We start from the raw sequence: 144,179 nt of genomic DNA, 5'->3' as shown, positions 1-144,179 counted from the left end.
GGCCTAGGAAAGGCCACATACCTTCATCTTTCTTGGGTACCGGAAAGTAGCGGTAATGGCAACCACAATCTACTTCGGGTGCAGACAGCCTCTCAATAGCCCCTTTGGCCAAAAGAGCTTGCACTTCCTGCACAAAATGGAAAGCTGGTCCTCAGTCAGTCACTGTGGGGACAATAGAAGGTGCAGCTGGAAGAAAGAAAGAGTAAGGCATAGCCCCTACGGACATTCTGTAGACCCCACCTCTCTGAGGTTATTGTCTGCCAACCTGGGTAGAATCAGTGGATTCTTCTACCCAGTGGGTGACTGTGCACCTGTAAGGGCATGCTAATGAGGTTTGGCAGTTGGAGCTGTAGGTGGGGAGAGAGGGCAGCAGATTAAGTGACTTGTTGACCTTGGTCGGGTGGGGGAGCATCACGGCCTCAAACGCAAAATGGCTGGGTTCCCTGTGGAAGCTGGATAGGCTGGTGGTAGGGGGCATTGCAGGCAAAGCCACGAAAATAGCAGTGGAACTGTTGAAGATGGCAAGGTGGGGCAGAAATGCCTAAAGGGCATGCAGTAGTCATGTTCTCCTTTAAACACTCTAAAATGGAATCAGCATTGTCTCCAAACAGGCAAGTTCCATTAAATGTCATTACATCAAGGAAGACTGGACATCGCCTGAGAACCCAGTCAATTGCATCCAAGTGCTGAAGCAGATATGCTAATTAAACTTATTAATGAGTGTCATGCATTATTAAGTAACAAAGAGAAATACAAAAATTAAATAGTCTAGAAAAATTAATGTGCACATTTGAAAATGTGACCAAGAAGAGTAGCTGGCAATGTTAAAAAATTGTACTAAAAAGGATTAAAAATATGAAAAATAATGAAAATGAATTATAAAAATGTAGTAATATGTCATAATGAGATGTATAACATATGTTTTGCATTATATCATAGAGCTAACTTAGCCAAAGTTGTGGCCTAGTTTTGCCAGGCCTCATGCCGAAGCAGGAATAAACGCACACTGTACTGAATCTGGGATATGATCTATCCTTGAACCACTAATGTTAAAGTTTGCTAAGCTAGAATTTTCTGGAGTGTACCGACGGACAGGAGATGATGGAATCGAGTTGATCCAATTATGTGTAGAGTAGACTGGGATGTACTTTCCCAGGACTTGAACAATAGGGACACTGACTAGAGAAGAAGATGCAACATTTTCAATACCTGATGAGCCGGATGATGAAGACATCATACAGAGAACCAATCAATAAACTGTGAACGGCGAAATATTAGAATTCATAGATTTGCAAAAATAATTTATTGGGTAGAGTCATATCTGGTGATTAATGAACCAATAAGGAATTAGGGGGATGGACTGAAAAACTCTAATAAAAAGTCATGACAAGGGGCTAAAACTTTAGATGCAGGAGAGATGTGAGGGGAGAATTGATGACGTCAGAAACCGCGTTCCAAAATCCTGTCATTGGGTTTATGTGCTTGTGAGCCTGATGTGTTGCTGATCGATTGATGAGCTTAAGATGAAGACTGACTTTGTTGCTGATCCATTCTGTGAATAGGTAGCTATGATAATGTGACTGTTTAACTTTTGTCCCTTTTCTTCTAGTACCAACTGCGCTGTTTTATAGTTTTTCTCTTCGCTAGATGCATCTCCAAATTCATGATCTAAATTGTTTTCACATGAAGTCCCACATGCTAATGCTAATCTGGGTTAGGTAAGGTTACTTGGGTAACGCTGACTGTGACAAATGGTTGACGAACTGATTGCTGAATACTGCTATTAATGTTGACTTATTCATCATTGTTAGTTTATGTTGAAGCTTTAGAACTGATGTTTTCTCAAGTACTGATTAGATTATGTTATTGGTGGTCCTTAATGAACTGATATTGAGCTGATTGAATAAAGTTTGAATTAACATTATGCCTTAGAATTGTAACAGGAGGGAAATAAAACGGTTAAAACGAATATTGAGTTGTGGTCATTCATGGATTGTTGATGAAATTAACAGTTGATTAATGTGTCCTTTTAGTGGTTATTGACGGTACATTGATTATTGATGTACACTAGTCACTACATGGCTGGGATACTCCATGCGATTCAAAAGGTTCATCGGCCTGTACGCATCCCCTTGTAAGTTTACTTACTGAGGACCAGGCACGCTAACACAAGCATGGAGACGAAAGGCCAAGGTGGTGCCTGTAGCCTGCCTGATAGAATTGGTGGGGTCCAGGCCACAACAAACCGTGAACTTGGCACATTCCGCCATCTTGAAATGCCTAAGCAAGATCACGCCAAAGATCTTCAGGTGCACCAATGAGAACATGTAACACCAAATCCCAAAGGGAGTGGGATTAATGGCCCAACAAGCAGCTGCTGTCAATGGATCTGAGGGACAGACGAAAACATATCTCCAAACGTTTCCACCGTTTAGATTCCCTGTCAGGTGGAACTGTAGGTAAGGTGTTCGAATTTGAGCGACTGGTAGTAACTTGCAACATCAGGCTGTCAGTTGAAAGGTGCTGGGAAAGAAAAGCAGGGTCGCCTGGAGAATGGTGTAGGAAGTAAATTCCTCTGGCAGGGCTAGGGGTTAAGAGGAGACCAGTTTCAGGGGAAGTATTAAGACTACTAGCCTCCTGTAAGTCCTCATACTATTTATCATCCTTCTAGGGTTGAGCAAACTCATCATCCAGGTTATAATCATTGTCCAAGTCTGTCCCAATAAGAGAATGTAAAATGTGTTGTTTCCCTTGTGGGGGTTGCAAATCAAGAGAGAGAAGAGGCATGTCAGGTGGAACTGGGCGCAACTTCGATCGAGGTCAGACTGACGTCGACTCAGCATCAGAGAGAGCAATCGGGACATCCTCCTCCAGTGTCAAAGAAGTCGGCATTGACGAGCCTTGGGCTGACATAGGTTGTGGTGTCAAAAGTGGGGTCAGAGGTAGAGCTGGAGCCAAATGGGCATGGAGGATGTAACTGGCACTAGAGGTGAACCCATCTGGTACTCCAGATGGAAAATCTCCTGTCTCCTTGGGGCTCGAAGGTGTGCCAGACGGAGTCAGAAAAGATCCAAAGAGCCGGAGCATGACCGCATGAACACTTTGGATGCAGACTGTGACTTGGAGCAGTTTTCTCAAGGTATTCTTTTTAACTTGGCGACATAGAGCTTCACTTGCAGTACGTGATGGCCTTCAGGTTCATCAGCACGTAGATGTTGCAGGCCTTAGAGGCTTGGCCTGACCCCAGAAACCACAGACATACCTGGTGGGGGATCCATCACAGACATTTGCTTGTGACAGTCAATACAGGGCTTGAAATCTGTCGTTTTTGGGGGTGCCATCACTTGGACACTGGAAATGTTTTGAGGAAATGCCTCTGTGAGAAACGAAGGGAGCTCTGATCTGCACCTGGTGGCATGGAAAGAAAGAAACTGACCTCAGGGGGGACACCTATATGGGCCCTGCATGTCATTTACATAGCGGAAAGGTGACAGTGTTTAGACGCATGGGGTCAATTGATGGCATGCCAAGCTACTACTGAAAAGTTTCCAGATCCAGTCTAACAGTAGGGAAATATACAAGAGATGAGGAATCTGTGGCTAGAAGTCTCTATCAGAAAGTTATATTATGTTTAAGATCCACACCCATCCATCATCAGCCAAGAAAAGAGAAAATACTCCTGCAATTTCTGAATCTCATTGAAAGATTGAAGTCTCAGGTCTGAAACTCGTGCCTCATTCTCACACAATTCGTTTTGGCACGATAGCGCTGACTACTATTTAAATAATAGTCTGTATTGTGAAATTCCATCTATGGTAAGATCACCCCAAAGAAAAGAACAACTTGGAGTAATGATGTTAGATTGGCTTAATAGTTTGGCAACATGTACACCAAACTGAATTCCAGCCATCTGATTCACCATCCAGTTCATGCATTTTTCACTGTTAGAAGTGCTGTATTAGATTACACATTAACCTCTCTAAATCTATTAGGTATATTTAAAATATCAACATTCTTCACTGAATGTAGTGTAATCATTTCCCCAGATATTTACGTTGAACAGTCAGTTAGATCAAAACACGTTGTGGGTTTTGTGGGCCAGAAGACAGAAATCGAAAAAATAGTTAAGTGGTCCTTTTTATAAGACCCCTCGAATGATAAGCTGGTTGCAAACAGTTTTAGCTAAGCATTGATAAGGTCAGTGTGCCTGCGACTGAAGATGTGCCCAGAAAACATCCATCTTGGTACTCTTTGGAACTTTTAGTTGCTTAAAGAGAAGTTCGCGGAGTAGAGGATTGGGGGAAGATCACCCAGATCAACAATGTTAAGAAGCTAATCTTTGTAAAAGAAAAGCTGAGCTGGAAGTTTGGATGATGTTGTTATTTGTAAGGACAACCAAAGACACAGGTTTTGACAATACATAAATAATTTTAACAGTAAAGAGAAGCTGGGGGACAAGAACATTGTAGCCCCATTTAAATGGAAAGAGTGGGGGGCGTGGCCAAGCTGGCCAACATGGCAGATGCTTGAGACGAGGGCTCTGCACCAGCCCGACATATATCCTGAAATAACCACCCATCAGGGTCTAGAATATGCCCTGAGAAGTCCGTGAGGCGGTGGGAGACGGTGTGTGTGCATCGTTTGTTCCTGGGCCCCTGGGTGGAGGACCGCCAGAGTGGTCGCGTGGAGGCCCCGGACCGCATGGGCAGCTGCCACAGTGATCGGGCGCAGACGTGCTGAGATTGGGGCCTGGAAGCTCGGGCCCGGGTGACGTGCACTGAAGGGAGACGAGCAAACTGGCACTTCGGCTGGCCCAGTAGCTTGGATGGCACTGGGGGAGGCCGTGACCGGAGGTGAGGAGCTGGGCCTGCCCTCCTGCCGAGTGTAAGTGGTGCGCTGACCTGGGGAGGAGCAGCGACCCAGGTGGCCTACGGCAGGCGGTGTGCGTGGCTGCCTGCTGGCGCCGCCAGCTGTTTGTCACGAGACGTGGTGTGGCTGCGGGCTCTCGGGCAGCCCGGAACACGAGCGTGCCCAAAGATTTGGACATCTGACCGCCGCGGCCATAACATACCTGATGGCCCAAAGCAAGGGAGACTGTGTATTGAATGGAGATTGGTGGGGGGGCGAAAGTTCCCGCCGGGACTGGTGTGAGTGGCCACTGTGCTGGGGCCCCCCCCACCGAGACACCCCATCTTGGGTGATAGGAGACGACCGCCGGTTCGAGTGCTGCCTGCTGCAGATTGCCGCCCACCTGGACTTTGTGTGTGAGGCGGCTGGTGATTGCCCTGGCCGTTGTCCTCTGCCCCCCCTCGGCCTGTGGGGGTTTGCTGGTGGCTGGGACATGGACTGCGTCCCTTCCTGGTGGATCTTCAGCAGTACGAGTGCTTCACCCTGCTGCACGCCGTGTGGGCTCCAGCTGCAGTCAAGGGCCTAGGGGACTGAAAGATGTCTGAGTGCTCAGGGTACTGGGTCCCGCACCGAAAGACTCCCGGCTTGAATTGCAGATGACGACCAAGGGTAGACTTAGAGCTGAGTCAGAAGGTCAACAGCAGATGAGCGGGATGGCACAGCAGGACAAGTCAGACTCCGTTGCCCCCCCCCTCCCAATGCAAGCCACCTTGGACAAGATCCTCCAGCACGAGATAGGCCGGGTCTCTGTCGAATTGGGCTTACTGAGGGCAGATCATCTGAAACTGGCCCACAGGGTCTGAAACACTGAGACCTACAACCATCACACCAGGAACTGAAAACCCAACTGGCACAACTGACCGAATGGGTCCACAGGCTGGAGCGCAGAGCTGAGGATGCGGAGGGCCGCAGCCGGAGGAACAATGAGCGAATTATTGGCCTCCCTGAAGGCATCGAGGTATCAGACATGGTGTCCTACCTGGTGCAATGGATGACAACTGAGGTAGCTCCAGGGCAGCTTACTCCCTTTTTTGCACTGGAAAGAGCACACCGGGTGCCATTTACGCCCCTGATCCTGGGTCGCCCCCCGCACGGTGGTGGCCAAACTATTACATTACAGGGAGAGGGAAGTGCTGTTGCAGTGTGCCAGAGACGCCAGGCCTTACAAGGAGGAGAAGAGCAAGTTGACTTTACAGCTGAGGTGCAGTGCAAGAAGGCCTCATATGCAGTGGTCAAGCAAGCGCTCAGGGAGGAGGGCATCCAGTACTCGCTCCTGTTCCCGGCCAGATTGCAGGTGATACTGGAAAGACATACAAACTTCTACCAAACACCGGAAGAAGCTTGGACCTGCTGGAAACCTTCAAAGCCGGAACCAATACTACCACAAACACCGTGGGGAAGCCACGACGGAAGCGTGGGAGGTCTTGGAGGCCAAGAGACCACCCTAGATGGAGACCTGGTCCCACCCCTGCACAGAGCGAGCCGGACAGACTGGTGGTGCTGGACACAGCAGCATTATTCCAGGACACTAAAATGGCATTAGAGTCCAGCGAGGCGGACTCGGACGGGTGAGCATTCTCCGCTGATTCGGACTTGCACCAATCTGGAGGGGACCTGATAGTGACCCCCCAAACTGCAGACAAATTGTGTGAGCGCATTACTCACCTCCATCTCCATCACATATGGCCCCTGATGGGGTACGCACCCTGCCCGTGCTGCCGAGGTGATGCACACCCCCAGATTCTTACCCAACACCTAGCTGATAGCAAGATCTCTAATTGACTTGTTGCAATGGTTAAGTTCAATTTACATGATGTGGGCAATCATGAGTTGCAGGATCGCCCGGGGGAATGGGAGTTGGGTTTTGTTGTTATTAGCTTATCAAAAAGCACCACTGAGTACACACATTCATTTTCTGATAAGGCTCCAGGTGTGCAGGAGATGGGTGGGGCAGCCAGTGGAACACGACCGCAGGGAGGGACATGCATCCAATGCCGACCATAAACCACTACTATGGCGGAATACAAACTAGTAACATGGAATATTCGAGGTATGGGGACCATCTCTAGGTGCTATAAGATCCTAGCTACCTGAAAAGAAGGGGGATCCACAAAGTATTACTCCACGAAACACATCACCGCACAGACGGACGCAAGGCTGCGACGAAGATGGAGGGGACAGATACACGCAACCACATCTGCTTTTGCACAGGGTGCTCTGATATGGGTGAGGCTTGGAGTTCCCTTCGAGGCCACGTCCACCAACATCGATCAGGAAGGCCGTTATGTATTGGTGGAGGGCAGGTTACACAGGAGACACATTACCCTGGGATGCATTTATGCGCCCAACCAGGACCAGATCCCGTTCTTACACACCCTCTCAGGCCGATTGGCTAGGCTCTCTGGGGAACGACTGCTGGTGGGAAGTGACTTTAACTGTACCCTAGACCCAGACCTAGACCGCAGTCACCTTCCAATACCTGGGGCGGTGGCCCACAAGACGGCCAAGGGACTGAATGACTGGGCAACCCATTGGGCAGTGGAAGATATCTGGTGGGCTCAGCACCTGTACGACAGAGACTACTCACTTTATTCGGCCCCGTACCGCCTACATACCAGAATAGACCGAGTGGTGGGCACCGGGACCCTCAGCCCAGAGACTGCACACACTGAATACCCTAGGGCGAACCCTGTCCAACCATAGCCCACAGCTACTTACATGGCACTGCATCAGCGATAGACCCCAGTCCCTACATGGAGACTACAACCTCAGGTATTAGAAGACGTAACTTATAGAGACTCCCTGCGTACTTACTTAATGGAACACATTACCGTTAGTAAGGGGTCCACCTCGGCCGAAAGCACCGAATGGGAGACCCTGAAGGTAGCAACACGGGGACACTATATGGGCCAATCAGTAGGGATACGACGAACCCTAGAGAGAGACTTGGATTGCCTAGAACGGGAAATACATGATAGAGGTAACGGCCAGGGCTCAAGCCAGGGGGCGCGACAGCACATAACCCGTGCAGGAGAGGCATATAATGAGACATTAGCAAATCTGAGCTGCCACAGCTACCAGAGATACCTTGCTTCAGCCCAGGAGGAGGGTAGATCCAGTAGAATGCTAGCCTGGTTGGTGCGCCCTGGAAACGTAGGTACCCCAATCACTAGTCTCCGCACGGCAGACAGGCTATGTATATATTCCCCAGAAAGCATAAATGGTGCATTTAAAACCTACTATGAGTCACTATATAGACAGCCCGTGGATGGACTGCCACTTGCAGACCTTGCCACTGCGAACACTCGAGCAGGCGGACAGGGACCTTCTGGGTGATCCAATAACACTGGAGGAGGTTAAGACCGCCATTAAACAACTGGCAGCGGGCAAAACACCGGGTACAGATGGACTCCTTATGGAGTTTTATAAGACATACACAGAGATCCTGGTCCCCCAACTGGTTGAACTATATTCGGAAGTGTATGGAAAAGGTATCCTTCTGACAACAATGAGGAAGGCGCTGGTTATCCCCCTGCCCAAAACCAAGGCCCTGGCGACCGATTTCCATCCATTATCCATGCTGAACTGCGACTTCAAGATACTGAGTAAAGTCATGGCCAGTAGACTACTCCCCCACTTTTCCCATCTCATACATGATGATCAAAATGGTTTCATACCTACCCGTAATACCTCCCTGAACCTAAGGCACCTGTATTCATTCCCACATGATATGCAACACCCCAAATCTATGCTTGTCTCCATCGACTTGGAGAAAGCATTTTACTCGGAGATGGGATTACTTGAGGGCGGTGATGATCAGAATGGGACTGGGTGAATGCTGGGTGAAATGGGTGGAGCTTTTATAGAGCTCCCCAACGGCAAAAGTGAAGAAGGGTAGGAGTAAATCGAACGCCTACAGAATATTCCGAGGAACCAGAAAGGGTTGTCCCCTCTCACCCCTGCTGTTTGCTATAGCCACTGAACCCTTAGCAGCTCAATTCCACATGCAGGGAAAGGACATAAGAGTGCAATGGGGCACCTCTAACCACATTATTTCATTGTATGCAGATGACCTCTTAGTTTATGTGCAAGACAGCACAACTGGGATCCTATGGGCTTTAAACATACTTGAGGAGTTTGCAGGCCCCTCAGGCCTTAAAATGAATAGGAAAAAAACATGTTTCCACTGCCTGTGGGTGCAACATGCCCCCACATTTGTCCCCCCGCTATCCCCTGATCTCCACGTGCGTTCAAATATCTGGGGATACAAATATTCCATGATCTCAGAGACCTTAATGATGGAAACCTAGGAGGGGCGGTCCGATCCCTCTGTTCTTGTGTAGCGTTCTGGCGCTCCCTCAGACTCCCCATGATGGCACGAGTGTCTTTATCCAAAATGATTATGCTACCCCTCCTATTATACTTCTTTATTAATCTTCCAGTAAACATACCAACCCGCTGGTTCAGGGATTCTTAGGGAACTCCTGTGAGACGGGGGTCGACAGTGGACCGCCCTCTCCACACTCTGCTGACCCCCTGGCGAAGGAGGGCTTGGAGTGCCTGACTTCGAGTTATAGTATGTGGCTTGTCAGCTGCAATGGATAATGAAATGGCTAGCGGGTGAGATCTTCCTAGACCTAGAGACATTCCAGGGGAGGATTAGCAAGGACCTGTTATTGGTCAAGATGCTCGACACCAAGGTTCCACTGCCGGCCCAGAATGTCCTCCTAAGAACAGCCCTGGCCTGTTGGTGCTGGAGCTTGAAGTGCAGGGGCGTGAAGGTGCCATATGCCCCAGAGCTCCCCTTGACGGGCATAGCCCTCGAAGCCCCAGCCCACTCCTTTATGACACTTCAAAGGAGGCGGGAGTGATGTCACTGGGGGACTGCTTTCAAACCCGGCGTACTAATCCCACTCGAAGACCTTGCTGCAGTTTCTTACCCACAGATTAGTAACAGGCACTGTAAGACACGTATGGGATACTGTGAACGCAGAGCCGGATGTGCACAAACTCTTCCAGCTCTTGCTGAGAAAAGGAGAGGATACTCACTTGGTCACCTGGCTCTATAGAGCCCTCAACAAGATAACTCGGAAGGCACTGCAGTTGCTAAGAACCAAATGGGAGGTGACGCTGGGAAGGGAGGAAGCAGACACGGAATGGCAGAAAGCGCTGCTCCCCCCCCCCCCCCCACACACAAAGTATCCCGCAACATCCGGTTCAAATACACTCAATATAATTATGTGCATAGAACATAGCTAACCCCACATAAGATTAGAGCAATCTACGGCAGGGAACCAAGGGGGTGCCCAGATGTAACACAGAGGACCCGGACTTTGACAACATGATGTGGGAATGCCCCACGATGCGGCAGTTATAGAACCAGACCCTGCGTACTGTGGGGAGGGTTGAGAATCAGCCTCTAACGCCAGGCCCTCCTCTGTGTCTGTTGGGCCTATTTCCCAGACCGGCTACTGGGAGGGTTGGTAATAGATTATTGGATTTAGCCTTGGTCCTGGCTAGACGCAGAATAGCTGTAGCCTGGAAGTCCCTCATAGGCCCAACCATGATGGGTGGGAAGCAAGATGTAGAGAGATAGGCATGGGCAGAGCTAAATGCGTTGAAGCGGGAGAAGGCATGCAGAGTGCACGCGCCTCATTGCCCCCCAATGGTCAGAAATATTGGAGACATGGGAGTCGCAGGAACGGCAGAGCGCCCAGGCAACAGGGGACAGGTTATAGGCATTTTGACCAAGATCCATTTTACCCCCAAGGGTGGGTAACACAGGTGAGAGGGCAGCACCAGCAGGCACCGTGCAGACAAAGGCCCACGCGGGAGCAAGAAGTGGAAGGGTAGAACAGGATGGTAGCAGAATTATTCCCCATTCATAAAGAGGGTTAGCACGTGACCTCCGTTCAAGTTATCAACCTAAAGCGTTGCTTGGTGTAGAGAGGAAATGGTTCACAAGGCACTCTTGCAGGAGCTTGAAAGTTGGGTAAGGCATAAAAACCTGCTCCTATGGTGTCAGGCAGGGATTCGTGTAAATTATGGCATCGAGGACAACCTAACTGCCTTGTGTTTGCTGATAAAATTGCACTGTTTACACCAGAAGTTCAGTCTTGTACACTTCATTCATTGAGTTTAGTATTTCAATTGACTCAGTGGACAGAAATCTGCTGTGGGGAAAGTTGTCAGGGCGGGGCATCCTGCAATCAATGGTGGGTCCCATAATTCCTTAACTATTATAGTATTGAAGGACGGTATATCTATACATAAAGTACTCAAAGAAGGGTGCATGCTTGCCACCCCCATCCCCCGCTTTGTGTTACCCTTACATGGCAAACCTCGGTTTGCCGATGAAACAGTCACGGTAGACAGGGAGCTGGGTGCCTTGAGACTGTTACTGTACAACTCAAGTTGGCCCTTAACACCAACACATGAAAAATTATAGTGTTTGGGTATATGTCAAAGACATTAAGTCACTAGTTTCTGAGTAGCTCGCCTTTCCTCTTTTTTCATAATCTGGATTTTCTTAAAGCAAAAGCTTTCACTTTAAATATTGTTTTCACAAAAGTAATAAAAAAGATGCATGTCCCCCTTACTCCACCTGGGCCCATGTTGCCGGTGATGGCCGCAAAACTGCTACACATTTAACAATGGGTTAATAGCTGTTTTTACAAAAACTACCCTGATGTAGCACTGTTTTGTGCTTGCAGACTTTCACAGAAGTGTGTTTTTGAGGGACCTTTGTCAGCTATTGTTTTCAAACTAGGTTAGATAGACCCTCTGTGGTCCCTAAACAACTAGATCTGGTTTGATAATACATGTTCGCTTTGAGCTTTGGAGTTTGTAATTAGCCTGGCCTCTAAAAAATACTATTTTCCAAAGTACTCTGGCTGGAACATGCCTTCGGCTCCCTTGCATTTTAAGAGACTGCTAAAATCATGAGTTTTAACATCTTATTATTTTTTACACCGCAAGCACTTAGAAACATGTATGGATGATATTAAACTCAGGTTACAAGGCATACTCAGCAATATCTTAGTCTCCTTTCGCACGTATGTTTTGTTTGCTTCCTCTGTTGGAGCCGAGAACAGCATAGGGCAATTCAAAAAAAAAAAAAAAGAAAAAATGAAGTGGCAGATTATGTGGTTATAGTCTTATAATTTATAGATTTAAATCAATTTAACATAATTTGTGCCTGTGCTTTGCAGCTCACAGACGTCTTGTAAAACCGATCTTGAATCAGCTCCAGCGCAGAGCATGCAGAGACGCGGACAGTGTTTGGAAGAGGAACATGTCCAGTTAACGAGCTGTTTTGCCAAATTCATGGACCATGATATGAATCAACTGATCTCTATGCTTGTTTACATTCATTAATAGCTCCTATATTTTTGGTCTGTGCCCTCCATCTTTTCTGTTAATTTGATTTTAAATGTGTGCCTTTTTAACCGTATTACAGTGGCTTTAAGTAACTAAGCAATTATGTTTTTTAATGCTGTCCCCACTGACCTTCCAGGGCCGCCTTGCCTTCTCCATTTTCTAGCCTGGAGCAGTCAGAGTGGTAGCCTGGTGAGGCGATTCCCAAAGCTGTAGACCTTGCTAAACTTTAATGCAAGACTGAGGAGATATCAGCATTTGAAAGCAGTGTGTAATTTCCAATCCCCCCTCTGGATATATGGCCATACATCTAGGTGCACCGCAAGCGTAGGCCAAATCCAACTGCAATTAGCCATTTTTTTAGGTAACTGATATCACAGAGGTGCAGCTTTGAAGGGGCTCAAATGGGAAATCCAAGAGAAATGTGAGGACCAGATTGCAGTCCCTCTGGGTCACCATGAAAGGGGTAGGAGGGAACAAGTGTTGCAAACGAAGACAACGAGTCACAACAGGTCACTTAAACAGGGAGGCTTGATCAGGTAGCCAGAGAAAAGGCAAAATGGCAAACAGGTAATCCTTAATAGTGCCCAGCACAAGGCCTTACCGGGCTAAAAACAAAACTAACAACCAACCAGCTGATAGAGGTGTAGAAATGGAGTCGACCTGGTGTGAGGAACACCAAGCCACAAACTTATCCCAATGGCAGGCATATACAGTTTTAGTGGAGGGACACCAGGCTGCCAAGATGACATCACAGCCCTCAGAAGGATGATCAAAATCCTTCAACTGTTGCCTCTCAGGTGACTCATGAGGTAGCGTGTGCGCAGGTTTGGGTGCTGGACCCTTCCATGTTACTGCAACAGGGGATGCTCCTGGAGGGGAGTCTGATCGGAGGACCAATGCTCCTGTTCAGAAAGTCGAGCTACCAAACTCTCTGTGCCGAATCCGGAGCCACCAGAATCACTTGGATCTGGTTGGTTATGATCTTGAGAACTTGGGGCAGGAGTGGTATTGGCAGAAAGGCATACAGAAGTGAAGAGTTTCATCCAAATGAGTAATGCTTTGGAAACTCCAGTGCAAAGAAGTGGTGAAATTGTACATTTGCGGCAGTGGTAAAAAGAGCCAAGGTGCTCCCCACATGTGGAAAAGACCTTGTGCCACCTCCGGGTGTACTTGCCATTCGAAATCCACAAAGCATCAACACATAACAGTCTGGAGGTGGGCGATGACTGCTTGGAGTCAGTCTGCCTTAAGCAGCCAGTTGTCGGGGTAGTGGAAGACTAGAACCGACCCCCACAGATTGGCTGCAACCACTTCCATCACTTTTGGGAAGAGCTGAGGAGCACTGGTAAGGCCAACAGGGAACAGAGCAAACTGGAAATGCTCGTAGCCCACAATGAACCGCAGGTAACACCGGGGGGCCGGCAGGACAGGGATGTGGAAATACAGTCCTGCAAGTTAAGAGCTATGATCCAGTTTCCAGGATCCAGTACAGACAGAACCTGAGCCAATGTGAGAATTTTGAATTTCTCTTTCCTCAGTAAATAGTTGAGTGCGTGCAAATCCAATATAGGATGGAGGCCTCAGTCCTTCCTGGGCACAGACAGTAGTGGGAATAACAACCACACCCTACTTCTGGTGCGGGCATCCTCTCAATGGCTCCTTTGGCCAGAACGAGCCCATACTTACTTACTGACAGAGGATGAAGAGATGATCCTCCATCAGCTGTTCTTGTAACTGTGGCAAAGGCAGTGGGGTTCCCACAAATGGAAGGGCATACCCCTTCAGCCCAATCTGAAGCATCCACTGAATGAATGAGCCGGTGGTGCCTGGAGCCACCTCCAACAGGATGACTGTGCTGGATGGAAGGCATACTAAAGGGGCTTGAGGCTGCGGCTGCCAGAAGGGTGGGAAAAAAGGCCAGCACAGTATGTCTGGCTCTAACGTCCTCTTTGGGATCCTCAACACCATCCATAAGAGGACTGGTTAGTCTGCTGAGCTGGTGGGTACGGCTGGTAATGCAAACGTACATATATGCCCCGACTACGTCCGCAGTAGAGGCAAAAGGACTGCTGCTGGGACCAGGCAGACTGGGAAAGCCGAAGGCACTTCGGGGTTGATCCACCTTCCTGAAATCTCTAGAGCACTGCATCACCTTGCACCAAACATGTGAGAACCAAAGGACATGTCAAATCAAGGATGACTGGACATCCCCTGTGAACCCAGTGGACTGCAACCAGGCATGATGGTGCAGCACCACTGAAGAGCCCATAGCTCCACCCAGGGTTTCCAGCCCACACATGATTGCAAACGTAGCTGCATCCCGGCTGTCCACCAGGGCTTGGGTGAGGATGGCTCGGCCCTCCTTAGGAAGCATGAGAAGTAGCTGAATCTTACAAGGTTTGGGAATATTGGTCTAAGAGACAAACGGTGTTCACCAACCGAAAGGCTAGGCTGGTGAAGTGAAAATATGCTCGTCAAAGGTGTCCAGTCACCTGTGCGTTGGAGTGGAAGGGAGCGCATATGGGTTGACTTTGGCTATTGAAGCCTGCATAACCAAGTTCTCTGGAGTGGGGTGATGGGAAAAGAAGGCTGGGTCTTCTGGGGCAGTCTGATGGCATCAGGCGTCATGAGATGCACAGGAGTCTTTCTGCAAGATTTGGCCCAGGCTTTCAGGAGGACGTCAGTGAGGACTTCGGTGATTGGGAGCGGTGGTTCAGCCGAAACGGCTCCTGGGTGAAACACCTCCATCAAGATGTTGGTCTTGAACTCAACAGCTGAAGGTCAAGGACCTCTGCCACCCTGCGCATCATGGAGGCGAAGGATGTGCCTTCCTTGGACACATGGCCTGGAGAGGAGAGCATGCCAGAGTCCGGGGACGTGTCGGCATCACCCAGCACCTCATACCAGTTTTTTGCTGCCTCAGGGTCCTCCTCTAGGGAACCAAAATCTTCCTCCTTACCTTCCCATTCAGGAAGGAAGGGTTGACTTGGAGGCGATAAGTCTAGCAGTAGGCAGAGCCTAGACAACGGCAGCTTTGACATCTAATGGCGCCGATTCGGAGTCAAGAATGATGATGGGCTCACTGTTAAACACCGCTAGTGGCATGGAAGAAGCTGGGGGGGTGGAGAGAGGGGAAAGAAGGCACCCATGATGGTGTCGGTCAAAATACTGTATAGGGGGTGGATCCAGAGGCCCCGGCTGCAGTAAGGGGTGAACCCACTGCTGGTAACCCAGCAGGGGCACCTCTCATCTCCATGGGGCCAAATGTTTTTGCAAGTGGAAGTCAGTGGCCCAAAGATGGCATGCATGGTGTTGTAGAATTCAGTTGGGCGGGTGTCACTCCAGCCCTAGGGAACTCGGGATAGCACAGAGCAAACCCAGACACAACTCCGCAGGAAGTGTGCAGGAACAGGGACTAGATGCACAGCATTTAGATGGGGAAGCTGAAGAATGCTTCAACTACTTCTTGGATTTACTTGACCTGGAGGAAGAAGTGTCGGAGCGGGAAGATGATCGTCCACTGGAAATGGGCCCAATGTGGCAGTAAGTCTACTGTTGGGGTACACAATCGCAAGGTATGATCAGACACACAAGGTGGGAGGAGGGGTGGCTATAATTATTAAAGAGAGCTTAGAATGTAAATTCTATCCCCTGGTTATCCCGGGATGTGAGAGCTTGATGTTGTCATTAAAGCTGTTATATACTTTCACCTTTTCTGCGCTTTTAATCTGTCGTGTGCCTGGCCTGTCCACAGAGGTTATAAGGATCTTACCTGATGTACTGGCAGCCCACAGTCTCCAATCAGTAAACAAATCGCTATTAGGCAACTTAAATATTAATTTTGATGCTTCGGACTGTACTAAGACCACTAGTCTGTTGAAAGATCTGTCCATGGTTAATCTGCACCAACTGGTTTGGGAATCTACGCATATAAGGGGACACATGTTGGACCCTATATTCACTAACATACATAATTTGACAGTTGAATCTCCTCTACCTCTTTTATGGACAGATCAATATTTTATACCGTTGTAATTCCTAGAATCGGATTATCTACAGCTAAAACTGTATACTCCATAGAATCTCGTCACTGGTCCAAATTAGACATAGACAGTTGGAGCTTACATTTACGTGAGTCTATGTCTAATTGTAGCGCAACACGTGAATCTTCATTGCTCTATGCGGTGTTTGAGAGCTGGATAAACAAGGCCCTTGAGATAATTCCAAGGAAACTCTATAAAACACATTAGCCTCATGGAAAAGCTGCATGGTTTTCTGAGGAATTAAAAAAAAGTGAAAAAAGTTTGTAAAAAGTGTGAAAGAAAATGGAGATCTAATTATGACGATGCGGATAAACATATTTATAAAACCTCTCTGAAGAAATATTATGTCATTTGTAAAGTACGAATTGATAACTTTGCGAATAGGATTGAACAATCAGTAAATTTGGTCAAAGAACTTTTCTCGATCGCTAATTCCTTTTTAAAATTAGGCAACCCAATGGGTTCTCACCCCTGTCAAAGGAGCGGTGTGAAGCTTTGGCTCTCCACTTCCTTGATAATGCACACATTTTCTATGGTGCCCTAGCCAAACCAAGGGTTTGGGTGCTAAACCAGCAGAGGACATGATTTTCAATGTCTGTCATTCAGCATTTTTCATCTTCCCTCAGTTGACTGTTGAGGTTACGTCGTCAGCCAGCACAATGAAATCAGGCTCACCCTTGGTCCCAGCCTCAGTAGACATTCTGGTGAAAGGTGGGGATGTGGTTCTCACGGCCTTGACAGCTATATACAATTGCTCCCTGGAGAAGGGTAGAGTTCCAGATGACTGAAAGCATACAATTATTTGTCCTCTGCTTAAAAAAAACCTTCCCTGGATCTGGAGGTTATTGGCAGTTATAGACCCATGTCCCTTCTTCCAGGAGCCAGAAAGATCTTGGAAAAGGTTATAAACAGATGGCTTGTAGCTCATCTGGAAGCCACCAACATCCTCCACCCTACTCAAATGGAATTTCGGTCTGTAGTACAGAAACTGCCTTGTTAACTGCTACTGCAGATCTGAGAGCAGCTCTGGATCAGGGAGGCTCAGCTGCTTTGGCCCTTTTGGACTTAAGTGCTGCCTTCGATACAGTGTCACATTCCATTCTTTTGCATTGCATGGAAAGAGCTGGAATTGGAGGAAGAGTCCTTGGCTGGTTTGCTTCTTTTCTGGAGAAACCCAGCTTCCAGGTCAGTGAGGGTCCTTTTTTCTCGGACAAACATCAGTTGAAATGTAGAGTTCCTCAGGGCTCATCTTTGAACCCTGAGCTTTTCAATCTGTATGTCCGCCCTTTTCCTACATTATTGGCTCATTTGACTTTAAGATGGTATTATACGCTGACGATACTCAGCTGATTGTTTCACTGTCCTCTGATACTTACTCCACCTCTATAAGGTTAAACAGTGTTCAGAGGAAGTATCCAGTTTGATGGCAGCGAGCTGCTTGAAACTTAACAGAGACAAAACAGAGGTTATGATAGTGGGTAATAAGCCCTCACTCTGGAACTTAATTAGCTGGCCTTCAACCCTAGGGGAACGTCCATCCCCAGAATTATCAGTGAAAAGCCTTGGCTTTATGGTGGGCAGCCCGCCTACCATGTCATCTTAAGTACACAGGATGGTTGGCAGCTGTTTTAGTTTGATGTGAGCTCTGAGAAAAACCATGAACTGGCTGCTGATAGCAGTATGAAGAATAGTGATTCAGGAATTGGTTCTCTCCCGTCTTGATTATGGTAATTCTCGATACATGGGAAGTCCACAATCCCTTGCTGCAAGGTTTTAAGTATTCCAGAACGCAGCTGCACAACCTTTGATGGATGTCCCTAAAGTGCATTCAGCACCCCCAGCCATTAAAGCTTTGCACTAGCTTCTGATCAACTGCAGAATACAGTTTAAGGCTCTGTGCTTTGTGCACCAAGCCAAATATAATCTGGGTCCACCCATTTTACAATTGATCACTCCCTATCAATCTAACAGAGATCTCTGGTCCAACAGTCTTGACCTCTTAGTAATTCCCAGAATCTTAACTCAAGGGCACAGTCAGTCATTTAGATTCTTGGCCCAAAAATCTGTAATGCTCTGCCTAAGGACTTGAGAAAGGAGAAGAACTATATGAAAAAATAAAAAAATAGATTTTTTTTTTTTAAGTATGTGGTGTATCTGGCGGTTTTTTGGATCGGATAGTGATAGTAGTGCTGGGAAGCCCATTGGGTAGCCATGAACTTTATAAAATAAATAAAAAGAAAAATAGAGTGAGCTTTCACTAGATCGTAAGCACTAGACGCAAGATTTTCTGTAATATTGGCCCTGTGAGGCTGCGCTCGTGTGAAGTCAGGGAAAGAAGAATGTTTGGGTCCTTGGTGCAACAGAATAGCTAAGCTTCCCCTTAAAGTGGGTAAAAAAATCAAAATCCCAAACCCACCTTTACAATGATCCTATCCAACCAATATCAATGGCAGTGTTTTGGAATGCTGATATTCTTGGTGCACTATTTAATGGTGAAGGGGGGGGGGGGGGGGGTACGACAGCTGATGAGCAAGTAGGACACATTTCCATTCAAAGTTAAGAGCGGTATTTTTAATGCCTATCCATTCTGCCTGGTTCTGTCTCAGTCTGCGAGTGACGATCATGTCATCTTTATGAAATTCCCTTCTCAAGGGCTTTATTGTCAGTGTTCACCCAAAATCAGTGGACCGCTTTCCTGTGCGCCCCCCTCCAGCCTTTGCTGCTCCTGGACTCTCAGCAACCTTTGAAATGCTGTAGCTACTAGATCCCTATGGGCAGTCTATATAAGAATGCATGCTATGAATAGCGCGGTCAGATGAGTATAATTATATAGGCCATGCCTCATAGAAAGGATTCCTAGTTACTCTGTAAGCCACGTCCCTTTTACAGACCCTACACTTTTTTCATCCCACTTAAACCGCTTCCTTTTGCAACTTTTAATTCAGGGCATTGAATACCTGGGAAGGCTGTATGTTTTGATTGGCCCCTAGTTTTGGTGGTTGTATCTATTGTCTGTTAGTTATTTTGTTCCTGAAGTGATCTTTCTGTTTTTTTTATTTATTTTTTATTATAGATAAGTTAATCCAAGAGAGCATTGCAGAAGGCTTGCAAATATAGTTTAATGGAATTGGTGCATTCTGGCTGCCGAATTCTGTGTAGTTCTTTGGAGGGGTATTCAGCTTTGGCTATGTGTGTTGAGACATGTCCACTATCATTGAAATGCTCTCTTGTGACATAGCAGCATTCTATCATTCTTGTGTGACTTCCTCCATTTTCATTGTAGCGTGTCAATTTGTATTTTCAGTTTGATCCAGTGCCCTTTTCTCGCATTTGCTTGCGGTGGACGTCTTCAGTTGAATTTGTCTGTCCAAGCCATTGGGGATCCAATTTTAGAATTTGTTTACTTTTGTTATGTCATAATTGGGTGAGGTTGCCATAAGGAATGAGTTCAGTGTCACACATTAGGCTTATTCATTTGCCCGTAGCAATTATTATTATTATGGGTCATTTTGTTGTCTTGTGTGGGCGTTTGATGTAGGAGAAGACATGGTGGTCGCTCCACATCACGTGTGAATTTCCTGTTACTTTGGCATGTTCTCAGAAGCAGAATGTAGAGTCCACAGTGTGCTTGCTGCATGTGTTAGTCGCTTGTGTTGGCCCCTTGACAATTTGATGGAAATTGAGTGCATCAACGTTTGATATAATGCATTCTGTTAGAGTTAGATATGAGTTATCGAGCAATCAATCAGGAATTTGTAAAGCGCACTACTCACCCGTGAGGGTCTCAAGGAGCTGAGGAGTGGAGGGGGGAGAAGAGGAGGGGATGTGCTGCTACTGCTCGAACAGCCAGGTCTTGAGAAGTTTCCTTCCACGTTTTGGCGGCGAGGTGCGAAAATGATCTACCGCTGGTTGTAGTTCTGCGGACGCGTGGAACGGTTGCGAGGGCGAGGTCGGCGGAGCGGAGATGCTGGGTCAGGGTGTAGAAGGAGAGTCGTCTGTTGAGGTATTCTGGTCCGCTGTTGTGCAGTGCTTTGTGAGTGTGGGTGAGGAGTTTGAAGGTGATTCTCTTGTTGACTGGGAGCCAGTGCAGGTTTTTCAGGTGGTCTGTGATGTGGCAGTGGCTGGGGATGTCCAGGATGAGGCGTGCGGAGGCGTTCTGGATGCGTTGCAGCCTCTTCTGGAGTTTGGCCATGGTTCCTGTATAGAGGGCATTGCCGTAGTCCAGCTTGCTGCTTACAAGGGCTTGGGTGACTGTCGTCCTGGTTTCGGTGGGTATCCATTTGTAGATCTTTCGGAGCATGCTGAGGGTGTTGAAGCAGGAGGAGGAGATGGCGTTGACTTGCTGGGTCATGGATAGTGAGGGGTCCAAGATTAATCCTAGGTTGAGTGCGTGGTTGGTGGGAGCCGGAGTGGTTCCGAGATTGGCAAGCCACCAGGAGTCATCCAATGCTGAGGGAGTGGAGCCGAATATGAGGACTTCTGTCTTGTCGGAATGGAGTTTGAGGCAGCTGCTCTTCATCCATTCGGCGATGGCCTTCATTCCTTTGTGGAGGTAGGTCTTGGCGGAGTCCTTGTTGAGGGAGAGGATCAGCTGGGTGTAGTCGGCGTATGAGACGAATGAGATGATGTTGAGGTTGTGGGATCGGGCGATGTTAGCGAGCGGGGCCATGTAGACGTTGAAGAGGGTCGGGCTTAGGGGCGAACCATGAGGTACGCTGCAGATGATTTCGGTGGCCTCCGAGCAGAATGGGGGGGAGGCAGAGTCTCTGGTTCCTGCCGGTTAGACAGGAGGAGTCCCAGTCCAGGGCTCTGTCGCAGATTCCAGCATTGCTGAGGCGTGAGTGTAGGGTGTGGTGGCAGACGGTGTCGAATGCGGCCGAGAGGTCCAGGAGGATGAGGGCTGGGGTTTCGCCTCTATCCAGTATAGTTCTGATGTGGTGGATAGCAGCAATGAGGGCAGTTTCAGTGCTGTGGTTGCCGCGCAATCAGATTGGGAAGGGACCAGGGTGCGGTTCTCCTTGAGGAAGCGGGTTAGTTGTCTGTTGACAGCCTTGCCAATAACTTTTGCCGGGAAGGGGAGCAAGGAAATAGGCTGGAAGTTCTTGAGGTCCTTTGGGTCTGCCTTGGGTTTTTAGAGGAGGGCGTTGATCTCGGCGTGTTTCCAGCTCTCCGGGAAAGTGGCGGACTCGAAGGAGCTGTTGATGATTTTCCATAGTTGGGGTGCGATGACGGTGCTTGCTTTGTTGAGGATGTGGTGAGGGCAGGGGTCAGATGGAGAGCCGGAGTAGATGGTGTTCATGATTTCGAGGTCCAGGAGAGCAGGAGGTTGGTCGGAGGTGAATCTGTGGTGTTGGTGGTTGCCGGGGGATCTGGGAGCTGAAGCTGTTGTGGATGTCTGCAATCTTGCGGTGGAAGTGGGAGGCTAGGGAGTCGCAGAGGTCTTAGGATGGCGGGATGTCGGAGCTGGGATTGGAGAGTTCCTTCACGACGTTGAAGAGCTCCTTGTGGCTGTGTGCATTGTTGTTGATTCGGTCTTTGAAGGCGGTTCTCTTGGCGGCTCAAATGAGTAGGTAGTGTCTGCGGATGGCGTTTTTGAAGGCTGTGAAGTTGTAGAGTCTCATCTTGGTGCCACTTTCTTTACAGTCTTTGGCAGCTTTGCTTAGATTCGTGGAGGTCGGCGGTAAACCAGAAGGCCTTTCTGTCGGTGCGTCTGTTGGAGGGATTCTTGATTGGGGCGAGAGTATTTGCACAGGTGTTGACCCATTTCCTGAAGTTGCGGGCAGCTGCATCAGGGTCAGTGGTGTCGATGGGTGGGTTCTGGGAGAGGGTCGCGATCAGTTGGTCTTCGGTGACCTTGTTCCAAATGCGGTGGGGGAATCTGTTGTGGGTGGTGGTGTGTTGTGGGTTTCTTGAAGGAGAAGTGGATGCAGGTCTGTCCAGTGGTTTGGTGGTGTGGCTGAAAGATGTGATTGCTGGCGGAGAAAATACGGTTGAGTGTGTGTCCTGCGGAGTGGGTTGGTGTTGTGACGAGCTGTTTGAGACCGAAGTTGGAGAGGTTTCAAGCAGGGTGGCAGTGTTGTTGTCGTTGGTGTTCTCGAAATGGAAGTTTAAGTCTCTGTGGAGTATGTAGTCAATGGATGCGAGAGCGTGCATGCTGATGATGTTGGTAATGGAGTCGCTGAACTGCTTCCGTGGGCTGGGGGGGGCCTGTCAACGAGGGTCCCTCAGAGGGTGGTGGTTGGGTCAGTGTGGATTTGTAAGTGTAGGTGTTCGGCGGTGCTGAGGGTGTCTTCGGTGTTGGTCGTGATCCTGAGGGTGTTCTTGTGGATGATGGCGATGCCTCTTCCTGGTTTGTAGGAGCAGTATCTGCGGGTGATCTTGTAGCCGTCCTGGATGGCTATGGCGATGTCAGGCGCTGCCAGGTCTTGGTCAGGAAGGCGACGTCTGGGGAGGCTGAGTCAAGTAGATTCCATAGCTCTACTGCATGCTTGTGGACAGAGCAAGTGTTGAGGATACATCTGAGATGGTTGCATCCTGCCTTGGTGGGTGGGTCGTTGGCGTGGAGGCTGGTGAAGGTGCAGTTCTGGCAGGAGGACTGCGAGGAGGCTTGAAGGCAGGCGGGAGAGCGGCCGGTGTTGAGGGCACGGAGGGTGGTGTTGTCGTAGTGAAGACGTGCGTGGCGGTGGTGGGGAGGAGACAGGGGTTCTGACGCTGGGTGCAGTCCAGGCGCAGACCAGGCTTGCCTTTGGCGCACCAGCGGCACAGCCACGCAGCAGCCGCCATTAACTAGGGAGGTGGGGGAGGGGGAGGGGGGAAGAGGACAGATAGGAGGTGGGAGGGGGACAAAAAATGGTGCGAAAAAGGGGGCAGAGCCGAAAAAGGGGTGGAGCCGCAGGGGCGGAGGCGAGAGAGGGGGAGAGCGAAAGTGAGGGAGAGAGAGAAATTAGGAAAAGGAGCACTAAGGGAAAGTAGTCAAGCAGAGCAGAGAGCAAAGCAAAAGGAGGAGAGAGGCAGAAGGTAGCCTAGTAGGAAAGCAGAGCTCTCCCACTGGACACCAGGGATGAGGTGCAGGCAGAAGCCCGCGGGTGGAGGAGGGATCGAACTCCTGACAAGGGTCAGGAGTTCAGAGGAGCCAGGGAAAGGGCTCTACTTACAAGGTGGAGCCACGGGATGTAGAGCAATGCACTGACCAGGTCAGTGGTATTGCTCAGCCAACCATGCAGCAGCCGCCATTAAGTAGGGAGGTGGGGGGAGGAGAGGACAGCTGGGAGGCGGACAAAAAAAGGCACGAAAAATGGGCAGAGCCAAAAAAAGGGGTGTGCCCCGAGGCAGCAGCGGCAGGGGAGAGCGAAAGTGAGAGAGAGAGCTGAGTGAGAGAGAAACGCAGAAAAGGAGCACTAAGAGACAGTAGTGAAGCAGAGCAGAGAGCAAAGCAAAAAGAGATAGTCAGGAGGTAGCCTAGTAGGAAAGCAGAGCGCTCCCACTAGACACCAGGGATGAGGCGCAGGCAGAATCCTGCGGGTGGAGGAAGGCCTCGAACTCCTGACACGAGTCAGGAGTTTAGCGGAGCCATGGAAAGGGCTCTACTTACAGCGTGGAGACACGGAAGGCAGAGCAATGCACTGACCAAGCCAAATATTTATGTCTCCTAGGGATTTATATGTTACAGTATTTCTGGCTGGTCTCCGTAACTGTCAAATAATGAATCCCTGAAACTCCTCGAGATGGTCTGTATAACCGTATGAATGAACAGGAGTAGGCTGGCATGGTCATATATCTTACCAGTAAAGATTAACATTCAGTCACAGTGAAGTCTTTGACAGAAGATTTATACTCAGTCACATTAATGTTTTTGGCATAGGTAGTTTTTATTTTGAAGTGTAGTGCAAGTCTCCATCTGTTATTCTGGGACTGGTCTGGTAGATTATACTAAATATTTTGTTTTTTGAGGGGGGGTGCCTAGTGATGTCATTTGAGCGATGAGTCAAGTTTCTTGAACAAAGTAATCTGGTGATGCATCTGAGCTCAGATTAAGGATGTTTAATTGATTTTTGTTCATGGGGCCAGTGTTTATGACAAAGCAGTCAAGTTTCAAAATGTATGATTCTTTGGGATCTGAGAACAATAAGGAAGGGAGAAAGGTTGGAGTGGGAGTGAGAGGTTTATATGTTGTAGGGTGGGTGGGAATGCAGATGATTAATGTATGTGGGGCATATATATTGGTTGGGGGACAGAAGGTGGTTGCGAGGGGGATTAGCTCTTGGAGTTACTGAGGTGGGAGGATTGTGCAGCTGGTGGTTTCTAGAATGGGTTTGTGTTGGGGTGTGAGTTTGTGCTCTAGGTGTGGGTACGTCACTGACTGTTTTGAAGGTTGAAACAAGATATGTTGCATGCAGGGAAGGGAGTCGGGAAAATATTAAGTGGGTGGAGTAACTGTCAGGACTGGTGAATGTGTGGTTGATTGTGAGCCATGTAAAGGAGGAAAGTTCATAGTGTGCGGTATGCAGTGGAGGAGGGTGAACTGGAAATGGTGATCCATCTCAATTGGAGTGGAAATAGGCAGGGACACTCCATCAAAGAGGGCCTATGCAGGAGTCTCAAGTTCCTGAATTCAAGAGTGGAGTGACATTTAGTGTGAGTGAAATATGGTCTGTGTGCCTCAGGACAAAATGGGGCAACAGCTGCTGTTGTACATATGCGTGTACCTCATATTTACTTTTTTATACAAATGTTTATTTATTAAATCTCCTATAGTGTCTGCATATGGTGGGCTTTCCTTAAAATCTCCAATGCTTGTATGTCCCTGAAATATTAATTTATCACAGTGGCTCCCTTAAATCTGCTCTGCATGTTTGTATGAGTGACCACACAAAATCCCTATCTTTGCATGCTTGTTTCTCTGAAATCTCCTCTTGCTCTTATCGTATGCCTGAAAACTTTTCACTGTATATTAACATGTCTCCCTAAAGTTTTTTCAGGGGTTTGTGTTTCACTAGAAAATCGTGACTAACCAAAAAAAATAGCCTCTCTTGGGGACTTTGGTGGGGGGGGGGAGGGGGGTGTTTAACATAAATCCACACCACTTCCTAACCAGTGGCAAGCACACCAGCATCCTGTAGAGTAACAGTCAGCAGCAGCCCTAACGAACAAAGGGGCCACCCCCCCCATCTTTTAACCCAACATGAAGAGTCTTTCAGGCTGAATAAAGGTCAGCCTGACAGACTCTCTTTATTTTCAGGTCAGGCAGCCAGGAGCTAGACATGGGCTAAATGTGCAGCCTCCTGGCTGCCTGAGCTGAACCTTATAGCTGAAGATGCTACAGCTCCTGTGGCGTGACATCTTCAGCCTGGCAAAGCACCTCAAGGTCCTCCCCTTGTGACGTGGTGGAGCAGCCCTGACCTGAATGCTTCAGTTCTAATCCCTGAAATGCCCAGGGCAGAGTGTCAATCACTAACACCTTGTCACAGAGGGGTTCAGCAACTCTCATCTGACACTGTGGTGAATAGGGAATGCTGCTTTCCCTCACTGGCTGACCTAGGGTCAGCTATAAAGGGGAAGCAGCAGTCCCAACCCTCCAGGGACCTCCAAGGCAGAGCTGCACAATTAAGTTTGATTTTTTTAAATGATTGGTGCGTACATTAATATATGGGAGTGAGCGTTGCGAATATATGTGTGTGCACTTGTCTGAATGCACGGGGGTGAGCCAGTGTTTGTGTGCGTTTGTGTCCCATCTGCCACTCTCCTGCTATAAGTACTGTCACTAATAACGGCCTGCACCTCACTCCTTTATTCTCAGGATGCCAAAAACTTTGCCTTTAATCTCCAAAGCGCACACATTCCACACAGGCCAGTGTGTAAAACAAGCAGTTTTTATTTAAAAAGTTTGCAGTACAAAAATAGATTTATAAAAAACATGACCCAAAAAATTAAAACATAAAACAATCATTTATGATTTGAGGAAAAAAATAACAGGAAAATTCATTAAGCTTTTTGCAGAAGCAGAGGAAGCATGGTGGTGCATACAAGCAGGTATATGGCCTATGAGCAGAATAGCTCTCATTCAACTGAGGCACAGGCTTGAAGCTTGAAACGTGAGTGCACTCCTAGCAAGTTATAGAGGGAGATGGATATTCATGTCAGGAATGCACAAGTGCCCTGCATAGCTACAAATGCTCTTGCGCATGGAGGAGCTCTCGTCAAGGAATGCACAGATGCACTCGCATATACACAGGAGTGCAATTGGGTACAGTTAGGTGACACTTTTCAAGTATTTATTTCTGACTTCCAGTATTTATGCATTTTTACTTCTGGTGTTAGGCAAGGCCTTTTGATTTTCCTAAAAGTATATCTATAATATACTTATAGGGTCTCTCAGAGAGCAAACCTTATCCAATGGTCTGTTACTGTGGGATTACATTTATTTCCCCTGCCACTTCAGCATACAGCATGAGGGAATGGGGTCAGCCTACTTCATCCACTGGCTAACTTTGACTGATGGCATTCTGCCATTTCACAAGGGCAGCATCCACACACAAAGTAGTTCATTTCAGTGGCATGGACTACTATGACAATGTGTGCTTTCAGAAACCCAAAACGTATGCTTACTTTTAACCAATTTTTAGCTTGATGAGAAGCTATCAAATTCCCCAACAGCGTTCTTCAGAAACCATGAGAAAACAAAACAAGCAATGGAAGTAAAAAAAACTGGCAGTTAATGCTACACCCACTGGCTTTACCAAGGCATGTTTCCTTATCACATCCTATCTAACTGGATCTGGGCAAATGAGATCTCTGTGAAGGTTGGCTTGAGGCTATGTCCAATTTGGCTACTTTGGGACACAATGTTTGCAAGACCGCCAAAGAGTGTGTACTTTGCAGTCTTTCAGAGTTCCAATTACAACATGCTTTGTAAGTGTTTGTTACTTCTTTTTACTTATTCATTTTGTTTTTTAAAGCGCTGCACACCATATATAAAGGCACCATAGAGTGCTAATGCGGAAGTGTATAATAGCACGGTGAATCAAAACCCTGTTTTTAGCCAAGTTTACTGCAGTTCAGTGGTAGATGATGTCTCGTAAATAGAGCATCTAATGTAATCGTAGCAAACTTGTTACACTGCTGGGTCAAGCTAAGCACTAGCGAATGCACAACAAAATAATGAAATAAATGCCTTATTGCCTACAGCGAGTTATGCTCCAGATTATGACAGTTCCTAGCCCTATTACTAGCAGGCCAAGCAGAGGAATGTATCCTGTGAAATTTCAATTAGCCCCTGTCAAAGCTGAAATATGCATGGGGGCATTCCAGAGCATATGCTAAGCCCTTCACTAGAAAAAGTGGGTGAAGTCTGGCGTTTAAGACTGATCACATTAAGATGAATAGAGAAGGAACAATTTTTGGAGTGTAAAAAAGGTTTGGAAAGTGGGCGACCTCATTAAACTATGGAAGCATTTTGTTTATCAGTCTGGTTAATAGAAGTAATGAAGGTAACAGTGTCCAAATGTGGGTGAGTTGACAGGCAGGCATGGCAGAGAGGACTGACAGCTCATAATTTGAAGCGGTTGTTCTCAGTGGGCCCAAACTGCACTTACTGGAACTTATTTGCTGCTATACAGGAGACCTCAGTCCTGACACTCACCTAAAAACGTCCCTTGTTCAATGGCTTTCTGTCTCCTGTTGATACCGGCTTTAGTTATGTGATGCCTGGTAACACCAGCATCCTTCATTAGGGTCCCTGGCCTCAACTGCTAATCCTGAGGAAACCACTATGTGCAGCTTCTGCACACATTCATGAGTTATTGTGGTTGCTTCTCTACTGCAATAGGGATGGCCACTATCACTCGTGCACTAGATCAGCACATCTGCAGACCGTTTTCTCTGCTGAGGAAATTCCGTAGTGCGCTTCCCTGTTGGGGCTGAGTGGTGGCTGCTGACGCTAAAATGATAAACCTGGACCTGAACCAGGCAGCTGAAGCCCCCACTGTTATGTTGATGAAACGGACAAGGGGCATACCATAGGTAGGTATGTGCGCAAGCTTCAACTCCAGAGCCATACACTAAAGGAGGTAAGGCAATTTGTCATACAATTAAAGCGATACGTCCAGCACTGGCAGCCTTCAAATAAAGGTTTTGGAACCAGACACTTGTTTATTAATTTTTTTCTTTACAAATTAAGCACTACAGACCGGTAACCATATCTTCTGTATCTGTGCTGGTGGGAAGTCAAATTCTGGTTAGTTGATCTCAGTTTACATGCAAGAAATAAGCCTGAAAAGAATGAGGCAGGTGTGGTGGATTATGGGCATGGGGTCCTGCAGACAATACATCTTGTTCTTGTCTTGAATTAAACTTTGCAAGTGGGAATTTTGATCTTTCAATGAAGTTTTGATATGTTTATGGCACATGAGGCAGTGTATGTGCACAATGGTATGTTCCTCTGTTCTTTGAAGTTTCAATATATCTTCTTTGGGAGCCCAGTGAAGAAGGTATTGACATTCTCAAAAGACAGTTAACAATGTCAATGTCAAAAACAGAGTTGATTTTTAGAAGAAAATGTAGCAGAGCAGAGGGAGGACTCCACAACGTTTACATAGATGCCAGTAAGCAGTCCTCGTGGTAGCTTTTATGTGGAGGATATTGGAAGAAGTAAGCTACTTGAAAATAAAGTTTTAAATATGCTAAAAAAATATTGTAGCCAGAATATCGACAACCAAAATATTGTGATGGTATGCATACATTGGCAAGTTTAGGATTATTATTCTTAACTCCACAAATATACTATCTTGATGATTTACATATGTCTTCAAGGCACTTAAGAACAGAAAATCTATACTTGTATATATACTTACTTTCACAATATTTTGGTAGTCACCATTGTAGCTATGCACAACATTTTTGTGCTCAGTATTGTGACATACTACCAATGAAAATATCACACAGTTTAAAAGCTGGTCAACGTTGTGCATCTTCTGCATGGCCATTTCATAACAATATATACATAACAAATATTAACTGTCTATGCTGGCCCGAAAGTAAAAAAGAAAAAAAAAAAAAAAGGATAAATATACCTTCCTGGGGTTTGAACCTATACATGCAAGATTTACCACTGACCCTCTGCAGTAAATGCTTAACCTGCAGTTATCTTACTGTTCTCTCTAAACCCTCTGCAGCTGGATGAATGTGAGGGATCAATGGCCTGTTGGGCATTTCTACCGTCTGCTTGATCACAGGACTGTTCCTACTGGAGCAAGACTAAGGCTGATTTGAATATGGCTGGGATTAATCTGAGTTGGCATTTTGGGCAAAAGAACAATGGGTTGCACTGCTACCCCAAACTACTGCCAGTAGTTAGACTTATTGCAAGCATTCCTCTGGTCACCTTTTGTGTGTTCAAACACAGAAAAATGCCCTTTGCATATAAAGTAGACTAAATTTGAGCTGCGCTCATGAGAATATTTGGTGCAGGTGAGCCTCAAATCAATAGTAATCCTCTCTCTAAACTAGCCTTTCCACGTAAGAAAGAGCTCAGCAACGTAATGCTACAAAGATTTGTAGTGATCTGGCGTATTGCTGTGATGTCAACAGAAGTCATTGGAAAGTTGGATTAACAGTCATTTTCGAGAGATTTCCTTATTTTTAAGGCAATTCTAGATCTGATGCAGTAGAAGGGAGGATACTTTCCAAGCTTGCAGTCAGGTAAGCCCTCTTCCACATTAGGCCTGCTATTTTCAAAGGCTAGCTATGGATTCCTTTATGAAACAGAGTGCTCCGATTGGAAAATCGGTTATAGGCAAAACACCTCCACCACTTATTTTTAAGAGTAAATAGATAGGGTCAATAAACATAAGAGTGTAAAATGACAGTTTCTGGATTTTGGCTTACTTTTGTACAAATTCCACGATTCATATGGATTGCATCTTTGGGGATCTCCCCGCAATCATGCTGTGATTATGTGTAAAAGTCTAAGGGCCAGATGTATCAAAGGGTTTCACCCATTCTGTGTCTATGGGAAAATGCGTTGGTACATATGGTCCTTAATCCCTGAGCCTTCTCCCTTAAAATATTGGAGACTAAACTTTTAAAAGGCATTTAACTTGAAATGTGGATTTTATAGAGTATTCCCTGGTGACTCAATTACTGCCTTGTACAGTGCAAATGTTCTGATTTTCACAAGGCGGTGTATCAAAGAGTATCCATGATTTAGTACATGGCAAGTCAGTTTAGTACTGGTAAGAAAGCTCGTGAAATCTACCCTTGGTGGGGGGTGGAGGGGACAGGAAGTAAACAAAAAACTGTATTCTTTGTTATAGGACGGGGTTAAATTGGTCACAAAGGATGACCTCTTCAGGGAGTACACAGACCTGTATGTGTTGCCACCATGGAACACAGAAGAAAAATCTCACTTGGGCAAGGACACTTACAAGGTCAAACGTGCAGTTTTCCCACCCACCATGGGGGGGTTATCAACATTTTCAGGAGTGAAACATATCGGAGCACTTTTAACCAAAGTACTCGTATGGAGTTTACAGAACCTTTTTTTTCTAGGTTCTGCATTATTTGACTCCTCTTTTGTAAAATGTTTTAGAGGGTCACAGTCTCACCCATTACAAATTCTCTCTCTGCAATATATCAGGTTGGCGTGTAGAGTGGGCAGGAGGATAAGTGAGAATGTAGGTTAAACAGGCCGGTTAACCTTGCCTGGTGCAGCAAAATTCCTTTCCCCAGCCCTGGTTTTTAGGTGTCAGAAATAGGAGGGAGATGAGAGAGGAGAGCGCGCTCTCAAGATAGTAAGTTAGATAAGTCAGAGAAGTGTCGAGAGAACAGTGCACTTGGCTTGGTAGGACATTTGGACGTATGATTTGATTAAACATTTGTGAGAGGACAGCCCTTTGCTGACAAAGGAGTGTGTGACAGGAAAGCACACTTAGTCCCTGATTTAGAGTTTGGCTGAGAGGATACTGTGTCACCAATGAGATGGAGTATCCATGCCTCCAAACTGAATGCCTGCCTGATTTATGGGCGGGCGGATCTTCAGTATGCAGCGATAGAGATTCCTGTTTTCATTGCCGACATACTCCTCCAATGGCCAAAAGTAGCAAGGTCCATTGGAGGTTTGACCATTTATGACTTAGAGAGTGCAGTTAAATGGCTAGTTTTAACTTTCTCATACCACCATAAAAAAAAAATGAAAAAAGAGGAAGTGAAAATAAAAAAATAAAAAACACACATTTAAATAACCCCCACACAGCTTGGGCAAAAGCTCCTATGGTGAGAGGGTCATTTGTTTTTTTATTTTCATAAATACATTTCCGCTTTGGGATTTTGTTTTTGAATGCTTTCAGTACACTGACAGGAACTGGAGTGGCAGCAGTTCCTGCCAATGTAAGAGATGTCCACTGGGGTAGCAGGCATCTCTAAATTCGGATTGTGGTTACTCAGTCAGGTTGGCAGAGCATTTTGCTCCTTTACCCTGACTGAGTAAAATCCGTACTTTAAAGTTTAAATCAGCCCCCTAGACGTCAAGTTAGATGGACACTTTCTACATTGTGTGGGTTATTGCTTTACTCCTCACTGGGAGCCCTTTCCTGTGTGTGAGCGTACCATGTCATTCCCCAGTACCCTCTTGTAAGTGTGAGATAAGGTATGCAACCATTCCCTACATCCTGGGCGACCTCCCTAGTATTTCATAGTGGCCATTATTTTCTAGGAGTCTGAGCAACCTCACAAGTGTACGGGACGGGGCACCCTCACAGTCCACTGACTCCCTCAGTCTCTTGATGCGCATCGCATTCCATGACTCAAAGGTTGTGTATGTTGAGAGTTCCAGTCGCGTTGGAAAATGGCCTTCAGCTGGCCCTGAGCTGTGATGGACCCAGCCACACCAGCCCCAGTCTGGTTTATGATCAAGCCGACACCAGCGGTGTTGAGGAAGTAATCCTCAGACCAGTTGGATGTTCCTATAAGAAAAAAAGGTCAAAATTAAAACTTAATTTACCTTCATCTCTTTATACAGTTGCGGATAATCAACATGAAAATTGACGAAGAAAACGTTAATTAACTTTAGTACCAATACTTCTGCTCAATACACAATCTTCCAGAAGATTCCCCACCTTATGAATTATCATTCCAGACTTCATACTGATCCGGAAAACATTTTTGCCAGCACAACTTTCCAGCACCCCCAGGAGGAGCCGCCCATCTCCAGATGCGATGTTACCGGAGTGTACTACAACTAGTAACTCATCACAGTAGGTCCTATCGTACCGGGAGTGTAAACCCACAGAACTGGTGATATGTCAATGTGCAGCAGACTGGGCAGCCGCATGCTTTTCTAAGTCGTCTATCTTTTTACACTCCCCGTCAGTTTCGGGGAGTGCATCCCCCGTGCCCTGGTAACTGGCACATTTTAGAGTCGAAGAGAGACTGTGGGCCCTCGCCCCCAATCCTGGAAGAAAGGGCGCCCTCTGGTGATTATGGCAAAATGTCCCCTGTAAGTAGTAGGGTGGGTGGACATGGAGGTGGTGGAGAAGGCAGCAAAGGAGGAACAAAAGAAGGGCATGGAGGAGGTAAGCGAGAGAATGGAGGCGGTGGAGAGGTGTCTTTGTCATAGTGCCAAAACTTTTTAGGTGCCAGTTCTGATGGTGAATTTAAGGCCTCTTCGAAAGTCCGTTTCCTCTTAGGATGGACAGGGTCCTTTGCCTGGAGCACAGACTTGGCAGGAATCTGTTAAGTCTCAGGATAAATGTTGTAGATGCACTGCTTTCTGGCATCAAGCTGGTCTTGAAGGTGCTGTGCAATGGGATGTTCTTGATCCTTTGAAGCAACAGAGGAAGCTACCCTGGAAGCTGTTATTTTTCTGAGAAGGGGATGTCCATTAGCCTACTGGCACCGAGCTCAGCTTTGGCTTTGAATTTCTGGACTCCCAGTCTACCTTCACATGTGTTTAGGAGGCCGGAGCCAAAGAGCTGCTCGAAATGGAAACACGTGGCTTGGAGACAGGTTTTGATGCAGAGGGTGGGCGTCGGGTCAGACTCAGCAGGTCAGTGTCACCCATGGCCTAGGGGCAGTTGAGGACCAGAGGCTTCATGATGGACTGACTTGCAAGCTCGATGCGTCTTGGAGGCAGATTTCAGTGCAGAGATGGGTGGGCGTTGGGTCAGACTCAGCAGGTCAGTGTCACCACTGGCCTAGGGCCAGTGGAGGACCAGAGGCTTCATGATGGACTGACTTGCAAGCTTGATGCTTGACCCCCTCGAGGCTGATGTTCAGCTTCTGAATGGTGTCAAAGGGTAGCAGGGGTGAAGTCCGTACTCACTGTGTCACTGTGTCTGTTTTCGGAGCTGGATGTTGTGCAGGTTGAGGCTTGTCCGCTTCAACGTCAAAGCCTTCCTCTATCTTCAACACCTGAGCCTCTGGCTGCTGCTTGTCCTCGATCCCCTGTTCTCGAAACAAGTCAGAAGCATCATCTGCTCAGTGGTGTGTCATCCAAGCCAAGGCGATGTGACAATCCTGACTACCAGAGGGTTTTCTTGTTTCTGGAGGGCGAGGCACACCTAGCAGGTGGCCTCCAGGTGGTCCTGGGACAGACAGAAGTTACACATATTGTGGAGGTCCGTCCTCGGGTATTTTGCTCCACACTTTAGGCAACAGTGGAATGCAGTGGCGTAGCGTGGGGGGTGCAGGGGGGGCCGGCCGCACCGGGCGCAACATCTTGGAAGAGACTAAATCCACGGGTTAGGGGGCGCAAATTACTTGCCTTGCCCCGGGTTAGGGGGCGCAAATTACTTGCCTTGCCCCGGGTGCTGACAACCCACGCTACGCCACTGGTGGAATGGAGTTCTTTCCATCATGGTTACATTCTCGGGTGTTGAGCCCTGGAGGGGCCAAGCCCCGTACGGGCTAAAGTTGTTCGACAGTGAAACTAAAGAAAAACGGTATGCAATGCTTTGAACAGAGGATGAGATACCCTGTTAATTTGTCCGAGGAGTAAGAAGGATCCAAGTGGACCTTGCAAGAACACTACATGGGTGGAACCACAGCTCGAAGGGACACATCTGACCCCGGCAACTGTGAAAAGCAATATAACAATGGAGCCGATGCACATGTGCATTACCAGTAATGGGTAAATTTGCACTATTGTGTGACTCGAAAGACTTCTTCAAAGAAAAAAACGTGCACAAGTCTGACCCTCACACTACATGGCAGGAGTATGCGCAAGGTGTATCTACAGCTACACATGCTACAAACATAACTCTTCTTCTGATGGCTACATCTTCCTGCAGATTCCTCATTGTATTAAACAAATCCCAAAGCAGTATCTCCCTCGGGTGTTGGGATTGAGTACTCACAGGTTAACTAAGGAAATAATGCAGGAGGCAGAACTATCTGTTAGTGATGCTCTGATGGCTGTGAAACTAATCTGGTATGATCATGTGCCAATGGCACTGCAAACGGCTAGCCACCAAAGTCCAAGCTGCACCCCAGTGTTGCAGGGAGGTGAGAGGGTGGCTTTCCGTAGTTGTGGATCCTGCAGAATACGCTGGCCTGGTACTACCTCACACTCAAAATGGCACCAGTCTCTGTCTGAGCCGCATACAGCCCTCTGATGTGGTGGGGCAGGGCCTGCCCTGTGCCGAAGGTACCTTTTTTGTGACCTCAATCCCCTGGCCCTGGGAGAGAATGTGAAGCTGCTGTCCTGGCTAGGCAGATGCACCAGTTAATTCCAAGCCTCATCTCTGGGTCTGCTAGGGTTCTTTTTGGGGCCAACTCCATATTGTCCTGGGTACAGGAGTCCTGTGGATTGCTGCCTGGGGCTGTGACCTTGCATCCATGAAGTGAAACAGTGCCTGAAAATGGGCTAGCTGCACATAGTACATCTGGCGATACATTACTGTTCGAAAGGCACATTTGGAGGGTTTCTGGATGTGGCACGGGGCAGCCCTGGGCCTGCCACATAAGGCTTGCACTCACTGGGGCAGTGACCAGCTCTGTTTGTTGGTACTAAAGGATGTGCTTCATCTTCATGTACTGCAATAAATGCTATTGGACTATTAATATTGGTGGCTGCTCAGAGGGAACAATGTGTGTCACTGTCTGCTTTCTGGTGGTGGAACTCATCATGGTGCCTTTGTGATTAACCTGGTTCCTTCTGAGGCTTCTTAGCACTAATCCCGCAGTGAAGCGACCACTTCCCTCACCATCTGCGTACTTGCTCATGTGCACCATGGGAAAAATGCATAAATCTTAGCTAAAACTCATCTTTGACTGTTGGAAGTCTGCAAGGGGGGGCAAGAAAGGGTTCCGTCAAAAGTCCAACCTATGAATCTTCTGACGGATGATACAGTTGAGGAAGATAGTTGGCTCCTGTTGCAGGATAAGAGGCTCAGTTTTCAAACCATTGATGATCTATTCAGCTTGTTTTCACACATTATAGATCATATCTCAGAAAGACTAGATAATCACATCACCAGGTTTGATATGGTGGAACGATGTGTGTCAGAAATTGAAGATGACGTGGCCAATGATAAAGTCCCCCAAATCCGGCATAAAGAGGCAATTGTATATGTAACAGACCACAAATGAAGCTATTGAGGTCAAATCACAATGCAACAACATAAGGATCCTGGGGGTGGCTGAATCCACAAAGATGGATAACATGGAACTATATGTGTAATCTCTGCTTTTGATATTGCTTGGTTAGGGCACTTTTTCTGGCATGTGTGTGGTAGAGCGGGCATATTGTTCACTGGCCCGAGGCTTGTCCCTTGCACCCCTCCGAGCCCAATCATAGCAACACTCCGTAACTACAAACACTGTGATGCAGCGCTCAGAGTGGTGAGAAGTGAAATCTGCAGGATTCAGGATCATCCATCTATTTGCCATTCTCTGACTTTACTGTCGCCGTGCAGAAGGCAAGAATATCCTTCCTCATGATAAAGAAAAAAATGCAGTCAATGATTGTTGAATATATCATATAACCCCCAGCTTGCCTCTGGTTCATGTTGAAGTTGCTGATTTTGTCTGACTCACAACAGCCCATGAGAGCCTTGAAAAACCATTGTGTTCTTTGTGGCACTCTGATTGGTGTTGTGGGTGGTGGTGAGGCAAGTTCTTCCCACACTGAAAATGATTGAAACTGTCTAATAGACCATATCCATTACAGCTCAGGTGCACTGTTAAACTGTAAGTTAATTAGTACGCTGCAAGTGTGGGGCTGGAGGATACCACTTTGAATTATATCAAGCACACGGTTAAGATGTTATGGCTTATGTTCAGAGTGCTTTAAGTTCTGAATATGTTAGGATCACTGGTGTTCATGTGGGGTAGCGACTGCGGGAGGGTGCATATCTTATTCCTAGCCCATTTGATGGCTTAAAATACACATTTCTATAAGGAGTACATTGAAGAACTGGCTTCCCATATAATGACATTATTCAAGTAAGTGATTGAGAGAGGTCTGCCACCCACAATGAAAGTGGCCTTAGTGGTCAGGTTTTTAACGTCAGATAAGCCTCAGTCCTCTGCTTTTCATATAGGCCCTTCATACAGGCCCTTCATACAGGCTTCTCTTTTCGCTCAATAGAGACACCAAATCTTAAACAAAATATTTATTGAAGCAGGTCCAGTTTGCACATTATTGGATCCATGACCACCTGTATTTACTGCATCTAAGACTTGTGTGTGAGGCTAGGAAATCTGGGACGCTTGTGGGTGATCTACTCAGTTCACCTTCAAGATGACACATATGCATTGACACACTTGGCTCCACTACAAATGCACGTGTGGGAATCTGAAGAGGATTGAACCTGCTGTCTGAGACCTGAGAAGACCTTAGGAGAATAGATCTGCTCTCACTCTTTTGTACCCAGGACAAAGAAGTAGACTCCAAGGGTGATAAGGCTGACCTACAGTTGAAGCTACAGGGATACAACAACCTACAAGAGGTCTCTTCCTGCAGCTGCACAGCTGACCAGCGGCAACTGAACCTGGGCTGGACCTTGCTATTTTACCCCTTCTCAATATTCTAGGTTTAACTGCCTCCCCCTGAGGTCCTGGAGACTCGAAGTGTACTCCTATGGAGGTTTGGGACTTAAAGGACTAACGTCAGAAGGCAAAATCTACCTGCCTAGCCACTAGCCTGGTAAGTGTATCTGACCAGTGCTCCATTGAGACTAGCATCAAATTACACCCAGATTCCGGTGTACTGGCTATCATTGGCACTTTATGCTTCTTGGTGCTACTCTTTAAAAATTCATCTCTATGGTTCCCCTTATTGGAGTTTTGTCATTTTATTAACTTTTACTCTGTTTTTATAATTTGTCTTGGGGTTTTTATTATTTTGCATTTTGACTTTATTACTGCTTTGGTACTCCATAATTACTTTACGCATTGCCTTTACATTAAGACTGTCTGCTCTGCAGTAGCTGCTAGATGATTGAGCTCAGCTTAATTTAGTGATTTTGAGGGTTCCCCATGACAAAGGTGGTGATTATTCCTCTAAATAATAATCCAGTTTGTTACAAAGTAGCCCCATTTTAGAACCTCAGCGGGCAACGTGAAACACTATGGTAAGATTCCTTTATGAGCCTAAGTACTTTACCCAACTCATATACTTGATTCAAACACAAGCTCTGAAGCATACAATTTCTAGATTGTATAAGTTGATTGGAGCCCTATCCCTTTCCATGATAGCTTGACACATCTGCAATGGGAGCAGGATTTGGAATCCACTATCACTGGTGAAAAGTGGCTATTCTGCTGCTCATTAATTAGAAGTGTCTCAATTGCACATGTGGGCTTAAGACACAGTTTATGTTCACATAATACAATTACTATACACTGGGCAGACCACAGACGTACAAGCTGGTTGCCGATTCTAGATGTTAAAGATGTAGTTGTGAGGGGGCGGACATCATGCGCATGGCCTAGTGGTGTCCAGGTATACAAATTTATTGGCAGGATATTTTCATTGAGCTAGGCAGAATGATATGTCTTAGACTAAATTAGAAGTCCCTTATGCACCCATTGTTGGGGTATGTTAAGGATGTTCCTGTTACAGCTAGAAAATATGCTGCTCTGGCACTACTATTAGCTAAGCATCATCTTGTGAAGAGGTGAGGTAGAGGACAGTTCGCCTTTGTTCACAAATAGATGAAAAACCGTATCTACTGTTATAATGCTGTTGGCACTTTTAGTATATTGCTACTAGCTAAATCTAGACCCAAAGACAATTGGTCGCCCTTTTAACAATATCTGCTACTGGTACTGCAGGATAATGATATTGATTGAGACCTTAATAAAGATTAGTTGAGTTGCGATTTCACTGTCTATATTACTGACTGTACTGGTTCGTCAGGATTGTTACGGAACTATGACTACTGTGAAAGTATTCTACACATAAGTCAGTGTATAAGTGCACTTATAAAGAAGTCAGCCTATAAGCCAGGAACTATAATTTAGTTCCCTCGACTAAGCAAATGTACGCTGCGTGTTGTAACTTGTTATTTGCATCTTATTTTGGAATATGAAGTAAAATAAACACAAATATATTACAAAGACTGCAGAAAACACGCAACACAGGTCAGCAAAGTACCCATCACTGCATGAGGCAGTAGTACTTTGTGAAAGTGTGCAAGAATGACCACATGCTTCACCAACAGATTCAAGAACTGGGACACCTCTGGAAAGAGCTGTGGAAGCAGCCAATTCCCTGTTGCAATGCAACAGTATGCCATCTGAAGATTCTTTCTGGGGCAAAGCATAGCAGAACCTGATACAAAGTATGATTCTACATGAAATGGTACATTTGGCTGGTGTCTTGCCTTTTCTGGGTCAAGCACATCCCATAAAGAGTTGAATGCCCATTCTGTCCTGCTGAGTGCAGTTGCTGTAGTGGTATTTCACACACCTGGTTTCCATTCAATGCAGCTATGAAAAGTACAGCTGTGAAAAGTGGGCAAACAAAGAGGGTTCCAACCCTGTGAGCAGAGGTAAGCAAAATAACTATTCTTAGGGTACAAACCAGAGATGGGCACTTGTGCTTAGGCTAAAATAGAGATACCATCAAGTAGATCAAAACAAGGTTCATAGCCCACTGAGACAAACAACAGAAGGGAACAAGTAAACCAAACCTTTCAGAAAAGGTGCCACTTGTGACGATTTACACAAGGAGGCTTGATCTGGAAGAAAGAAAAAAAAACTTTGACAGAACTTCTAGGTAGCCTTTAGCCATAGACAGCCCCACTGTGCAAGGGACAACACAAACCACAGGACATTGGAGAGACAATATTTAAAGGAAAATTTACCTTCTGACACACTGCTGAACAAACTTAGTTTAGTAGCCTACATAGATGGGTTTGGTAGCAGGTTTCCAAGCTGCTAAGGAAAGGACATCTGCAACCTCATCAGGAAAAAAAAAAAAAAAAGAAACAAAAAAAAGGAGTCCTATTGACGCTACTCAATTGTGTAGCACCGATGTCTGGGGATTAACGGGGAGCATCTGACCATTCCACAGTGAGTAAGTCTGCTGTGTACAGGTGTGGGTGAGGTGGTTGAATGTAGAGTTACAACAGATAGGTGTACCAAATCCTTCTCAGCCAGTTCCAAGCGAGCAGTAGGAGCACCCACTCTTCCTGCACTCTCTGCAGTACTTTGTAAATAAGCATGATTGGTGGGAATGTGTATTGAAGGCTCCATAACCAGCTGACCCTGAAGGCATCCCAGAGGGAACCATCTTGCAGGATGTGAATAGCACAAAATTGAAGAGACTGCTTGTTCTGGGCCAAGGCAAAGAGACTAATAAACACAAAAATCAATCTGAACAAGATCACCGTCATCACCTTGGGCTGTAGCTCCCGTTCTTGGTCCTCCTGCAAGAGGCAAGTGAGAGCATTCACCCTCATAGAGGGGGAACCTACCAGATGAGCTGTTACTGGGAAGGTTCTATGGATGAGTCACTTCCCGACATAGGGTCCATAACCACATTCCACCCTGTCTGCTGATATAATAAATAGTGGTGGTGTTCTCAAACAAGTTACTTACCTTTGGTAATGCTTTTTCTGGTAGAGATTCTATCTAACCACAGATTTCTTAGAATATTCCCAAGGCATCAGACTGAATCCAGAAACTATTGAGCAGTACCTCTGCATGTTAGCAGGTGGCACTGCTGAGGTAGAATGCTTCTACATCGTCTGGGTCGCAAGTGACGTGCTCTGTGTCTTTACAGGTGCGACCCCGGCTCGCTCACATCAGTTTCTTTAATGACTATTTCTTCACCAATTAACCGGAGCCATAACTGAACAATGTGCAACCAGTGTGCAGAATCTACCAAGGGCTTTTGGGTGAAGAGTCCATTTTGCAGAATAGGGAGGCTCAATGAGGAATTTGCAGTTTCTACCAGAAAAAAGTATTACCAATGGTAAGTACTTGTTCTTCTGATAGAGACTTCTAACAGTAGGTTTGTTAACTTAGAATACATGCCCAAGAAATAACTTCCCGGAGGTGGGTCTGAAAACGGGGTCAAACCGAGAAGTCATGGAGGACCGAACAGGTAAAATGCCCTTCTCGACAGACCTGATTGTCCAAGCAATAGTGCTTTGTGAATGTAAGGGGTGACGTCCATGTGGTAGATATCCAGGACAGGTATCCACATGCTAATGCAATAATTGCGGCCTTGGCCGTTGTAAAATTAGCCTCCAACCCCTCAGGAGGCTGCTTCTTAGATAGTGCGTAGAAGATTTTAATGCAGAGTACAATCCATCGAAAGATGCTTCATTTTTGCACTGTCTTGCCTTTTTTTTCGCACCAGCAAACCCAATGAAAATCGAATCATCCACCTGGTGTTCTCTAGTGTGATCTATGTAAAAAAAGAAGGCTGCTTTTGGGTCCAAACAATGGAGTCTCTCCTCTTCCTTAGAAGGATGAGGCAGGACGAACAATTTGGGTAATGTGATGCCTTTGTCAATGTGTAAAGGAGTGACCACTTTGGGTAGAAAGAAGGGCCAAGTCCGATGGGTCACTTTGTCTGGTTAGAAGCATGGAGGTGTAAATAAAAGAGCTTGAAGCTCCCTGGCCCGCCTAGCTGATGTAATATTCACCAGGAATACTGCCTTAAGGGTCAGTAGCTGCAGAGGGTAGCTATGCAGTAGCACAAATAGGGAGCACATAAGGATTGTCAGAACCAGGTTGAGGTCCTATTGGGGACTTGACAAAAGGGGTGGGAGGGAACAAGTGTTGCATGCCCTTAAGGAAACATGTAACAACAGGTGACTTAAACCGTAATGGGGTGAGCCAGTAGCCTTAAAATAGCCAACGGTGCATAAGGAAAGGCCTTTACTGGCTAAGAACAGCACCATCAATAAGACCTACGACATGGAGACAAAGTGCATCAACCTTACATGAGGAATACAAAGCCACAAATTTGCCCCAAAACAGGTGTATAAGGTTTTTCCTGAGGGATGTCTGGTTGCCAGGATAACATCACAGATCTCGAGAGGAAGATCAAAAGCATTCAACTGTCACTGCTCAATCTCCACACATGAAGAGAGAGCGTTTGCAGGTTTGTGTGTAGGGCCTTTCCCTACTGCTCCAACAGGAGGTCCCCCGAAAGGTCAGCCTGATCGGAGGACAGATGCTCTGCGCAGAAGGTGGGGATACCAATGCCTCCATGCCCAGTCAGGATCCACTAGGATGATGGGCCAAGACAGTCCTGATCTCTTGAGAACTGTGGCAGAAGTGATATCAGCGGAAAGGCGTACAGGAGTCCTGGGCTCTAGTCTCATCTGAACTGAGAGCCCCTTTGGAAACTCCAACGCGCAGAAGAGCTGACATTTTGCATTCTCGGTGGTGGCAAATAGATCATCCAAGATCTGCAACACATCAATGACTGAGTTAGTCTGCCCTGGTCTTGCTAGGTGCTGCCCTGGAGCTCTAGCCAAGCCCAGAGGTGCAGTGCCTCCTGACACAGGGCCCACGACCACACCCCACTGTGCTTGTTGAAGAACCATGTGGCGGTGGTATTTTCCGTGAACATCTGAAGTAGAGTTCCCTTGATGGATGGGAGGAAGGCTTTTAGCACGAAGCAAATCACTAGCAGCTCCAGAAGATTTATGTGGAGCATCTTCTTCACTGGAAACCAGAGTACTCTATTCTCCACCTCCCCCATGTGCTCCCCGCCCCCCAATCCCAGTAGTTATGCATCAGTTACGACCATTAATTCTGGGTGGGGAAGGAAGAAGGGTCTGTCGTTGACCCAATCTCGGTTCGGCAACCACCACTGCAGGTCTTTTGCAGTCTCCTCCAAGTTCTGGACCAGACTGCAAAGATTCCCCTGATGCTGTGCCCAATGGGACTTCTGATCCCACTGCTGAGCCCGGATATGCCCTCTGGCATGCTTCACCAGCAGGATGCACTAGGACATCAACCCCAGGAGGCTCAGAGTCGGTCTCACCGAAATCTAAGACTGAGGCTGAAACACTGCGATCATAGCCTTAATGTCATGGATTCTCCGCTCTTGCAAAGAGGCGTGCAACTGCAGTGTCCAGAATGGCTCCAACAAAAGAGAGCGCCCGAGGAGTCAGGTGAAACTTTGGCATATTGATAGTGAATTTCAGCGAATGCGGGAGGTCTTTTGTAGTCTGGAGATGGGTGGCAACTGCCTGGGGCAAACCCACCTTCAGCAGCCAGTTGTCAAGGTAGGGAAAAACTGGAACACCAACTTCCTCAGATGGGCTGCAACCACCACCATCACTCGTGAAAACTCAAGGGGCACAGGTGAGGTCAAAAGGGAGAGCAGAAAACTGAAAATGCTTCTGGCCAACCATGAATCACAGGTAATGTCTGTGGCAGGGTTTCCAGGGAATGGAAGGGCATAACCCCTCTGCTCAATTTGGAACACCCACTTGTTGGAGGTTATTGCTTGTCACTAAGGCAGGTGGTGCCTGATCCTGCCCCCACAAAAATGGGTGTGCTGTGCAGAGGGCCCATTAAAATCGTTTTGCGGGTGCGGTTGCTGGAGGGGCAAGGGACTGGACTGGCGGTTGGTGTGGGTCCTTCTTCCTCTGTGAGATCTCTGCAACCCCAGTCACGAAAGGAGTGGGAAGCTTAGTATTGCGGATGCCCATGGTCAGCCCGGCTCTGGCCACAAAATAGGGGGAAATTACTTTTGCTGAGAACTGAAGGATAGACCAAGGGATCTGGTAGTGATCCTGCTCTCCTTGAAGGGTTAGAGTGCAATGTCAGCCTTGTTGTTGAGAAAGGCGGACCCTGCCCCACAGGCCATGTCTATAAGAAACCACTGGACATTCCCCGAAAATTAAATGGACCTCAACTGAGCACTGCAGCAAAGTGCTAAATTACTGGCCACGGCCCTGCCTGGTATGTAAGTGGTATCCAGGCCACACCGAAGGGTGAACTTCGATGCGCCTTGGCCATTAAACTAATGCCTGGTTCAGAATGGCTCTACTGTATTCAGGAAACATGGACTGCAGAGGCGCAACCAAATCAGACATGGTGCAAGACTATCAGCCCAAGAGACATGCAGTGTTTGACCGCAATGTTAAGCCGGTGGAAAAGAATATCTCCTTTACAAAGGTACCCAGCTTCTTGGATTCCCTTAGCCGTTATGGTAGTAGGGAATGTGCTTGGGTTTACCTTTGATGTAAAGGCCTGCACCACCAGGCTCTCTGGAGGGATTCTGGGAAAGAAAGTCTGGGTCTTTTGGGGTGGGAAATCATTCTGTGCTTAAGCTCCCCGTGCAGAGTTTGGTCCAGGCCCACAAGAGAACATCAGCAAGGGCTCCCTTAAAAGGGAGCAGAGGCTCCACAGAGCTTACCCCAGGTTGAAATACCTGTCAAGACGTTGATCTTGACCTCAATGGAGGGCAGGTATATGTCAATCAATCATCACTTGTAAAGCGTGACTAGTCACCCACTAGGGTCTCAATGTGCGAGGGGAGGGGCAGTAAGTGAGAGGTCGTTGATGAACAGAGGGGAATCAGATGAAGAGCCAAGTTTTGAGGTCCTTTCTGCATTGCGATAGAGTGGGAGATCTTCTGAGGTGGATGGGAAGAGAGTTCCAGGTCTTGGCGGCGTTGGGGGAGAAGGATCTTTTTCCAGCTGTGGCCTTCCGGACGTGTGTGAGGATGGCGGCGAGTGCAAGGTCGGCCGAGTGGAGCTGTCTGGTGGGCATGTAGAAATGGAGTCTTTGGTTGAGGTATTCTGGTCCGATGTTGTGGAGGGCTTTGTAGATGTGCGTGAGAAGCTTGAATGTGATTCTCTTATCTATTGGGAGCTAGTGCAGGTCTCTCAGTAGAGCTGAGGTATGGCTGTGTTTGGGGTGTTCATGATGAGACAGGCAGAGGCATTCTGGATGCGTTGCAGTCTTTTCTGTACCTTGGTGGTGGTTCCAGCGTAGAATGTGTTGCCGTAGTATAGGCGGCTGCTGATCAGGGCCTGGGTAACTGTTCTTTTGGATTCAGTTGGGATCTATTTGAAGATCTTCCAGAGCATGCACATGGCGTTGAAGCAGGCGGAGGAGACTGCGCTGACTTGATGGTTTATCGAGAGTGTCGAGTCCAGAATGAAGCCGAGGTTACGGGTGTGGTCCGTGGGGCGCTTCTGAGTGCAGTGGGCCACCAGGAGATGTCTCGGGCTGAGGTGCTGTTTCCAAGCCGAGGACTTCTGTTTTTTCAGTATTAAGCTTGAGGCAGCTCCCTTATTCCGTGGTGGAAGTTGGTTTTGGGTGTGTGCGGGTCGTTGATGAGGCAGATGATTAGCGGAGTGTCATCGGCGTATGAGACGATGTTGAGTGCGTGGTGTCTGGCCAAGATGGCCATGTAGAGGTTGAAGAGAGTGGGGCTCAGAGAGGAGCTTTATGGGACGCAGCAGATGATCTTGGTGGCCTCTGAGTAGAAGGAGGGTGGAGTCGGACTCTTTGGCTCCTGTCGGAAAGGAAGGAGGTGATCCATTCTAGTGCTGTCTCGGATGACGGCATCATGGAGACAAGTCTGTAGAGTACAGTGGGAGATGGTGTCGAAGGCGGCAGACAGGTAGAGGAGGATGAGCGCTGCGGTCTCACCCCTGTCTATGAGGATGTCGTCTTTGGCAGCGAGGAGGGCGGTCTCGGTGCTGTGGTTGCTCCAGAAACCTGACTATGAGGGGTCCAGGATGTTATAAAGTTCGATGTGTCTAGTGAGCTGTCTGTAGACAGCCTTTGCGATGGACCCCCTGAGGGATGGGCCGGAAGTTCCTGAGGTCATCTGGGTCTGCATGGGTTTCTTTAGTAAGGGCTTGATTTCGGCTTGTTTCCAGATTTCTGGGAAGGTGGCGGTTTCGGAGGAGCAGTTGATGATGTGCCGGAGTTTGGGTGTGATGATGCTGCTTGCTTTGTTGAAGATGTGGTGGGGGCAGGGATTGGAGGGAGAGCCGGAGTGGATGGAGTTCATGATGTTGAGGGTTTCTTCGTCGGAGCACCTCTGCTGCTCTTTGAATCACAAATCCAACAGATGTGCTTTCCTTCATGGCAGGGCTCGGAGGAGAAATCAGGCCAGAATCTGAAGGGGTATCCAATGTTTTCTTCCTGGTAGGAGTATTCCTCCAGGAGGCCATTACTCTCTTCATTATACCCTCCTTCTGGAAAAGGTCTATCCAAGGATGGTAAGTCCAGGCTGGATTGATGTGGTCTGTATGGTGCTGGTGTGGATGTCAAAAGGAGCTGCCGTATTGGAGTAGGAGAGGAGATTAGTATAGGTTCCTTGTCTAACGGCTCCGATGGCACCAGGGATGGCGTTGGTTGGACTGCGAATGATGGAGGCAGTGATGTCAGCATCAGTCCCGATATGTTGGGGTTCAAGAGGGCCCAGCAGACACTGAGGGGGATAACCTGATGATGGTAATCCGGGGGAGACACCCCTCTGCTCCACAGGGCCCATAGGCACATCAGAGGGAGCTGTTGGCCCAAAGATGGAGTGCATTGCATCATAAAACCCCTTGATAGGGCAGAAGTCACTCTGTCTCCGGGACAGTAGGTAAGGATGGACTGGACCAAGCCGCCTGCTTAAAAGCTGGAGTGTAGGTGCAGGGCCTAAAAGCACAGCGCACTGCTTGCTAAGAGAAGTCAAAGAACTCTTTGAATTCTTCTTGTGTTTGTTGTACTTACCTGACTTTGATGCCAATGAGTTGAAACAGGATGACGGATGTCCCCAGGATCAGATCCAAGAATGGTCCTGAGATCTCCTTCTGGATAGTCATGGAGCTGCCTTCTGCTGCGCCACCAGGAGCTTCCGCACCCACTCTCGAATTGCCTTTGGATGCATGGACTTGCAGTTGTTGCAGGCTTTGGGGGTGTGGTCTGTCCCCAAGCATCACAGGCAAACCAAGGGTGGGTCAGAGACAAACATCTATCTGTGACATTCGTCAAACGGTTTAAACTCTGTGGGTTTGTTGGAAGGCATGTCCTTAGCACACTGGAAGCAAGGCTCAAAAAAGCTTAGACAAAAAACTGAAACAAACTATTAAAACTAAATGACAGATATAGCTCTCTGGATTTGCTCTGTTGGAGCGGAAAGAAAGGAGCTGATGTCAGCATGCTGAGGTGGTGCCTATATAGGCACCACATACGTCACTTCCAATGCAGTCGCCCAAAGCCAGTAAATGATGTGCAGAGATACTGCTCAAGATTTTCTGGATCCAGTCTGACACCTTGGGAATATTCTAAAGTGAGGAGTCTGCAGTTAGAAGTCTACATTACAATGGCAGACTTTGGGCATTGTTCCCTGAAATGGAAGGAGGGCCTTCCAGGCAAGATGGACCACCCGCAGCTAGAACACATTAATGTACAGGCAGTGATCATCACAGACCAGAAATCCTGTGCAGTCCTGTTTCCCTAATAAACATCATGGCCGCGCAATTAGGTGTCTGTGACCATGGTAGCCTAAAATTACAGAAGACCTAAAAGTAACACTTCAAGTGGTTGGAGGGGTCCCTCCGCTAGTAAGGATCTAGCAGCACAAACTGGATATGTAGCCAAGCAAGGAGGGCGCATCCACTGCCGCCTCACACACCACAGGAGCACCCTTATCTGCTATCTGTAGTGAAGCACCAACAGGATGCATGAGGTCAGTAGCACAGTGTTGATGGTTACGCTCAGGTTGAAGAAGAGTCATCGTCCACTGTAGATGTTTCTGGACGTGTATTGGCGTTCTGTCTTCCCCAAAGAGTCAACCATGTATTGAAAGAAATGAAGCCCTGACCTCCGCACCAAAGTAGGCAACAACTGCCAACATTCTAAAGACGTGGGGCGGTCATTAATACAAACTGAAGGACCGCAAACTGAAATTTTTTGGGAGCCTATTATTGGAGGGTTAGGAGATGAAAAGATGTGCCCTAGAGATTCAGGGACACCAACCAGTCTCCTGAGTTCAAGGCCAACAAGGCCTGCATCAGGAACAACATATTGAGCCTATCTTGCCCGACGAAGTTTCAGGCGGTGGAATTCAGAATAGGCCTCAGTCCACCTAGAGGACCAGGAAAAATAAAATTCTGCCCCCAACTTCTCAGGAGACACTTTTTCCACGTCCCCTTTTTCCAGAAAGACAGGGACTTCTGCCGTCAAGACTGATGAGCATGCTCTGAAGTAAGAAGAGTAGTCTGCTTGTTGGGTGAGCTGAGGGTATCTCATAGCCCAGGACACTGGATTTTGACTAAATACTTGTCTATCCAGAATTAGAATGAGGTGAACAGAATCCACACCCCTCATGCACTCTAGTTTGGAGAAAAGAGAAGACACTGGCCATGTTGCTTCTGCTTGCACCACAGGCCATGTTGGAAGAGGTTATGTAGTATCTCACATAGGCATATACGACTGCTACCTGACCCAGGAAAGTATGTAAAAGACAGAATGCAGTCCTGAGAAGGAAATGTCAAGATTAGTTTTGCTGTTGCTTATCTATTTATGTAATTATTAATTCCATCTATGGCACCCATTGACTCAGCCCTGATGGGCCTCCTCTGTACCGGGAGGACTGATCAATAAACAGACAAAATATGGCATTCAGGAGCACATAGCCAATCCTGTGTGTGTCTTTATTTAGAGGAATGCTGGTGGCGCAAGCAGAAGCAACGTAGTAGAGACATAAAAAGAGTATTGTGAAGAATATGGCGGAGTACATGGGAGGGAGAGGAGTTATAGGGAGATTGGTAGAACAACTAGGGGTATATGCTGGGTACAATGGGATGAATGGACGTGGGGGAGATTCAGAGGAAAGAATGAAGGAAGGAAAAGGTATACAGCTTAAAAGCACAATCTTTGAGGATGCCGGAAGGAGAAGTTGTATGCAGAGGTCTCAAGAGAAAAGGATATCCCAGAACATGGCCTATATGGGATAAAACCACCAGAGAGCGCGACACTGATGGAAGGGAGCTTGAACAGATGATACCAAGTAAACAAAAGGACTGTAGAAGTAGCAGGCAGTGGCTTAAGGATGGCAGCTGCCACAAAGAGAATGTAGAAGAGAAAAATCGTGCTTGATAGCATAGAGGAGTGGGGATATGGGAGGAGCGTATGGCATGGTAATAAATGGACAAAGATGGGTAGCAGAGGCACTATAGGCATTTTGCTTATAATGCAAGGTGGGTGTAAAGAAAGGGAAGAAGAGGTAAAAGTAGGAAAAAGTACAGGGAGAGGAAAATGTGGCAAAAAGGTGAACATTTGATAAAAAAGCGTGATAGGAAGGCGATAAATGAGAGAAGAAACTGATGACGATACCATACAACTATGGTTACTAAGGTGCTGAGGTCACATATCATGCTAGTGACTAAGAAGAAAAAATGAAAGTGCAAGAAAATATTACTTGTAAAGCAATTGTTCACTGTTGGTATATTTCCAAGATTCAGATGCTTGAATTACTCTTGTTTTCTGCTGGTAATCCTTGATAATAATAAAACCATAGAGTAACGGAGCACTCCAAAACTATGTCAAAAGTCTGGAAAAATATTTTGTTGTGTTTTAATCAGACATATTAATTAAATAGGAAGAACACACTCATAAAATTCAGTAAGACGGCATCAATTTACATACAGCCCAATTTTCTATGCATGACTTTTACACTTAATATTATTCTTGAGATGAACGAAGATTTTTATCATAATACTAATGAAGATTGTGATCTTTATACATGCTCCTGGTCAAGTTGGAGAATCAGCTGACACGTGTTTAGTCTCAAATAAGACTTCTTTGGGGCTGATAATAGAAAACAACAATGCATCTTCAAGCACAAATGATCACAAATCAAACAATCTTGTTATGTCATGAACACTATGTATTACTATATTGAGATCATCAGATCACCGTAATAAAGTTCACAGCGTCAAGAATTAATTTTCCAAATAATATATATATTTTAATCACCAAATCATCATTAGTGGAATCCAGAAAGTTAAGAATCATGTGACCACTAGTAAAAGTATATGTTACACCGAAAAAAGTGTCAAATACGTGCCGAAAGTAAGAGGAGGAAGGAGACAAACATAAGATGCTCTTTAACATGATTCTAGACGAAGCCTTCCAGCGGTTAAAATTTGTTTTCACATGCTACCAGAAAATGGATGTGCTCATATCATTAATGAATGGATAGTCATGCACCCAGGAGGAGATCAACATCAGAAAAAGGAAGAAAAAAAGAGAAAACATTTTAAATAACCCGTAGCGTCTTAAAGTGACTCAACAGGAAAAATACACCATACCAATAGGTTGTACACACACGTGTAACTCGAGAAGTATAAAAAGTAAATATATGTCTTGATGGCCTGTATAATAACACAAAAAACATGGATGAGTATGAATTCTTTCTTAAAAACAACATGTTGAATTTTATTAATACGTACAGATGATGCTAACCTCTCAAAAACTCCCAAATGTAAGTCAACAACCCTTCATAGGAAAAAGTACGAAAGGTCTTTGTAATGTCTCGAATGGCCTGTGTACTCAAGTTTCAAGTACTTGATCATTCAAGTCAAAAACACAAATTTCTGTTTTAGCGATCAATGAAGAGCCTTGGTAAGCTTCCAGGTTAGTATTTCTGTGTAAACATATAAGAAAAAAACACAACGTCTACATCGTTCATAAGAAACTGGACCAAAGAAGTCAAACTTGAGAACTAACTATCAAAGTGAAAATTAATGGAATATAAGTCAATCCACTTTCCATAAATTAATATTAAAGATTTATCAAAGTCTATTCTTTTAATCATACTCTTTGTTTCTTAAATATGAAGCATTATGCCACTTAATGTGTGTTATCGACTGCAAGAAATCTTTCAAGTGTGTACACAATAGGGGAGCAAAAAGAAGCTTAGTGAAGTCACATAGAGCCAATTCAATTACAACTATATATAAAACTAATAATATATGTAAAACTTACACAAAAAGCCGGCATGTCCCTCGGCCGGCGAGTGGTGCCTGCTGTGTGTACGTCCTCAGAGTGCACGCCATATGATCCTGAATGGCATCCCGATTGTACATGTGTGATGTGAGTTCTGTACATAATATGTCACCAGACTCTTAGGTAATGACCGAAAAGGCCATACGATACGTAAATGCGTCATGAGTCACCAAAGTCCTAGGCAACGACCCGACGCATAAATAAAAATTGCTAATAAGTCAAAATCCTTAAAAATGAAGATTTAATACGACAAACAAACCTGTCCGTCATTAAAGAAATAGCAACAGTTTTGTACGAGTGACCCAACACTAATATCTGACTGCATACAGTCACAAATAACTAAAAGCAGTCTAGAAAGACAAAGTAAAAAGACCAATAAATAGAAGAGACGACATCATGAAAGTTGGAAATAAAAAGGGAAAATTTAAAAAATAATGAAAAAAAATAGAAAATAAAATAAACGACCACAAAGGTGTACCAAAGAGAAAAAGGGTAGAGATAAAGTAAAGTGAGTAATTGCATAATTGAATAAAGGGTGTCAGTCGAAGCTTATAAATATATTGGTAAATCATGAGCTCTTTATTGATGAGATCATTAAAACATCATCACTTGTCCTAACAGAATTCATACAAGTGACGTATAAATCACAATCAAAATTTGACGATTAGATAGTCATTTTGAAACTAATTGATTTTTATAAAACATGATATAGTTCATTATACTGGTTAATGCCTTGATCCATAGCCCGTAGTTTTATAATCCATCGGGCTTCATTTTTTTCTCAAATCTGTTATGCGATTCCCTCCTCTCAGGTGGGAAATTACATGATTTGTTCCCAAGCATTTAACAGTGGGAAGCTCCAATCTTGTGTGCTTTTCATTCATGTGTTTAACCAAAGGAGACGTTTTGTCTTTGTTACATAATGCTCTCATATGTTCCTGGATTCGTTCCTTAAGTGCCCAGGTTGTGCTACCTATATAAATGGCCCCACATGCACATAAGAGTACATATACTACAAATTTTGTATTACAATTTAGGAAAGAATCGCTCAATAAAGATTTGCTCTGATTGAAACTGAAATGATGTGTTTTATGCATCGCCAGACTGCACATGTTGCAATTTCTGAATGCTCAAAACCCTAAACAACCGGAAGGTATGAAAAAGAAATACATTCTCTTAGAAAAACTAAGGAAGCAGGAACTTTCACATTTGTGGGATGTGACAATGCTAAAAAAAAAAAAAAAAAAAATTCTGATAAAAATGTTCCTAGGGGACAGAGTAACCATCTTCCCCTCGTTTGATGATTTATCTCCCAACCATATGATGGAGTGGGAACAACTATTTTTTTTTTTAAGCTTCCAGGGGTATGATGTGTACATTAATCGAGCATGCTTAAGAAAAGAGGGAAACATTGTTAAATGAAATAGAGGAGTTTGAATCAGAAATTATGGCATTAAACTTATCTGAAGTAAAGGACAAGAATGATAAAATACTTAAAGATGTCTTAGATAGATACCAGGACTACATAAATGTAAGGAAATGCCTCCTTAGCATGGTTACCCCCTGATGTTTTCCCTTTTGTTGATGCCAGTTATGATTGAAAGTGCGCTGGGTCCCTGGTAACCAGGCCCCAGCACCAGTGTTCTTTCCCTAAACTGTGCCTTTGATCCCACAATTAGCACAGCCCTGGCACCCAGATTAGTCCCTTGTAAATGGTACCACTGGTACCAAGGGCCCTGATGCCAGGGAAGGTCTCTAAGGGCTGCAGCATGTCGTATGCCACCCTGGGGACCCCTCACTCAGCACATGCACACTGCCTCACAGCTTGTGTGTGCTGGTGGGGAGAATATGACTAAGTCGACATGACACGCCCCTCGTGCCATGCCCACCTCACACTGCCTGTGTCATAGGTAAGTCACCCCTCTAGAAGGCCTTACAGCCCTAAGGCAGGGTGCACTATGCCACAGGTGAGGGCATAAGTGCATGAGCACTATGCCCCTACAGTGTCTAAGCAAAACCTTAGACATTGTAAGTGCAGGGTAGCCATAAAGAGTATACTGTCTGGGAGTTTGTCAAATACGAACTCCACAGTTCCATAATGGCTACACTGAAATCTGGGAAATTTGGTATCAAACTTCTCAGCACAATAAATGCACACTGATGCCAGTGTGGAATTTATTGTAAAATATACCCAGAGGGCATCTTAGAGATGCCACTAAATACCAGTCCGACTCCTAGTACTAGGCTGACCAGTTTCTGCCAGCCTGCCACAACCAGACGTGTTGCTGGCCACATAGGGAGAGTGCCTTTGTCACTCTGTGGCCAGGAACAAAGCCTGTACTGGGTGGAGGTGCTTTTCACCTCCCCCTGCAAGAACTAACATCTGGCGGTGAGCCTCAAAAGCTCATGCCTTTTGTTACATCACCCAGGGCATCACAGCTAGTGGAGATGCCCACCCCTCCAGCCACTGCCCCCACTTTTGGCAGCAAGGCTGGAGCAGATAATGAGAACAACAAGGAGGAGTCACTCACCAGTCAGGACAGCCCCTAAGGTGTCCTGAGCTGAGGTGACCCCTGCCTTTAGAAATCCTCCATCTTGAGATTGGAGGATTCCCCCAATAGGATTAGGGATGTGCCCCCCTCCCCTCAGGGAGAAGGCACAAAGAGGGTGTAGCCACCCTCCAGGACAGTAGCCATTGGCTACTGCCCTCCTGACCTAAACACACCCCTAAATTCAGTATTTAGGGGCACCCTAGGACCCAGGAAATCAGAATCCTGCAACCTACAAGAAGGACTGATGACCTGAAAGCCCTACAGAGATGACGGAGACAACAACTGCTTTGGCCCCAGCCCTACCCGCCTGTCTCCAGAGTCAAAGAAAACTGCACAGCAACGCATCCGACAGGGACCAGCGACCTCCGAAGCCTCAGAAGACAGCCCTGAAACAAGAAGGACCAAGAAACTCCAGAGAACAGCGGCACTGTTCACCCACAGCAACATCTTTGCAACAAAGAAGCAACTTTTAAAGAACTCCCTCTTCCCGCCCTCTGCACCCAACGCCCCCGGCTCGAGCTCCAGAGAACCAACACTACAGGGAGGACTCCCAGGCGACAGCGACTTTGTGAGTAGCCCGAGACGACCCCCCTGGACTCCCAAAGCAACGCATGCAGAGAGAATCCAGGGGCTCCCCTGACCGCGACTGCCTGTAACAAGGAACCCGGCGCCTGGGCCCAGCACTGCACCCGCAGCCCCCAGGACCAGAAGGAACCGAACTTCAGTGCAGGAGTGACCATCAGGCGACCATCTGCCTAGCCCAGTCGGTGGCTGGCCCGAGAAGCCCCCCCCCCTGTGCCCTGCCTGCACCACTAGAGGGACCCCCGGGTCCCTCCATTCATTTCTATTACAAACCAGACACCTGCTTTGCACACTGCACCCGGCCGCCCCGGTGCCGCTGAGTGTGTGTTTTGTGTGCCTACTTGTCCCCCCCCCCCCAAGTGCTCTACAAACCCCCCCTGGTATGCCCTCCGAAGATGCAGGTACTTACCTGTTGGCAGACTGGAACCGGAGCACGCCTGTTCTTCATAAGCACCTATGTGTTTTGGGCCCTCCTTTGACCTCTGCATCTGACCGTCCCTTTGTTGCTGGTGCAGTGACTTTGGGGTTGCCTTGAACCCCCAACGGTGGGCTACCTATGCGCCCAAGAACTTGAACTTGTAAGTGCCTTACTTACCTGACAAACTAACCCTTACTTACCTCCCCCAGGAACTGTTGATTTTTACAGTGCCCACTTTTAAAATAGCTTATTGCCATTTTAACTAAAACTGTGTATCTTACTGCTCTAATTCAAAGTATCTAACTTGCCTGTGTGGAGTACCTTGCATTTTATGTATTTATTTCCAATCTTGAACCTTGTGGTTCTAAAATAAACTAAGAAAATATATTTTTCTATACAAAAACCTATTGGCCTGGAATTGTCTCCGAGTGTGTGTTCCTCATTTATTGCCTGTGTGTGTACAACAAATGCTTAACACTATCCTCTGATAAGCCTCCTGCTTGAGCACACTACCACAAAATAGAGCATTAGAATTATCTCTTTTTGACACTATCTTACCTCTAAGTGGAACCCTTGGACTCTGTGCATACTATTCCTTACTTTGAAATAGTGCATACAGAGCCAACTTCCTACATATATGTACTCTTATGTGCATTTAAGGCCATTTATGTAGGTAGCAGAACCCGGGCACGTAAGGAACGAATCTATGAACATATGAGAGCATTACGTAACAATGACAAAACTTCTCCATCGGTTAAACACATGAATGAAAAGCACACAAGATCGGAGCTTCCCACTGTTAAATTTTTGGGAACAAATCATGTAATTTCCCACCTGAGAGGAGGGAATCGCATTACAGATTTGCAAAAAAATGAAGCCCGATGGATTATAAAACTGCGGTCTATGGACCAAGGCATTAACCAGGATAATGAACTATATAATTTTTTATGAACATCAATTTGTTTCAAAATGACTAATTGTCAAATTTTGATTGTGCATATTATGATTTATGCGTCACATGTATGAATTCTGTTATGATGATTTTTTTTTTTATTATCTCATGAATAAGTCACTTGTGATTTACAAATATATTTCTAAGCTTCGACTGACACAGTTTATTCAATTATTTAATTACTCACTTTACTTTTTCTCTTTGGTACACCTTTGTGGTTGTTTTTCTTTCAATTTTTTTTTATTTTCCCTTTTTGTTTCCAACTTTCATGATGTCTCCTCTTCCATTTATTGGTCTTTTTACTTGGTGTTTCTAGACTGCTTTTAGTTATTTGTGACCGCATGCAGTCATATATTAGTGTTGGGTCACTTGGACAAAACTCTTGCTATTTCTTTAATGATGGACAGGCTTGTTTGTGGTACGGAATCTTCATTTTAGGGGGCGTAGCTAAGGCGTCAAGATGGCGGTCGCACTCTCATAGTGCTCCGGACCCCTCCGTCATCTACTTTAAGCTGCGCATTTAATCCGCCTTCATCGGCAGCACCTACCCTCTCCTGGAGGAGCGGAGGGAGTCTTCTGGCCCCGCGACTCAGATGTTCAGTGCCGAATGTCCGGGGGTAGTCCGTGCTGAAAATGTCAGACTCGCCCAGCTGGTGATCGGAGCGGGACCGGCAGCACAGAGCGGCACGGGGTCAGGCCTGCTCAGCGGCCACCCGGGAGCAAACCGGGTGACCGCCGGAGTGGCACAGCAGGAAGGGTGCTGTGGGCGGAGCCACTGGCCTGTGCGGTTTCAGCGGGAGCCGGAGGACCGGAACACCTGGGTAACTGAGGCACGCCTAAAAAGCGGTGGGCCAAGAAGCTGAGGCCTGGCCGACTGGTGAGCCAAGGCTAGTGGTCCTGGGCGGTGGACTGGGGGGTGGCCTATATGGCAAGGAAGAAGCCCCCCCGATGGCTGGAGTGCCCAGATTTGAGGGATGGTGAGGAGGAGAGGAACCAGCGGTGAGTGGCGGCAGACTAGTAGCAGATCACCAGTGTTCCTCCCCCTACCCCACCCCCACAGCAGTTTCTGTGGGTCCGGATTAGGACTGTAGGACCCACAGGGGGCAAAAAGAAGAGGCACCCTGCCCACCCTGCGAGACAGCAGGATGAAGAGGGGTGCTCTCGGCGGCTCAAAAGAAGGACATAAGGTTTCCTATGGTTCAGCGCCAGGTCGCCACAGTCAGCATCGAGTGAGGTCGGCTGGTAAAATCGACCCCAGGATCCTTTGAAAGTGCCCTATGTCCTGAGGTGAAAAACAAGTTTGCCTCGGATCTGAGGCCTTGGAAGCTGGCTATGTTGGCCATGTGATCCCGCATGGGGTGCTAGCTGGCCTCTCTTTGTGCACTCCGACCAAGGTGTCTTAACCCATAGCAGAGCATTGGAGGGTGGCAACGGGCAAGGACAAATCGATGCGGCCACCAACGGCACAGACACGCATAGGCCAATTTACTACAGGTTCTGGTGGGACCCGTGCTGAGGACCTCTCTGAGGAGTGGTGACAGTCCGCCGGCGGCATCCAGCGACCTGACAGCAATTCTTCAGGCTATTCAGGCATCTCAGACGGCTGTAGAGACCAAGATCGGGGAAGCTAAGAGTGGATGTGGCCCTGGTTTGTCAGGCCCTCCGTAATGCAACAGCCCGAATCACAGAGGCAGAATCAAGGATATCCACAGTGGAAGACGACCTGACTGCCTTAAAGGAACAAGTATCTGCGTTATCGGCCCACAAGTCGGAGCTATACCGGAGAGCCGAAGATGCCGAGTATAGGTCCAGGTGCAACAATCTTTGCATTGTGGGCCTTCTGGAGAACACAGCAACATCATCCTTGGCCTCATTCTTGGAGGACTGGCTCTGCTCCTGGATGCCGGTGGACCGCCTCACCCCATGGTTTGCGATTGAACGGGCCCACAGAGCTCTACAGTCCAGGCTTCCACTGGGCTCCCCGCCCAGGCCGGTGATTCTCCGTCTCTTCAATTTCAAGGACAGGAATGCTGTGCTGCAGGAGGCACGCTCCAGGGGAAATCTCTTCTGTAACGGGGTGAAGGTCCTCCTCTTTCCCGACTATATCAGGGATGTACAACTGCAGCGTCGCTCCTTTCTTGAAGTAAAGCAGAAGATGAGTGCGATGGCTATATTGTATAATCTTTTATTCCCAGTGAATCTCCGAGTGGTACACGGAAACAAGACTCACTTCTTCGAGCACCCAGCTGCAGCGTGGAAATGGTTGACGGAAGAGGTACCGCTTGGGCCACCAGGTGAGAGACAACGGCTAACCCGAGACGGAGTGCCGGCGAGCAACCATCAGAAGCAACCAACAGAAACAACCATCTGGCCTTCGCCAACAGATGCGCTCGAGGAGGCATAGAACGCGCTGGGACTCCCGCTCGGGCACCCCCTTGGAAGCCCTATTTAAGGAACTATCAGGACAACGATTGCAGGCAAGTCAGGGAGGAGGGGGGGGGGGGTCGGGGGTGACGGAGCCGCAAGGATCAGTTTATGCCCATTTGGGGACACGAGGATCGGATCTGTCCTGAAGCCCGACGCTTAGGCTCTGCATGAAGGGAGGAGATACTGGAGCGGGTACTGCACGCTTTGATGGGAACACAGCTACAATGAGGCTGCTTACTATGTAACGTTTTTTGTTTTTGATCTGACTCTATGGAGGGGTCCACTACTGCTCAACCAATAACTGTTTCCAACTCACTATGTTTGGAAGTGAGATGGTATGTAAGGGCGACAGATGCTTCTGGGCGGAGGGGAGTGTATGGGTTGGGGAGGGAGTTAGGGGATATGGGAATTTAGACCTTCCAATAAGGTGTTTGTTCTTGTTCACTCACGTAATGGTTCTGTGTTCTTACTTGCCACTGCACAGGAGGTGGGGTCCAAGAAGCTAATTGACAAAGTGCAACCGTTCACTAAGATGCAAGCTGGGCAGGACAGAAGGGGGGGACCCGGGCTGTAACAAGGCAGGGTCCAGAAGCAACTCTGAGGTAGATAGCATTGTCCACACCAATGTGCCCGACACAGGTTATCTTATGGAATGTTAATGGTCTCCTAGACAAAATTAAGCGAACCGCTGTGTTTACCTTCATACACCAACACCAACCTGATGTCCTCCTGTTGCAGGAGATACACCTCCTAGGGGACCAGTGTCCTTTTTGGCCCATAAGGGTTTTGACAGGGTAGATCACGCAGGGTTTACATGTGGATCACGGGGGTGGTGATACTGCTGCACCGCCCATTTCCAATAACGGTAATCCAGGTGTGGAGAGATAGACAGGGACGTTATGTGGCCATCACTGGGAAGGTCGAAGGCATTACGATTAATGTGGTTAGTGTCTATGCCCCGCCGACGATAGTACGTGGGACTCTTAAGGACCTAACTAAATTGCTCCTGGACCTGCCCCCGGGACTTACCATACTAGGGGAGGGGGGTGGATTTTAATGCAGTCCCAGTCCCTGACACAGATGCGACTGGACCGCCCTCAGCACACAGACAGGCCATAGCAGCGGGGCTCACGGGTTGGTCGTCTACCATGGGTTTCTGCGATGCGTGGAGAGTATGGCATCCACAGCTTCAGCAATTTACACACAGCTCGGCGGCCTATGGCACACAATCTAGGATTGACCTTGTGCTTCTGCCGAGCGCAGGCTGCAGCTACCTTACCCATATTGAAATCTTGGCATGTGGAATTCTGTCCATGCGCCCCTTCGATTTGTTATGGGACATGCCAGTCTCTGGTCCGTCCTATGTGGCGACTGAATGCATAGTATCTGCAGGATGAGTCCTACATTAAGCAGTTGCACCAGGCACTTTGTGAGTACTTTGTTCTTAACGAGGGGTCAGTGACATCCACCAGAATCTTATGGGCTGCAAGCAAGGCGGTCCTGCAGGACACGGCTAGAGGCCTTGTAAAAGCTTGGGAGTGCTCCCAGACCCTCAAAACTGAGCATTTAGAGGCACGGGCCGTACACTTGGAGGCTGAACAGGGTGCGCAGCCCAGGAAAGGGGTAGCTATGCAACTCCTATTGATCCGTGAGGAAATCGGAGATCAATCTTTGGAAGCGGCAAAGCACCTCTGGCGAGCAGCCAATGCCAGGGTCTATGGCTGGGGGACAAAACCGGAAAGTTGCTATGCTGGCTGATGTCCCAACAACAAGCTTCTAGGATTATTCCCGAAATTTATAACGAACAGGAGGTCTGCATTATCAGGACGGACCCATTATACTGTGGCTGGAGATGGGGGACCTTCCTGTGAGGACAGAGTGGCCCTGTACGCAGATAACGTCCTGTTATATATGGAAGAGCCCAGTTTGACGTGCCCACGAAGCTTCCACCTTCTAAGATGTTACGAAGAAGCATCAGGGCTCACAAGGAACCCAGCTAAATCAGTGTTGGTGCCCTTAGCTAGTTCACAAGACTGCTTTGATTGGCAGGATATGATACCCTTGCGCAGGCTTAGTTTTAAATACCTTTGTGTCTAGGTAAACCTTCTTCCTGAACTTACGCAGGCCAAGAACCTGGCCCCGCTCTTGGCCTGCACCAGGGCAGACTTGCAAATGTGGCAATCATTGGCGCTGAATGTGATGAGCCGTGTAGCTCTGTACAAGATGATGGTATTACCGTGACCTTTATACGTATTTCAGAACTTTCCACTACAGATCCGGCGCCCATGGTTTAGGGCTCTGGAGAATGCCACCACCTCGTTCCTTTAGAGGGGGGTGAGACATTGGGTGGCCGCACAGCACCGTCAGAGAGGAGTATACAAAGGGGGTTTGGGCGCGAGGGATCCCTATTTATATTATCTGGCGACCCAGCTCCTGGTGATTCACAATTGGTTTACTGGGGGTGGGCTGACCCGGCCTACCAGGTGTAATTGGAGATGTTGGGTTTCCGTGATTTGCTTCATGGCGTGCCTCTCCCGTGACATGGAGTCGGTAACCAAAGTAGTCTCCTGGCGTGGCGTACAGCGCTGCGGCACACCCAATGGAATGCGGTTGTCATCCGTCAGACTCCTCTGTGGCAAGGGAGGTGGCTGAGTGAAACGGCAGCATTGGATTGGTTCGTTGAGTGGGATCTGCTGTGTACATCACTAGTGGGAGATGTATGGAAAGGGGTTGTAATGAAGTAATTTCAGGAACTACAGAGTTTCCAGCTCCGGCATGCTCTGGGTGCTCACATGGCCCCCACTTACCCTATACCTGAATTCAGTCCACTTGAGGCCAAACTGCTCATGGGCAATTTAGGGGGGGGGAAGGGTGGTTCCCAGATTTATAAAATGTTAGTTAACAATGCCCCGGGCAGTTTGGACTCGAATAGAAATAAATGGTAGTCATGGGTGGGAGCGTTTGAGGAGACGGATTGGAGGGAGGCACGGATGGCGCCTAGAGTACTGGCAGTGTTGGCGAGGCTTTGAGCAGTACAATTTTACTATTTACACAGGGCATATCTAATGCCTAACAGGTTTCATCGGGTGGGGCTTTGCCCCACGGCTCTATGTCCACTATGTGCAGGGGAACCAGCTGATTTGTTTCATATGGTATGGTCCTGTCCGATATTGCAGGTTTATTGGGGTAAGGTAATACGTGAACTGAATGTGGTGCTGGGGCAAGAGCAGCACCTGTCTGCCAAACTAGTGTTACTGGGTGTGATGGAAGAAATGAGGGGCTCGCGAGCGAGCCGTACCTTTGCGAGTACTGCCCCGCTGGTTGCTAAGAGAGACATTGCAGCTGCTTGGAACTCATCTAAGGGCCCATCTCTCAAAAAATGGAAACAAGGAGTTGACTGGTGCGCAAACCAAGAAAAACTGGTGTATGAATCAAGGAGCTGTCCCCGTAAACATGAGAAGGTATGGAGAGGGTGGCTGGGACTGCTGCTATAGACCGATGGGGGTATGGGGGGGGGGGGGGGGGGGGGTTGTGGTTTCCACTGTTATGTTAAGAAATGGACTGCAGTCTGTCGTATGGATTGGTTTAATGTCAATGTAATCTGGATTTGGACCTCACCGTACTCACCTGTGCAAGCTGTTTTCAGCTTTCCTTTTCCATTTGTTTTCCTTTCTCTTTTTCAAGACAAAAAAATTTTGTTTAAAAAAAGAAATCTTAATTTTAAGGGTTTTTGACCTGTTAGCAATTTTTATTTATGTGTCAGGTCGTTGCCTAGGACTTCGGTGATGCAAGACGCATTTACGTATCGTAAGCCCTTTTAGGCCGTTACCTAGGAGTCTGGTGACTTATTACGTACAGAATGCACGTCACACATGTACAATCAGGACGCCATTTAGGATCATATAGCGCACTCCGGGGACTTACACACAGCAGGCACCGCTCACTGGCTGAGGGACATGCCGGCTTTTTGTGTAAATTTTACATACATTCGTTTTATGTGTATTTGTAATTGAATTGGCTATATGTGACTTCACTAAGTTCTTTTTGCTACCTTATTGTGTACAGACTTGAAAGATTTATTGCAGTCGATAACACACATTAAGCGGCACAATACTTCGTATTTAAGAAACAAAGTGTATGATTAATAGAATAGACTTAGATAAATCTTTAATATTAATTTATGGGAAGTTGATTGACTTATATTCCATTAATTTTCACTTTGATAATTAGTTCTCAAGTTTGACTTCTTTGGTCTAGATTTTTCTGAATGATGTAGACGCTGTGCTTTTTAAAAAATATGTTTACACAGAAATACTAACCAGGAAGCTTCCCAAGGCTCTCCATTGATCGCTGAAAGAGAAATTTGAGTTTTTGACCTGACTGATTAAGTACTTACTTGAAACGTGACTAAGCGAGCCATCCCAGACGTTGCAAAAATCCTTCGTACTTTTTCCTATGCAGGCTTGTTGACTTACATTTGGGAGTTTTTGAGAGGTTAGCATCTTATATATTTATTAATAATAAAATTAAACATGGTGTTTTTAAGAACAAATTCATACTCATCCATGTTTGTTTCATGTTTTTTTGTGTTGTTATACAGGCAATCAGGACATATATTTACTTTTTATACTTCTCGAGTTACACATTTGTGTACAAGCTACTGGCAAGGTGTTTTTTTCCTATTGAGTCACTAAGACGCTTCAGGTCATTTAAAATTTCTTCTCTTTTTTTTTCTTCTTTTTTCTGATGACGATCACATACATTTTCTGGTAGCATGTGACACACTTTTTTACAAGCTAGAAGGCTTGGTCTAGAATCATGTTATAGAGCATCTTATCTTTTTCTCCTTCCTCCTCTTACTTTCGGCACGTATTTGACACTTTTTTCGGTGCAACATATACTTTACTAGTGGTCATATGATTGTTAACTTTCTGGATTTAACTAATGATTATTTGGCAAATAAAATATATATATATTGTTTGGAAAATCAATTCTTGATGTTGTGAACTTTATTTCGGTGATCTGATGATAACATTGTATGTAATACATAGTGTTTGTGACAGAACAAGATCATTTGACTTGTGATCATTTGTGTTTGAAGATACATTGTTGTTTTCTATTATCAGCCCTGAAGAAGTCTCTTATTTGGGACGAAACACATGTCCGCTGATTCTCCAACTTGACCAGGAACAGGTATAAATATCACAATCCTCATTTGTATTATGATGAGAATCATTGTTCATCTCAAGAATGATATTAAGTGTAAAACTGATGTACAAAAAATGGGGCTCTATGTAAATTGATGCCTTCATACTGAATGTTATGAGTGTGCTTTTCCTATTTAATTAATATGTCTGATTAAAGCACAACAAAATATTTTTCAAGACTTTTGACATGTTTTTGGAGTGCTCCGTTACTCTATGGTGTTATTCGTATTCTGAACAGATTTTCTGGTTAAACTTTTCACATCAGGGCAACAGGTGCGTTATAACATAAGATACGCTTTTTTAAAAACAAACGGGATGTGCATTACTGTTGACCATTGTTGCCTTTTCTATGAGAATAATCCTTGGTAGTAATGCTAACACAGCATTGCTAGAATGCAAAAATAAAACACAGCATTTTATGAAGTCTATCCTCTTCAATGTTTGGATCTGCCAGGCAGCAAATGAGGTTATCGGGCTTTGAATCCACCCCTCCTTAATGTTAGCATATATCAACATTTCATAGATTAAGAGTCTAAGAAAATAACTGAGATAGTCACTGCAGGGAAGAGGAAAATATAAAAACTACTAATGATGGAGAACTGTTGTTGCAGGTACGTAATGTTTTCTCACTCAGCACTGGTTCTTTCCTAGATTCAAATGCTAGAAATTAAGACTAGCACTTTGTGATGAAAATGTAGTTGACATATAATGGTAAGCCACTCTTGACTGTACTTTACATCTGGGGGATAATGAAGCGGGCATACTGCCAGAATATCAAGCTTTAAATATTGTGCTACAGAAATATAGCCATAACATCGACCACTAAAATGGTGAAGGCAAATAAATGTAGATTAGGAGTTGTGTATTATACATAACTCCAAAAATATGTAGCTTCATGATACATGTTTATCTACAAGGTCTTGTATGTACTGTAGCATTCATATAGCACTTACCACCCCTATGTTGTGCACTGAAGCACTTATCTATGCAAGCTATACCACGTAGAGTTTGTGGTTGGAGGGATGTTGTCCTTGTTTTGTGATCCTATGTGGGAAGTGTTTCCATGTCATGAGTGAGGACCACCGAGGTGCAGTTATCGTGTTATGGGACACAGAATGCAGCAGTATGATGAGGTATGAGACAATATGGAGTTTTATGGTTTTCAGAATGGTAGTGGATTTTAACAGCTCTGCAGGTCCCTTTATGGTATTTTGTATGATTGTAGTCTGCTTAGCTGGTTAATGCACTGAGGTGTCCAAGCTGAAATGTTGTGAATAGCTGTGGTCATGAGCTGGCATGGTTGGAGGGAAAGAAGTTGAGAGCTGCTTGAGTGGACATTTTTACTATCATCCCATATCGGAGTCTCAGGTATGCAAGAATAGTAAATTCACACATTTTCACAATGTTCGGTTGTCAATATTCCAGCTATAAAATTTTGTAGCACATTTTTGTGCTCAGTATTCTGACATACAACTGATGGAAAGATCACCAAGGTTCTGTACAACCATTTAACAGCATAAGTAACAGTTATAAATGTGAAGTATGCTGATGGTATTCAATTGATCAAAAAAAGGCTACATTTGTCTTCCTTGAATAAGAGCCTTTACATGCAAGTTAAACACTGACCCCTTGCAGTATGTGTTTAACCAATGAGCTATCTACTGGTCTTTTTGAACAGTTGATAATCACTGATGTGTTGGGCATTTCTACTGTCTGTCAGACCACCCAGAGCCGCCATTCAAACATGAGAGACAGAATTGGGGTGCATCCAGAAGAAGCTTGGTGCTGATGAAGCGTCCCTTGTGTGGTGAAACTGGTCTTGTGTTGGGTGTTCCGGTTCAGGGAGGACTGGGTCTGATAGTTCGGACTGTACTATTCCTATTGGAGCAGGCCCAGAGTGATTTGCATATGCCTGGTTCCTAACTGAGGTGACATAGTGGGCAAAAGAATGATGGGTTTGAAAGCTACCTAAGTGGTTGCCAGCAGTTGGACTTATTGTAAGCATTCCTCTCCCAGGATCTTTTGTGTTTTCAGTGGTGGATTCTACCTCAATAGTAACCTCTCTCTAAACGTTTCTGTGGTCCTAAACTCTAGGATTAGGCAATGTAATGTTTCAAAGGTTTGCAGTGCACTGGAATGCTCCCAGATTAGAACCAGAGCTGTTGTACTGTAAAATCTGAAAGTTATAGAAGGCTGGGCTAACATCCTTCTTTGATAGGATTGCTCATTTTGAGCGGATTCTACATCTGATGCAGTAGAAGGGGGGCCAGACTTCTCACCTTATAAATTAATCCCAAAGCAGTACGTCCCTGGGAGGTGGGACTGAGTAGTGCAAGTTAACCAAGGGATTCATGCAAAAAAAGCTCAGGCAAAGTACCTGTTACTGCATACCTGAGATGTGAGTAAGTACTGCTTTAAACAAGAGATGCTACACCCACAGGATGGACATCCCCTTGGCCACTTTGAACAACCAAGGGGGTTGCAGGTCGTGCTGCAAAGATCCAGCATTGATAACCAGAAGGCCAGCTGAAGGATCAGAGAACTCTGGCCTCGACTTATTTAGTGCCAGGAGTTTGCCTGATCTCAAGAAAGGGTCTGGCGTCACCAAATGGCATACTGATCCTAATGGTCCCAGGAAAGGGGCCTTTCCCTAACGGAAGAAGATTTCTCCTTTAATAGTGCCTTTAGCATTCAGAATGTTCCCTGGACGGTGACTTGCCTCTCGAAGAGGTAGTCCGTTCAGTCTCCTAGCGGATCCTGGCCAAAAATATCTTGTCCTACCGCTCACTGATGAGTTTTGAAAGCTAGGTAGCGCAAGAATAATTTGCCACTGCCTTGTGGCCCAAATCCAGACTCCAAATACAGTCCTCATGGGTATCCCAATTGGACATGATCTTGTGGCTTGTGTAAGGTCATTTGACCTAGTCACTTTGGAAAGCTGAGAATTTTCTCAGTAAGACACCAATTGATCGCTCTAGATGATCGATGAGGTTTTGAAAAACAGGAACAAATGCCATTACACTGGTTGAGGCCTCATGCACTATTGTGACATCACGTTCAGTGTGGAGTCGTGGCTGGATCTATATGGCGCCCTCTGGTGACGCTGGCAGATCATTACTAGGTAAGAAGTAGTTTGAAGCCTGGATGGAGTATTGGTATGGTGAGGAATCTGTGGGAAGATTATTCACCAGAAAGACATATTTCATACATGATTTTTAAAAATATATATTTATTGTTATGCCTGGAAAGTGTTACGAGAGTGGGGTGAACTTATCAACATGACTGATTACTTAGGGGTGCAGGAAGAGGCAGTCGAGATGTGAGACCAAGACTTCACTAATGACTATGCTCTCAGGAGAAACATTCTTTATAGGAATGGTATAGATGGTGGCTTCACAGGAAATGTCAAAATATTTTTGATTCATATGCGTAGTCCTTACCCCGCTAGTGCACTCAAATCGCATGTGTACCTAGCGCAGAGCAAAAATGTGGGCATGTCACTTGATTTTCTCTGCATGCTTCTTGTGTTTCTCTGCATTGGGGACCAAATAGTTCAGGCTGCTCAAAGTCAGTGTGACTAAGGTTGGTCATGTTCTGTAATGCACGTGGTGGCCTGCAATGATGGAATGGAATGTTCTCTAGAGCAATCCCAGTGGTGAAAGGCATTGAAACACTGCAATATTTTAATTTATCAGTTTTGAAATCTCCCTAAGAGGGGGTGAGATATTCCTAGACTTAGACCCTGTGCTCAATGTATCCAAGAAAACAAGCTGCACATCACTGCTGGGGGACATAAATTGTTCAGGTTGTGAAGGGGATATGGTCTAGTAATTTGGGCTGGTCTTTTAGGGAAATGCCATGAATCAATGCATGCGGATAGCATTCTTCTATTGCTGCACAGTGAATCAAGCTTAAAGCAATTGATAACAATATTCAAATATTTCCAAGTAGTGAGACATTTTGCTCATACATTTGTATCCATCAAAGTTTTGCTCTCTAATCATGTTGGTCCTCTTAAAATAATATTTGAATCAGGTCTCACCAAAAAATATTGTTAGCAAACAACAACATATATTCATAATTGAAAGCAAACCTGCTGATATGTAGGGAAATAGTTGCCAAACTGGTGGCATGGGCAAACCACAATGGATTATAGGACAATAGCCCCTGTAAAAAGGTAGAAAACGGTATAAATTGTTTATATACAAGTCTGTCCATTACAACTGGACTACCAATTTAACATTGAGAGACTTCTGCTTAAGAATCTTCTAAACCAGGCAGTGGAATGTTCAGTCTGCTCCAAATAATTGCCTTACTCTTAAAAAAAACAAAAAGCAGTCTGGTGGTGAAGACCTGCTTTCTAAAACTTTGATTTGCCCATTGTGATAATGCTCGACCCTCAAATCAAAAGGACTCCCCCAGTTTTAGCTACTGCTTCTGATCCTAATTTCCAGTACTCGTGTTGTTACAATATCAGTGTCAAACAACATTGCTTTCCAAATGCACTTGACAATAGCATGCAGTTTTATTAGATTGTTTTAAAATTATCTTCCAAAGATGTTTTCTAAATTCCTGTTGCTTCTGGTGAGCATTTTCAAACTGTATTAATGAAGGGCCAAGTGGGCAGCATCATTGATAGTTGCCTTTCACCCAGAATATGTGCCCTCAACCTTGGCTTGTGGCCTATACCATATGTATTAGGCTATTATCTTGAGTCTCTAAAAGGATCATAACTCTAAAGGGATGTATCATATACTGTTTATTGTTCAGACTATGATCAGAAGGCAAATATGCAACAATTGTTTTAATGTTAATGAAAACATATCTTGCTTGGCAGCAATAACTCGCTTACTATCCTGAACACTGTGGCCAGAAGCAGAGAGAGTGTATATCAAGATGGTCTTCATTTCTAAAACGTAGAGTTTGGCATATGGAATGCTCTGTAAAAACGTGGCGATATCCTGTCAGCAACTTTATAAGTGCTGAATACACATTTTCGACGGACAGCAACAGCAGTCCTTTGCTCTTGAGCCTGGTCTTAGACAGCTCAGCCATGCATAACTATGGGACATACGTATCATTAGGGAAGTAAGTTCAGTGGTACAGAGCCCATGGGTTGGATGGACCTAGTGCACTAAAATGCACTTTTAATACAGTGAACAGGCCTGCTCACAGTTTTGTGACAATGTATCCCATCTGCCAAACTCTAAATAAGGCACGAAGGGGCTGATTTACAGCTTAGCAAGCAGCCTGCCATCCGCCAGGAACGCAGAGGTCTTTCTCTGCCCACCATATTGCCGGCCCTGGAGCAATAGCTGTACATTTTGAGGAGCCACCATCATGGTGGCATCTCGGAATTCACTGAAAGTTTGGGCAGCAGTCACCATGTTTCAGTCAGCCGCTCAAACTTTTTTGTTTTATGAAACTGTGAGTTTGTTTTGGAAAAAAATTAAACTTTTTATCCCGAAGCCCTGTGAGCTTACTTCAAGGGAGTGGGGCAATTTTTCTTTTTAAGACTACAGGGTTTCCCTGGCGGTCCCAAAGTGAAAAAATATATAAGATTGTCCACTCAAAATAGGGCGAACAGTCTGATGTACCAACACCAAGTTCCTAACTCCGTCGAGTCCTCAGTGTGGGGTTTCCTATGACAGAGCAAGTGGGCATACCACTAGCAGAAACATAACAGTTCCCCTGGCTCCAAATAGGGTGGGCAAACCATCAGGTTGGAGAACAGGATACACTGCCACATTTGTGGCAGAATGCCATGCCTGCCAAAATCTAAATTAGGCCCCAAGTCACCCAATCTGCACCATCCACTTCGCAAATCTGTTATATGCGCCCCTATCGATGCCTACAACCTCACTGAACCCTTGACTTCATCACCATCTGTGCCACACCCAACCACATACCGATATAGGCGATTCGGTCTGTCACCATGTACTTGTTGTGATTGACTCGGGAGAAGGGAAATGTCTTCTGCTTCTCAGTGGCTGAAACGACGAACAATTTCTGTAAGACAGATGGAAAGTCAGACAGTTACATCTACAGCGATCACCCAACCTTACATTGGTGGCTATTCATTTTTCTCAAGAACAAACCACAGACAATTTGAGGGCCTGGAAACAACCAGCAAACATTAGCAGGTCTAACAATGTAGCACGTGATTCAATGGAATAACAAGCTTACAGGATAACACACACATCAGATTAATTTCCTGCTTTTGCAGTGCTCTTTAGACTAGGTTTCAGAAGCTGCAAATAGAGAGGACAGCTGGTTGCTATACGGTCCTCGTCTTAGACTTTCGTTTAAATTTGCCAGTTACAGTTCGCTCTATTTGTTTAAAAAAAAAAAGTTTCGCTGCACTGTCTGTTTTCCAGCTGTTCCTGTTTTTGAGTCCAACAATCTGAATCAAATAAATCACCACTGTTACCAGACCACTGAGTTCTTACACTTTTTTTAAAATGTAGGGACGCCATCGTAACAGGAATTAAATATGTGTAAGTGTGAGACAGAAGCACAGGCCTCGCAGCGTGCTGGGCTGTAAAGAGCCCAGGTGCCAGAGAAGGAGTAAGGGGATGCCCGAGATAGTGCGTTCAAGGCCAGGCTGATAAAAACAAACTTAGTGGGTGCCTGACTGTGACTAGAATTGAGCTTGAGGTGGGAGTGTCCGAGTGAATTCATTAATCAATCAGAAGCAGTTAGGTGCCAGATAAGGACTCAGAGGTAAATACTGGGAACCCCAGGGTGCTGGACCTGGCCTAATCATCCCAGAGAGGGCACGACGAGATGCCAGCCCTGGGAAGGGCTATCAAAAGCTGAACGTGTTTCTTCCATTACCCCCCAGCATCCAAGCGCTTAACAGGTCACTAATGGGCTACCTTGAGATTTCTCAGAACCACCGCTTTCTAAAACAAGGCCAGCAGACATAGCTAGCCCTCGAGGTAACTGTGATAGCAAACGGAACTCTGAACCCTGACATCGGTACAGCGCTGTAAGTGGGTGACACATTAAAGTCTGCCCCCCAGGCCCTACTACCGATTGGTGAGAGGGCCAGAGTGGGTCCTTAGATCCTTAGAATGGAAGAGAACCTAGTTTTAATTAGGGAGTCAGAGCTTGGCCTCCCACTGATAAAGTACCCTTTTTCCCCTTCACAGTCTTGGAGATTGAATTACGACTCCGCGCCCGTCTTTGCACCAGGGTGAGGTGAACAGTACTGTATACAAAGGATATGGCACTGGCCATGTCAGAGGGAGTTCTTTCTTTGATGACCTCATATCAGGAACGTATGACGGCTGCTAGGACCAGCAAAGTATGAAAAGTAGAGAAGGCAGTCCCCAGGCAGAACATAAAAGGTTATCTCATTATTTAGTTAGTCTACCAAGTGGGTTCCTGTGTACCAAGAAAGCTAAATAATAGATAAAACAGGGGAATGTTGGTGGTTCACGTAGAAGCATGCATGGCAGAGGATGATGAAGAATATGGCAGCATAAACAGGAGGAGGTGATGATATGAGGAGACTGGAAGGACAACCAGGGGTATCCTAGGTACAATCTGACAAATGCACGTGTTGGAAAGAATGGATGAAGGAGAACATTATAGAGCCATAGAGTAGACCTTGAGGGATGCCCGAAGTAGAAGAAATAGTGCATGTAGGCAACTGAAAACTTCAAACCAGTCACCTGCATTCTCCGTGTATACTGATTTGCCCTACCAGGTATACCAAAATTCAAAGTGCACTACCAAGTTCAAAAGGGATAAAAAAAAAAAACAGATAAGGAAATGGCAACAACGTAAACCCAAAAAAAAGAGAAAAGGAGGCACAACCAAGTTACAGAAAAAAGAAACAGAAGACCAGGCGTAACTACAAGGGCAAAGACCAAAGAAAAGAGGAGAACACCCTTTAGGAACATATGGATAGTGGACTTCAAATGAGACTTGTTTACATTAGTGAGAAAACTGAAATGTGCTCTCTTATATGGCTCTGCGTTGGCTAATTTCTATATAGCCAACATTTGGGAAAATAGATACTGGTGTGAAAGATACAGGATATTTAGTTACTTTAAATGTGCAAAAAACGTGGGTATAAAGCAGATAGCAGAGGACATGGAAGCTGACAAGCACACACTGCAGATTCTGGTTTGAGATTAAAATCAGTTTTATGCCTGATCTGCCCAATCAGGTTAATATAAAAATTAAAAAAAACAAGATTAGAGAAATTTGTCTTTATGCCGCTCAAGATTGGTATAAGAAGGAGAAGAATCATTATCTGCACAGACATGGTGAGAAAAGGATATCCCAGAACGTGTTATGTATATGATGATACAAACCTGGGACAACTATGACCCTGATGAGAGAAAAGTTGGACAGCCGATATGATCTAGAAGCAGATATGCAAGTCAGAGGACCGTAGCAACAAAAGGTGACCAACTCCGAAGTAGCAGGGGCAGGGTGTCTTCATGGTCAAGTAGACAGTGTGCAGTGTGTTGCAACAATGAAAGAAAAAAAAATTGAGCTAGAGTTGCACGCTGAAGACAATGGGCAAAAAGGAACCTCAGTCATGGGGGCGGAAGAGTGCCTCACAATCACACATAGCAGTAGCCCTCTCACAGACTTGTGACAGGGTGCAATACTTGCTGGATCCACTCCCTCTCTTCTTTCAGGGAGAGAGAGGGAGTGCTGTGATAGTTCTACTCTCCACTGGTGATGGTCCTTGAATGGCAGGACAGCTGCAGCAACACTGGCCTTGAAAAAAACTCAATTTACAGGCATCAGTTCTCAAACGGGCATTCAGAAACTTTTGGTCTCTGGGTTTGGTCGAACTGTAACACAGCAGTTTGGCCTTTGGGTCTTGAGTAAAACAGTGAAGATAGTCAGCACGCACAGCCTCCTTTTTTCTGGTCACAGCAAATGGAATCTCTAAATATTGTCCACAGTGACACGCCGCACATTACCTTCGGCAAACTTCTCATTAGGGCAGCACATGCAGTAACGCAGAGGCCCAGGATATGATGGGCCCACTGTACCAAAATTATAGATGCCTTTCACCACCCAACAGTTGCTTTGGGGAACATTATCCTGGCTTGCATTAAGGCTAATCTCACCCTTTCTTGGTCATTATAGTCTTCGAGTATCACCTGAAGGTTTGAGGGATCCAAACACACCTTCCTTCTGATACAATGCAGTCAAATGTTAACATCGTATAGCCTTGATAGTGTTTTTGATTTGTGACGTTTGCAGGCATTCCATTATACTAGTAGTGAATATGCACTGTAGAGGGTTGATCCCAAACAGCTGGTAAGACAGGATCCAGAGTGAGACACTGGGACAGAGACTCAGAATGAAAGTGATTGGTAATCGCTAGCCATCACAATAAGAGGTTGGTAATCAGTCATGCACTTCAGAAGGCTGATACTCTGAAGAGGAAGAGCTGGACTAAGGCAGCATACAGGGAAGTCCCAATCTGGGCAGCAACATCTCTTTAAATGTAGCATTTGCTTTCACATAATGGTGCTAAACATATGTTGGAGTATCCAGCAAGTGGGAAAAACAGGAAACAGGATACTTCAAAACTGCCATATAAAGGTTATCATGAAAGTAGCTCTTGAAAAGAGAAAAAACACTCAATGCAAAATAACTTAAACCAAAGGGGAAGGCTTTGTGCAATCATAAATCCTTAGATGTTGCCAAATAGGGTGTATGCAGAATCAACAGCTGGCACTACGAGGCAATTTAACAATAGTATACAAAAGACAGAACCAACAGAATCTCTCAACAAAACATACTTTGGGTCTTAAAATAAAGGGACTTGAGAAAACAAAAAGGTTATGGATGGAATGCTTAAATTATTCTCAGCCGCTGTTATCTTCTCAGGGCATTCATAGGGGTAAATTTTTTTTGCTTCTTTTTTCCACTCTAAGTAGAGGTCAACCATTTGCAAATCAGACATGATCCTGCTCCAATAGGGAGAGTCGAGCCCAAACTGCCATCCTGGTCCTATTCAAATGGAAACACAGAAGACTGGTTGGAACTGTTTAAGCCTTATCAGTGATTTATAGCTAGATACCATTGCCATATGGAGCAAGGGACCAACATCTAGACATACGCATCACACTTAAGGTGTCACACTGAGGAAAATAAAAAGGAGGTGAACAGAATGCGAGCTAAAGTCTGAACCACTAGAAGTCCTTTCGGTCCAATTTCAATGCAACGTTTTTGCTCGCTGTCACTGTAGGAAAGTACCCTCTTTTTGGCATGGTTACCCCCACTTTTTGCCTGCTGGCAGTATGCTTTGACTGTTTCACTGGGATCCTGCTAACCAGGACCATAGTGATTGTGCTCTCTCCCTCTAAATTTGATTGCCTATGACTTTGCACACCCAACAATTGGCATACTGGTGCCCCCTGGTAAGACCCTAGTATATGGTACTCAGGTACCTAAGGCACTGGGGCACCAGGGGTTTCCCATGGGCTGCAGCAAGATATTATGCCACCTATGTGAGCACATGCACAATGTGTCTGCAGGCCTGCCATTGCATCCTACGTGAAAAGGTGCATACACCCTTTCACTACAGGTGACTGAACCAGGTCACTGTAAGTCACCGCTATGGTAGGCCCTCTTAGCCCAGAAGTACCTGTGTGTGAGGGCACCCCTGCATGAGTACTGGACACAGCTACATAATGGTAACTCAGAACCTGGGCATGATTGGTATCAAACATATTGGAATCATACCCCAATACTGTTGGCAGTATTGGTTGTATGATTCCATGCACTCTGGGGGCTCCTTAAAGGACCCGCAGCATTGCTCTTACGAGTCTTCTGGGGTTTTCCGGCAGCTTGCACGGTTGCCATACCCCAGACAGGTTTCTGCCCTCCTGCTGCTTGACCAGGTCAGGCAGAACAAAGGATTTTCTGTGTGAGAGGGAGGCAACACCCTTGAAATTGGTGTTACATGGTTTGGGAGGGGTAGCCTCCCCAAGCCACCGGTATGCTTTGAAGGGCACATCTGGTGCCTGCTTTGCATAAACCGGTTTGCACCAGTCCAGGGACCCCCAGTCCCTGCTCTGGCACGAAGCTGTACAAAAGAAAGGGGAGTGACTACTCCCCTGTCCATCACCACACAAGGGTGGGTGCCCAGAGCTCCTTCAGGCAGCCTCTTGATTCTGCCATCTTGAATCAAAAGTGGGCAGAGGCCCCTGGGAGCATCTACGTGCCATGTCAGGTAGGCAACGTCACTGCCCCCTCCTGATAGGTGGTCACCCTGCTAGGTGACCAATCCCCATTTCTGGGCTATTTAGGATCTCTCTCTTGGGTGGGTTCTCAGATTCGACATGCAAGATTCCAGCAGGACTCCCCTGCATCGTTTACTTCATCTTCTGGCCACTCGGGCTGCAAATGGGCCCTCCAGGAACCGACAATCTGCAACTACAGTGATGACTCCTCTCTGCAACATTGTTTCTCTGGCTCCTTCCAGCAACTGCAACATTTTCCCGGCTGTGCATCCTCCGAGGTCGGCAAGTCTTCAGCCTGCACAAGAAATAAGAAGGGATCTCCCTTGGAGTGAAGGAGTCACTCCCCTGCATCGGCAGCCACCATCTGCAACGACGACCAGCTGCGTGGATCTGCTCTCCTCCTTAACTGCTTGAATTCTGCATCAAAGGTGGTGGTCTTAAGTGGTCCCCTTGGTCCTCTCTACCAGCTGTCCAACTTGTGAGACGGTAAGCCCTTGCCTCTTCCTTAAGGACAGCACACCTGTGCACTGCGACTCTTGCAGCTATCAAACCTTGTTTGCTCCTCCTCCAAGGAATCTTCAGGCTCCCAACACTTCTCCCTGCAAAGCACAGTCTCCTGCCTGCTGCTCCAGCTATGTGGGACACCTCTTCAGGTGTGCTATGTGGGCCTCACTGTGACTGCTGTGCCTGCTGCCAGTGGGGGCCGCCTCCTCTTCCTGTGACTCTCCCGACTGCTAAGGGTCACCCGGACTCCTCAGGGCCTTGGAGGCCCTCTCCAGCTTTACAAAACCTGGTCACCATCTCTTGCATTTGCCAAGGTTTGTTGGTGGTTGTTGAGCACCACTGACCGGCTGCATCTCAACCACCGATGTGGAACACCACCTGCATCACTCCTGGGACTTCTCTTCATCTCTGGTGCTGCACTGCTGCCCTTCTTTGTCCACCGTCGACCTGGTCCTGCATCCACAGAAGGGTGGGTAGTGGTCCCTCCCACAACCGAACACTCCACCACAAGCTGGACTTGGTCCCCTTCCTTTGCAGGTCCTCTTCTGTCAGGATCCACCTTTGGGTTCTTCCAGTCTTGGTTGGGTCTTGCATAATCTTTTTCCAAAGTCCTCCTGTTGGTTTTGGGAAAAACCAGATTCTGTCCTGGTTGCTTGGGGTCGTTCTGGTACTCACCTCTTGGGGGTTCCCAGTTCCTCCAGCTCCCTTCTACTGATCCCACATCCTTGGGTGGGGGACTGTCTTTCACATTTCACTTTTTTAGTATATGGTTTGGCCCTCCCCTAGGGCCCTCACTGTTCACCTATACATTTGACAATGCATATTGCGTTCTATGCTCTTTACTGATTGCTAAGGTGAATATAATAGTGTGTTTACTTACCTCCAGTTGGCGGATTGCCTATTCAGTATTCCAGTATTTGTGTTACCATAATAAAATACCTTTATTTTTGTAACACTGTGTGGTTCTTTCATGTGGGATAATGCTGTGTGACTATGGTGGTTTTGCATAAGCTTTGCATGTCTCTTAGATACATCTTGGCTGCTCATCCACAGATACCTCTAGAGAGCTCTGGCTTCCTAGACACTGCCTACACTAATAGGGGCTAACTAGACCTGGTATAAGGTGATAACACCATAGATGTTCACCACACACCAGGCCAGCTTCCTACAGTGACGTCAGAGACACAAAAGACAATCAGTCTACTGCTTGAGGAGCTGATCGGTGCAAATGTGAAGTATCTGATGAGGAAGGACATTAGCATTAATAAATGTTTTCCAGAAGCTGGTGAAAACAACTTAAGTTGACAAATTTTGCCACCAAACTAAAGATGCAGAATCTCAGAAGGGACTATTGAAGCCAACCCGGTACCACTAACAATAGAAATGCCACGATAATATTGGTGGAGACAATGTACAAATAATGGCAAGCAACAACATGTCAATCGCAGTGTTTAGTGATCCAGTCAATTAGAATCTTTAAACCATCTCATGGCACAGCAGTGTCTAGAATTAAAGACTCAGGGGTGAGGAATTCCTATAGTTTGAGGCGGGACATATTGTTTGGAGTCAATGACAACAAGTTTTCATCTTTATTTTGTCCTTGGGACAAATAGATCCAGGCTTACAGGGAAGGAACTGTCTGCAGTTGAGGTAATGTTTGTGCCCATATGTTAATGCTGTTCGACCTTGTATTTATGGTTCATTAATGCAAAGTCTTTATTATTAGGGTAAGTGCTCTAAATAAACGTAAGGTCACACTGCACTACTGACAGTATGGCTCCAGTACTAAAAAGTGTACACATGTTTGAAAAGTTTCACAAATAAGGCTATATATAATGCTCCCAGAATGCTCTCTCATTAGATGCAAATGTTTGCAGAAGCTTGTAAGCAAGATTGAGGATTGTTTGCTTTCAAAATAAAATGTTCAGAAAAGAATGCAATTAGAAAAAAAGGTTTTGCTAAATTACTGTAGAATGTTCTTTGAAGCATCATTTAGTAAAATGCATTAATGCATGCTGGTATTCCAAAACATATTCATAATAGAAAAATCAGTATAAGCATTTTCAACAAGATTATGGGAAACATGAAAATAAACAAGCAGTGGCAAAACCAACCAATCTGGAATTGGTGGTCAGTCTTTTGGTTTTGTCAATGTGCGTGTTCTTTTGATATAGCTTCTGTAACACTTTATTGTTGTGGACCGCAACATTGTAACAAACATTGGCAAAACGCAAAAATTGCTTTTTGGTCTCAAAAAGCACACATTGCCACAGTAGGTCCTGGCAAAGAACAAAACTACATTGTGTGCCAATATGCTCCTTGTACAGCACTCACAGTAAAGCCAGCTGATAGAAAAAGAAATAGACTTTTAACAAAAGGTCTTGGTAAGCACCAGACCAAATTAGGGGCCCTATTCTTTGAATTGACAAAAGTGCACCCATGGTATAAGTCTTTACAATAGTAGCTCTCATGAATTCATAAGAATTTACAGAAGTAGACCAGGAAATTGTACTCCTAGAAAATATTTGTGAACTGTATTATAGCGCGAGCATATATGCATGTGTAGATTTGCTCATACAAAAATGTATTGGGCATTTACAAGTTCACTTTCCCTCCAAACACCTTTTCCAAACACTTGTCAGGAGTACATTTCCATCCTTTCTCAGTATGGGAAAGGATTAGAGAAGAGCTGGTGAAAATCCTTCAAACATGCAAGTTAGTATGTTTGCACAGACTCAAAGGCATTCCAGCCCTGGAACTATTACTTATTGCTTCCTACAGCCCCTGTATGCAGTTCTGAGGAAAGGTGGCAAAATAGGGAAATTGCTATAGTAGGGCTTGAAATAGCTAGTATTCAAGCTCTACTATAGTACTAGCCCTGGCATAATCAGAGAGGCTATAATCAGCGCTCCTAAATAATTGGATTGCTGCCATAATTTGTCGCAGCACCACATGGCACCAAAGGGACAAGTAGATGTTTTTACAGGACAAGTACATTTAATAAGCAACCTGCCCCATGGACAAGTAGATATTTTATTAAAGTCCGCACCCCTCAAGACTTGACAATTTAAACCCAACTGTGGTTTACAGGATTAAAGATTTATTAGTTTAAACCCAACTGTGATTCACAGTCTTACAAAACACCACAATCTAATAATTATCTGGAGTTATTTACCAAAGGCCAACTGACTGATGTGTGTTGCCTGAGAGAATTAATTTTTAGTATTGTCAGGTCTTAATGGGTGCTGGTTTGACTTATGTATTGTTTAGGGGGAAACGTTTAATGAGTGATTGAATTGGGTCTGACCCACCCATGACTCAGAGTGGCCAAAACATCAACACTTGTTCTACTGTCGACTATAAAAAAAAATGTACTCTTGCTAGGACAGTGAATTTCAATTGCAATAGGATACATAATTCAGATAGCAGAGAATTCACTTATTTTTTGTTGTGAACTTTGTGATTGTACAGTGTGTGTAATATATATATATATATATAGCTTGTTGTATCTAGGTACATGTGTTAGCGTTGTACCATTTTAATTTTTTTTTTACAAAATAAAATATTAAGGTACGTTTGTAAAAGTAAGTTCCAGGCATTTCGTGTAAAATGTTGAAAGTCTTTTTCAAGATTGTTCAGTTGAATAACAATATAATATACATACAATATCAATTGAAGGTAGAGGCAAAGGGGTGAAGACAAAATGATCCTGACACAATTGCAGTATCAGGGAGTGTAGAAACTCAAATTCTCACATGTACATACGAGGTGCAGACCGTTCATAGCTCTAGGCTAATGACGAATTTGGCATCGAAAATATACATATAATATATTATAAAATGGCTCAACACAGCTAATAGTTTCTTTAGTTACAACATAGTGACTGAATCAAAGTACCTTACTAACGCTTGATGGTATTAGCCAATATAGGCATACGTGAGGACCATGAGGGTATAATAATGGTCCAGGTTTATTCACAGCAAAACATATGAAAATCCTGCAAGATGAGCTAGATGTACTGTCACCCACTGAAGACATATTTCATTGGCAATACTTCGATGAACACAGAAATAACACACAGAATAGTACTAGCCCTATAGGGCTACAAAATACATTTCAGTAAACCAAAGATTGCCTACCTTAGTGTATATTTTTGGCACAATAATTTTTCAATGGAAATAAATGAATGACGTCAACTTTTCTTTTTAAAAAAAAAAATATATAGAAATGCGCTACTTTGCAACTCCTGCACACGTTAAGAAAATTACAAGTCCTAGTGGAATTTTTGAATTTTGTAAGGGCGTATCTGCCACATTATGGTACGCATGTAGAGCCGTTAAAGTATTTCATGTGACCCACCATTACTTAAAAGACTTGGAGATATGTACATGAAGCAATCTTCGTTGGGGTAAAAGCAGACATGCTACAGACAAAATCTTTGCAGACATGCGAAAATACTAAAACCTAGTCATTTGGCTGTTCGAAGCACATCAGGCTGCACATATATACTATACAACGGGGAACAAATTACCCCCACTGCGGGCCTACAAATCACATTTATCTTCAGCTGGTGAGTAAGGATTTACTTTTACTGAGAAACCTTCTGAGCAAATGACCTTTTTGAAGGAGCGTCCTCTCACACAGGAAAAAAAGAAAGTAATTTATTTTGTACCTGCCTTAGAGACGTCAACTTAAGACATCATATCAAATATTGTTGCACTCGAATGATATACAGTTTGAGTGTGATTCTACAGTCATAACACACATTCTTTACAACAGCAACAGGCAGTGCACAGAATCGTCACATGGTATCCATGCACCGATAGAATACCGTGTTCTATATGGACAGCTCTGTGCAGCTTGTGATTGGTACCAAGCAAAAATAGTCTGTGACTTGTGCTTCAGTGCAGGCAGTATTCCAAGATCGGGACTTCAAGGAGCTGTAGACTCATTAACATCTTGGGTGACTCTACTGAACAGAAAGCTAAAAGCCCTCCTATCAGCTCTTCAGAAGACAGATGCACTGGTCCCCACAGGTCACAGTCTTCTTTTTGTTTACAAAGTTACAATGTTGGCCTCACCATTGAGGCTTGAACGGATTCAGAGTTTCAAAACAAAAATCAATAAAAGCTAAACAGCTTTGTGAGCAGAACGCCATCCTATAGAATAACCCCCAGCATGCGAGGGCACATAAAACTGAAGGGATTCACGCAGAAGAGAACCGTGTGGATGATTTGAGTTTGAAGACAGTAGTGCAAACATGTAAGGTTGAGGCTGTACCGTGATCTCAAATTAAGATCAATTAAAAGGGATGATGCCTCCTACGGTTTCCCTTTAAAATGTTTTTAAGTCCTAACCGAGGATATTGTTCCTGTGGTGCCAGGGATAGAGGACCGTCCCAATCCAGCAATTAGACAGACCACTTAAAGGCAGCTCATGAGGGCACATACTCTGCACATGCAGGCATGAATGTAAAGTATCAACACTCTATTTTCAGAACTAACATTTGATTTTGTGGATTGTATTAAGGTTATGCTTATCCACTTACTGTGCCAAAGGCTCTAAACTCTGCTGGGTGACATTCTATCACCTTGCAATAAGAGCTTCAGATGTCCTGTCTGGGACGCGGTTAATTTGTTCCCTGCTAGCCTTGATAAAATAGATACGCTTTCATCAGTAGTAACACAAAAAGAAGCTTTGTTAACTTCTAGAGCATACATTTTTTACCTAAGATGATAAATATGCAGTACTCATCTGAGCAGCACAGTCGTCATTAAATCACGTTCTGCTTAGGAGTGGAAATGCTCTGATGCCTAAAGGAGTACTAGTCGCTGGGTTTTCATAAGCTTTTATCCCAAGCAGAAGTAGCTCTTGCTTTCACATATTTGTTTTAAACATCTGTTGGCGGATCCAGCTGTGCTTTTTGTGGTTAGGTGGAAGCGGATCGACTTGCTCGTCTTTCATTGTTCACTCTGCGGGGCTTTGCAACTGCATGTCTGCTTATACTGGTACACTGCTGATGCTGGCTCACGTGCCACCAACATATGGTCTGTCTTTGACATCTCCATATTCAATGGCCCTTCAGCTTCTGTAGCAGCTCCCACATTTGAGGCATTAGCTGCTTTGGGGGTTATAAAACCTGCAACCATTGCAGGAATCTTGAGATATTGTGTACTGGTCCAGTTCTTCATTATCTAAATCCCCCTTCTTCCTCCCCAGGTTAAATAAGAAAAGTATTTATAACTAAAAAACTACGCTACTGAGAACTAACATACTTCACATGCAGAGAAACAACCTGGCAAGTCCTTCATGGGTAGAGTAGAACCCAATTTCTCTCCACCGCCCCAATAAACAAAGCATCAATAAATTCCTGAACTGGGCTCTTGGGCTATTAAAGTGAATAGCTGATTTGCTACTAAAGCATGAATAAATGAAGGCTTACTGACCCGCGAGCGAAGATTATGTCACACCAAGTGAATCTATAAAAGGTTCATTGCTGGAGACCACGTGATGTCAGACATTTTCAGTGTGCATTATCCGATGCTGAGGTCATAAAACTCACCACTTCAATGGGGCACTCCAAGGGCTTACGGCTAAGCACTTCAAGTGACTCCATGAAAACGAACATGGCTTTTTTCGAGTGTGGCCAACAGCTGATGAGGAGCTTCACTGTTACCCTACGATCACAGGCCGCGGAGCGTAATCTATTATCAATTACCGGCCAGAATCTGGAAAAGAGAGAAAAAACGAGTCAGACAAAAACACACAAAAAATAAAGCTAAGAACTACAGACCTCGGGATACTTTTAATGTACAGGGTAATGCTCCAAATAAGTTAATAATGAATGTCTATCAATAAAAAACGTTTACAGTTTGACTTTTACTATTTGAGTTTTGTTCATTTTAGTGAATGATTTTAAAGTGTAGATTTTCAACCTGTGTACTGTAAGGGTTTTGAGGGTTTTTGTAAGCTGCATTACAAAACACGTGTTCTAGCGAAAATGCAGGGCTTGGTGTGAGCCCCGTGTGTATGTTTTTAAGAGAGTTCAAATTCCAGTGGGCTAACTAAGAGGTAGACAGCTAAAAAAGCTAAACAGAGCCAGCGTCCAGTGGGAGCGCTGCACAAAGTGCAAGCAAGAGCTTTTTCTCAACCTGTCTAATGCCAGATTGCACTCTCAACTTATTTGTAGATCAGAGCAGACTCACAACCATTCAGAAAGACAGTATTTCACTTGCAAGTGGTCTGCAGTATGAAGCATGCTGGCAAGTAGACTGTAGAGTCAAATAACACTTGCTACCTTTCTGAAGAAAAAAGACTGTACCCACAACCTGTTTGTAAAGCCACAGTGCACTGAAGCTGTGCTAACTCTAAACTGAATATCATCAGAGCATACGCACAATTTATCTGTTGAACAGGATCAAAATACCTAGTTTTCTGAAGAAAGGAGCATATTTTCAGTTTTACAAAGGGTGTAAACCTTGCCAATTACCTATCTTCAGAGTCAAAGCGGATACAAGTTTTGTTCAGCAATGTGAAATGTCTGTATCCAGTCCCAACAGCTAAATCCTGGGTTACATTTTTACTGCAATCCTGCATAGCTCTACATCTACATCTTCTGCCCATTGTCAGATTTCCACTCTTTTCTTGTCATTCCCATCTTTTCTGGCACCGTTCAAGCCAACAATCCTGGTGGGCAGGGGAGTTTAGTCTGCATCCTACCTCTTGGGTTCGCTGTACTCCAAACGTGGCAAGTAGTCCATCACTGAAATGTAGATAAACTCCTTGGCGTCATCAATGGTAGCAAGGATGCTGTCGAGGTCTGAGCTCCGGCCTCCTGCACAGAGGGCATCGGGGGAACTCTAAAAAGGTAAGAGGACAGTGCGCTTTTGAATCCAGACATAGCTGCCAACTGCCTACCCTCAGCTTAGGGCACTGCCTAGCTCTATGCTATCAAGCAACATGTTTTCAGCCCTCTGCTTTTCTGAAACAAGTAATTGTTAGCTGTTGTCAATCTAACTGGTTCACTGAAGCCTAGCTGTGCACTGGGATTAGGTATTTCAGGGAAACACATCTGTGTGGTGGTAACAGGATGGCAAACATCAAATATTATACAAGCATTGGAGTGTGAGCAAAGGAAGGATGGAGAATGGACACGATCAGGGAAGGGTCAGTAAGTAAGGGTAGATAGCCCAAGCAGATGAACTAACAGCATAAAGAAACAGGCAAAGCAGGTTGTTGAATATTTTATGTAAGAGGAGGGAGTGTGTAAACAGAACTGGACTTATGAGGAGGCTACAGAAAACAGAAGTCAATACTTAACTATTCTAAGGCATTTGACGAGCCAAGGGGGCAGTTAGAAGGTGCAAAAAGAGGGGGAAGTGGAATTTGGAGCCTGCAGTAACGTTTTTACCGTAAGGAAGAGGTAGAGAGGGAAAGAGTGTGATAAGTCTTCGGGATGAAAGGAAACAGGGGTAAGAGAAGGAAGACAGGGTGAAGACAGAGCGAGTGTGTGCCTTTGAGTTGATGAAGGACCGCTGTAATTGGGAGAGGAGGAATGGAAGTTAGCAATTACGCCCTCATTTCCCAAGCAACTCGACAAGATGAGTTCGGACCAAAGGAAGAATGGGCAAAAAAAGCACATGAGGAGAAGAAAGATATGAACGAAAGGGGGATGATGCGACAACATGGCAGTGGCGATATGAAGACAAAGGGATAACACGTTGGGCAAGTCCTTTGACAACTTGGGGCCTCTATCTCTTTGTATAGAAAATCTGAGAAGCTATGCTGGGATCTCATTGGCTAGTGTTATGGATTCTGAATATGGTATATATTTTATTAAGTCCTGTCTTCCGACTAGTTCCCTTAACTGCATCACAGTTCAGGGGTCTCTAACAGCAGTTATGTCTTACAATTCATCACTGTAAAATCACCTAGTATATTTCACAACCTGAAGACGGTCCCACCTTCTGATTTGCTTTCCTGTGCATTTAAATATAGATCTGACTGAACATGGAGTTTACTGTCAGTTAATACCATGTTATAATGCCTCACATTTCAACACTTACTACCTACACGTCGATTAAGCCTGGACAGTTCGAATTTGCTGTCCTTGAACAATCAAGTGTACAAAGGGAGTGCAACAGTTCCTGAAACAATGACTCTTCAGAGAAAAGATCTACCAGAAGCTTTTATTTCTTAGTCAGACCAGGCTTCCTTCTAAAGAGGGATAGACACCCACGTTTTATAATCAGACTCTGGCAGAATCCTTCTTTGAAACTGTCAGACATGATCCTCCAACCAAAATCTCTAGAGAATTGAAGGCATCCTTCAATTTCCTGGTATCCTTTATGAAGGTGAGGAGCGCTCATCTGGCCTCCATGACCCTAGACATCAGGTTAACAAACCTTCAAAATATAGTTACAAAAGTAAAAAAGTGAAATCCCTCGCAAATAAAATAAGATGCTCAGCTGGAGTATTTGATAACGAGATTTACCTACAATTGGTGTTAACCGCAGTTATCAACATTTAACTATTGGTATGCTTACCACTTCTTGATTGCACCAGTTTCCCCTGATGTAGACAGATACTTGGCTGTAGCACATAAACTAGGTAAAATAGAAGGAAGATTTAGCAATACCTACCGAAATGAAGACATGAGCATTGCTGCCATTCAGGAGCACATGCTGCGGGTGGGAAAGGCTGGAATCAGCAGAAAAATCATTGGGCCAGCTTGAGGGAATGGTTGCTCCTTCCTCACCCAGGTAGCTGTACATCTGGAAGATTTTGCGTAGATCATGCGCCAAACAGCTGCAGTTGTAGAGTACAGCCCCCAGCTCCTTAACCTGCAAAGGGTGAGATCATGCAGTGAAGGGTATGGTTGGTAGTCCTCCTAGAGGGGGCCGGGATGTGGATCATAGTGAGCAGCACTGTGGGAAGCCCTAGCCAAACAGTTATCAGCCAAAATGTGTTGCAAGCCATGTAAGTACCAGACAAGGGACTGTACTACGTGGCCTTGGCACTACCTCATTAACTTATTAGCAGGGACCACAGTCTGGTGACAGGGCCCCATGCCTAAGTGATGGAGCTTCATTCCATGTTGGTGCTCAATCTTGATTACCTGAATAAGAGAGCCCCAGTGGTTACCTGAGTGAGAGCGCGCCAGTCCATGTTGGCACTGCCAATGTAGATGTGCTTCTTGTCTACCACCCATAGCTTTGTATGCAATACTCCTCCTAAAAGGCTTTCGAAGTTCACAAACTTCACCTCTGCACCTGCAGGAGATAATGAAGGGGACAATGTTCATTACCACCACCTGAACAAACATCCTGAACCACCCAACTAGAAATCCTCACCCTGAAGCTCTGCTCCCAGCACCCTGAGCCCACCTCTGATGCCCAATCTACAATATACCCCTGTAAAGCCCACCGTGCAAAAGAGCCACTATTACAACCCATTATTATGAGCATGCCACACCATCCAGAACAAGGAGAGTACAATGAAGCCTGGCATTGACTAGTATACTCCAAGCATGAAGTAACCACAAACCACCTCAAAACAGAATGAGTAACCAGAAAAACTCAACAATACTGTGAGAAATTGGGTTATTGGTTGAGGTGGGCGGGAGCCCTTCTTAAGCAACAACTATAATTTTTTCAGGCTGAAACACAAAGACACTAAATTAACCTGTGCTTAACCCTCTGGTAGCTAAGTGCAAAGCAGTTAGGCTTAGCACCTATGCAGCAATAAGCAGTTATAAAGTGAAAACACAACACAAAAGAAATTCCACACCAATTTAGAAAAATAGTAAAATGTAATAAATTATTTGACACCAAAACAATAAAAATACAATCAGTAGAACTGGAGATATGCAATCTTAATGTTTTAGGTACAAGTTGTGCCAACTTAGTGTATCTGGTCACAGTGGACCCAGGACAAAGTCACGAGTTCAGGCTGACCACGACGGAGCGCAGCCTGGGCAGGGTACCAAGTTTGGCTAGCTGAGGATAGTACTTTATGTCCTTGGGGCACGGTCTGGCCAGCTTTACTTAGGAAGCTTCGCACTGTCTGGCGCTGGTTCCAAAGAAGCTGTGAGTCGAGGCTTTGAGAGGCTTCATATTGTTTGGTCAGTTTCGATGAAGCTTGCAGCTGTGCTGTACGGCTTCCGTCACTGCATGGGTTCCGGTGAAGCTTGCGGCTGTGCGGCAAGAGCTCAGGCAGGTTCAGTGCACCAGGTCAGCTTGGCAATTATAGAGAAGCCTCAGGTGCTTGTTGTGTCCCTGTAGCTCAGAATAGGAGGTCAGTTAGCTGACCCTTGGAGTCATTCAGCCTGGGATGAAGGGAGAAGATCCAGTCTTCCTTCTCAGCAAACAGGGCAGGCCTCAAGCAGCAGGGCACTGAACTATTACAGACCCAGGAGTGTACTGAAGAGTGGGTAAGAGGGTATCTTTTTTAGAATGAAGTCTACTAGACAATGCAGCTGTCTGGTTTGCTAAGACCACCTCAGGGACATTCTGAAAGCTTCCCTGTGAATGTATTCCACCCATTGCTTACCACTGGCTTTGTGTTTTGTAACTCATATTTGCTTTATTTCTAGTTACTGGCTTTATTTAGGCTCTCCAGCTTGAGTTCGTCCACCAACCATTGCCTATTTACTGTATTCTTCAATGTCTCTCTCTCTCTGTAAACAGGCCTTTAAACCGTGTTCTTATCTTGTGACACTTTCTGTGCATTCAAAGACAAAGGTCAAGTATCAGGCTCTGTGGTCAAGGAAGCTTGGTGTTGACCTTTCTTCCTCTAACTTCAAAGTGAGAGAATTTATGCGACAATCATGCTGGGTACCCATGTGCAAGGAGAGGCTGTAGGATGTTATTTTTTTCTAGCACAGAACAAAGTATACATGTCTGTAAACAAACTGTGCAAATATTTCAGAATATAACAGAATTAGGAAAGCACAAATGAAGCACAATTTTGTGATTCTGAAGGGTGGTGGAAACATATTTTAACACAATCAAAACAAATCAATACACTTGGAGATGCCATTTCCACAGTTAGTGCGCTGTATAGATTTATCCGTAAAACTGTATGTCTGCAAATGTAATGATCATTGCAATTGAAAATGTGTTGTCTGTAATGGCAGTGAGCTACAAGACTGTGCATACTCCACTTTACAACACTCCTGCAACTATACTCTATTATACGCCTCGTCACTTCACTGAAACTTTACTGCACTCTACAGCACTCGAATCTACAACACTTTACTCCACTCTACATCACTTCTCTCATTGATACTCTACAGCACTCTACTGCATGCCGGGCCACTCCACGTCACTCTATGCTACTCCACTCTACTTTATGACACTACACCACTCTATGCCACTCTGCACGATTCCACTCTATGAAACTCTTCTCCATGACACTTTATGCCACTCTCGTATACAACACTCTTTTCTACAACATGCCACTCTAAGACACTCAACTCTATGCCGCGCTACACAACTCTATGGCACTCCATTCTACGGTGCTCCACTCCACTCTATGCCCCTCCACTCTACATCACTCCACTGTATGCCACTGTACGACGCACCAGTCTAGGCGACTAACTTTTAACCAAGCTAAACAGCAGCCACACTGGTGTACAACCTGGTTAAAACACATTGGTAAAGTCAACAGCTCTTGCATAGAGGGACACCTTTTGGCTTTGCCAATGCTTGTTATACCTAGTGCCCATTTTGAAGTGAGAGAAACCTCTGGAGTCTTCCCCCTACAGGTGTATGGAATCTCCTGTCTCTCTGCCCTGGTCCCAGTCTGCTGGGGGTACTACAGACTACTGCGAAGACCTGTGTGTGTGAACTGGGTCAGTGCCTTTGAAGTGCCGGAGGTAGGTGAAAGTTCCACCCCATCCAATCCTGTCAGAGATGGCCTATCCTGCAAACACCCTGAATCTCTATTTTGATACTGTCTGAGAGGAATACACAAGACTGAAAGCCAACTACTCCTAATCATGTGGCCCAGGAAACAGGCACCAAATGGTTAGGACAAGAAAATGGCATTTTCAGTATTGTGGCTTAAAATATGACTTTACTATGAAATAGAGTTGTAAACTACAACTCCTCAGACACCAAACATGACTTTCCTACTTGCTCCCAATCTCCATGCCACTTTATGACAGCCTACATGTACACCACTCTTTGACACTTAACTCTAGGCCACTCTACTCCACTCGGAGACACTACTCCATTCCACTCTTCTCTATGACACTTTTCTACAGCACTCTATGGCATGCCGCTCTAAGACACCCCACTCTATGCCGCCTTATTCCACTCTATGCAGTCCACTCTGCCACTTTATTCCACTCCATGCACTCCACTCTATGGTACTCCACTTTACTGCACTCCATGCTACGCCACTCTATCCCCCTCCACTCCACTCCACTTTACAACACCCCACTCTAGGCCACTTCACTCTATGCCACTATACGACCCTCCACTGCACTCCACGACACTACACTCGATTCTACATTACTACACTACACTCTCTCCTAACGTTTAGCCATGCTGAACAGCAGCCACACAGGTGTACAACATGGCTACAACACATTGGCAAAGCCAATAGCTTTTGTATAGGCAACAGCTATTGGCTTTGCCAATCCTTATACCCAGTGCCCACTTTGTAATGGGAGAAACGTCTGAAGTTTTCCCCCCTATAGATGTCAGGAATCCCCAAGGTGCCTCCTGCATTATCTGTCAGCAGCCCCAGGGATTGGGGTTAAATCGGATCTCTGTTCTTGGTTTAACCTTCATGTTTCCAAGTAAACATAATGTGCTGTGTTACACAATTGGTTTTATCAATGCTTGTTTTACCAATGCTTGTTTGTTAATGTGAGCAGGTGTAGACATGTTCTTCTAATTGGGCGTTGTGACTCATCTCAGCTGCTTTCCGGATTAGCTATAAATAGCAGAGTGAAGCATGCCTCCCTGCTTGGCTTTGTTTTGCTTCCTGATCTCAGCATCTGACTTGGCAGTCCAGAGACAAATGCATTTCTGAAAAATTCTACATTATTATTGTAGTTACTTGCCTAAAGGTGCTTCAGGAAATCTGCTTGAGCTCAAGTACTACAAAAAGTGATACTGCAATTTTAAAAGAGCATTTACGTGACTTTTCTTTCTCTAATAGCATAACTCTTGGATTTAAATTGTGTCATTCATGCCTGTTGTTTTAGGTTTGAGGAATTTGCTTTTTGAAGAGTTTTTCCACACACAGAGTGAAACCAAACCAAACTGTGCCACCCTAACTGTTTGAACCCAGAGTGACATTTGTATTTCTTGGATTGTTTTTGTTCCTTTTAGTTTAACCCTATGCATGCAGGAAAGCTATATGTGATATAATTAATGCCCTTGTTTGTTTTTCTTGTGCATGATAAGTGCAACCACAGTTCTAACTGTAGTGTGCAACAGTGAATCTCTGTGAAGCTAGCCCTAGTGTCGCAGTCCTTATTGTTATGGTACTCAGTTTGGGTTTTTGGTAATGCAGTGTTAGTAATTGTGAAAACAGTTAATATTATCCAAGAAAAGTGCTGGAGCATCCCGGTGTTTTTCTACCGCTCCTGTGCCAACATCAGAAAGAGAGATTCAGTTTCAAGGAAGTTGAGTGCACTGGCTCTACTATCACTCTGTCAACAACGACATGCCCCGAAAATACAGGGTGCCTGGGTGTTTTGTCTCTTTCTCTTCCACTCCCCCTTTCCTTTTGGAACACCTGCCGGGGTTTCTGTGTCCACCAGGAAGTGCCGAGAGGTGTTGTAGGAGGTCGGGGGCATACCATCGCCCCTGTAGACATCCTGCTTTTCAGGTGAGTGGCCCTGTCTCGACAATAGAGGTGTCTGGAATTTCCTGCCTCAGGGGAAACAACAGATTAGTGTGAAATCCTTTGAGTGTGAACTGGACCAGTGCCTTTGAAGTGCCAGTGTAGTAGGTGACAGCCGGCCCCTCCCATTCTGCCAGAGATGGCCCATCCTGCAACACCCTGACCCGCCATTGTCTGGGAGGAATATACAAGGCCGAAAGCCAGCTACACTTGGTTATGTGGCCCAGGAAACAGGCTACAGACACCAAATGGTTAGGACAAGAAAATGCCGATTTTCTACAAGTAGCATTTTCCGTATTGTGACTTAAAATCAGTCTTTACCTTTAAAGAGGGTTTTAAATTACAAGTCCACAGACACCAAACATGACTTTCCTACTTGCTCCCAATTGAAAGTGACCACTTATTAAATGTAATAAAGTAACCCACTGTTATCCAATGGTAGAGGTAGGCATTGCAGTAGTGAAATATATATTTGAGAGTTTTTCACTACCAAGACATGCAAAACATAAAAATACATGTCCAACGTCTTAAATAAATTGCACCCTGATCTAGGAGCTATTTAGGACCTACACTTCGAGTGACTCACATGCATTAAAAAAGAAATGTTAGGCCCAGGTCACAAATGCAGTTTAGAACCTCACACAAAGGGTGCAGTGGCAGACCTAAGGCATGTTTTAAAAGGCTATTTAAGTGGTTGGCCAATCAGTGATGCAGGCCAACTAGTAGCATTTAATTTACATGTCCTGGGTACCTATAGTACCAGTTTACTTGGGGCATACAAGTAGATTAAATGTGCTGATTGGGTGCAAGCCAATTTCACTATGTTTAATGGAGAGAGCACAAGCATTTTGACACAGGTTAGCAGGGGTAAAGTACACAGAGTGCTAAATACCCAAAAATTCAATTCGGGGGGAGAGAAGGCATAACATTTGGGGAGGACCCTGCAGAGAGGGCCAAGTCAAACAATCACAAACCAATCCAATATATGGCAAGGAACTAAACAATCCCACTAACAACCTATATATTCTGGTTGGAAAAGCAAACTGTAAACCACCACACCATTCACAGGAAAAGTAATCTAGTACAATCCAACTCAATATGCCCCTTGATGTCCATCACCCTTCTACAGGAATATAAAACGGGGCACCAAATAAAACTACAGTAAGTGAGACCATGACCAAGCAAATGTCACTTAGGTTACAAAACAAGACTATGGAAATCCGAGATGTCTTGGGTTAATGTACCAAATATGACAAACCAGTTCCACATCGTTGACATTTTAGGCTGGGAGTCTGTTGACTAAGGGCACAAATTTATCCATTATCAAACGGTGTACAGAATTTGACCACAGACTGACCAACTCAGAGTAAACTGAGGCAATATTCACGGCTATAAGCAACTTCAATATTGTCAGGATCACTGAGAAGATCAATTATCAACCCTCTATAGCTCAAGTTACCACACTAAACCCTGATCCAGAACAATACAGGAAAGCCCTCAAAATTGCCCAGAACAGCTCAAGAAACAAAACAAGACTAGAGGCCAACTCAGTATGTCTCTTGACACCAAAGGAGACCGATGGACTATATTAAGGAGCACCTAATGAAACAATAAACCACCGCAATATATCTTAAAGTACCAAAGGAGATCAGTAATCACCTAAATAAAGAGTGGAACATCCAAGGAGACATGGCACCAACCGAATGTATCAATCATGAAGGTTACAAGGCACCTCATCAATGTTGGGGGCACCTGTTCATGCCAGGCACCAATCGAACATATCCTGCCGCAGGATATGTTGGATTGGTGCCTGGCATTAATAGGTGCCCCCGACATTGATGAGTAAAATCTTAAAAGTCATTGATGAAGCTGAGCAAGCTCTGGTTCCACAGGTGACAGCAACACTAAAGATTAATGCAGATGTGATTTGCACCCCTTCTTTCAGACTCATGCATATTCAGACTAAAAGGATTTTTCTCAGTACAAAATAGAACATTAAGACAGAGTGTATGCATAACCAGGCAGGTCCTGCCTCTGAAGCGTACCCGTGGTCTTTCAGCTCTTCAGTTCTCCACTGCAAGCTCTCACATACTTTCTCTTCTCTGCTACAAGTTCTGATTACGCTCACAAACCCCTGCTCTACTGTGCTCCATGCAGCTGCTTTCAGGACTCTTGGCTTTTCTTGCTAAGGGCCCCATTGGGGTACTCCTGAGTGCCTACAGTCCTTTCACTCTGGGGGTCCAGCTGAGGGCACCCTTCTAAACCTTACACAAGGTCACTTTCCTTGAAAGTCTTACATTGGGCTTCATCAAAGCTGCTCACCAGCGCCTTTTAGTATGTTCCATCATTGGTGCCCCTGTTGTCTTTCACCAGTCTCCATCTGAGAAGTCTTTTGGACTCTTTTCCCAGTTAACCTCCACCAGTGTTGGGGTGTTGTGCAGTCAGCTTTTCTGTTCTGCCCCAATTTTTAAGCATTCTAAATTGTTGTGTTTATCACCCTAGTATCTCACATATACAGATAACGACAGCAACCACTAGGGCCCAAAGCTGACAGACGTAAAGGTGAAGTACCTTTCTTAGCAGCACCTTCGCTATAAGCAGGATGAGACTGCTATGTTTATCTGGGGGCCCATTGTAAAGTGAAAAATTAAAATGACACTAGAGTGCTATATAACCTTCTAGAGGTGAGATACGATCTCAAGCAGTTTTATCATGCTTATGTGGCAAGCTTGTGTTTTATGAAATATAAACAATAATGTTTGTATTTATTATTTTTATTTTATATTATCGGTCTGCTCTTTGTCCTTGTTTTTTAATGGCCTTATGTGAAAGGAGAAACACCCCTCAGGTTTGATTCCACAAAGACGACAACCCAAGAATGTTTTGAACATCCAAAACTCATCAACCAAATGTTAACTTAGATTCCTACCCCAATGGAAAAGTGGCATAACTGCTACAAAATGAGTGGTCAATCTGAAGATTCTAGTGTGCATTCAACACAGCTACCAGAATCCAGTAACTCAAGATAGGTCAAGAATAGGCCTACTATGTCAATGTTCAAACAAAGAAAGGGCTACTGGTGACACAGGGCGGTGCACCTTAGGAATGTCCGTGCGAGTACCAAAAATCAGAGATCCAAGTCTTCTGAATGGCTCGTGGAGGACGAAGTTTACAAGGGAAGCAACAGTCTGCATTAGTGAATGCATTTTTGGTCTGTCTCTTGTACTTTTAAACCACTACATGTCCAGTTCATTCGGTGCAGAAGAATGGTTTAAAGGGTTCTGAGAAGAGAGTCCCTGTGCTGGAACAGATGGGCACAGAGGAGGGAAAGAAAAGAATTACTGGTGTCCCTCTCTGGCTGGAGAAAATTGATAACCCTACAAAGCAAGGGGTAATATGGTACAGGTCACGAAACTGCAGGTTCACCACAGTCACAATTCAGGAATTACTCTGCCAGAGCTCTTCTAATCCTGTGATGACCTTTGATGTCTGAGTCGGCTATAGCCATTTTGGCAGCAAGGTCCTCACGATTCTTGGTCAGTTCACTTCCTCAAGAAAAACTATGTGGATGCTTCTCCCAGCTGTGCCTTTATCTTGACCCCATGGTCAGCGGTCTGCTTCTAACCATACTTCTAGGACTACAGATTTGTCTTGTTCTTGAAAAGGTTATAGGAGTAAGACTTCTTCTAAAGCACCAGGCTTCCTCCCAGGGTTGGGTCCCACCATCAACTTTCAAAGTCTTGTTTAAGGTCAAACATACATCTTATCTTATATTGCAGAGATTCTCAAAAAGGCCCAGACACAAACATGGACCTTGTGATGAGGGTGAGTTCTTACTCAATTAAGAGGGGCAGATGCAGGGTGGTGTAAACTGAAAGGTGATCCATGTTTAAAATGTGTACCTCAGGCTGTCTCCACAAAGGAGAGGTGATGGCAGAATATGCCAAAGGGATGTGTACTCTAAGGAGAACAGTTTAGATGTCCCAAGTTTGGTACTGTGATTTTAAGACTGCTTCAAACAAAGAAGAACTGGGAGGCCACAGATACCAAACATGTAGTGTATTAGAGGAGTGATGGGCTAAGCATTACAAGCCGCTGTATACAATCTTCTGGGTGATTTGGAGGTAGAGTTGTCGATGTAGCTAAACACATTTCAGGCAGTACATTTTTCTTATGGTTTGGCTGAGAGTGTGGGTGGATTGCCTAAACCCTCCCAGACAGGTAACAAGGGGCCAGATGTAGCAACAAACCAAATTGCGAGTTGCACTTTGCGAGTCCATCCGACTCGCAAATTGCAACTCGCAATTTGGTATGCAGTACGGTGTCTCAGACACCGACTGCGACTCGCTATCGGGTCGCAATGACCCACCTCATGAATATTCATGAGGTGGGTCGCAAATTGCGGCCCCATAGCGAGTCAAGGCACTCGCAAACATGGAGGCCTGCTGTAGTCAGCAGACCTCCGTGTTCGTGACTGCTTTAAATAAAGCAGTTTTTTTTCTTTTAAGTGTAGCCCATTTTCCTTAAAGGAAAACGAGCTGCACTTAAAAAAAAAAAAACGAAACCTTTAGTTTCGGTACCACTCCCTGCCCTGAAAAAATATTTTTGGGTCCATTCACAAAGTGGAAGGGGTCCCATGGGGACCCCTTCCAATTTGCGAGTGGGTTACCATCCACTTGAAGTGGATGGTAACTGCGATGCCATTTGCGACCGCATACGCGGTCGCAAATGGTATTGCATCCCACTGCGAGTCGCAAATAGGAAGGGAACACCCCTTCCTATTTGCGAGTGGGAAATGCATTTTGCAAGTCGGTTCCGACTCGCAAAATGCATTTCTGCATAGGAAACTGCGTTTTGCGACTCGAAAACGGCAAATTTTGCCGTTTGCGAGTCGCAAACAGTTTCCTACATCTGGCCCAAGGTTCCTTAAGAGAGAGTTTCACAAAGGAATGTCATGTCCAAAAGGCGATGTGATTGGGTAACCTCATTCTTGCACTGCTGTCACTTTGTCTTGTTGGAGGACATCATCTGCAAAGCATATGCATGTTCTTTCATATACTAGAAGAGCATACAAGTACCATACATGATACCACATACGCTGTGGGAATTTGAGAACCGTAAATAATGAGGACTGAACTTATTTTACATAAAGAGGTGGTGACTCCTCTCCCAAGGGGTCAGGTAACAAGGATTGTGATCCTCAGTAGATTTTTAGCTGCTCCCATCTGTCAATTGTGTGACAGCCCACCTAGGGATGGGGTATGTAGCAGGAGGAGTCACCCTGTCCTAGGGCTGGCTGGAAGGTATAGTTGATGTGCTTCCTGTCTAGAAGGTCCATATCTTCTGCAGCTGGAAAAAATATGGAGTACCGTCTGGGAAAGGGCTGCTTATCAAACACATTGAGGTAAAAATAACACAGCAGGGAATATAAAAAAAAAAAAAAAAAAAAAAAAGTTGAGCTCGCTAGTCCATGATGGTACTTTCACCACTATAAAGCTTCCATCATTTACCCGGTTTAATCAATTGTATGTTGTGAAATGTGTGCGTTAAACGGGGAGCTCCCATGTGCTATAAGTATTGTTACCTTCAAAGGAACACAATGGAAATGGCACTAGACAATGGCTTCCCAGTGCCTGTCGTGCAGCTTCCCATGTGGTCTGCACCTCTGAACGTAGACCACATCACCTTATTGCCCATGTGTCTAATTTTGGACTGGTGTCTCCAACTAGCCAAACCTCTTGTTTGACCAGTTACATCCTCTTTCGGCTTCGCCAGGGAACTCCCTACTTGTGCACAATAAACATCATACCCAACATTCAATGTCTGCCCTGTCCCTCCGCCCCTCTCTTAATAGTAAAGCTACAAAAACCCACAAAAGTACCCACTGATCTTGTAGATTGGGAAGATCAGATGTGAACAAACAGAGAACACTTGATTGGAAAATACCTTCCTATCAGTGACCTGAAGATGGATAAGTACTAGTCCTCTGGGACCAGACTTGGTAACACTCTGGCATTCTATTCTATTCATGTACGTTTCTAAAGTGCATAGCTACCCAGAAGGGCCTTCCAGTGCTACAGACAATATGTCACTTGCATTGCCCTGAGTGTACACGTTAACTGTAAAGAGCAGTCTTCAGGCACCTTCTAAATCTCAGTTCTGATTCAATCTCTCATTTCCACTGGCACAGCCTTCCAGAGTTTGGGAACGATGAAAGCAAACGAGCGTCCCCCACACCCCTAGTTTTCTTGATCCTAGAGACGGCAAACAGTCGTTGGTTAGTGGAGCACAATGTTCTCATAGGGCTTTAACAATCTCTATCAGACAAGGCCCCTTCTTGTACATAGCTCGATGAGCAAGACAAAGGCCCTCGTTATGACATTGGCGGCAAATGCCGCCTACCGCCACGGTGACGCCCACCAACATACCGTCGCCGTGGCTACCAGCCGTCAACCGCGTTATGACCGTAGGCAGAATTCCACTAGAAGGCTGCCGCAATTCCGTCGACAGTCATCCATGATATGGCCTGGCGGTGTTCTGCTGGCGGACGCTGCTGCTGGCAGCAGCGCCGCGTCACGTCACGTCACCTGCCGGAAGACCCCGGTGGAATGCGTGTGTGAGTGAATGAATGTGAGTGTACGTGTATGTTGTGAATACATGTGCTACAATGTATGTTAGTGTGTGTTGCGGGTGTGGGTATGTATGTGTGCATGCATGGGTGGATATGGGTGTGTGTATATGAGTGTGTATGTGTGTGCGTGGATGTCGGGGGTGTTGGTGGGGGGGTCGGGAGACGAAGGGTGGGGAATGACTCTGGGGAGGGGGTGGGGGAGACCCCTATCAGTGCCAGGGAAGGAATTCCCTGGCACTGATCGTGACTACCGCCATGGTTTTCGTGGCAGTAAATTTGACACGAAAACCATGGTGGTAGGCGGGGTCATAATCCCGAGGGTGGGTTCGTGACGGCCGCCTGGCTGGAGACCGAAGTCTCCAGCCCGGCGGCTGTTACCACCCTGGCAGATGGAGTGGTACATTGGTGGTTTGGCTTGAGCCAAACCACCAATGTCATAATTTGGGGAAAGGTACCACCAGCCTGTTGGCAGTACCTTTCCCCAAAGACCGCCGTCCGCCAGGGTCGTAATGAACCCCAAAGTGACTTAAACTGGATCCTTAAATATACTAGGAGCCATTGCAAGGCTGTGGGCAACTGGTACTAGGGAATTTTTAGAAGGATCCGAGCTGCAGTGTTTTGGATTACCTGGGAGTCTTTTCACAACAGATTTTGGACTTTCCAGATTTAGAGTGTTTCCATATTCTAGCCATGATATTACCAGACCCTGCACAACCACTCTATGTGAGGGTACCGGCAACCATAATAAAAAAAAAAATCAGTATCTTGAGTAGGCTGAAACAGTTTGATGCCAATTTCCTGATTTGGACCTCCATAGAAAGTTTGCGATCGATCCAAAAACCTACGGCCTTGACCTCTGATTTAGGGTTAAGCTGTAGGCCGTGGTTGTCCGGCCTGCCCAATTCTTGCCAACGTGCAGGATTATATTCAACCACTAGAGTTCTGTCTTCTCTCTGGTTAATGTTAGACTGCTCGCAGACATCCAGTCATTATGTAGGTTGGACATCTTTTCTATATGGGGAAAGAACGAGATAACGATTTGTGGTCAACTGCGTAGGATACAACCGAAAGGCCATAAATCATCACAATCTCTGCCAGTGGAAGAACATACAAGTAAACTAAAGTGGGGCTCAATGACAAGCCTTGAGGAACCCCCCATTATAGGAAGTGAGTTTTGAACAGCATGGTTTCATCACACACACTGAAAAGTTCTATTTTCAAGAAAGGGACAAGCCATTTAAGCACCATCCCAGAGATACCAGCTTTCTGCAGCCTTTGAATCAGGACAGGATGGAAGACGGTATCAAAGGCTACGCTCAAATCAAGTAGGATCAGTGCTGCTGACCTGCTCTGATCCAGGTTTCCTCTCAATTCAGCAGCTGCAAACAGAGCGGTTTCTGTGCTGCCTACCGGTCTGAATCCAGTCTGGGAAGGATGCACAAGGTCATTTGTCTCAAGAAATAAAGAGATTCTTAATTGCAAACTTCACCAGGATTTTATGTACTCCTGGAAGGAGGGAGATTGGTCTATAATTTTGACACCGTAGGGGATCGGCGGATGGCTTTTCAACAGGGGCTTAACATTGCCATGTTTCCATGTTGACACAACAGTTCCAGACTGTAATGAATAGCTGAACATATCTGTCAAGTTGGGCATTACTACTCTTAGCCCTTTGATCATTGTATCTGGAGGAGCTGGGTCCTGCGGGGAGCCTGTTTTAACTGATGGTAAAATCTCTTCCGTGACATTTCTGACAAGGCATTAGTTTATCCTTAGCCGCACTGATTACATGCAGCGTCTGGGAAAGCTTGATTATGCCACAATCCCCAGAGACTGTAAGGAGGATGTTATTTACCTTTTTCAGAAAGAAATTGTCAAGCATGTTGCACCAAGCCTCAGAAGGAGGAGGGCCTGATTGATTTTTGGCTGGTTTAATCAGACTGTTCACCAAGTTGACTAGCTCATTAGATGAGTTCGATGCCGTATTACTCCTAGTGGAAAATTAACTAACTCTAGCTTCCCTAATTGCATAATGATATTTTTTTCAATGGTTTCTTATATTTGTCCTTTCAGACTTTAATATAGCTATTTTTCTCCATGCACTTTCCAGTATTTAGCTACTGTTAGGACTCTACAGAGAGCAGGAACATAGTGCTTCACAGGACAGGGACCCTTCTACTGTGACCTAGGGAGCTTTGAGCATACATTTTCTTGGGGCTAAGATAACCCCCTCTTGATTTCATCATGTTGACCCCTAGAGCAGAATTAACCCAGCACCCTGGAGTAACAGTATCTCTAGTGTAGTAGCCCTCGAGGAGCTGTAGTATTCTCCTTTTTCATCTAGGGCTGCTAGTGTGCCATCCAGTGAATAGCCCAGGTCAGGCTGTTGTTGGCTGAAAGATTGACGCCACTGACTTCAATCATGGGAGTCTCCATTAACTTTATAAACTGCGCAACCTCCGCCCATTTAGAGCCTCCAGAAAGGAAGAAGTTATATCATTAAGGCATCGTACTACCTCCAAGGAACTTCCCTACCCTTCCTTTAAACAACTATCTTTGCCCTAAAGATGTTAGAAATCTCTGTGCAAATACAGTAAACTTAGTGCTCGCACAACTTTGATGCAGAAATTGCAACAGCTTCAAAAACTGCTGTATATGCCGTCCATTAGCAGTCACAGGGGACAGGAGCACCTAAGCCTCGCCCACAGGTTGTTACCCTGACTGACAATTTAATGAAGGGCTGTATTTAAATCTCTACGTACAGTTCACAGAGCACATTGCAAAGCAGAATCTGAATCATTCACCAATACAATTTGGAACAAGTCAATTTTGCAGTCTTCTACAACACACCCTTTACTGTCTACTACCAAGCAGCACCCATCTTCCACCTTGCCATGCTTCAGATTCTATTTTGTGATGGACAGCTAGAAGACAGTAGATATCCAGTGATAAGTGTTGTGTAGGCACAATTAATTTTCTCTCACTACTGACTTAGGAGCAGAGTAAGTCTTACCTTTCCGCGTCAGCATGATGAGGTCAGTGGTATTCTGTGTACCATTCACAGCAATGTTTAACTTCACTCCACGTGAGGACAGGTCCATGAGCTTCTGAAGCACCTTCTCCCCCTACAATAAACATTTGTGTTACAATATATTCTCTTGAATCCTATATCCTAGCTGGGATTTTTCTAACTGTACATACGAGAACTCAAGACAAATAAGTTACTTACCGTTGGTAACGCTCTATGTGGTGGATACTCTAACTGGAGGTTCCTCACCTTCTGAATATCCCCAGGTTCAAGGTGCCCTTGTAATAGCTCCTGCGTGCCAATATCACTCACCATAACTAACCCACCCACCTTTGGAATGACGACATAAGTTGCACATATTCACCACCTCTGCATGCGGACGTCAGTTGTCTCAGATGTTTTCATGCCTATGGACGTGGAGCATGGTTGACAAGGCCGAGATTGTATAGGCAGTGTGCAAAAACTAACTTGAAACCCTATTATTACAGAATGTCCACTCCAGAGAACAAGAAGGTAGGCTGGCAGGCGGTGAGGAAATTGCAACTAGAGTATAGCCAGAAAGAGTGCAAATGAAGGTAAGTAAGTTATCCTTTTGCTGGTTGTATTTTTAAGTGCAGATTCCTGGTCCTCTAAATCATTACTAAAGTAATGTCACATACAAGGAGTTGGGTCTGATGAATGAACTTACACCAGGAATTCCTGCACAGCCAAGCAAGCAAATTGACCCCTTTGGCAGTCTAGAGAATCAATGCTATAATATTCATTAAAACTAAGGACAGATGTCACATTGCCCCTAGGAAAATGTCCAAAATCAGGACACCCTGACCTAGGTCTATATTGGCGGTCTTCACCCTTGTGGAGGAGGAACGTTTCTGGCAAGGCATCATACATTTTGATACAAAGGACAATCCACAGTGATAAGGTTGATGTTTGGACTGCTCATCCTTTCTTTGTACCAGTGAACCGAACAAATAGTTAACATCAACGCTGTATTCCTTAGTCCTATAAATATAGAAGCTATAGACACACCATGAGCACAATCTGTGAATTCTCTCCTCTACTCTAGGTGGATGTGGTGGAGTGTGATAGACTACTCCAGGTGGAAAGTTTACACCTCTTTCAGAAGAAAAAATGCAAGGCTCTTACGTTCAAGCTTGCCAGGGAAAAAACGTAGTACACATGGAGGTGAACTGAATAAGCCTGCAGCTCACTGAAGTGATGGCAATGAGAAACACAGCCTTCAAAGTCAAAAAGACTCTGTGGAAAAGCTCAAAGGGAGCATATGTCAGAAAAGTTAAAACTAAGTTAAGGTTCCACTTGATCATAATAAAGGGAACAGGGGAAACATTTGAAAGTCCTTTGAAGAAAGGCATCACAACCCGAAAACTTTAATGAGGCTCGATCACGCAAAGAAAGAAAGACTGAAATAGCTGAAGCTAACTTAAGCAAAGCCTTGCCAGCCCAACGACAATGCAAACAAAGGAACATCAGAAAGTTTAAACTGCAGAGGATCAATTTGCCTCTGCTCATACCAGGTGATAAATTTAGCACAATGGCTCGAATATATGGACTTGGTGGAAGGACAAAAGGCAGTCACCATCATATCCATCAAATCTGATGGGAGACAGAAACCTCATACTTGATTCTGTTCACCCTCCACTCAAGCAAGTGTAGACGTTTGAGATTCAAATGTAGAACTCATCCTGCTGCTGGGACAGCACATCCTCCCAAATGGGACACCAAAGTAGAGGACAAATGCTCCGGTGAGAAGATCTGAAAACCTGATCCTCTGGGCCCAAAATGAGGCTGTCAGAATGTTCTCTGCTCTGTCTCAGCCACCTTTCTTCAGCACCCACCGGCCCATAGGCAGATCAGAGGTGTAAATGCATTCAGCAAGCCAAAGACCCCCTGAAGATGGAATACATCTCCTAGAAACCCTGAAGGAGGATCCCCACGCTCCCATTGGACAAATATTATCTGCTTCTTTCAGGTGCATATGGCCCTAATGATTGACTAGGTGGCACCAACTGAGTTAATTTATCCTTAAATTGAGAGATTCCGCCAAATGACTGGGCAACAAGGAGATCTTGTGAAGTGCTAGCCAGCACCTTAGTCCGAATGCCTTCATAGAGAATGTGACCACACACAGAGCTGCAGGTTTCAATATCACACAGCAATTGTGTTCTCAATTAGCACCTGGATCAATCTTGATAGAGGACAGAAAGGATTCGAGAATCAGCCAAATGGCACTCAGCTCCATAATAATTATGTGAAGGCGGACCTTCATATCATCCAGGTGCCCTCCAAGCATCATAAACAACAACCACCTCCGGGAAGTGTTGGGAGAAAACTTTGCTTTATGTCAGACTGGAGTGCGCCATCCACCGCTATAGGTCCTGAGCTGCCTTATCTGACTGATGCTCTCTGAAAGGCACTCCCAATAATGGGCCCAATGCTGATGCAGTTTCCATTGGAGGGTCCAAATGTGTCAGTAAGTGGAAGACACTAGCAGAATGCAAGAAGCGAGAAGGTCCAGCAGCCTCAGAACTCGAAATGGTTGAACAATAGCTCTTGCATCAAGGACTAAGATCATAGCCTGAATGTGCCGGACTCGCTGACAAGGTGGAAAGTCCGCCAACGTGACTGTGTCCAAGAAAGCAGTGATAAGGGGCACTCTCTGCAGATGTCGCAGATAAGAGTTAGACTAATCAATGGAAAACCTGGGGTGGACAGCAACATCATTTATGGAGGTGGTCCCAAACTAGGAGAGGTGAGCCCTCCTTCAACAGTCATCGACCTATAGGAACAGGCGTATCCCGACCTGAGAAGATGGAGTGCAAACACTGCAATGACTTTTGTGAAAACCTGAGGGGCCAATAGAAGGCCAGATGGAAGAGTGGAAAACTGGAAGTGGTTTGATTCCACAACAAAAGAAAGATAATTCCTGTGGTGGGTGAGGGGATCATTTAAACGTTTCTTCTGTCCTTAACAGCCAGGTTTTTCACAGCAGTAAGCAATATTGAACACTGGCCATCTGACCACCCACTCTAAATTGGGCATGCAGTTGAATGGCCAAAACTCCGAAGGTCCTTACTCTGCTGGGTGTATATCAGCGAGAGAGAGTAAGGTCCATCTCTGACATACTTAAGGCCTGCCTAACTGTTAATCAGGTGGGCAGAACTTCAGTTTGGGATAGAGGGTGCTTCATCACCATTGCAACAGAGTTCCTTTTTTTTCAAACTCTAAATCAGCACCTAGCAATGGAATAATTCACTCCAAAAGCAGAAATCATCTTTGATCAAACTGCCACGACATGGTGAAACAAAGCCTTGTTAAATAGCTTCAGAGGCTCTGAAGTGAAAAGGTCAGGTTGTAAAATATAACCTTAGTCTCTGCCCTCTGAACCACTACTGCAAATTATGTGCTTTCTTCCATCTGGGTCCCACTGGCAAATCCAGGGCGTATTCAGAGGCAGTAGCAAAGCCACCGAATTTTATAAGTCAAGGTGCAAACCAGTATCACTGTAATGTAGGTAAGTACATTATTTGCCAGTTGTGCCTCATTATCATGATGCAGGACTGCCTTATGGTCCTGTACTGCATCTTTAAAAATCCTCCATAATTTAGAAGTACATTCGCCAAGACAGAGAAACAAAATAGGAGTTGTCCTCAAAATATGGTTACGCTTTGTTATAGTATAACGTGATAAAAGGCTACTTCTATCTGAAGATAAATGCAACTCGTGTCGGAGCCGAAACCAGATCCAGAACTGGCACTACTGTAGTGGCTTGCAGAAGACAGACAGGGACATGGCCCAGCACGGGAGAGGGCTGAACTAGCATTAATTCACTATGTTTTTTCTTCGAATTGTTTATCAACATCGCCTACGTCTTACTGAAGAGGGTAATCTGGATAAGGACCAGTCTCAAGACCTAGATTGGGACTGGCTAGGCTTCTACTGACTAGGAGAGTACAGCTTGGCTTCCCGCTCCTCGATGGCTCAGGGGTGCACCTTGGAGCATTTGTCAAAAGATGAAGAACCATGTTTGGTGCCGTGGAACCACAGCAGACCTTGTGTGGGGAGGTCCGTAGCTAGCATCTGTTTCTGGCACACACACTGTTTGGGTCATATCGTCTTTGGGGTCTACACCCCTACACACTGTCGAACAAAACATGATGACGCAAAAAATCTTTAGTATAAAAAAAAAAACTAACAGTAGGACTGGAGATCCAGGTGTGCATCGAAGAGCATAACAAAGAACTCATGTGAGCACAAGGGGGGAGAGGCCTATATGAGTCCCTTCTCATCATGTCCAGTAGCATAATGGAGTCGTAATAGAGGCTGATGGCGCCACCAGTCGGCATTCAGGAGCTAATGCAACAGTATCCTGATCCAGTCTGGCACCAAAGTTGATTCACCACATGAGAAAACTGCTGTAAGTAGTATCCATCAGAAAATTGCTTTCCTTTTGTATATTCTTATGATGCCAATTTGGTTTCACAAAAATAAGTTTGCGTCAACCTATTGTTTACAGCTCCACCACCAGTCTCTTCATTCCTAAAAAAAAAAAAAACTCTACCTACATCATTTACCCAACCATCACACTACCTATTTCAATATTATCTCTATCCACATCCATGTTGTAAAGACAGCTAGGCATAACAAACTCATTTAGTGAAGCCAAGTCTTCGACTGCTCTTTATACTCGGTGTTTAGAGAATGTCACTGATGATGTCACAACACCAAGCAAGTGCTATAGTCAACAGAGCCTGACCCTGCTCTCTCTGCAAGAATGGTTACACAGGAAGGGCTCATCTTCAGTGGCATGAGAATGAGAATGCCTAGTCTCGTTCTAAGCAAAACGTAGCATATCTACAAACCATATCATACAATATGTGCCTCATAGTACACAAAGAAGGGGGGAAAAGTGAACTGGATTACAGATGGATATGTTTTTGGGGAGTTGGGTAAGTTCCCTACAGTAGAAAGGCACTTGCTTCAGTTCCAGCTATTCCTAGGCAACGTGGAGGTAATGGCACAAACAAAAAACATAAGCTGTCCACTTTGTGCTCAACTTTATTGTGGAGAGCTCAACTGTATTCGTCGTGTTTGTTTAAACTGTTGTAAAACACTGCACAAACTCAATAATTACAGAAAACAGATGGTTCACAATTAGTCCAGTGAGTTAACGCCCTCAGTCCAGTGTCTAGTGGCTTGCATCCTCTACAAATATGTCTCTCAGCCAAGGCCACCTTTGACAGAATTCTAAGTTCTCCGTTTGTGGTGGCACCTTCTCAAAGGCAGCAGAAGGGCAGACTTTTAGGGTCGTCCTTAAGGGAGTAGGATGGGCAAGCTAGCACTTTAATGGGTCATGTGGAAAGGCAGGTATCCTTCACCCTGTACTTTCCTTAAGGACTTTCACTCTCTCTCTCTGCCCCCTCCCGCCCTATTCCATCTTAAAATCTCCAGTAACTACTCTCTAAAATGAGATCCTTCAGCACATGTGTCGCCTCAGTCACCTTTTTGTCTCTCCTGTCACCTTTTTGTCAAGGACCAAGCATGCATCCTTCTCTTTCAACTCTCCATTACATAAAATTGCAACCTCTCTGTCAAGTCTAGATTTTCACTTTTTAAGGTGAAAAGTCTTCCAGTCCTGTGATTGCTTTTCTCAACTCTTTGGTCTCCTCCCGCCCATGTATGTCCATTGTAATCTCTTAAGTCAAGCTGTCTTGCACCCAGCATCTCCTCACTCAGTTGTTTATTCAAGGGGTCTAGCACTCTCAATGTCTAGCTCAAATCCCTTCAGTTGGGGAGCCTTGCGCAGCATCTCTCCACTCTTACCTCTTCACTCGAGGGATCTTGTACCCCTGTGTCGGCACCCTGCAGAGTGAAGTAGAAAGCAGCAATGTCCACACTGCTCTGGGCGCCATCCATGAGATCCATCCAGGACTGGTACACAGACATGTGGACAGGTGCTTCCGGGTCATAGGTTAAACCATCTGGGATGCTTTCCACGAGAACAAAACTATAACCAAAATTAGGGAGGCAAGTGAGAAAGGAGCGGTTCATGGTTGCTTAAATACTCTGCACAAATCTTCCTGTCAATTTAAAAAAAACGTCAGATGAGGGAAATATAGAGCATTCTCCTGGGAAACGATTGGGGGCTTCAACAAGGCTTAAGGCGAATGTGAGGGCAACCTTTTTTGCACCATTTGGTGCACACGACTGATATGTAATTGTAACCTCTGCACTCTTAGTCATGAGCTCCCTACATTCATAGTTAACAGGAGCACGTCTACCCAGCAGAAAACACCAGAAACCGTTTCAAAGACAATACAGAGTGATGCCAAATACCCACAGGTGTCTTACCACGCCACAGAAGTCCAACTGGTTATGATTCCTCACCAGCAGAGGCTATCTCAACTAGGCTGGAGATTTAGTAATGGAGGGTATTTGTTACTAAGAGTACACTGAACCATTTCAGAATGTACCTGCTTTAGAGCTTGTGTCCATGGAGTAGCTATTGTCACAGATATGTAGGATAAGCTTAGACACCGTTCCTCTTCTGGTGTCTATAAGGACATATCTTTGTGACGTGACAAAAGCTGTATGTCTCTCAAAGAATCGGGCTGTATACCTTAAAAAAAAGCAAAGCCTCCTGACCAGAGTAGCTTTCGAAGACAGTGATTGCTTTTGGCATTTGTCTACCATGGGTGATAAAGATCAAAAGAGCTGTTAAGAGTTTGGGGGATGCAGACCACAGCCATAAATTGGTGGATGTCCCATTCACTCTAAATAGGGATGGGCAGGAAATCGTTCTGCGTCTACCAAACCTTAAATAATCTGGGGTGTGGAATTCCAAATCGCCCGAAGCCCTGGGCTACTGTTTGGGGTCAAAGACAAGTCTTCATATTTATTTAGTCAGCAGGAGAAATAGTCACAGCCAACTGCAACAGAAGCCTTATGGCTGCAAGTTTATACTGCCACAGTATAGCTATGAGAAAGAGGCCTGTTTGCTGCAAAGGCAGATTATGCAACCATGTATGTTCAAATGGTCAAGGTCATGGATGGCAATGACAGGGAACGGACATTGATAGAAGCACATTATCAAAGCAAGTTAATAAGTGGCTGGCATAGAATATACATCTTCCTACTTGGTATCCTCTTCCTGCTCGATATCGAGCAACATCAAAGCAAATGATTTAAAGAAGGCATTTCTAGAGAAGAAGTGAAAGCTAGCATACTTTGTTACATTTTGCAAACATGCAAGATGAGCGCAGTGCATTTCTATACAGCACTGACCCTAATAATAAAGGCTTTGTGTTAAACATATATAATAGTTTAAACAAAATACTTGTAAAAATGTACATCTTGCTTTAGTTCAAGACACTCCTTTCACAGATCTGTATTAGATACTGGGAGATAAGGGCTTGTGCTTTAAGAGGCTGGGCCTACTTGTCCAAAGAACAAAGTAAACATGAAAACTTGTTGCCGTTGACCCAAACAATATGTCCTGGGTGTCAAGCAATAGGAAATTCACACACCCCTTAATAATTAACATTTGTTGTTTCACACCTCACTTCGCCTCTTCTAACCTCTGTAAATAAAAGATGTTACTATTATCCAGTTTAATGGAACACAATTAACCAACATTGTCAGATTAAAGGGCGAGTCTTTTCTTCGCTGGGAGTCGAACACAAGACCTCAAAATTAGAGAAAACATTAATAGATGTGTTCTGGGGAGGGTCCCTTACCTCTTTAAACTACTAATGTATGTGTGCAATTTATGTTAAAACCCAATAAAGAAAAACACTGGTTCACGACTGTAAACACTACCCATTATTATTTACAATTGAGATGAACAGGAACAAACATAAAGTAAAATGAAGCTGGGCTTCTGAAAAGAGCTTGAGGATCCCAACAAGCAAGAGCCAGATATCTAAAACAAGACATTGAGCGACAAAGACTTGAAGAACCATCACACAGAAGAATCAGTTCAATGCATTAACTCGTTGGTGGATTGGGCAGAGATGATGGGTTGGTAGCAGGTAAGGACTACCATACCCTGGGGTATGTATGTGTTTGTCTGCATATTACCTGCAGTCAGATGTGCACGGTTCCTTCTGAACTCCCCAAAGGTGTGAAAATGAGATGTGACTAGGAAACTCGGAGAGGGACATAGGGCAGCCCAGCTTCCACAGGTACCAGGCAGCAGGCAGCAGCAGCAGGCAAGGAAGGAGGAAATAACAGATCCAGCGTGTAAAAGAAGTCTGATGAGAGAGAGCGAGAGAGGCGATCAAAAAGTGACTGGCAACAAAAACTCATATGCAGTGCTTCTAGTAATCCCTCTTGCGCATTTTTATGTTCTGAAAAAGTCAGTAAGTCAACAACGTCCAGAGACTGCACTGTGTATAAAATATGGCTTGCTGGTTTGAACCCTCAGGGGAACTCTTAACTGGCTGACATCACTTTTATTTTCCTTTGACGCTTCCCTGAGTTCCCCCCTCCAGTCCATGTGTTTAGATATTATGAGAGCTGCTCTTCTAAATTGGTTTTAGAACTGAAAAGCTCGAGATAGGAGGAATCTGACTGGCACTCCGCCTATCAATTCACGTCCATAATTGTTGTCAATAACTTTCATAACTTTATGCATGAAACTAGACATTCAAAATTTTCAGGCATTAGATTTTTGTGACATCCTGCTCTAGGTTAGCCTGACACAAAGCACTAAATGAAGCTAATTACAAATCTATAAAGATACACAGAATCCTCAAAGACTTACATGACTGTCAAATACAGGATAAAAAAATACAGTGCAAAACCCACAAGAAAGTATATTGCAGAAATCCAGGGAATGGCTGAATTGCACGAACTCTGATGGTTGGCTCTCGTGGTCCTCCCTTAGGCCTCTTTAGTTCTGGTGCCGGGCTCCACTGGAAGCGGCACACTGGTCCTGGGAACCTTTGTTTGGGTCCTTGGGTCTTGAGTCGGACTGGTTCCCATGGTCCTGGTGTTGCGATTCTTTCAGCTATGGGTGACATTTGTTACACACACACACACATTTACCTTTTTAGGCTTGATGGGTGTCCTACTCCGGCCCACAGCAGCAGGACGAAGAAATCGGCTGTCCTTTGTCCACTGCTTGCGGGGGTCAAGAACCTCCACCTTGAAACATTAGAATGGAGCACAGGAAAATTAGGTAATATCTTTTTTGGAAGCTGCCTATCCAAGAAATGCTAGGCATATAACTTTCAGAGGGTACATAAGCTAAGAATGTGTTGCAGAAATGTTAAACCAGTAGTGCATGGGGAGCCCGTTCCTAAGGAGTATGGCTGCCAGGCGACGAAGGTGCAAGACGCAGCTTTGGGAGATTCGAAAAAGTGTTGTTATGTGGACTGAGGAAGCACTTATTTATATTATTATAGAGGTTTATTAATTATGCATTTACATGATGTCCTAGCACTAGTAGGAATCATGTAGTACATTGTAGATACCTTTTTAAGTGAATAGCTATGTTATTAGGCGTTTTCTAGAGGTGAGATGACTGTTAATCGTGCAAATCAAGTAGCAAGAGTACCCCATGTCTGCACATAAAAAGAAAAGGCCACCATGCTGTGCTTTTTGCTATTTAAGGATCTTCAACAAGAAGAGTCCGGGCAGGGTGATACTAAAGGTTTCCTAGAGGCATGTGCCCAAAAAGTGCCTGTTCGCTAAATGGATAGGCTCTTAATACAGAACACCGAGCCATTAAATGCCAATGGAGCTGAGCAAGATGGAAAGTGATAGATGAATAGAAGGCCTAACAGTACCCAAGCAGCAGTATTATGAATGAGTTCGAGAAGTAGCATTTGGTATTAAGGGAGCCCTAGAAATAGACTTTAATGAGAAGAGGGGGCTGTAGGGAAAATAATTTGTGAGTAGTAGCAGGAAGAACTAGAAGTGGATTTATTTTTATACTTGGGTATCCCATTTGTAGATACATCTATCTATGCTGCACCGACAGTCAGAGGGACTTGACTGTATTGGTTCAGGAAGCTGGCTATCTATGTAGTGTACCAGTCTATGGGGACACTATGCAGATAGTCCAGGGCGACCCTTTTTGGCTGACACGTGTTAAAATAATAACCCTAAAAGCTCTCTTTTGTGGTAGTGTGGGTAAGCAGTTAGGCTTATTAGAGGACAGTGTTACGCATTTACTGCAAACACACAGCCAGTAAGCGAGGCACACAAAATAAAGAAATCTGACACTAATTTATAAAAAATAACAGATTTCTATACGAATTTAGACACCAAGATCATCAGAATCAGGTAAGTACTTTGAGATATAAATTTTTACAGTTTTCGAAAGTTGACAGTGCAATTTTTGGGTGCGGTAATGTTATCCTATAGGGGAAAAACGTACTGCATTTGGGCACTTAGCAGCGACTTATGGAACTGTTGTCCGGGACTTAAGGTGTGTATGGGCAAGGTTCAAGTTCAGACCAACAGGTCACTTCGGGAGGCTATGGTGCGTCTGGGTGCAGAGGTGTTACAGCATTGGGTGTCCCATTCACTTCAAAGGGAAACGGTTCAGTCACAAAGATGCTACAAGCAGGGACTTTGGGGCAAGTCTGGCTGAACCAACAAGGGGTCGCGGGTCTCATGATGCTCTGGGATGTAGGGACACCTTTGGTCCTTTTCTCCTCAGCCGGGATGGCGGGGTGAATAAGTGTCCTGAGGCATCAGGTTGTCACCGCAGACACTCGCAGTGAAGGGTGCCTGCACAAAGATGCTGCAAGCAGCATCAGGAAGCCCACAGTTGGCAAACACAAGGTGGGCTTCAGATTTGGAGGGTCAGAGACCACGCTGCACCGTTAGCCCACCTCAACTCATTTTAGGGGACACGTGCCATGTTGCTTTCTGGTGTTGGGTTTAGGCAGTCCAGAGTCCTCGCAGCTCTTCTGGAGTGCCTGCAGGATGCAGGAGAGTCGCTCTGACTTTCCAGGGGAATTCCTGGGCATTGAGTGAAGGCTGGCCAGGCTTTTGGAGGCACAGGCAGCTGCAGAACAAGTCATCTTTGGCGTTATTGTCGAGGACAGCAGGCAGGCCGGCAGGGTTGGCCCCAAGTCAGTCACTGGTCTTCTGTTCTTGCTTTTGTGACTCTTCAGTGTTCGCTTTCTTCTTTCAGGTCGGCAGGATCTGATTTTCTGGTGCCAGGGGCTCACCTAAATGCTAGATTTAAGGGTGTTAAGGGGAGTGAAGGCTAGTAGCCAATGGGCTACTTACCCCTGTGGTCACTACACCCCCTGGATGACCACTTTCTCTTTTGGGGAGTGGGCATCACCCTGTTCCGGTATTCCTAATCCCACCACACACAAGAAGGTGTAATCCCCAACTTCAAATTCCCTTCAGGCTGGTCACCCTATTGGTATGTCCAGCCTGGCAGTGCAACACGCCTCCTGCATAGCTAACTTTCCTACTTGTCCTGGTGCCAAACGGGCCTCAGGGCAGGTAGGTACCTCTCTCAGGTCTAGGGGAAGCTGGGGATCGCATACCAAAGTGGGCAGGCACTTTGAAGTCACTGGTCTTGCTATGCAGATTTATTAGCCATCCCGTTGGCGGAGGTGATAACACCTCCTGCCAGAGCAGGCATTGTTTCTGACCTCGGATAGCAGGGGCTCTCATCTCCATGGGGTCAGAAACTCGTCTGTGGTGGCAGGCTGGTCAAAACCAGTCAGCCAGGACATCAGAGGACCAGTAGGTTCCAGGGAGCACTTCTAAGGTGCCCTCTGGGTGCATGTCATAATAAATCCAATATTGGCATCAGCATTGATTTATTAAGAGGAGGTGTTTGATACCAAACACCATTATTTTCTGTGCAGTCATCAAATAGCTGGGTCACTCATGATGACCAGTGTCCAGTACATGTTTTAAGATGGCTGCCCGGTTACTTGTAATATCTAGCAATAGAACTAGACATCACAGGGGCATATCTGCTCATGCAGCCATGCCCTCACATGTGTTATAAGGCACACTGCCTCAGGGCTCTTAAGGCCTGCTGTGGGGCAACTTACAGATAATACCTGCAGTGACTTTAGCATGGCACACAATGAACGTGCCATGTTGTGTTTTCACTCAGAGTCTGCACCCCGACACGCAGTCTGCGATGGCAGGCTGTTTGCAATTTTATGTGTGGGTCCTTTAGGGTGGCTTAAGTTATGCTGCAGCCCCTTGGGGGATGACGCTGCAAACCGAAGAGCAGACATTGCTATGGTTCAAGGCTTCTTCAACTGTTGAACATAAATGCTAATAGGTGACTACTGCAATAAGCGAATCTACTTATTAGACAGCCCTTGATCTGAGACAGGAGATGAGGATGAGCCTCCTAATGAGTTTTTGGCATGCGGTGGAAGTAAAAAAGTGAAGTGGCATTTTATGTCATCACTACTTCTCAATAACAGGGTGCGATACATCACTTCTACTGTCAGATCATGTGATCGCACTTTCTTTCAGTGCAAAAACTGCTGACATTACTACCTCTCATAGGCTATAGCTTTATTTTAGAGACAGTGACATTTCTTTCCACGGTGAAAGGGTGAGTTGCGGTACTTTTCCCTCAGTGTCAGGAGAGAGTCCTATATTTTAATAGCAATGACCTAGCTGCGTCCTCTCAGATAGGCGTACTGAGAGCACTCGCCCGCAGTAGACCCCCCCCCTTTACGAGTCGTCAGTGAGTCTCAGTAACACACCTTCCTCCTAAGAGTCATCACGCATTCTCCCCAAGTGTCATTAACATAATTCCTCGTGCCAGTGGGCTCGTTTCTCCCAATGGAATAAAGACAACTTCCGAAATGTTAAGGATGCCACAGACTCCACGGGTGATTACCTTTTGTGGTTCTGTCAGGTTCTTCTTCCTTGGCACAGCGGGGCTTGGTCGGACCAATTCACTCTCTTTAGGTTCTACCCGACTGGCATAAGGAGGAGCCACCTCAAAGAACACAGAAAAGAGTCAGGTCTCGCAGAAACTAAAGCACTAGACAAATAGGGTAGTAACGCCACTTACACTCAAACTCGAGGTTAAAACATTGACACAATTATATTCTCAGGCATGGGCCATTAAGGTATGTTCCCCTTGTGCCTCTGTAACACGGTGGTAAGTGGTATTCCTTCCCCCCAGGTGAGAAACAGTGACCACCACATCCTCTCAGACACAGGTGATTACTGATGTCATTTGTCACCCAGAGATTAAAGCATGAACTGGTTCTGCCACTCATATCACGGACTTTCCTCTACAGGCATCCCTTGTTTTTAGACAATGGGAGAGGTGCAATTTACATCACTTCCTCTAAGACTCAGGGCTCAGTCACACAATTTCTTCTTGGATGCAGGACTTACTGACAGTGCTTCATTTAAGTAAAATGTACATCCCTGGGTGCACCTCCCAAATGTACCTTTACCTTTGTCCCATCGTTCTTGTGGCTGATTTCTGGCTTTTCTTCATCGACCTCTTCCTCCTTTTCCTTACTGAATGGGATCCTAACCCGCTGTAGCAAAATTCGGGGGACCTTGAGGGGAACAACCAGGTTAAAACCCTTTATTTTTTAGGTTATAAGCCTCTGTACATAACCTCTATGTACCATATGTTGCACAAAGCACACTGGAGAGGGATGTAGTAGGCAGGTCGCTCACCTCCTCGGTACGTGGCTGTGGATACTTTCAGCGTCAATGCTGACGACAAGGTTCAGTTTCATGGGAATAGGAGTCATTCTGAGTATGTGTGTCTAATGTGAGGACCAGTATTGCCTATCCGCTGGGTCATTAGTTACTCATGGGGTCAGTGGATATTGGGATGGTGTCCTAGGTATTCCAGAACTGTGTATACGTCTGATAATTAGGGCACTTATTAGAAGAATAGTGATGCCTAGAAGATATTTTAGGGTCTGGAATTTGAAACTAATGGTAACTGGATCTGTAGGGCTTGCGTCTCCCTGTTGGGGTACACTCTAATTGTCTGTGGCATCTATAGTCCTGGCTTTAAAGTGTGCCAGTGCTGCCCTGCTACAAAACTTCAGTGTCTGGTGGATTATTTGATGACCAACTCTACACCTTAAACATTCAGGACCCTAAAGCCACTGAGTAAAAATATCTATTTTGCATAGAGGAGTATCTGGAAATGGCAAAAGGGACTGGCAAACAAATACATTTCCCGACGGTCTGGGTCTAAATGCAACATCTAACCGAGTCTTGACTACTTAACAGGATGGACTGGTGCACTCATGAGAGGACCAGGACATAATCACCTACCGATCCTTGGGTGCCACCTGCTGCCACCACCCGTGGGGCCTCATTTTCAGAGTCGCTGCTCTCTGGGGTCTTCTGCCGGACCCCCCTCAGACTTCTGGTTCTGGGGGCTTTCGCCTCTTCCTTTACCATGGGTTTTGGCGTCTCCTTGGCTGGTGAGCTGTGTGGCCCTGTTGGTCCCAGCTGCTGATCTCTGTGGGCTCTGATGCTGCTCCGAGGCTGAAGAAAGGATGAATCTTCCTCACCAACATCGGAGTCTGAATTACCACCTTCTGTGGCCTGAAAAAGCGAAATACAGACTACATTATTCAAAGCTTTGGATTTGACTCAATGAAACCTAAAAATGGGTGTTACTCAAGCTATGTATGCATTTGTACGGCGTCAGTTTATTTATTCATTCTAAAAAGATATTTCTCAATGAAGGACTGTGGAGGATAGAGTAGAGTGCAAGATATCACACGTGTATTGGCTTCCATGTACTACAGTACATTCTTTTATTATATAGAGTATTCAACCCTCGAAGTTTTGTTACACTCTTTGTAAAACAAAGTTTAAAGGTCAAATTGGAGCTATACGCAAGTAAGATAGTAAGATTTTAACTTTTGTTTAAAAAAAAAAAAAAAAAAAAACTTAGATATTAACCAGAAAAAAACAAATGTGAAAGTGGAGTTATACGTACAAATTCTCATCTAAAAAAAAGGAAACGTTCCAAAACCAAAAAATACACTGAAATTCACCAGATATACGTAAATGACCTACGTATAGCTTGTACTGCCATAGATTACAGACTACATCAGTGATGCAATGCGTGAGGTACTAAGCAGTGCATCATAACAGAGCAAGTTACACATAGGTCAGTTAATTATAATTGTCGAATTTCACTGTTTTTTTCGGTTTCAAAGCTTTAGAAGACCTACCTAGAATTTCACTTTAACTTTTTTTCTTGAATGTGATTCAAAGGGTGTTTTTAAGCAAGTTAAAATCTTACTACTTTACTTATGTATAACTTCAGTCATTATTGGACTCTCATCAGTATGTCAGCCTTGGCATGGTATGAACCTGACTTGTGCTGGGTGATTCAACAAACAGGAGGAAGACAAGAATGTCTATTATATAATGCTGACAAGATACTGGGTACAAATCGTTTACATTGATTCTGCGAGTATGATAGTCACGTGCAAGCCCTATGCTTAACGACTCGGTTTTAGACCTAAAAGCTCTTGCAAAATATGATAAAGTGATGTTTCAAGGGAGGACTTTTCAGACAAATGTATTAGTACATGGTCAGCCTTTGCTAACTTGTATGTTCAAGTATTTCTGGGTTGTTTCCATTTCTTATCCGCTATTTTTTTTTTTTTTTTTTTACAAATATCCCAACATTTGTAATTATTACATACTTGGGTTCTAAGTGGATCCTGATTTTCTATGTGAAAACCAGTGAGGTCAGTGCTTATTGAGAACAAAAGTTTTCCCAGCGTTTTGTTTTTACTTACGGTTAATACAATAAATTATGGAAAAATAGGCTAAGATATCCCCTGCTTAACCTTGTGATGTCACTACCTTCAATCAAACTATTTACTTGTCCCTGGAGCACTTTCTGGCTTATATACGACTGTTGCATACTTTTCTTGCTAGCAAAAAGCACTACTTTACCCTCCAGAGTTCTACCCACACAACAGAAAAAAAACCTTTTAACATAATAAAAAATGTTTTCAAGTTCAGTGTGAAAGAATAAGACAATTAGATGTAGCCTTTTGCTATTACATCCCTGGGATACAGAATTTTACTTTAGCTATGAACAGCATGGAGCCCCCTTGTTTTTCACAATGTCTAAGGAAAGATGCGCTTTTTACGAGATTCTGCAAGACCTAAAAGACGTTTTAACAGTGTCAGTTTGTGAAAGATCAACTAATAAGTATTTCCTGACAGAATTCACACAAGCGGTCATGATCCAATGGATAGAAGACTTGAACCAGGCCCAGAAGCTTTTGTCATTACGTCACATATGGCAAGTGTCATCACTACGGAACGTCACTAGCTTATGTGCATGCATGTAAAGGGCATGCCAGGCTTTCCATCTGGCTCTTATGCAAGTACTTTTCCATCATTCCTACAGGGATATGGAATTCCTATTGACCGATGCCCCAACTCCCTGCAGCCCCAACCCCCTGCAGCACAAACCCTTTGGCTCCCAGTGTACAGGAAAGGGAACCGTCTGCAGTTGAGGTAATGTGTGTATCCATATGGTGTTCGAACTTGTATTTCTGGTTCATTAATGGACAGCCTTCATTGTTAGAGTAAGCGCTGTAAATAAACGTTTTAAAGTCACACTGCATTACTGACAGTAGTTCCAGTAGAAAAAAAAAAAAGTGTGCATGCGTTTGCAAAGTTTAACATAATGAGGCTAAGTATAATGCTCCCAGAATGCTCTCTGATTAGATCCAAATATTTGCAGACGCTTGTAATCAAGAGTGATTATTCTTTGCTTTCAAAATAAAGTGTAAAAAAAAATAATAATAATACTAATTTGAAATTAAAGTAGGAAAAAAACGTTTTGCCACTATGACATGCTAGGTGCTATTTCTTTGAAGCATCATTTAGTAAAATGTGTTGATGCATGCTAGTATTTCCCAAAAATATTCCTAATGAAAAATCAGTGTAACCATTTACAACAAGATTATGGGAAGCATGAAAATAAACAAGCACTGGCAAAGCCAACCGATCAGATATTTTTTTTTTTTTTTAGTCTTTTGGTTTCATCAATGTGTGTCTTGGTTGGACATGGCTTTTGTAACACTTTATTGTTGTGGAAGCTGCCTGGCCCTCACCATTGTAACAAACACTGGCAAAAAGAAAACAAAAAAAGATTTTGGTCTCAAAAAGCACACATTGCCACCAGTGGCGTAACGAAGGCCCCACGTGCCCCCTCAGCACAGCACCTGCCCTGAGTGAGTCTGGATGGGGGTGGGAGTGCGATTTAGTTGTCTGTTTTTTGCAGGGTAGGGGCCTCCAGTTCTGTTACACCACTGATTGCCACAGTAGTTCCTCGCACTGAACAAAACTACTTAGTGTGCCAATATGCTCCTTGTGGAAGAGCAGAATGCGATCACTCACAGTAAAGCCAGCCAAGAGAGAAATAGAAGTTTAATTGAAAAAAACAAAATGTCTTTGTTAATGCCAGACCTAATTAGGGACCCAATTCTTAAAGAAAGTCACAAAAGTGCACCCATGGTATAGGACTTTGAATCAGTGTCTTTCATGAATTCACAAAAACTTACAGAAGTTGACTGAGGAAATCGTATTCATAGAAAAATATTTGTGAACTGCAGTTTAACACAAGCAAATATGCATGTGTAAATTTGCTCATGTGAAAATCTATTGAGCGTTTACAAATTTACTTTCCCTCCAACCACTTTTTTCCCCCAACCCTGGAAGAACTGCTACTGCTGCCATTGTCAGGAGTAAATGTCCAACCTTTCTCATTTTGTAAAAAGATTAGAGAAAAGCTGGTGAAAATCCTTAAAAAAAAAAAATACATGCACGTTAGTAGGTTTGCAGACTCAAAAGCATTACAGCCCTGGAACTATTGTTTACTGCTTCCTCCAGCCCCAGTATGTAGCTCTGCAGAAAGGTGGCAAAATAAGGAAACTGCTACTCTAGGGTTTGAAATTGCAAGTATTCAAGCCCTACTATAGTAGTAGCACTGGCATAATCAGAGAGGCTATTATCAGTGCTCTTACATAAAGAGATTGCTGCCATAATCTGTCACCACACTATGTGGCACCAAAGGGACAAGTAGATTTTTTTCACAGGGCAAGTAGATCTAAAAAGCAACCTGTCTCCTGGACAAGTAGATATTTTATTAAATTCCACACCCTTGCTCCTATATTGTTTCCCACAGCATCCACAGTATCATTGTGATCTATAAGCTACTTCCCAGAGCCATTTACTACCCACAGCACAGTACAGTGACATACTGAAGGGGTGAACAAGAACGTCCAAGACCTTCTTGGTACCATGCCAAGCCAGGTGAGAATATGTATGCACACAAGGTTATCTAACCGAACCATAAGGTAGAAATGAAACATCAACTACATAGTGGACAAAATCTTGACAAACCTCAGCATGGCTTGATAGTTCTATACCATAGATCTTAATACATCATCTGATCAGCTGCCCAATTCACACAACACAACATGCTCCATGCATCTGGGTCTCCGATGACACAACTTTTTGAGCTTCTTGGAAACAAATATTTCAAGATCCTTCTGAAAAGATAAACTCTGGTAGGTTCCAAATGAGTTCTCAACATGAATAAAGATTTAGAGATTTTCCAGCAGCTCAAAGAAAATATCCTAGCACTTCATCAGGACAGGTGAGAGTTCCTGACATTTTCTTGGAGTCCTTTAGGTACATGTTTCTTGGAGTTCTAAGTGTACAGGTTCTTGATGGACTGCCTTAAAGCACAACCTCAGAAGTTAGATGCGCTCAAACATCGCCATCAGACATTGTTGGAGAATCAGTTTCCAGGACATAGAAAACTACTGCAGATGCTTCATGTTTTAACAGCTACCATCATAGAGCCACCATGGCACTTCAACAAAAATGCCATCAAGCGGACCTGGGGACCATAGCAAGAGGGGGCCTTCCAAAATATGGTAGTACTGCAAGAGGACAATGGTAGATAGCTTACTTCGACCCAAGAAGACATACTGCACTCTTGGTTCACACCAGGCCCTCTTGTCTGGGTGTGGAAAAAGACAAAAGCAACAGCACACAGCCCATTCCCTGTTGTGCCCCCAGAGAGCGAAAATAGATCTAAGAGAGATAAATGCACATAGAAAAGAAGACAGAAAATAAGTCAGAAGCAATATATGGGGTAGTCAGTACTTTCATAATTACATCGATGGACATCCAACTCTGGTGGCCACAGACCACAAACATCAGGTTTTTCTCTTCCAGAAGTCGGCAACTCAACCTCACAGTGCAGTGAAAAATTTATATTTCAGCTTCCAAACCACCAGAATGTGGCGCAATTTCTGTTGAGAGTTGAAGGCCATGATAGCTCTTTATCTAGACCCATCGAGCCAGACATGAACGAAGAAAAGGAGGAAGCCCAAGTGATTGAGGAGGGTGTGAGCTTGATAATATACGATATTCAACGACTGGTCTTTGGATGAAGGGAAAATCACACAGAGATGTTCAACCCTTAAGTAGTGTTAAAGGTGGATTAAGAAAGCAGATGGAAAAAGCTGCTACAGTGTAACAGGTGCCAGGCACTGGCTAGCCAACATGAGCTGACAATCCTTCTCTGTGGCTGTCAGGAAACATCAATGACACGGCAAGTCTATTCCCAAAACAATGCCTCCTGATCATGCTATCCACCCTAAGCAAACAGTACAATTGGCATACAGTGGACACCAGGGGATGGTCAAAATGAGTGAGATTCTCCAGTATGAACCAGATGGTAAATGAGGAAACAGAGGGATGTCTCATATGCCAGACCACTGTAGCTCTCCACCACCACATCCTGGTTCACCAGAAGTCCCCCCGAGTGACTGCCTATCAGGCAACTACAGCGTCAGTTGAAAAATCTCCTAAGTGAAGAGTTATGAGTCCTGAACTGTTGTGAGGGCATAGGTGATATGAAAGTATTCAGCTGCTTGGTCCAGCTGGAATTAAGTCTCTAGGGGCAAGAGCCCAGTTGAAAAAGTCCATAGTTTGCACTGGGTTCTACTACTCTATGGGGAGAGGGGCCTGAAACATCAGCACATCTGAACAGTTTAAGGAAATAGCTGGCCAGCTATTCCCAGAGGCTGTATGTCATTACACTGCAGATAAGTACTTTGGGAGGCATTACATAGCAGCCACTACATAGAGTCACTGCATTGGGAGTACCTTTATACTGACACTTTGTAGGTACCTGCTGTTTGTTAGCTTATGTGTGTGTATTAAGTTTATTCACATTTTAGGTTTTTCATATACATGTGTGTCTTAATTGGTTTTAAGTAATCCTTTTTATACATAAATGTTAATTTGCTGTTCAATTTTATTTTAGATTTAATTTACTTTATTTTTCATCTTGTTAAACCCTCATTGTATCTAATTTTAGAGTACCTATTGTGTGTGTGTGTGTGTGTCTATATATGTATATATATGGATTACATTATCACTGCCTTTTTCTTTTGGGAATAGGCCTCCTACCCACCTATTTGTTCTACAATGGGGTAAACATCCATTCGAATTGAGAGTTGTTGTCAACAATAAGGAGATCTGGTGGTCTTGACCCAAAAATGAATTTGGAAGGGAATAGCTTAGGACTACTGATGTACTCAAAATAGTGTAGGTGGGAGGAGTTGATAATGTGTACCACTGCCTTAGCAGAACTCTAATGCTGCACACATGATTTATTGCCTATGTTAGCAATGCCTAAATGGATAAGCTAGGAGTCTCCTTTTCACATCTTGGCTCTGGACATGAGAAAGAGTTGATTAGCTTGCTTGGCCTAGAAGGTTTACATTCATATAGCTGAAGGTCATCTTCTTTCTTTCTAATTTCCGTCCCTGGTACCCGTGTACCCCCTTGATTTTCCAGGGAACCATGCCATCTCCTATGGAGGCCTATTTGTTAAATACTATATACTTGTGTCTTTCCTTAGCTGCATATATTTTACGCAACTATTGGCGAAGGTAGAGGGCGGCAGGTCTTTCTGGCCGCTTTTGTGATTCACAATTGTATTTTTATTTTCGATAATAACACTTTTAAGGCGCCTGAGCGCAGAGTTTCTTTGACACTTCTGTGGTGTGTGGAATAACGCTGCAAGTAAGTGTTCCTGCACTGACATCCACGTACAATTAACGAATTGAGGGGCCATTTTCCTGGGACAAATCCCTTTAGGATTGTTATTGGCGAACTGGTCCTCTTAAACACCTGCTGTATTTTTGTTTGCCCCAATTCTGCACAAACTTACCGCATCTGTCAGAATCCCTAATTCAGGCAGTAACTTGTGATACATTTGTATGTGATAACACCAGGGAACTCAAAATGAAGGCCCAAGATTTTTATTTTTCCTTCTTGAACAGTGGGCAGCTGAGAAACTAAAGCAAACTGCTTGTCTGTAACATCTTTAATACATTAGTAATATTTTGTCTGATACTTGGATTCAATGGGCAACATCATCCATGGTAAACTACTGGGACACGAAATTGCAACAGCCTCAGTGTCTCAGGCCGCTGGGATAAGACTGCTATATACTGCAATGTTATTACTTTGCAAGCTGCATAAAACTGTTTGGAGTCATATCTCGTTTCCAGTTGGTGCTAGGATCCTATATTTTTTTCGCTCATGCATATTTTACCTATTTACCTAACTGAGAACAAAGACCTGCACGATGTTCATTTTTAAAGTAATGTCCAAGACTGGACATTTAGTTTAGAACGTCTGTTTACCTCCTTGTACTGTATTTGAGTTTGAAAGGAATCACCTACCCGAGTAAGCTTTAACTGCATGACCTGAAAACCATAGGTGAAGCAAGTATACAGTGGGATACACAGCGCAAATTACAGCACTTCCCACTGGTACTTCTCAGCTACCATTAACTATTCCATGCCTCAAAGGAAACCAAAACTCAGAGAATGGATGAGGAAAAGAAAACATCTTCTATAGTGGATTAGCTGTATTACAGTGACAAAGAGTCTGGAAGTGATGTGGACTGCAAAGAGAACGCTTGTAGAAAAGATGCATTTTCACAGTAATTTGGACATATCCCTTCCCAGCAACATAACATGTATTTCTAGATACAACCAGATGGTACCTAGTGGTGACGTATGGCAGATACTGATGCCTGTTATATAGAAGAATGTGATGGCATGGATGACATGGAGACATAACAACATATGATAAGCTGTTAGGCCTTGTGTTAGCATTGCAAGTCTTGGACACCAGTGGTGTGGAGGTGTAGGCAACTGACTGATTCACACAGTGGTGACCCAAAACAATTGTCAGTCACAGCTGATCTCGGACATGGTATTATACTGTAGCTGCATTCAGATAGCACTTCATGCCCCTGCGAGCCACCAAGGCACAGACGTGGATTGACAACATGCTACTCCATAAAGTGTGGTTGAATGGAAGGACGTGGAATTGTGGCCAGTCATATGTGGGAGTGTTTTGAAGTTGTACACAAGGACAAGCATGGTGTTCTTGTTTTGTAACATGTTGATGCGCATCCACAAGTACCGCAGTGATGAGAACCTTATACAATAGTTGTGCCTTGTTGGAATCCTGTGGGTGTAGCCTATGCGGCTGTGGTCTGGGCTTGTGTTTGGTGAGTAGTAGTATGATCTTTTCCTGTCATTGTGATGAGTGGAATGACGCAGAGTGAGAATGTTGCACACGTGATCACACCTACCACTTTGTGAAGGAGATTTAGTTCCAGTTCCTGGTTGCACTGGGGCTTGAAACCTCTGTTATTCATAGCCTCCTTGAGTGCAAGGTGTACTGCTTGTTTTGGCAAGTGCCATCCTACATCATCTCTGGAGCAAGAGCCGGGTGGGTCATTGCTGCATTCCTGAGGACCAATCTGTCTTGGATGTTTCTTATTTTGAAAGGGAGAGTTCCATAATATTGCTGCACCTACAAAGAAGGAAGTTCCACCCATGCACGCCTTCTTGAAGACAGGGGTGGCCAGCAGTGGTCATAGTCTGAAGTTAAGGGTATATTGTGCTGGTTCTTTGTGAAGTCTTACTTGGGTGGGGGATGGGCCTTTAAGGGACGGCTCAGAAACAATGGTCCAATGTGGGATTGTCTAGGCTGTGGGCAATCTAGCTTCAGGATGATGTGTGCGCCATTGGCATACTTGTAGCAGACTGAAGGACTTAGTGGGGGCTGGGTAGTGCCTTCGGGTAGGCGTTGAAGGAGAGAGGGTTCTTCGATGAGCCTTGTGGAGATCCAATATCGGTACTGAAGGGAAGATCTCTGAAAGAGGGAACCCGTCATGATGTTGCACGAGTCCAGGAGATCAAACCTAAGCGGGAGGGGGGGGTGCGGGTGGCTGGAAACACACTCGTTTGGTATAGATTATCTTAAATAACAAGGAATACTGAAGTAGTTTAATGCCAGGTTTCAAGAATCAGAATCCCGACTGCGTGTTAAGAGTTGCCAGTACAAAATTCTAAGCTGCTGTTATCCAAACCAAGTATTTAATTTCGCATACTGGGGAGAGAGGGGAGGAAAATTGTAAAACTAAAATAAACACATTTTGATTGGGGTCATCAAATTGCCGTGAGTGTGTAGGACACTTGGTCCTCTTAACGACATCGCTGATAATTACTGGTATGTGCAGTAACTCCTGTTATAGATGCCTCATTATTTGGCGATTATTCATAATGGGTGCCATTTATCCCACACGATAAAGTTTCCGTGCAGTAATGTTATTTTTCAGGTGCGATATACCTCGCGCCAAACACGGGGGGACCCCTCGTGAGGAGTGCCCAAGTGTGATTTCCATTTGCTCCCTACTTCATATGGTAAATGTATGATCTTTTAGAAAGAGCGTGTGCGCGCAAGGGAGAGCGCAATGAAGGAGTGAGACACCCCTCAGTAACCACAGTGAGCTCTCCTGTCAAGAGTCCTATGTGAAGTGTTGTGCTCGGCATGCATGTGAGGTAGTCTGTGTATGTGCGCAAAAGCAAGAGGTGATGTTTTTGTCTAGGTGGGTTGGTATTTGTGTGAGAAGAGTGTCAGTATGCATGTGACATATGTGGGTGTGTGCACAATGCGGTGCAAGGTGGGTCACTGGTGTGTGAAAGAAGGCATTACGTTGTGTGTGGTCTCACGATCGCTGGCATGTCAGCGAACAGAAGTGGGTGGATGAAATGGTCCGTGTATGGAATGCGCGGTGCATGGATGCTGATGTGGGTACACCGCGTGGTGCGTGTAGATGCATGAAATATTGTGTGCATTCTACATACTGCATCATCCATATTAAATAACTTAGACCCGAAATTGCTACTGATACAGACTCGGACCGCTAGGATAACATTGCCATATAATCCAATGTTATTCTGACTGTAGCGCCTTACCTTACAAACTGTGTAAAACTGTCTTCAGGTCATAGCCCCCTCACAAATGGTGCTAGGGTGTTCTAAATGCTTTGGTCATGCATATTTACTTAACTTACTCGAGAACAAAGAGTTTTAAGTAATAACTACGACTTGATCATTGAGTTTCTAATGTCTGATTACCTTCTTGTACTGAAACTGAGCTTGAAACGTGATCACCTGTTGAAGTAAGCCCTATCACAGCACGAATGCCACAGGCAAGCTAAGTGAATAAAAGGGGTTCGTTCAATAGTACTTGAGGCCCTGGGGCAAAAGTTGCAAATGACAGCACCCACCACTGATACATCTCAGTTACCAGGGGCTGCCCCATGCCTCAGAGGAACCAAAACTCACAATGACTCAATGAAGAAAAGAAAGCAGATGCCATAGTGGGTTACCAGCACCACAGTGAGAAACAAAGCATCAACAACGGAATTGATGTGGGCTGCAAGGAGGATGCGTGTATAAATGATGCAGCCGTAGAGCGTTTTGGACATATGCCTGCATACACATACGCACGCACCGGCGAATAGTTAACTTCTGTAATGCATTGAGCGCACTGAAGTGCAAAAGTATTGGAAAGGCCAATAGGTCTCACATTTTGGAACTATAGGCTTTGCCAATGTTTTTAGCCACACAATGTCTAAAGAATTAAAAATAATAAAAAAATAAAAAAACCTTTGCCGCTGACTGAGTCAGTTTGTCGGCACCAGCACAATCCATGCAAGGGCCTACAAAATGACATTCTTTTTTCTTTTTATTTACCGATCCGAATTAGATCCATAACTAAAAAGAAAGTATTTTTAACGTTGATGGGGAAAGGGGAACAACACGGGGTGGACGCAACAGTGGGCGTGGGTGGGGGCAAAAGCAAAATGGTGCTGGAGGGTGGGGGCGAAGCAACACGGAGGGTGGGGGGAATCAAGCGGGCTAAAGACAGCAATGTGTAGCAGGCAGGAAGAAGCACATTTGTGGGGGTGAGAGGGGAGTGGGAGTACATGAGGGGGATAGCTGGAAAAAACATGCAATCTCAGAGTGCTTAAACAAAAACAAAAAAGTAGCACATGGAAAACGAACAGTGGAAGGCCAAGTAATGACTCCATGCTCTAAGGGAGGGTAAAGACATGAAGAGGATATAAATCCCATACAAGCTAAAAAAATAACAAGCATTGACAAGGCCAATAGGTCTTGCCTATACACAACTTATTGGCTTTGGCAATGTGTTTTTGCCATGTTGTACACCAGTGTGGCTGCTGTTCAGCATTGCTAAAAGTTAGTGGCGTGGAGTGTGCTTGAGTGGAGTGGGGGTAGTAGAGTGTCATAGACTGGATTTGTTGGATTAGTGTCACAGTTAAGTACAGGGGAGTACTGTTCAGTGCAGAAAGTGTCAGAGTGCAGTGTCACATGCTGCAGTGGCATAGAGTGGTGTGGGGTGGAGTTGGTAAGAGTGGATTCAAGTAATGGAGTGGATTGGATTGGAGTATATTTGGGTGGCCTGGATTGGGGTAGAGCAAGTTGGATTGAGTGGAGTAGGGTGGATTGAAGGTGGGTAGATTGAAATGGGGTGGGGTAGATTGGATTGGAGTTGGTTGGATTAGATTGGTTTGGGGAGGGTGGATTGGAGTGATAGGACTGGTGTGGATTGGATTAGAGTAGGATGGTTTGGAGTGGGGTGGATTACCCTGGACTGGAGTGGGGTGGGGTGGACTGGGTTACAGTGGGGTGGACTGGGGTGGTGTGGGCTTGAATGGAGTGGTGTGGGCTGGAGTGGGATGGACTGAAATGGGGTGGGGTGGGGTGGATTGGGGTGGGGTAGAACAGAATGGGTGGATTGCATTGAGGGGGATGGATTGGAGTGGGGTAAAATGGATTGAGTGTATTGGACTGTAGTAGAGTGGATGGAGTGGACTGAGGTGGAGTGGATTGAGGTGGGGTGGACGGGAGTGGGGCGGGGTGGATTGGAGTAGGGTTGAATGGGTTTGGCTGGATTGATTTGGAATGGGGTGAACTGGAGTTTTAAAAAATATCAATTTTATCCTAACAGTACAACAAGCATTGGCACGGCCTACAGGTCTCACCTGTGGGACCTACTGCTCTGCCCATGTTTTTTTAGCAATGCTGTTTTAAGGAGGAAAGTAAAAATAAATAAATTAAATGATGCTATGGCTCTGCCGTGTCGTTTCATGCATCACACATTCACATGCCTACAAAATGTGCTGGTGCTTTTTCCCTCCTCTTTATTGACTGATCTAAATTGGACTGATAAATAAACAAAGGAGTACAAACGCATTTTGTGTTAAAAAGTGGGTTGGGGAAGGAACAAGGAGAGAGAGGGGAGAAGCAACATGGAGGGTGTGGCGGGTGGAAGCATCGCGGAGGGCAGGGTTGATAGCAACACGAAGGATGGCGGGAGAAGCATTTATCACCTGTGAGAAAGAGCAATGTGGAATGTGGGGGAACAGAAGCACACAAGTGAGAGTGGAAAGTGGAACGGGGAGAAGCACAGGAGTGAGACAGGAATCTGAAGGCTGAAGCACTCAAGGGCAAGCACAACACGAAAGAGTGGAGGGGAGAAGAACAAGGGCAGGAGCAACATGGAGCCCGTTGGAGTGGCGAGGAGAAGTACACGAGAGACACAGCCGGAAAGCACATGCATGCTAATGGAGTGTTTAACCAAAAAGAAAAAAAAGGATTGTCTACAAAATACAGAGTGAATTGGCACAAGTAATAAGGCCATGCTCCAGGGGAGGGAGAGACACAAAAAAGGAAGGAAAGCCCACACAACCAGTCTTCAAAAGAGGGTTGACTGCACTGGTAGGATACTTTATTAAAAGCATGCCACGTAACGTGATGAACACTACATTTTCTTATTGCCACTGCACAACAATTAAAACGCACAAGGCAATCAAATATGAACTTTCTGCAAAATGTGAATCTGCCCAGGGAGCGCTCCCCCTAGGGTTCACAGCAACATCCTACCATAAAGTTCCTTCTGCACGTTCACGTATTGATTTCCATAGAAAAGGCCAACTTTGCTTACCTAGATGCAAAGTTTCAGGTGAGAACAAGTTAATCAAAAGTAAGCAGGAACAAATTTAGGCCACATCTTTCCATGAAAACAGTAATGAGTTCAAAATCGTTGTGCATAAATGACAAGCTTCTAGGGGAATTGAGAGTCAAGATGAATGAAAGGATGGTTGTTATGTAGGTGTTGGTTAGAGAGGTGGTGGTTAGGGTGGCTATGGCTAGGGTAGAGTGGCAATAGTGGTGGTAGGGTGATGTTGGTATGGTGGAGGGTGCATGTGTGCCTGCATGTGTCTGAATGAGTGAGTTTTTGTGAGTATTTACATGTTGATGATCCTCTATTCCTCAAAACAAATACAATCCCAGCAATCTTTTTTTCCAAAAGCCTTCATGGAATATCGTTTTAAACATGCAAAAGGGGATGTTGGAAAAAGGCAGCCTAACAGATGGCATAGTTCAATACTGACCCAATTCCTTCGTAAAATTTTAACAATGGGTCATGGACCGCACGGAGGCACTGTTAATACTTGATGTGCCTTATAGAGAAATAAATAATATAAAAACTAGTTGTATTTAAATAGATATGTATAACTTCTCCTATTAAACATATTGAGCCACCGGAAACGGGATCCTGCTCTTTATCCCCCGCAATGATGCCAGCAAGTGTCATACCACATATGCTTTGCTAGCCCAACCCCTGGCATACACCATAGCGTGTTGTACTGTTGGGCTTGTAGTCTCGCTTCTGCATTTTCAATGCTTAAGTTCACATTTGCAGACACAAAGTGCGGCTTCTTTAAAAGGTAGTTTTGTCCTAAGGTACAGTCGTTATGCCTCCACTTGGCAGCTACAGGCAGGGAGGCATGAATGTTTTAGGAGCTGTGAAATCGTACCTAAGGGTTATTATATAGTGAGCCAGTAGGCTGCTTTAGGGCTGCCCTAGGTGCCTCGGGCACAAAGTCACCTCTTCTGTCTGTCACAAGCCTCACATGATGTGCTTATTTTATGTAAACTGGGATTAGACTCAGTCAAGTCAACTCCGTGGCTGAGGCTAGTTGAAAGGGCCCATGAGGTAGAGGTAGAAGACTGGCTACGTGCACTTGATGGGGAATGAGCTTATGAATGAAATTAAGTGTGTGGATCTGCCTGTTTGGGGTGGGTGGGGTTACTTATAAACAAGGTGATAGGGTATACTCACATGGAAGGTGGTGTGAATGATCATGCGTAGAGTGGTTGGGTGTGTATGTAATCATACTTGTGCCTGAGGTGGAGAGGGTACTCAGGGGTATAATGGGGTGTGCATGCACACTAGATTGGGCTCCAAGCACAGTGAAGATGTTTGCTCATGGGTGAAGCAAGTGCGTGAGCGGAAACTGGGGGCTCCCAATAGAATGTATGTTGATGGTTTTAAGATGGCACCTGTGACTGTTCAGCAGTCCTAGCCCTTTTTTGGTAAAATCTTCACTCACACTTATCACAATAAAACATTTCAAGGAAAAGGCATCATTTTAGGGACTATTTTGAAACAAGCATGGTAAAGCCAACAGGTCACACCTTTTTGAACTACTGGATTTGCCACAAGAAAAAAAAAAAAATGACATAGCCATAGGGGAGCAAATACATGTGCACATACATCACTACACATGTGCATGCCTATGGAATGACACAAACAATTTTGTTTTGTGTTAATTTAATGATCCAAGATGGCACACTTAATTTGAATCAGTAAATAAAAAAATATAATGTAGTATTTTTTTGCACTGCATAATGGCCCAGGAGTAAATCAGAGTCGCCAGACCCTCCAAAAACTACAAGTACAGAAAACTGGAAGGACAGCAGGGGGTTCAGGGATCAGTGGGGAAGTAAGTAGGGCAAGCGGATGGGGTGGGGTGAAATGTGGCTTGTCCTAGAAAGGCCAGAAAAAAAACGGAAAAGCCAGAGAGGTTGTGGGTGAAGCAGTGGACAAGCTTTTTTTCTTCGTCCCTCCTCTGGGGGGGAGGGGGTGTCTGAGATAATGGACCAAAACGGTGAGGAAGTGGTGGGTGTTTGGGGGATGGGGAAGCAGCAAACAAGGGAAAGAGTTAGAAAACGTGTGCATTCTCATGGGGTGTTAAAATAAAAAAGTAGTTCCCTGAAGATGAGCAGTAGAGGAATACAAGTCATGAAATCAACATGATGGTAAATAGCTATGCTCCAGGGGAGGCACAAACACAAGAAGTGAATGGTAAGCCATCAAAAATGAAACAGGCAAATAAGAGTGACAATAAAGCCAACCAATGGTGACCAATGGGTGGGGTCTAAGCCAGTCTTTCGCAAACAGAAAGCTAGAGGCTATCTGGTAGGTGAGACCTAAAAACGTCTCACTTAGTGAGCCAACAAACTATGCTGGATAATTAAATTAATCTTTGTATTAATATTGAATGGATTACATTTTATTTCATCATGTCAAGGATTAAGTGTCAAGGTTTGAATATAACGAAATCAATGTTGGTGTACGTGGAGTGTTTGTGATTAGACAGTGTTGTAGGAGCACAGATGTGTAGTGTGTGCACACAAGCTTGATTTACAAACTGCACTTTGTAGACTATAAAGTAGTACTAAAGCAATACTGCTCACATGCAACAAAATGTAATTTGCAAACCTACAGCTGGAGGCCTCTGATATTTCTGTTTGAAGACCTGCGCCACAGTGGCAGAGTCCTCTGCACATATAAGTATGCTATTGTGACTGGGTGAGTGTTGGGTAAATAGGAAATTCCTCAAAATCGGTAGGGTTACAAGAAATTTAAAGCTGGGTTTGAGAGGAACATGCTAAAACAAAATATACCAGCAAAATGAATTCGACCATTGCAAGTCACAAAATACACTCCGAAAGTTACTACAGCCCTAAAAATGTACTCCAATCCTGGCTTGGAACAAGTCAAACAACACACATGGTCAACCACTGGTACTGTTACACTATCCCATTGATAACAATGGAGGGAAGGAATTGAATTACATAAGACCCCTTAGAAACTTATGATAAATTAACTAAATTAGTTTGACATTTAACTATGTATCATAACAAGCCAAAGTTCAAGGGCCCTGAAACAGTGGTCCACGTCGGGCTCCGGAAGCCCAAAATATAATCTCACCCAAAAGTGAAGGAAGTTGCAGAGAACTCCTGTATTGCAAAGAAAATTTAATACACCAAGTACGCTATCACCAAAGGCATGCTTGGTGTATTAAACTTTCTTTGCAATTCAGGAGTTGTCCGCGACTTCACCTAAAGTTTAGATGAAATGTGTGTGTAGATATATATATATATATATATATATTTTTTTTTTTTTTTTTTTTAAGCATTTAAGTATAATTATTAATTTTTCATTTACAATGGAAAATTCTTCATTTACAATGCTTGAACACATTAAATCAAGTTTTCAAAAAATGTTAATGTTTATATATTTAAATAAGTCTATGTTATTTTATTATTTAACAACACTTAGGGGGTTATTCTAACTTTGGAGGAGTGTTAATCCGTCCCAAAAGTGACGGTAAAGTGACGGATATACCACCAGCCGTATTACGAGTTCCATAGGATATAATGGACTCGTAATACGGCTGGTGGTAAATCCGTCACTTTTCCGTCACTTTTGGGACAGATTAACACCTCCTCCAAAGTTAGAATAACCCCCTTAATTTGATGAGTTAACGTGCTGTAACATTTTATTTTACTAGTCCCAAGGTAATACATATTTTTAATTAGTTCACATTTATAATACACATTAAACTATATTAAATATCATTTTAAATAATAAAAACTTTATTACATGTCCCTTTACTTTCTCCTACGGAGATTGCGACCAAAAGATGAAAAGTTACTAGCAGTAACTTTCCACTCATACATTATGTTGGAACAGACTCCACCCACTGGTGTAGACATGCAAATCTAAACCCTGGTGTAAATCTCCACGCAGAAATGCTTAATATCAAAAAAGTGGAGTTACAGCTAAGTGTACTACATTTGAGAAACTACACACATGTATATTTACCTTTTGAATTGGCCACAAGGTGTTGCAAGCTAATCTTTATGCATGTGGACTGTTGTATGTGCGCACAGGGTGTTGTGCATCTTTGCCCAATCCCGGTTCAGAGCGCACAGGCACATTGTGTATGAGATATATGAGCATTTACATCTGTGCTTTGTATGAGGCTTTAGGTGGAATGAAAAAATTGAGGGGTTCCAAAACAGGCACAGCCTTTATAATTAAGGGCATGGCTTAAACACAAACTATATTTACATGATTCCTAAAGTGTGCCACATGACCAGTATTTTTGCTCCTCTCAGCGCATTCTGCTAGTGCATTGAGATACACAATACATCTGATTTTTAATTAAAACCAGCCAGGACCTCTGGCTTTAGCAAAGGTTGTTAGCGGTAGAAAATAAATGAGTAACAATGATTTTGTTGTGGATATTTTAAAATGTTTAAATTTTAGTATTGAGAGACTGTAAATTAAACATTACGGAGGACTGTAGAAAGGGTAGTGATCGTCAGAATGTTGCCATCACTCCCACTGAATTCACTATATATTAGACAGGTAAGCCTTTTTCATTCCAGGTCTCGTCTATTTGCATATCTTACACCTCATTTCTTTCCAGCACCCTCTTTTCTCTCTCTCCTGAATGCTCTTCCTCCCATCTCCTTTCAACATCTCCCTCCAAAAGATACCACACCCACGCACCTGTAAGAACTGCGTTTTGTTTTTTAAGCCCTGTCAATATGTTGAAAACTGTGTACAGTAGCACAAAATCACAGCTGTGACAAATAGTGACCATTGCTCTGCAGAGGCCAATTATTCTGGCCACCTTTTTGGCCCACCTACAAGCACAGTGAAACTCACACTGCCTTCAGCTTCAACTGCAGAGCACTCAGTCGCAGCCCTTTTTACACTTGAAGGTGACTCAGTTTAAAATATGCGCTACACAAGAGTAATTTTATACACAAAAAATATATACTGAACACAACTTCATGGAAATAGCTAACACTCTTAGAGAATGCAAGATTAAGAAAAACCTAAAGAATAAACAGGAACTAAATCGCTGACATGGATTTAACTTTTTTACATTAATTGATCAAAACTCGATCAGTATTTTAGGCACTGAAGTTTATAACATCACTATAAGCCCAATAGGGACCCGTTTCAATGTCCGTTTTTAATTACTTCCGGGAGTGAGACCCGGAGGCGCCCACCACACTTACGGCCCTGGTGAGGGCGTAGTGATATTTCTTTGAGGTGTATATATTTAAGTATGCTGCTAAGCAAGTGCAACGTCCGGTAATAGGAAACAAAGAAAAAGGCGAGGTGGCTAAGAGCCAGCGCTGCCGACTTTGAAAGTGAGGGCTCCAGGTTCCAGTCGTGGCGTCGCCTCAACATTCTGGGCAAATCACTTAATCTCATCCTGTCCACAAAAATTAACGGGTCCTTGTGTCATCTAACTGGTGTTCGTGAAAGCGATACCAATGCCTTCGGGTCGAGTTAGCGCTAAAATGAAAACTGCCAGCATAAAAAAAGGTTTGTGTCAAGTCTTAAACCTCTCGTTTAGAAAAGGATAATGAATATGAGCGCAGCAAGAAATCTTCACACAGAGGAAACCCCAGATATACAGATTTCAGTACTAGGAGTTTAGAGAAATGAAATATGGTTTCGGGAGATAGGTGTTTTTATTCACTCAACGGCAAGCATCCCTCTACAGACGGGCCTTCTCACAGGCCCAGGGAAGCTCAGCTCATATACAATTTACGAGGCTCCCTGAAAAGTAGCAAATGCGTTTCTATTTTTTACAAATGGCCTAAAAAACAACAAGTCTAAATCTAAGGCGCCCTTCGAGCTTGTAGTCCGAGCTAAAGAAATGCCTCTCGTCCTTCTGAGGCACCACTGCGCCAGAACTCGCCTGCAGGCGGCCAGATCGCCTTGTTGGGGTCTTCCTCATGGTTTCCTCTGGGATGTACAGGGATGCAGGAGCGTGCCGATGGCGGGAGTCTCTCTTCTTCTATGAGGCGTTAGATGTTTCAAACTTTCGAGCCCCTCCTGCAGAAGTGACAGCTTCTGGTAGGAAGCGAAGGGGAGAGGGTGGAGGGGCGGAGACAGGGGAAAGCGGATGAAAAGATTCGAGGGGAAGAGCGGAGGGAGGAACGGCCCGAAGCAGATGGGCGCGGACAGAGGTGAGGGGCGGAGCACGGCTTTGAGCTGTGGTGCACCCGGAAGAGCCGGTGCTCCGTCTTTACAATCTCCCCGTTCGTATGGGGTATTTAGTAGAGGGCGCAGATTTTCCGAACATAGCTCAAACTAAGAGCCTCATTTCCCACGCCCTCCACTACCATTAACTTTAGGCAGATCATGTAACAAAGAACTATACATTGTTTTTTTTTTGTAAACAGAATCTCGTGCAGGGAGTCCACAATAACAGAAAAAAGAAGCAGGGCAGTGTCAAGTAGAAAGAAAATATGTGTCGGGGTTCTCTGAAGAGCTGTAGCCGAAAATCATATATTTTACAAGATTTCGAGCTAAACCGTGAACTAGAATCCCATGTTTGATACAGAATACAACCTCACTGGTGTTTGGGTGCCTGTGTGTTGTCGTTAATTCACCCAAATATACGGAACACAGGAAACACATGCACCTGTTGGTTTTACCAATGTTTGTTAGCTCTGAATTATGTTTAATATCCCGGTGTTCTTCCCAATCATTTCCCTCTGCAGGCTCCCTTTATTAGACACCTACGCCCTTTTTTGTCCTCAACAGTGATGTAACACAAAAAGACTTCCACCTCCCCACCCCCTCCCCCCCCACACGAATATGATGGAGGCCCCAACATTTCTGGAGTTTTCCATATCTCAGACATATTCATTGGCCTTTGGTTAAAAGGGGGGGCCCTGGATGGTTTGGGGGCTGACAGCAAGTCACCCCTCCCCACGCCCCTGCTCTACACATCTTTTCCTGCAGTTCTTCCATCTGCATGATTCTATGTCAGGATCGGAGGCTTCGGATTATGCTTCTCTTTTTTTACTGAATAATTAACAGCAGCCAATAAACTTACAGTAAACAGAAAAAGTACATTTCCCAACAGCACCTGTATTCCAGCCTGTCCATTCCCAGGCCTGCTCTCCTGTATAAGAGCCACTACCACCAAAGTCCTTCTTTGAGCAGCTGAAGCTAAGTCCTTTCCCTTACTAATGTTAATTATGGGTTTGTTACTAATTGGCCCGTGGAGTGGGAGCGGGGCTAAGCGGAATCCAAATTTAAGGGTTTTTCCCTTATATTTGGGCAGGCGTTACGCTGCTTCTGCCCGTGTTGTTTTTCAACCCTTTTGGATTGATTGACAATGGTGACTGCCTGCGCAATCAGAGTGTGTCTTCTACCGCTCCGTTGCGTGCAGGGCAAGTTTGTCACGTTTTGAAAGTTATTTACGGGTCTCCATAAGAGACCCATCAAGCGCTGCAGAGAAAGCTTGTCCTCTCTTTATTTCTGTTTATTTTATTCGTGCATGCGCACACGGCGATTCTTCTGATCCTTTGAATCGGACATCGTTGTGTGACTTGCGCGAGTGAAATACTCGTTCTTAGCGCCCCTAGAACGCCAGACGGTGCACAAAAACGAAAAAGGACTTTGCCTTAGGAGGTTTGTGGCAGGTGCTTCCTCCACATTTATACTGGGCCTTGTGAGACTGTTTCAGGAGGAATTTAACTGGAAATTTTTCCTATTTTTGCCTGTAGGGGTTTCCTCTCCCCTTGAACTCCTTCTGTACCTTTTATCATGGCATACTTTGCTGAAGAGGATGAATATTACCAGAAAGAAGCTGAAGGGCCCTTCCAAGATCAGATGGAGGAGAGATTGGTACAGGCCTTAGGCCTTCATGTACAGGATTCAGTGAATTAAGCCCTGATTAAAGCCTTGAAACCTTTTAAACTGCCTCTGGTTAGATTTGGGCAGAGAGAATTGATGGGACCCCCATCCTTTGGGTCACTGGCTAGAGAAAGTCAGTCCGATGAAAGGGGCATGACCCCTAGAGCGCCTTTAGAATCATTATCCTCAGCAGAAATACTTTCGCAAATGGCAACAGCTGTTCTCAAGGATCACAAATATGGACCTGGGCTAAGGCCAGATACTGAGGCTTTTCCACCTCCGCCATGTTCCCGTACGGAACAGTCTTATTCACCTCATACCCGTTCTGATTCTGGTCAAGAGCTATCAGAACCTAAACAAACACGTGTAGGAAAGTACCATCTTGCCTGGCATGTTACCCCCATTTTTACTTGTGTGTCAGTTTGTTTATGCCTGTCTCACTGGGATCCTGCTAGCCAGGACCCCAGTGCTCATAGTTGTGGCCTGAATGTGTGTTCCCTGTGTAGTGCCTAACTGTGTCACTGAGGCTCTGCTAATCAGAACCTCAGTGCTTATGCTCTCTCTGCCTTTAAAATTGTCACTGCAGGCTAGTGACCATTTTTACAAATTCTGTTTGGCACACTGGAACACCCTTATAATTCCATAGTATATGGTACCTAGGTACCTAGGGTATTGGGGTTCCAGGAGATCCCTGTGGGCTGCAGCATTTCTTTTGCCACCCACAAGGAGCTCAGACAATTCTTACTCAGGACTGCCACTGCAGCCTGAGTGAAATAAAGTCCACGTTATTTCACAGCCATTTTACACTGCACTTAAGTAACCTATAAGTCACCTATATGTCTAACCCTCACTTGGTGAAGGTTCAGGTGCAAAGTTACTAAGTGTGAGAGCACCCTGGCACTAGCCAAGGTGCCCCCACATAGTTCAGGGCAATTTCCCCGGACTTTGTGAGTGCGGGTATACCACTGCACGTGTGCACTACATATAGGTCAATACCTATATGTAGCTTCACAATGGAAACTCAGAATATGACCATGTAACATGTCTAAGATCATGGAATTGTCCCCCCCATGCCAAATCTGGTATTGGGGTCCCAATCCCATGCATCCCCCGGGGCTCCAGCCTGGACCCCAGGTACTGCCAAACCAGCTCTCTGAGGTTTTCACTGCAGCTACCGCTGCTGCCAACCCACAGACAGGCTTCTGCCCTCCTGGGGTCTGGGCAGCCCAGTCCCAGGAAGGCAGAACAAAGAATTTCCTCTGAGAGAGGGTGTTACACCCTCTCCCTTTGGAAATAGGTGTTAAGGGCTGGGGAGGAGTAGCCTCCCCCAGCCTCTGGAAATGCTTTGAAGGGCACAGATGGTGCCCTCTTTGCATAAGACAGTCTACACCAGTTCACGGATCCCCCAGCCCCTGCTCTGGCGCAAAACTGGACAAAGGGAAGGGGAGTGGCCACTCCCCTGTCCATCACCACCCCAAGGGTGGTGCCCAGAGCTCCTCCAGTGTGTCCCAGACCTCTGCCATCTTGAATCCAGAGGTGTGAGAGCACAATGGAGGCCTCTGAGTGGCAAGTGCCAGCAGGTGACGTCAGAGACCCCTCCTAATAGGTGCTTACCTGACTAGGTGGCCAATCCTCCTCTGAGGACTATTTAGGGTCTCTCCTGTGGGCTTCTCTGCAGATAACGAATGCAAGAGCTCACCAGAGTTCCTCTGCATCTCCCTCTTTGACTTCTGCCAAGGTTCGACCTCTGACTGCTCCAGGACGCCTGCAAAACTGCAACAAAGTAGCGAGAAGACTACCAGCGACATTGTAGCCCCTAATCCTGCCGGCTTTCTCGACTGTTTCCTGGTGGTGCATGCTCTGGAGGCTGTCTGCCTTCACCCTGCACTAGAACCCAAGAATAAATCTCCTGTGGGTCGAAAGAATCTTCCCCCTGCTAACGCAGGCACCAAACTTCTGCTTCACTGGTCCTCTGGGTCCCCTCTCATCGTGACGAGCGTGGTCCCTGGAACAGGAGCTGGATTCAAGTGACCCCGACAGTCCAGTGGTCCATCTGTCCAAATTTTTGTGGAGGTAAGTCCTTGCCTCCCCATGCCAGACAGTAATCCTGTGTACTGCGTGAACTGCAGCTGCTAGGGCTTCTGTGCACTTTTGCATGGAATCCTTCGTGCGCAGCACAGCCCAGGCCCCCAGCACTCCGTCCTGCATTGCTCATCTCGCTGAGTGGACCACCGGCTTCGTGGGACCCTCCTTTGTAGTGTTGAAACGACCGCCGTGCTCAGTTTTCTTTAACCCGTGTTCAAGTACTTCTGCGGGTGCTGCCTGCTTCTGCGTGGGCCCTCTGTGTTGCTGAGCGCCCCCTCTGTCTCCTCATCCAAGTGGCGACCTCCTGGTCCTCCCTGGGCAGCACCCTTTTTCTTCAACTGCAACCTTTGCAGCTAGCAAGGCTTGTTTGCGGTCTTTCTGCATAGAAACAACTCTGCATCCTCCAGCACGCCGTGGAACATCTTCTATGTAAAGGAGAAGTTCCTGGCACCATCCGTTCTTGCAGAATCTTCAGCTTCTTCCACCCAGAGCCAGCCCTTTTTGCACCTTCATCCGGGGTCTAGTGGGCTCCTGCCCCCCCTGGACACTTGCGTGACTCTTGGACTTGGTCCCCTTCCTTTACAGGTCCTCAGGTCCAGGAATCCGTCTTCAGTGCTTTGGTAGCAGTTGTGGTTCTTGCAGAATCCCCTATCTCGACTATACTGTCTTTCTGGGGTAGTAGGGTAACTTTACTCCTACTTTTCAGGGTCCTGGGGTGGGGTATTTAGGACACCCTTACTGTTTTCTCGCAGTCCCAGCGACCCTCTACAACCTACCATAGGCCTGGGGTCCATTCGTGATTCGCATTCCACTTTTGGAGTATATGGTTTGTGTTGCCCCTAGGCCTATTTCTACCTATTGCATCCTATTGTGATTCTACATTGTTTGCACTACTTTTCTTGCTGTTACTTACCTGATTTTGGTTTGTGTACATATCATTTGTGTATATTACTTACCTCATAAGTGAGGGTATCCTCTGAGATACTTTTGGCATATTCTCACTAAAATAAAGTACCTTTATTTTTAGTAACTCTGAGTATTGTGTTTTCTTATAATATTGTGCTATATGATATAAGTGGTATAGTAGGAGTTTTGCATGTCTCCTAGTTCAGCCAAAGCTGCTCAGCTATAGCTACTTCTAACAGCCCAAGCTGCTAGAAACACCGCTATTCTACTAATAAGGGATAACTGGACCTGGCACAAGGTGTAAGTACCACAAGGTAGCCACTATAAACCAGGCCAGCCTCCTACACTGATGGCTTAGTGGAGGGAGTGGTGCTTGCAGATTGCCTTACTGCTGAGCAGAAGGACAAATGTATAAATCTCCTAGGCCAATTCTCTGACCTCTTCACACTAATACCAGGTACCACCACCTGGTGTGAGCACACAATCAACACTGGAGACAGTTTACCTGTCAAAAGTAAGATTTATAGGCAGCCTGACCATGTCAGAGATTGCATAAAACAAGAAGTACAGAAAATGCTGGACTTAGGAGTGATTGAACCTTCAGAAAGCCCATGGGCTAGCCCAGTGGTACTTGTCCCAAAACCTCAAAGTAAAGATGGTAAAAGAGAAATGAGGTTTTGTGTTGACTACAGAGGTCTCAATCAAGTAAACAAAACTGATGCTCACAATATACCCAGGGCAAATTTTCTCTCGGAATTAGCAACTCAGGGTCTTGCCTGTAGAATCATTAACAATTTCAGATCGGCTATTTCAGCAGGTCATCCGCACTTGGAAGGTAGGCCGGTTGGGGAGCATCCTTTGATGTCTAAGATCCTTCGGGGTATTCGGATGGTCAGACCACCTCAAACACGGTATTCTGCCCTATGGGATGTGGATGACGTCCTGCGTTTTATCAGGTCCTGGCCATGTAATGAGGACCCGTCTCATAAGCAATTATCTGCTAAGCTAACGGTTCTCTTATTCCTTATTTCATGTAGAAGTCTGTCTGATGTGAAAGCGTTGGATTTGACAGAGTATTTACTCCCGCCGGGGTCTCATTCACTGTTTCTAGACATACAAAAACTGCATCTAGATGTATTTCTTACCCTGCTTTTCTCCACAATCAAAAGTTATGTATTGTACAGTGTTTGAAAACGTATGAAATTTGTACGCGTGAGCTCTGCAGAGATGCAGGAGGTCAACTGCTGATTTCATTGTAAAAGCCGCATAATCCAGTGTCATCAGCTACCTTAGCTAGATGGATTAAATGGTTACTGGGGGAAGCTGGTATAGACACTACCATTTCTGGCGCTCATTCAGTTCGGGGAGCTATGGCTTCTAAGTCTTTTGGGGCTGGTTCTCGACTAGAGGATAACATGTCAGCAGCAGATTGGTCTTCAGATAATACGTTTAAAGTGTTTTATCATAAGCCCATTGTTGATATAGCGTTGACTGTTGTGGATCGGCTTTGAACTAACATAATCCGAAGGCTCCGGTCCTGCCACAGAATAATTTTTTTTCTAGCTACCGCATCAAGAATTTTCAATTCTATTAAGGACATTGAGGCGAGGATTATCCCACCCTTAGTTGTGATGATATCTGATATATTATTGCATTGATAAATGTTTAATGATTATACAGTTTTATGATGGTGTTTGTAATGCGACTATCAAGTTTTTCCCCACTTATTGCTTAGTCATTTCCAAATAGTATTATTAGTGCATATCTTTCATCCATAGGTTCGGCTAATAAAGGCGATTGACAGACCAGACAGATGATGATAATGAGATCATGCTGCTGTTGGCAGTTCAAGTTTTGTTGGAAGTTACCGAATGTTGAGAAGAATATGGTGCAAAGACGGAGGAAGGGCTTTGGTGGTAGCGACTCTTAAACAGGAGAGCAAGCCTAGGATTGGCCAGGGTGGACTACAGGTGCTATTGGTAAATGTAGTTTTTCTGTTTACTGTAAGTTTATTGGCTGCTGTTAATTATTCAGTAAAGAAAAAGCATAATCCTCGCCTCCGTGTCCTTAATAGAATTGAAAATTCTTGACGCAGTAGCTAGAATTTGTTTTTTATACTTCTCTTTCTTTACTTGACTTTTAACAGCAGCCAATCAGAAACTATAAATTTTAAACTACATACCTCATGACCCTTCGTCCCTTCCAATCATAGATATCAAGTCCCCTATAAATATCAATCACGCTGAAGTCTTTACTCTTACTTTGCTGCTGCAGCAGCCAAGTTTAGTGTTTTCTCATTTACGCTAATTCTTAGTGTCCGAGTCGTTTATTATACAAAATTTTATGTCAGGCGGGTAGCGCGCTTTGTGACACTTCCGCCTGTTGTGGTTTATATTTCTTTGATATTTCTTTGGTATTTGGAGGTTTAGGTCATGTGGAGTGGGAGCGGAGATTAGAGCAGAGCTCCGCTCATAAGGGACATTGTCCTCTTTCTGTGGCCATGCTCACGTATGCGGGGTGAGCAACTCAGGTTTTGTCTTCCTATCGGCTTGTAACACGTGCACGACAGCTGCTTAAAGGCTCCTAATCCCCATAGAATGCCTGACACAGCAAAATTAACGATTTAAGGGCTTTGCTCTAGGAAATGTGGCAGATGGTTCCATCCACTCTGGATTTCTTGATTTAACAGACTTTTTATCAAACATACTTTTAATTGTACTGCTGCTTCTGCAAAGTCTGTCGCCTGCACAGGGGTCATTCCCCCCTTAACCTCTTCCATCCCTCATTACTTGAAATTTGTCAGGCATGATGTCGTACTACGCAGATGATGAGGAAGGATACATGGAGTATGCTGAGGTACCATATGACCAGCATATGGAAGAGCATCTAGTGGAAGCACTGAATAATCAAGTGGATGATTCTGTGAAAAAAGCTTTAATTAAAGCTCTAAGGCCATTTACGCAGCCCCTGGTAAGTTTTGGACAAAGATAATTTGGGGGGTGTCTGGTGAATCCTTGCCCAGGATGACTACGGAGGGAAATTTCCCGCCCAGAGCCCCAGGTGGGAGTGCTGTATTGAACGCTGCTTCAAGGTCGGCAGAGGTTTTGTCTCAAATCACGGCATCGGTTCTCAGGGATCATGAATATGGAAACGAAGCAGCTTTTGGAGTTTCGGGCGAATCCCCTGATCACAGAGGTGTCTCCCACGTCTTCGCAGGACACCTCGGACGAAGATGCCTCCCACGAGGAGTTACATCCCCCCTCCAAACGTAAATGCAAGACGCACAATACTAGGGGGGCACGAAACTATGGTGCAGTCTAAAACTCTGTTGTTTGAACCTGAAAATATTATTCACCCCAGGTCTTTGGAATGGGTTGCATGTATGGAAGTTGCACATTATGTGCAAGACAGGCTGCGTAAGGGTTTCAAGTGCGAAGTGCGCAACACTCTTCGTTCTGAATGCCCCGACCATCATTGGTGGGGAAAGTGGCAGACACGCCCAAACTCGATCCAAATATGGCGACATTACTAAAGAAGTTCACCAAGGACCTTAAAAAGGGTCTCGAAAGAGCCTGGAGAGGCTGTCAAGACAAATTATTAGATGTTTCTGGGCCTCTTACTAAGATTTTAGAGTTGGCAGTCCAAGCCAAGGAGGCAAATACACAACTGGATCCAGGAGAGTTACTAGAGTGGGCTCAACAAGCTATTTGTATGTTGGGCAATGTGAACTGTGCTTTGTCTATTGAAAGACAAAAGCTGTTTTTAATGCGCATTGACCTTAAGTTGATAGAGTTGGCGTCCCCGGAGGCAGGAACTATGGCAAATGGTCTTCTGTTTGGCAACAAATTTGTGAAAGATCTTGGGAAGTATGTGTCGATCTTCACAGCCTTGGATAAGGCACAAACTTCAATAAAAAAGGTATTCCACAGTGGCCTTTTTACCAGTGCTGGACGCTTTTGAGGTCGAGCGCCTAGCCGTGGTACCTATCAGGCTTCCAGAAGCTATCAAAGAGGCAGAGGTTCCCCCTCCATATCATCCTCCTTTTATCCTTCCCACAACAGAGGAGGGCATGGATGCGCCCAAAGAGGTGGATATTGAGGAGGCAATAACACTACCAATTGTTCTTATGTAGGTAAGTGTGATTCTGGCTTCAGAGGCATTGGTTAGGGGAAGGATTCAGAGGTTTCAACGTCAATGCGAGCTGATTACTCAAGACCCCTGGGTATTACAAATGATTCAGGGATTCGGACTGCATTTTTTTTCAACCCCACATCAGCGCTCCCCTCCTCTTCCTCTCCACTATTCCCAGACAGAGAGCTTTTTCATAGATAAAGAGCTTCAGTAGTTGCTCACAAAAAGGGCAGTTTCTTACACTATCACACATCCTCAGCGCTTTGTCCACACAATACTTCTAGTGCAGAAAAAGGACAAGGGGTTCCGTTTAGCCCTCAATCTCAAAAGATTCAATTCATGGATCATGTATCCCCACTTCAAAATGGAGGGCATACACTTGCTTCTCAATCTATTGCAGGAGAGGGATTGGTTGATCCGTTTGGATCAAAGAATGCCTATTTAGCAGTTCCCATCTTCCCACCACATCGGAGGTTTCTCTAATTTCAGTGGTTCCACCAGTGGTACGAGTTTGCGGCAATGCCATTCGGCCTGTCTTCGGCCCCTTGGTGCTTCTCCAAGTTACTACGACCTGGTCAGTTTTTTGGGAACAAGGGGTGCGTCTAATTATATCTCTGGAGAACATCCTGGTTATGGCTCAAGAAAGAGACACAGTGGTCCTTCATCTTTCGTGGACAGTCCAGCTCCTACAGGATCTGTGAAGAGTGAAGTCTTTAAAAGTTGCAAGAAAGTTGCAAAGTTGTTGCTGTTTTTGAACAGTGCTGCTGTTCACTGGAGTTTCTTGGTCCTTCGGGTTCAGGGTAGTCCTCTGAGGCTTCAGAGGTCGCTGGTCCCTGTCGGATGCGTCGCTGTGCAGGTTCTTTGATTCTGGAGACAGGCCGGTTGGGCTGGGGCCAAAGCAGTTGTTGTCTCCGTCGTCTCTGCAGGGCTTTCAGGTCAGCAGTCCTTCTTCTTTGTGTAGGTTGCAGGCATCTGATTTCCTGGGATCTGGGGTGCCCCTAAATACTGAATTTAGGGGTATGTTTAGGTAAGGAGGGCAGTAGCCAATGGCTACACCCTCTTTTGTGCCTCCTCCCTGAGAGGAGGGGGGCACATCCATAATCCGATTGGGGGAATCCTCCAATCTCAAGATGGATGATTTCTAAAGACAGGGGTCACCTCAGCTCAGGACACCTTAGGGACTGTCCTGACTGGTGGGTGACTCCTCCTTGTGTTTCTCATTATCTCCTCCAGCCTTGCTGCCAAAAGTGGAGCCAGAGGGGCGGGCATCTCCACTAACTGGGATGCCCTGGGGTGCTGTAACAAAAGACATGAGCCTTTGAGGCTCACCGCCAGGTGTTACAGTTCCTGCAGGGGGAGGTGAGAAGAACCTCCACCCAGTGCAGGCTTTGTTTCTGTTTTCAGAGAGCACAAAGGCTCTCACCCCAGGGGGGCAGAAACTCATCTCAGTGGCAGGCTGGCACTGACCAGTCAGTCCTGCACTGAAGGATTGGGTAAATTACAGGGGGCATCTTCTAAGATGCACTCTGTGTGCATTTTGTAATAAACCCAACACTGGCATCAGTGTGGGTTTATTATTCTGAGAAGTTTGATACCAAACTTCCCAGTATTCAGTGTAGCCATTATGGAGCTGTAGAGTTCGTTTTGACAAACACCCAGACCATATACTTAAAATGGCCACACTGTACTTACAATGCCTAAGAATAGACTTAGACACTGAAGGGGCATATTGCTCATGCAGCTATGCCCTCACCTGTGGTATAGTGCACCCTGCCTTAGGGCTGTAAGGCCTGCTAGAGGGGTGACTTACCTATGCCAAAGACAGTATTTTGTGGGCATGACATCCTGAGAGGGATGCCATGTCAACTTTGCCTTTTTCTCCCCACCAACACACACAATCTGTAATGGCAGTGTGCACATGTTAGATGAGGGGTCCCTTAGGGTGGCACAACACATGCTGCAGCCCTTAGGGACCTTCCCTTGTCACAGGGCCCTTGGTACCACGGGTACCTTTTACAAGGGACTTATCTGTGTGCCAGGGGTGTGTCAATTGTGGAAACAATGGTACATTTTTTGTGAAAGAACACTGGTGCTTGGGCCTGGTTAGCAGGGTCCCAGGACACTTCTCAGTCAAGTCAGCATCAATATCAGGCAAAAAGTGGGGGGTAACTGCAACAGGGAGCCATTTTCCTACAGTTAAGGATTCCAGCGATTGGAGATTTAATCAGCGAGTATTTTGTCAACTAAATTCTCGATGGGGGCTGATTCAGCTAGACCTATTTGCGTCCCGGCTGAATACCCAACTTCCGATATTTTATTCCTGGAACCCAGATCTGCAAGCAGCTGCTTCAGGTGCCTTCCTTCAATCTCAGACACATCATCTGATGTATTCCTTTCCTCCTCTCTCAATGATACAAAGGATACTAGCTCAGGTAAGATATCAGAGAGCAGGTATGGTCCTGATAACTCAGTGTTGGAAAGTGCAGTCATGGTTTCTAGTGGCGTTGAACTGACGTGCGCCTCCAGTGAGGATTCTATCTTTCCTGGGTCTTCTTTCTGATCCAATGGGCCTACCACATCCTGTGGTGGTTCAGGGGCTCTCATCGCTCATG

At 45.1% G+C, this 144,179-nt stretch overlaps 1 protein-coding gene across 5 annotated transcripts; it reads right to left on the bottom strand.

Moving 5' to 3' along the window:
* Positions 1–26,186: 26,186 nt before the first annotated feature.
* LOC138259377 (5'-3' exonuclease PLD3-like) lies at positions 26,187–132,797 on the bottom strand. 5 transcript variants are annotated; one of them, XM_069207074.1, is made up of 15 exons: positions 132,494–132,797; positions 113,440–113,715; positions 112,587–112,700; positions 112,022–112,123; positions 108,223–108,321; positions 107,254–107,426; positions 104,998–105,181; positions 99,142–99,253; positions 84,779–84,906; positions 84,277–84,477; positions 82,355–82,494; positions 81,198–81,363; positions 68,813–68,912; positions 39,461–39,508; positions 26,187–32,287 (listed from the first exon to the last, which is right to left on the bottom strand). In XM_069207074.1, the coding sequence occupies exons 1-15, from the start codon at positions 132,530–132,532 to the stop codon at positions 32,097–32,099; spliced, it is 2,073 nt and encodes a 690-aa protein (XP_069063175.1). In that variant the 5' UTR covers positions 132,533–132,797; the 3' UTR covers positions 26,187–32,096. The 5 variants fall into 5 exon arrangements, 4 of the variants coding, with proteins under 4 accessions (XP_069063175.1, XP_069063176.1, XP_069063177.1 ...); XM_069207075.1 differs by having other exon boundaries at positions 112,593–112,700; XR_011198712.1 differs by lacking the exon at positions 39,461–39,508 and adding an exon at positions 66,997–67,070 and having other exon boundaries at positions 32,169–32,287.
* Positions 132,798–144,179: the final 11,382 nt, after the last annotated feature.

Source organism: Pleurodeles waltl, chromosome 9, assembly GCF_031143425.1.
Source record: "Pleurodeles waltl isolate 20211129_DDA chromosome 9, aPleWal1.hap1.20221129, whole genome shotgun sequence".
Lineage (NCBI taxonomy): Eukaryota > Metazoa > Chordata > Amphibia > Caudata > Salamandridae > Pleurodeles > Pleurodeles waltl.
This window is presented reverse-complemented; position numbering and strand designations above follow the sequence as displayed.

Coding starts and splice junctions, on each gene's coding strand:
- LOC138259377 (XM_069207074.1), bottom strand. CDS start 132,532: ATGAGGAAGACCCCAACAAGGCGATCTGGCCGCCTGCAG. Junction 113,716..132,493: donor GGCGATCTGGCCGCCTGCAG/GCGAGTTCTGGC, acceptor TCGCTTTTTCAG/GCCACAGAAGGTGGTAATTC. Junction 82,495..84,276: donor ATGCTCATGTCTTCATTTCG/GTAGGTATTGCT, acceptor TTACCTTTTTAG/AGTTCCCCCGATGCCCTCTG.